A 143867-nucleotide genomic window follows, 5' to 3' on the forward strand; every position below is an offset into this window, starting at 1 on the left:
AGGGAAGGTGTGTGGAACCCCTGGAGCCCAAAACACCCAAAACCCTCAGCTGAAATGATAAGGGAGGTTAGAACTGATCTGGGGCAGTTTGCACCTCTCCTTTGAGTCCTTAGGGATGGGCATGTTGGGTTTTGGGATGTATAACACAGATTTTAGAGCACAAAATCTGGGCTGGGTGGGTTCAGGGATGGATCTGTTCTCAGAAAATGCAGAAATTTGGGGCTGTAGGAGCCTCCCCAGGGAGGGAGATTGTTTACCTGAAGTGATTTGTTAATTGGACACGGGTGAAAGTTGTTTGGAGTGACTGGCCAGACTCAAAGCTGTGTCTGACTGTCTCAGACAGTCGCGGGTTTTTCTTAAGTATTCTTAAGAAAATATATATGTTATTATTCTATTTATATATATTATATAAATTATGTATTTCATAATATATATTATATATTCTATAAATTATGTATTCTATAAATTATGTATTCTATAAATTATATATTATATGGTATATAATATATAATATATAATATATAATATATAATATATAATATATCATATATCATATATCATATATCATATATCATATATCATATATCATATATCATATATCATACATCATATATAATTTCTAATATTTCTCTAATTTCTTAAGTGTTCTTAAGAAAATATATATAAGAAAAATACATAAAATAATATTTATAATATATAAACGAATATATAGAATATATTATATGTAATATATTGTATATAATGCATATAATAGATATTATATATTTCATACATTATATAATATATTATATATTACATATTATGTATAAATATATATTATGATATATTTTTTCTTAAGAAAATAGGCATATTCTTAAGAAAATATATTCTTAAGAATAGTATCTCTTTAGTACGTAATTTAGTACGGTATTAGTGTAATATAGTATAGCTTAATAAAGCAATTGTTCAGCCTTCTGAATCATGGAGTCAGAGCACATTTGTTTTATTCATTCATTCCTTTATTTATTCATTCATTCATTTATTCATTCATTCTTTTTATTCATTCACTCATTTTATTAATTTTTATTTATTTTTATTTACTATTTTATTTTTATTTATTTATTGACCGCATTGGGCTCACCTTGCAGCAATCCTCGCTCATCCTGGGGCTCTGTGGGACCCCCTGAATTTCCTCCCCGGGGCTCCCTCTGGGATGGGGCTGCCCATGGAGCTCCCCATCAATATTTTTAGAGCCCTGAGTTGCCTGATAGAACCCTCCCCAGAGAAGTTTTCCCTGATTAATCTCAGCATTTTTCTTCCTTTGTTCTGTGTCTTGTGTGTTTTGTACCTTTTATTTTGTATCTCTTTGTGTCCTGTCACGATTTGCTTTGAAATGAGAGGAAATCTCTGCTTGGCCGAGAATTTTTGGGATTTATTCCCTTGCTGGGGATCACATTCTAAAAGCCTGATGTGATGCTGTGCCTCGGTGACACAATTAACACCCTGTGATGGGATTTGCTTTCATTTCTTTTTTCCTATCAAGGTCGTGTCACTGGCAGCGCAGATTTCCCTGACATCACGCTGGAAGAATTGGGTTTGTGTGTCACCCTGCAAAAATCCCAGATTTATTGATATTATTAAATATTATTAATAAATAAACTTATTTTAATATTTATTCATTAAAATAAATTTGTATTTCCCATGCTAGGTGTTTACCAGTGTGGGAAATACAAACTTCCTACTGAAAAAAAAAAAAAAAATTTGTATTTTGATCTGAAAGCAGCAGTGTCCTGAACTGGAGCCCTGCACATTTCCTGGGACTGGGAGAATTTTGTTGCAAATCTCAGCTTGGCTCCAGACCCAAGAGCAATTTCCTGGCAGTCACATTCTCACCTTAAAATATAGTGCTGGTTTAGAAATGTGAATCTCTTTGTCTTAGTTCATTACAGCCACCCTTTAAATAATCAGTAATTACCAGCCTTTAACCTTTAGATCTAACCCGAGACAGCAGTTATTTAATATTATTTTACCTTTAAGTGTTGAGGAAAGGAAGAAATCTGTATTTCAAAGCAATTTAGTCTCGAGGTTTTATCATATGATCTGGGCTTTTAACAGCTTCATAATTATTCCTACCTGGGCTGTCTCCTTCTGCCTCCCTTGCCACAAATCTTCTTTATAGCGGGATTAAGGAATTGTCTCCTTCAGCTTCCTGGGCACGGGGCTGGAGGGGAATTGAGGCAAGAAGGAGCTGGAAACTGAAGGGAAAATTCCCTGGAAAACCCTGAAATTCCCAAATGTGTGGACTTCAGTCCCTGCTCTGGGGTTTGTTGTGTTCCATCTTTCATAAATTTATTGTCCTGAGCAGTTAAAATAGATAGTTATTGTACATGGTATAAATATGTAATATATTGTATACATAATATACAATATATTATTTTATATATAATATATTGTATATTATATCTTGTATGTATTATATTTCTACAAGATACAAAATTTTTACTATATACAATAGAAATTGTATAAATATATACAACGTATTATATTATATATAATATATTGTGTATATTTATACAATATATAATGTAATATATTATATATTTATACAATATATAATATATTGTATAAATTTAGAAATTTATTGTCTTGAGCAGTTAAAATAAATATTTATTGTATATTGTATAAATATATAATATATTGTATATATAATATACAATATATTATATATATACTACTATATTATATATATTATATATAATATAATATATAATATATAATATATAATATATAATATATAATATATAATATGTAATATATAATATATAATATATAATGTATAATATATAATATATAATGTATAATACATTATGTAAATATAATATAATATGGTATAATATAATATAATATGGTATAATATAATATAATATGGTATAATATAATATAATATAATATAATATAATATAATATAATATAATATAATATAATATAATATAATATAATATAATATAATATAATATAATATAATATAATATAATATAATATAATATAATATAATATAATATAACATAATATAACATACACAATATATAATATAATATATTGTATATATTTATACAATATACAATACATTCTCTATTGTGTAAATTTAGAAATCTATTGTCACGAGCAGTTAAAATAGATCAATGATGGCCTTGATGACCTGGGAACTTTGAGGAATGTTTGGCCATTATTTGCAATAAGTTTTTTCTGATAAATCACCAACACAGTTTTGTATCTACACTAAGTTTTCCTGGTAAAACACCAATTGTATTTGCAGCGAGTTTTTCTGGTAAAACACTAACACAGTTTCTGTATTTGCAGTAAGTTTTTTTTTGGTAAAACACCAACACCAGAACAAGCAAAGCCAAACCCTGCACTCTGCTTTGCTGGCTTCTTTTCCTGAGTTAAGGGAGTTTCTCTAAAGCCAGAGAAATCCCATTTTCTCTCTTCACCCTCTTGCAGCAAACCCTGAGCTCACCACATTCGGGAATGAAATGTTTAATTTGGGCGGCCGAGCACGTTCCGGGGCCGGCTGCTTCCCTCTGCTGCACGCAGCCAGAAGTGCTCAGGAGCTGTCGGACAATTCCCTTTCTCCTGACCCAGAAATGGGACAGCTCAGAGGCATTTTCAAAACTTTCATTCCATTCTCAGTCTCGTGAGGAGGGTGAGACAATACAGATGGTAGAATTCACACCATCACAATCTGTAAGCCAACTCTTTCCTATTTACAATATATTATTGTCACAGTTGTGTTTTCTGAAAAATCTCTTTGTGGAAGAGATGAGAATCTTGATTCCATGTTTCAGAAGGCTGATTGATTATTTTATCATATATATTAAAAGAAAATTATATATTACAACTATACTAAAAGAACAGAAGAAAGGATTTCATCAGAAGAAAGAATGATAATAAAAAAGAATAAAAGTCTCGTGAAAAATGGTGAGACAATACAGACGGTAAAATTCACACCATCACAATCAGAAACCAACTATTTCCTGTTTACAATATATTATTGCCACAATGATAATAAAAATAAAAGGAATCATAAGAAAATCTTGTGGCTGCTCACAGCCTCGACACAGGTGGCTGTCATTGGTCATCAAGTAAAAACAATTCACATGCTGGGTAAAAAATTCTCCAAATCACATTCCAAAGCAGCAAAACACGGAGGAGATGAAGTTTCCCAGATTTTCAGGAGAAAACATCCTAAGGAAAGGATTTTTCATTAAATATGTCTGTGGCATCTCTTTGCCCAGGATTTTCCAGAGGGAGGAGGAGCTGTGGGATCAGTACAGGACAATCCTTATCTCCCTGATTATCCACACCCCCAGGATGTGGATAATGCCGCTGGAGGTGGGACCAAGGCATGGATTCACACAGACAGGTCCAAAGAGGGCCTGGAATTGCATAATAATCAAATAATAATGAATGCTGAGGTCAGAGTTTTTCCTCGCCCAGTTGGAGGGTGAAGCATCTGCTTCACTTACAGAAGGAAATGCCGCAGGTGAAATTTCAAGTGTGGCTGATTTATCCAAATTACCAATCCCGGTATGAAGATTATGACATTTTCTAAATGCCTGGGCCTTGTGATTCCTAAAATCATTGAGTGAAATTCAGCTGTGACATTCTCCCCACCTGCCAGGTAAATGCACATTCCCCATCCTGAGCTCAGCCAGCCACTCCAGCATTTTGCTTTTTATCAGATCCACTTTGCCCCGCCGCTCTTTGCAACGAGCAAACACAGGGAAATGCAAATAATTGCGTTGTGTTTCATCTCGGATTAATTAATTTTAAAAAAATAATATGAATTCTCAGCTCATCAGAGCTGCTGGCTTGTGACAGATTAAATGGGGACTTCACTTGAAAGCAAGTGGCTGGGAATTGTTTGGGAGAAACATCATGAGGGTTTTTTAAGGGTTTTTCCCCTCATCTCTGAGGAGGATGGAGTTTGTCCTTTGAAATAAAAGAGCTTCTCTACATATAGTTTTTAATATATGGAAACAAAAGAACACAATGGAGAGGAGAGGAGAGGAGAGGAGAGGAGAGGAGAGGAGAGGAGAGGAGAGGAGAGGAGAGGAGAGGAGAGGAGAGGAGAGGAGAGGAGAGGAGAGGAGAGGAGAGGAGAGGAGAGGAGAGGAGAGGAGAGGAGAGGAGAGGAGAGGAGAGGAGAGGAGAGGAGAGGAGAGGAGAGGAGAGGAGAGGAGAGGAATCCATGCAAATATGGTAACAGAGAGGGGGAAAAAGGAGGGAAAGAAGAAAGGAAGAAAGAGAGAAAGAGAGAGGGAAGGGAAGGGAAGGGAAAGGAAGAGAAGAGAAGAGAAGAGAAGAGAAGAGAAGAGAAGAGAAGAGAAGAGAAGAGAAGAGAAGAGAAGAGAAGAGAAGAGAAGAGAAGAGAAGAGAAGAGAAGAGATATCCAAATATCCAATCCAAATATCCAGATATCCAAATATCTGGGGTTTTATTGCAGCCAGGCAGAGCAGGATCCTTGATGGGGCAGGGATGAGGAATGTGTTCAAGACTAATCTCCAATACCTGTTTTTACTCCCATCCTGGCATGGCGGGGCAGGAATGAAGGAATATTCAGACCTATTTGGTTTTATTCCCAACCTGGCAGGAAATATTTTCAGGGATGAGGGAATGTGCTCCATAAATGCCAGGGGATCCCAAACTCCTCCACCTCTGCGAGTTTGGGACAGCAGGGGCAGCTGGAGAGTGCCCCAAACCCCAGGGTAGAGGAGGAAAAAGCTGAATTTCAGCAGTTTGGGGCATTCCCTGTGTCCTGAACACCTTTATCTCCACACAATCCTGGCTCCTGATGGCCAGGCTGGGTCGGAGCCTTCAGCACTCCTGGAATTCCCGGGATTTGTCCTCTGCTCTCTCTGAATGATTCACCTGTGCTCAGGTGTGAACACTGCAGCTGCTCCCCATGAAAACATCAACGGCTCAGGTGCGTTTATTCTCTTTTATCCGGGGATGTTTTCATTTGCCAGAGCAGCAGAAGGAGGCAGCTGCCTTTCATCTGCGTCCCCTGACACGCAGGTGATGGAAATCCTGATGTATGGCACGGCACAGGTGGGGAGCTCCGAGGGCACCCAGCAAAGAGCCACACACGGAGCTCACCTGGTGCAGAGCTCTGAGCTGAGACCCTTGGCAAGCTCAGCTGGAACGTCCTGCTGAGCCTCTTGGATTTTTATTTTATTTTATTTTATTTTATTTTATTTTATTTTATTTTATTTTATTTTATTTTATTTTATTTTATTTTATTTTATTTTATTTTATTTTAAACTTTATTTTATTTTAATTTTTTAAAATTTTATTTAAATTTTTTTTTTATTTTTTGTTTTATATTTATTTTATTTTTAATTTTTATTTCTTTTATTTTACACTTTATTTTATTTTATTTTTATTTTATTTTATTTTTTTAATTTTATTTTTATTATTTTATTTTATTTTATATTTTATTTTCTATTTATTTTATTTTACCGTGTTATTTTATATTTATTTTATTTATTTTATTTTTCTCTGTTTTATTTTATATTTTATTTTATTTAAATTTTATTTTACTTTATTTATTTGATTTTACTTTAATTTTTATTTTATTTTATTTTAATTATTCTATTCTATTCTATTCTATTCTATTCTATTCTATTCTATTCTATTCCATTCCATTCCATTCCATTCCATTCCATTCTATTCCATTCCATTCTATTTTTTATTTCAGCCTGCAGCTCTCTGGGTTATTTAAAACGATCTCCACAAAGATTCCCCCTGCAGCTGGAAGTTCAGGGGGTCAATGGGGATTGCAGGAGTCTCCTCAGTGCCCAGCTGGGGGACACAAAAACAAACCTGGAGCCCAGGAGTTCCTGCGGGGAGGAGATTTTGAATTCTGGATCCTCTCTGCCCCTCCCAGGAGCATCCTCAAGATGTTCAGGAAAGACCAAACCACAGCATCTTTCTCCTTTTTGCTTTATATTTTTAATATTTTTTTTTTTTTGGTGGGGTTTTGATGCAGCTGCCTCCAACTTCCAGGGAATTCAGGCTCCAGATGTGGAACGTGGCACCAGGCCTGCATTCCTGGAATCCCTGAAGTGCCCAGAGCTTCACTTCTGCATTTATTCTGCCCCCTTGTTTATTCTGCAGCAGCGCCTGAAGGACGGATAACTTCAGCTCGGGAGGAGCCGCCTCACCCCGAGATTTTATTTTTGTGGAATATTCTGCTTATTTCCATTTCCAAGTGCGCTGATTGAAGCCGCAGCTGCTGCCCTTATTTCTACTTTTGCTCTCTCCTTCCCCATCAGAGCTGCGTTAGGAGCTGAGCACTCGGTATTTTTATCTGAAGCACCAAACACAGACTCCGTGGCGTAGGCAAAAATCCATAATTAGTGGGGCTCGAGGCAGAAGTGGCTGCACTGACGTGGGCAGGCTCAGGAGGATGCTCTGCCACGTGAAAACTTTCCTGTGGATCTGTCCAGCTCTGCCCCTCCGTGGGGTTTTGGTTTGTTTTGTGGTTTTTTTATTATTATTATTATTCTTGTTGTTATATTTTTATTTTCCTTGGCAGCATCAAACACAGAGAGAAATGACCTAAAAGGCTGTTGAAGAAAATGCATTTTTCATCTATTTGCTCCATGCCTTTGTGAGCTGGAGCCTGGCAAACGCACGTTGGCGAGGGAATAAGGAATCTTCTGATGTGATGTGCTTGGATATTGATTTTTCCCCCTTTTCCTCTCTCTTAAAATCCTGTTTACAAATTCCTTTTGCTTTTAATTATTTGTTTCCTGCTGCAGGCAGCACCAAGGCAGGTGCTGGGCTCTGCTCTTCAGGATAAGGCACCGACCCTGCTGCATCCTCACAGCCTCTTCCAGCAGCGATTGCAGAACGTTTTGTGCTGGTTGAGCCCCCCCAAAAGTGGAAAAATGAGTGGGGTTTGGGGCTGGGGAGGCTGGGATGGGATGAGATCAGGGCAGATGAGGGCACGGATGGGGATGAGCCCCGAGCGTTTCTGGGCCCCCATGGAAATGGAGTTTATTCACAAAAGGGAATGGAAATTGAGGTGGTTTTTTTCCAAAATGGGGTGGGAAATGGAGTTGGTTTCTAAAAGGAGGATGGAAATGGAGTTGATTTCCCAAACGGGGATAGAAATGGAGTTGATTTCCAAAAGGGGGATGGAAATGGAGTTGATTTCCCAAACGGGGATGGAAATGGAGTTGATTTCCAAAAGGGGGATGAGCCCTGAGCTCTGCCCTGGGCCCCCATGGAAACGGAGTTGGTTTCTAAAAGGAGGATGGAAATGGAGGTTATTTCCAAAAGGGAAGTGGAAATTCAGTTGATTTCCGAAAGGGAAGTGGAAATTGAGTTGATTTCCAAAAAGGGGGGATGGAAATGGAGTTGATTTCCAAAAGGGGGGTGAGCCCTGAGGTCTGCCCTGGGCCCCCATGGAAATGAAGTTTATTTCCAAAAGGGAAGTGGAAATGGAATTTATTTCCAGAAAGGGATGGAAATGGAGTTGCTTTCCAAAATGGGGTGAACCCTGAGCTCTGGACCCCAAAGGAAACAAAGTTGATTTCCAAAAGGGGGTGGAAATGGAGTTGATTTCCAAAATAAAGAGGATGAGCCCTAAGCCCTACTCAACACCTGATGGAAATTGAGTTGATTTCCAAAAGGGGACAGAAATTGAGTTGATTTCCAAAAGGGGAGATGGAAATGGAGTTTATTTCCAAAAGGGAAGTGGAAATGGAATTTATTTCCAAAAAGAGGATGGAAATGGAGTTCATTTCCAAAAGGGGGGTGAACCCTGAGCTGAGCTCTGGACCCCAATGGAAACAAAGTTGATTTCCAAAAGGGGGTGGAAATGGAGTTGATTTCCAAAAGGAGACAGAAATTGAATTGATTTCCAAAAGAGGGATGGAAATGAAATTTATTTCCAACAGGGAATGGAAATGGAGTTGGTTTCCAAAATGGGGTGGAAATGGAGTCCATTTCCAAAAGGGGGGTGGAAATGAAGCTGGTTTCCAAAAGGGGGATGAGCCCTGATCTCTGTTCTAGACCCCAATGGAAACGAAGTTTATTTCCAAAAGGCTGATGGAAATGGAGGTCATTTCCAACAGAGAGAATGGAAATGGAATTTCCAAAAGTGGAATGGAAAATGGAGTTAATTTCCAAAAGATGCATGGGCCCTGAGCTTTGCTCTGGGCTGGACCCTGATGGAAATGGAATTATTTTCCAAAAAGGTGATGGAAATGGAGTTGATTTCCAAACTAAAAGGGGAATGGATGCAAAACTGCAACGTCCTGGCCAGGAATTCCACCGTGCTCCCCTTCCCCAGCCAGAATTCCCTGCAGGCACCCGATGCAAACAGAGCTGGCTGTTCCTGCCCTGTGTTGAGGGAATCTCCACTCCTGAGCCCCAAATCCCATTTTGTGCCTTCTCCTGCTGTGTTTCTGCAGGCCTTGTGGCTCTGACACACCAGATTCCCTGTGGCTTTGCCCCTTTCTTCTCCCCTTCTGGCAAGGAAACACCGCAAATTGCCCAAATCCTGTGTCCTGGCTGGATCCAAGGGCAGAGCCTGGCAGAGCTGCTGTACTTCACAACCACAATTCCGAATCCAGCTGTGCCCTCTCCTCCAGGCGCTGCCTCTGCCTCCCAACCTCTCCCTGGTTGGATTTATCCAGAGCAGATCAGCCGTGCCTGGATTTATCCAGAGAACAGCAGCCGTGGTGGCTCCACCGGGGCACAGCCAGGAGTTCCCGGCCTTGGACCCTCGAGGTGTGTCCTGATCAGGTGTGTGATAAAAATATTGATGTGCAATTAGCTGGGGAAGGGGAATGCTGCTGCTGCTGCTGCTGCTGCTGCGGGCAAGAAACGGAATTTTAGATCACAGCCCGCTGCAATATTGATAACAACAGCCCGGAACGGACAGGTGGGCTCGGGGGGTTTTTCATCCCGTTGCTGGGCACGGGGAGGGGATTTGAGGGGTTTGGGTGCAAATGTGGGAGGTTGAAGGGTGGAGGGACGTGGGGAGGGGCAGGGAGGGGACAGGGCTGTGCGTGGTGTCACAGATTGGGTGGCACAGCTTGGTGGCACAGCTTGGTGGCACAGCTTGGTGGCACAGCGTGGCCTCGGGGCTGCGGGGGCACCTCGGCGCTGCTTCCAGCGGCTCTCCCGGGGTGCGGCTGGCGGGTCCCGCACGCCCAGGTGAAGGGACAATGTGGGGCGGACCCTGGGCCTGTCCCGACCGCACACCTGGGCGTGTTCCAGCTCACCTGGGCGTGTCCCCACCCCGCACATCTGAGCGCGTCCCAGAACATCTGGGTGTGTCCCAGCACATCTGGGTGTGTCCCAGAACATCTGGGTGCGTCCCAGCACATCTGGGCGTGTCCCAGCTCACCTGGGTGCCCCTCCCCCGCCGCATTTGGGGAGGGGGGAAGGGCCGGGGGGGGTGTTGGGGAGGGGGAGGATGTCGCGGGTCCTCATCCCCCCCCCCCCATCCCGCACCTGCGCGCGCGCCGCCGGGAGGCCCCGCCCCTCGCGCCCCTAATTGGCTGCGGGGGGAGGGGCGGCTCATTAGCGATGCGGGCGCGCGCCGCGGCCCCGGAGTCGGCGGCGGCCGGAGCGGGGAGCGGAGCCCGCAACGCCGGGAGCCGAACAGCGAGACCGAGCGGGGGAGACGAGCGGGAAAAACCCCCCGAAACCGCCCGAAACCACGGCTGATCCTCCGGCTGGAACTCGGCTCCGCATCCCCGGCCCCGCATCCCGGGGCTCCGCATCCCGGCGCTCCATCCTCGGCTCCGCATCCTGGGGATCCACATCCCGCAGCTCCATCCCCGGCTTGGCATCCCGGGGCTCCGCATCCCGCAGCTCCATCGACTCCGCATCCCGCGGCTTCACATCCCGAGGCGCCGCATCCCAGTGCTCCACATCCCGGGACTCCGCATCCCGCAGCTCCATCCCCGACTCTGCATCCCGCGGCTCCATCCCCGGTTCTGAATCCCGGGGATCCGTATCCCGGTGTTCCATCCTTGCCTCCGCATCCCGCGGCTCCATCCCCGGTTCCGCATCCCGTGGCTTCATATCCCGGTGCTCCGCATCTCAGTTCGCCATCCGCGGGCTCCGCATCCCCGGCTCTGTTCCCGGTTCTATCCCCGGCTCCATCCCCGGCGCTGCGGGCTCAGCATGGGCGGAGGAGCCGCGCGCCTGCACCGGTGGCTGCTGCTGCTGCTGGGGCTGTGCAGCTGGACGGCCGCGCTGCGAGGTAAGCGGGGCTCGTCCTGCCCTCCCCGGGGCGGCTCTGGGGCGCGGGGGTCCCACCGGTTGCTGCGGGGCGGGGATGGCGGAGCGGGAGATGCGCGATGCGGGGGATGGCGGGGACCCGCCGGGAAAAACATCCGCTGTCCCAGCGCCGGGAGCGCAACCCGCATGCCAGCTCCGGGAGAAATCCCGCATTCCAGTGCCGGGAGAAATCCCGCATCCCAGCGCTGGGAAAAATATCCGCTATCCCAGCGCTGAGAGAAATCCCGCATCCCAGCGCTGGGAAAAATATCCGCTATCCCAGCGCTGGGAGAAACACCCGCATCCTCTCTGTGCGAGGAGCATCCACATCCCATCTCTCGGAGAAACACCCGCACCGCCCTGGGCACCGGGGCGACGGCGCCGGGCTGCGCTGGGGGTCTCGGGGTGGTCCCGGGGTGGTCCCGGCCGTGGTGCCAGGGTGGTCTCGAGGTGGTCCCGGCAGCGGTCTCGGGGTGATCCTGGCGGTGGTCCCGGCCGTGATTCCGGGATGGTCTCTGGGTCATCTTGGTCGTGATCTCGGTGTGATGCCAGTCGTGATTCCGGGGTGGTCTTGGGGTGATCCCGGCCGTGGTCCCGTTGTGGTCCTGGGATGATCCGGGCCGTGGTCTCGGGGTGGTCCCGGCCGTGATTCCGGGATGGTCTCTGGGTGGTCCCGGTCGTGGTCTCGGGGTGGTCGCTGCCGTTCGGCTCTTGGGGCGCATCCCATCCCCGCAGGCTGCGGTTCCGCGCTGTGCGGGGCAGCATCCGCGGGCATCCCGCGGGGCCGGGGCCGCCTCTGGGCCCGGACACCGCTCGGGCTGTCCCGGGACAGACTCAGGGACCCGCTCGGGCTGCCCCGGGACGGGCTCGGGGGGCTCGGTCTCTCCCCCGAGTGCCTCCGGCCGATGCGCACTCGCTTGTGGATCTGTTTCCAATCTGTTTCCCGTGTACTGGAGATGCTCCGAGTCCTTTTTTTGGGCGATTTTATTTAACTTTTCGCTGGTAAATCAGCGGAGGGCAGTCACCTCCTCATGGCACCCAGCAGAGGATGCCAGCAGCCCTCTCCGCCCGGGCTGCCGCTCCCTCGGCGGGGCTGCCGGGGCTGCTCCGGGCGCTGGAGGTGCGGGGATGTGCGGGCGGGGCTGTGTCCTGCCTTTGGAGGAAGGATCCTGCTGCGGTGAGCATCTCTGTGATGTTCAGCACCAGCGCTGCTGCCTGCACAGCGCAGCGATCCGACTTGGCAGCTCCTCGCAGCCGAGCTCTCCCTCTGCACCTCGGTGGTGTTTGTGCTTCCATTTCCCTTTGGATTTCCTTTTTCCCTTCCCTTTCCTCTGGATTTCCTTTTCCCTTCCCTTTCCTTTGGATTTCCTTTTTCCTTCCAGTTCTCTTTGCATTTCCTTTTTCCTTCCCTTTCCTTTGCATTTCCTTTTTCCTTCCCTTCCCTTTGCATTTCCTTTTTCCTTCCCTTCCCTTTGGATTTCCTTTTCCCTTCCATTTCCTTTGGAATTTATGGGCTCTGCTCTCTGTAGAGGAGACCATCCTCAGGTGTAGCCATGGGCTTGTGCCTCCCTGGCCCCCTCACCTGCCCAGACCTCTCCCTGAATTGTCTCCAGCAGAGGCAAAGCCAGGGGGATTTTAATAGCCCATATGTGCTTTTTGGGGGAGGAAAAGAACCCCAAAACAACCCCCAGAACCCCACCGGTTTAGAGGGCAGTGAAACAAATAACCAGAGTAGAATGGAAAATAATAATTCTTGGGTTTTGTTATACTCCCTGGCCCCCTCACCTGCCCGGACCTCTCCCTGAATTGGCTCCAGCAAAGCCAAAGCCAGGAGGATTTTAACAGCCAAAATATGTCTTTTGGGGGAGGAAAAGAACCCCAAACCGACCCCCAGAACCCCACCAGCTTAGAGGGCAGTGAAATAAATAACCAGAGTAGAATGGAAAATAATAATTCTTAGGTTTTGTTATACTCCCTGGCCCCCTCACCTGCCCGGACCTCTCCCTGAACTGGCTCCAGCAGAGGCAAAGCCAGGAGGATTTTAACAACCAAAATGTGCTTTTTGGGGATGTTTTGGGTGAGGAAAAGAACTTCAACCGACCCACAAAACCCCACCAGTTGTTTAGAGGGCTGTTGGGGGTGTTTTGGGGGAGGAAAAATCTCCAAACCAACCCCCAGAACCCCACCAACTTAAAGGGCAGGGAAATAAATAACCAGAGTAGAATGGAAAATAATAATTCCTGGGGTTTTTTTTTTAATAATTTGATTGAACAAAGTATAATCGATTGTGTGCCTAAATCAGTGCTGGGGGTGCCCTCTGTGCCTCCCAACCTCTGGCAGCTCCAGCTCAGGAGCTGGAATTTCCCACCACGGGGCTGGAGGATGCTCCTGGTGCTGCCAAGCACCAAATTCCAGCTCTTTAATTAAAAACTCAGGTTGGACGTTTGGAGTTCTGGGCTGGGGCATGGTTTTGGGGCAGAACAGTGATTTTTGGGCACTTTGGTGGTTGGAGCAGCGAAAGCTCAGCTCCAAGCCTGGAGCTGGGAGGTTTTGGTTTATGAAGTTGTCTCAAAGCTGCCTCAGAGACAGATTGTGCTCAGATCTCTTGTTCTGAGCGGGGATTAAAGACAAATGGAGCGGTTGTAGAAACCCCTGGCATGGTGTTTGAAATCTGTTGGAATGAATATCCATGGATACCTCCGGGCTTGTGTTTTTACAGCAAAAAAATTGCCCTGACAGGCTGGAGACTGGAGGAGAGAGTCACTAATATTTATTATCTCACTGATGCCTCCAAACTCATTTTTGAATGGAGATGTCTGAATTCTGTGAATTCCCTGCCGCACCTCCGAGCTGTGCCTCAGATCGCAGAGATCCGGGTGGGTTTGGGGCTAAACGAGAGTTGGTTGGGGGTTGTTTTCCTGCTTGGTTTGGTGCTAAATGAGCGTCGTTTGGGGGATTTTCGTGCTGACAAAGCGAAGATGGGGCGGCTCTGTGGGCAGGGAGCGTTCCTGTAGCTTTGGGGAGTTTTTATTTCCTTTTTTTTTTTTTTTTTTTTTGGTTCTCATCTCTCTGCTCAAAGTGGAGCTGTTCCAGCAGGACAAAGAAATAAAAAAAATTTAAAAATTCTCCAGAGGAACAAGGCTGGGTTTGGGTAAAAGCAGCAGCAATTTGTGGTGGTGTGGGATGAGTTTGGTGATGAGGGCAGGGCTGGGGTGCCCAGATTGGCCCTTTTGTCCTGAATTTAATGATGGGAATTGTTTGAGCCCCCAGTTGTTGATCCTAAAGGGGCTGGGATTTGGGGCAGGGCCACTCCGGGGGTTGCTGTTCCTTGGCTGTGCCCATTTCTGATGGTTTTGGGCAGTTTTGGGGCAGTTTTGGGGCAGTTTGGGGACGTTCAGCAGCTCCTGGTGGGACATTTCTGCTGTGCCAGCCTCAGCTGAGGTCACAGGTCCTGTATCAATAATAACACAGGATAATATCAATAATACAGGCTGATATCAACAATAGCACAGGCTAATATCAATAATAAGACAGGCTAATATCAGTAATGACACAGGCTAATATCAATAATAGAGGTTAATATCAATAATACCACAAGATAATATCAATAATACAGGCTGATATCAACAACAATACAGGCTAATATCAATAATAACACACTTTAATATCAAAAATAACACAGGATAATATCTATAATAGCACAGGCTGATATCAGTAATAACACAGGTTAATATCAATAATAACACAGACTAATATCAGTAATAACACAGGCTGATAGCAATAATCATATGGGTTAATATTAATAATAACACAGACTAATATCAGTAATAACACAAGCTGATATCAATAATAGTACAGGCTAATATCAGTAATTATACAAGCTAATATCAATAATAACACGGGATAATATTACAGGATAATATCAATAATAACACAGACTGATATCAATAATAACATAGACTAATATCAGGAATAACACAGGCTGATATCAATAATAACACAGGCTCATATCAGTAATAACACAGGATAATACCAATAATAACACAGGCTGATACCAATAAAATATCAATAATAACACAGGCTGATATCAATAAAATATCGATAATAACACAGGTCCTGTATCAATAATAACACAGGCTGACATCAATAATTATACAGGCTAATATCAATAATAACACAGACTAATATCAATAATACCACAGGATAATATCAATAACACCACAGGATAATCAATACCATCCCTGGATTGATTGATCTGCTCCCAGGTGTTTCCAATAGCCCAGTATTGATAGCTTGGCACGGGATAAACACAAACCCAGGCAGGACCTGGAGCTGCTGGAGCCTCTCCTGGCTCTGCTCCACGCAGGAATTTCTGTAATTTCTGTATTTTTGGTATTTTCTGTATTTTGGTCTCGTTAGGATGAAATGTTCATTAAAATCACAACCACAAGCTCTGCTCCCAGCTGTCCTCCCACTCCCCTGCAGTGCCTTGTGTGGGCTTCCCCATCAATATTTATATTATTGAGTTTCATTTTTTTATTTATTTTATTTCAGACTCCCAGGGAGTGAGCTCCTTTCCCATTCCCCATCTCCCATGGTGTGCTGCAGGTCTGGAGCTTTTTGGGGCACTCAGGCTTTGGAATAAAGATTATTTCCTCCAAATCTGGGGGAATTTGGGGGCTCTGTATTTATATTATTGAATATCATTTTTATTATTTCAACCTTTATATTCTATTTATATTTATATTTTTTATATTTATATTTTTGAATTTCTTTTTCTTTAATTTTATTTCAGCCTCTCAGAGAATCTGCTCCCTTCCCATTCCCCATGTCCCAGCGTGTGCTGCAGGTCTGGAGCTTTTTGGGGGACTCAGGCTTTGGAACAAGGATTATTTCCTCCAAACCACATGAAATTGGGGTCTCTGTATTTATAATTCTGAATTTATTTTTTTTAAATTTTATTTCTACCTTTATATTATATTCATATTCTTTATATTTATATTATTGAATTTCATTTTTTAAAAAATTTTATTTCAACCTCTCCGAAAATGAGCTCCCTTCCCATTCCCCATCTCCCATGGTATTCTGCAGGTCTGGAGCTTTTGGGACACTCAGGCTTTGGAATAAAGATGATTTCCTCCAAATTTGGGGGAATTTGGGGGTCTGCAGAACAAAGCTGCGTGTCAGGAGCGGAGTTATTGTGCCGGGGGTTCTGTCCAATCCTGGATTTTCCTCCGATTTTGTGCTGTGACAGAATTCAGGAGAGAATTCAGAGAGAAAAAGCGACTTTGGGCAGGAATACCTGAGCCCTGACCCTTTGCCAGGGCGTGTTCCTCTCACAAATAATGTGATTTTTGCCAAGACGGAAAATCACCGAGCAGAGGAGCCCAGGGGGGCCCTGGCTGAGCATTTTCTGTGTTTTTAGCCCAGTTTCTGGTGGAAGGAGCAGGATGTTGACACCAGAGGCTGCTGTTCCGGAGGCTTTGGGCTGCTGCTGGAGCAGATGGTCACATTCGTCTGCCTCAAACGCAGAAATGCTTCATTTGCTGTTTGCGCTGTTAATGCTCTGCTTGTGCCACGCGGGGCTCAGGGCAGGGGCTGGGGAGGGGTTGGGTCCCTTCGGTTTCCACCAAAAAAAATCCCTTTTTGAGTCCCATAACCCCCCCAAAAAATCTCTTTTTATGTCCCCTCTGCTCCCCCAATAAATCACTTTTTGTGTCTCCTCACGCCCCCAATAAATCCCTTTTTGTGTCCCCTCAGTTTCTACCAAAAAAATCCCTTTTTGTGTCCCCTCAGTTTCCACCAAAAAAGTCACTTTTTGTGTCCCCTCAGTTTCCACCAAAAAAATCATTTTTGTGTCCCCTCACATCCCCAGTAAATCCCTTTCTGTGTTCCCTCAGTTCCCCCCAAAAAAATCATTTTTGTGTCCCCTCTGTTCCCCCCAATAAATCCCCTTTTGTGTCCCCTCAGTTCCCCCAAAAATTTATTTTTGTGTCCCCTCAGCTCCCCCCAAAAATCCCCTTTTGTGTCCCCTCAGTTCCCCCCCAAAAAATCCCTTTTTGTGTCCCTTCAGTTTCCACCAAAAAATCCCTTTTTGTGTCCCCTCATCTCCCCTGAAAAATCACTTTTTGTGTCCCCTCAGTTATCACAAAAAAAAAAATCCCTTTTTGAGTCCCATAACCCCCCAAAAAATCCCTTTTTGTGTCTCCTCAACTCCCCTCAAAAATCCCCTTTAGTGTCCCATCATCTCCCACCAATAAATCACTTTTTTTGTCCCATCACCCCCCCCAATAAACCCCATTTTTTTGTCCCCTCAGCTCCCCCCAATAAATCACTTTTTGGAGCAGGCAGGGGGTCAGAGGTGAGCACCTGGAATTTACCTGCACAAAGGTAAATTACCCCCAAAATTACCCCCAGTAAATCACTTTTTTTGTGTCCCCTCACCTCCCCCCAAAAATCCCTTTTTGTCCCATCAGCTCCCCAGTAAATCCCTTTTGGTATCCCATCAGTTTCCACCAAAAAAATCACTTTTTGTGTCCCCTCATCTCCCCCAAAAATCACTTTTTTTGTCCCTTCAGCTCCCCCAGTAAATCACTTTTTTTGTCCTCTCACCCCCCCAAATAAACCCCATTTTTGTCCCCTCAGCTGCCCCCAATAAATCCCTTTTTGTGTCCCCTCAGTTTCCACCAATAAATCACTTTTTGTGTCCCCTCAGTTTCCTTCCCCAGGAAGGGCTCCAGAGAGGGCAGAGAATCCCAGAGGAGTTTGCTCACACAGCGTTGTCCTGCTGGGTTGGGTTTTATTTTTGGGTTTTTTTGTTTTTTGTTTTTTGTTTTTGTTTTTTTTTCCCTTCAGGGTGATTTAATTGCATGTGAATTGAGGTTTTTTTCCGCTGGATTTGTGCTGTCAGTGCATTTCATCAACCTCGACCTCTGCCCTGCAGCCCTGCCCGGGCTGGCACAAACCCCGGGCTGTTAACGGGGACATCGTTGTCACTGTCCCTGTGCTGGGGAAAATGCGAATTTTATTTTTATTTCACAAATGTTGGGAAAATTAACCCACAAACACCAGAGGTTTATGCCCAAAAAGGACACACAGGAGTCCTTTGACTTTATTCCAATAAAGGAAGAAGCCATGGGGCATCCCCTGGGGTCTCTCCAAGTTTTGAAGGTGCAGCCTCCCTTTTTATCCCAATTTCCAGCCACATTTCCCTTCTCTCTTTCCCCATTTCTGAGGCACTTGAGAGGTTCAGACTCCCCAGAACACCTGATCCCAAAGATTCCCCTCTAATGTATAACCCTCCCTTTTCATTTTTAATTCTTACGGAATTTAGGGGTTTTCCCCCATTTCTGAGGTACTTGAGAGGTTCAGACTCCCCAAAACACCTGACACTGAAGATTCCCCTCTAATGCACAACTCTCCCTTTTAATTCTTATGGAATTTGGGGGTTTTCCCCCATTTCTGAGGTACCTGAGAATTTCAGGCTTCCCAGAACACCTGATCCCAAAGATTCCCCTCTAATGTATAACCCTCCCTTTTCATTTTTAATTCTCACAGAATTTAGGGATTTTTCTTCCCCATTGTTTCTCCCATCTTTCAATGTCTAATTTCATTTCTCAGCAACCCTAACATTGACATTTTGGACAGTTTTGGGGTGCTAGCAGTGCCTCTCAATGCTGAGGGGACTTTTCCAGGTTTATATTTTGCCTGGATCTCCCTCTCTGCCCCCTCTGCCTATCCCTATTTTAGGGATATTTTCTCCTTTCTGCTTTTTCTGCTCCTGGAGATTTTCCTCCCAGGTTGATTTTTGAGGTGTTTTCTTTGCTCTCCAGCTCTGATTCAAGCATCCTTCCAGCCCTTGGACATGGAAATGTCACAGCTCCTGCGCTGTGCTCCCATTCCCTTGTCCCTTGTCCCTTTCCCTTTCTCATTCCCTTTTTCCCTTTTCCCTTTTTCCCCCTTTTTCCCTTTTTCCCTTTCCCCATTCCCTTTCCATTTCCCTTTTCCCTTTTTCCCATTCCCATCCTCTTTCCCTTTCCTTTTCCCATTCCCTTTCTTTTTCTTCTTTCCCTTTTCCCCTTTTCCCCTTTTCCCCTTTTCCCCTTTTCCCCTTTTCCCCTTTCCCCCTTTCCCCCTTTCCCCCTTTCCCTTTCCCCTTTCCTCCTTTTTAAATTCCTTTTTTCCCCCCTCCTCTTCTCAAGTGGCATTTTCAGATAACCTCTGAAAAAAATTAATTGCTTTGAGAAAAGATTAGAATTAAAATTAATCAGTGCAAAAAAACCCCCACTTGACAGGATGGCTTTAGGTGGATGCAGAAAGAACATTTGGGCTGAAATGCTGCAGGTTTGGGTCTGGTTTTAAAAACTTTTAGCACACAAGAGGCTTCCCTGGGTGAATTTGAACCAGGTAAATGTGAAATGGAGCTAAATCTGCTGTTCCAGTGAGGTTGTGTTTAAATGAGAGCTCACTTAAAATGTTTTATGGCTGCTGCTGGCCACGCTGGGTTTCTGCAAGCTCTTTATTTTCTTTTTGCTCTTTATTTAACCTGGAAGGTGTCCTGAGCAAGCCAGGCAGCTCCTGGGGAATCTCTGGCCGTAAAACCTGCAGGAAATGGCAATTTTGGTGATTTAGGGTGATATTTTCATAGGGTGTTTGGAGTTACCAGCAGAAACTGTGCCAGGGGTGGGTTTGGTGTCAATAAAAGGCACAAAAATCTGTTTTTGGAGTCAATAAAAGGCCCTGGAAATGCCTATTCCTGCAGCTGCTCTGGCCCTGAACTCTTGGGTTTGTTGTTATATTTTTGTTGTTGTTGCTATTTTTTGGCCCTGAAATCTCGGTTTTGTTGTTATTTTTTTGTTTGTTTGTTATTTTTTGCCCCTGAACTCTTGGTTCCGCTGTTATTTTTTATTGTTATTTTCTGGCCCTGAACTCTTGGTTTTGCTGTTATTTTTCCTCTCTCTCTCTCTCTCCCATTCAAAGCAGTGATGCTGTGGGAGGATGAACACAGCTCTGAATGCAGAACAAATAATTGTCCTTCAAAAAAGATAAAAAGGAAAATCGAGTGCTTGGCCAGGCCCCTTTTATCTGCACCAGGAACCAATTACTTAATTCATTATGAGGTTGGGTCTGGGCAGTGAAAAGCTGAAAATTCACCTCTGGATCTGGATCCATTTTCTTCTCATTACTCTGAGAGGATGTTAGCCACCTACAAATTAAAACCAATTAAAACACTTGTTGACCTCCTAAATTGTTATTTATTCATAACAATTTAAATCGCCGCCGCTTGTAATTTAACTAATAATTTAATTCCATTTGAAATAATTGAAATAATTAATTTAAAGCTGAGTGATGTCTGAGGGAGTAAATGGCATAAAAAAAAAAAGTGGTTTCATCAATAACTTGTCAAAAAGCAATCAATATTTAGCTCGGTTAATGGATGGTGATATTAAAAATAATAACAGCCTGCTTGAAGCACTGAAATTTCCTCCTGGATCCGAGTTCTTGCCTGGAAACAAAGTCCTGGATTTTACAACTTCAAAGCACAAAAATATCTTTAAAAATAGTAAATAAAAAAACTTAAAAAAATATTAAAGGATCAAAGAAGGGAGGAATTCCAGAGCTGGTGGGAAAGGATTTGCTGATAAAATCGTCCCTGGTGGGGAGTTTATGTCTAAGCCAGCGTGGGTTTCACTGCAGCTTCCCCTGGCGTGTCCTGAGGAGCAGCAGGGCTGGAGGGCCAGGGGGGACCCCAAACCCCAATGTCCCCAAACCCCAATGTCCCCAAACCCCAATGTCCCCAAACCCCAATGGTCCCAAACCCCAGTGATCCTAAACCCCAAACTGCATCTCCCTGTTCCCAAACCCCAATGATCCCAAACCCCAAACTGCCTTTTCCATGTTTTCAAACCCCAAAACTGCATTTACCGTATTCCCAAACTACATTTTCCCTGTTCCCAAACCCCAGTGTTCCCAAACCCCAAACTGCACCTCCCTGTGCCCAAACTTTAAACTGCATTTTCCCTGTTGCCAAACCCCAAAACTGCATTTCCCTGTGCCCTAACCATCTTTTCCCTGTTCCCAAACTGCATTTCCCTGTTCCCAAACCCCAAAATTGCATTTCCCTTCTCCCAAACCCCAAACTGTTTCTCCAATTTTCCCAAACTCCCAAACCCCAAACTGTTTCTCCAATTTTCCCAAACCCCAAAATGCATTTTCTCTGTTCCCAAACCCCAATTGTTCCCAAATCCCAAACTGCCTTTTCCCTTCTCCCAAAACCCAAACTGCATTTCCCTGTCCCCAAATCCCAAGCTGCATTTTCCTCTTCCCAAACCCCAAAACTGCATGTCCCTGTTCCCAAACCCCAATGTTCCTAAACTCCACACTGCATTTTCCCTATTCCCAAACCCCAAAATAGCGTTTGCCTGTTCCCAAATCCCAATGTTCCCAAACCCCAAACTGCATTTCCCTGCTCCCAAACCACCTTTTCCCTGTTCCCAAGCTGCATTTCCCTGTTCCCAACCCCAGCTCTCTGCCTGCCCAGGTGTTTGCCCTCTCTTTGTGCTCTGCTGTGCCTGCAGAGCTTTTCCCTCGCCTTTGTCCCCACTGGAAAGGAATTCTCAGCTCAGCAGCCAGGAGAAACAGCCTGGAAAACAACTTAAAGAGCAGAGCAGATCAGCCGAGGTGTTTGATTCATGTGGATTCCTGAATGCATCCTGGAGGAATTTATCTCACCGGGGTCAGGAGTTTCCCAGCAAGCAGCAATTTCCAGTTGGTTCAAACCCTCGGCTTTGTGGCCTGGAGAGGTGCAGAGGAGATCAGAGTGTGCCTGAGGTGCCTCTTCACTCTGAGTGTGCTCCTGCCTTTGTCCCTCTGCCAATGGCCAGGCCAGAGAGCAGATTGAGAGGGATTTGTGTACACAGGGATTTGGGCAGTCTGCTCCAGTGGCTGGAGAGCCCAGTAACCCAGTGCTCCAAATAAAGCTTTCCTTTTTCCTTTTTCCTTTTTCCTTTTTCCTTTTTCCTTTTTCCTTTTTCCTTTTCCTTTTTCCCTTTCCTTTCCTTTCCTTTCCTTTCCTTTCCTTTCCTTTCCTTTCCTTTCCTTTCCTTTCCTTTCCTTTCCTTTCCTTTCCTTTCCTTTCCTTTCCTTTCCTTTCCTTTCCTTTCCTTTCCTTTCCTTTCCTTTCCTTTCCTTTCCTTTCCTTTCCTTTCCTTTCCTTTCCTTTCTTTTCTTTTCCTTTCCTTTTTCTCTTTCCTTCTCTTCTCTTCTCTTCTCTTCTCTTCTCTTCTCTTCTCTTCTCTTCTCTTCTCTTCTCTTCTCTTCTCTTCTCTTCTCTTCTCTTCTCTTCTCTTCTCTTCTCTTCTCTTCTCTTCTCTTCTCTTCTCTTCTCTTCTCTTCTCTTCTCTTCTCTTCTTCTCTCCCTTTTCCTTAACTTCCCTTTTCTCCTTCCCTTTTCACTTCCCTTTTTTCCTTCCCTTCCCCTTTTTCTTTTCCGTTTTCTTTTCATTCCTTTCTCTCTTCTTGTTTTGCCTTTCCTTTTCCCTCTTCTCTTCCCCTTCTTTCCTTTTCCTTCCCCCTTCCTTTCCTTCCCCCTTTCCTTCCCTTTTTTTTCTTTTCCCTTTTTTCCCCTTTTCTTTCCCGTGATTACAATATCACTGAGCCCTCTCTGCCTCTCTCTCCTGATCCACCTGCACATGATTTTTTCCTGCTCCATCCCTGGAATCTCAATGATTTTCATGAGGATTTGGGAGCTCTTCCCGCAACACCTCGGGGACAGCAGCGCCTTCTTTGTAAACTCTTTATTGGCAACAATTTCCTCAATCAAAGCAATCTGTGCTTCCCCATTTACAATTTCATTCCCAAGCACTAAAACCTCATAAAAAGGTTTACAGCACGGACTCCTGGCTGCTGTGAAGTTCCCCAGCAGTGGTGGCATTATCTTCACTGGAGTATTTTATCTTTAAAAATTACAAGGATTTGTTCTGCTCTCTTTTTATGCAGAAATAGAATGCTAGCAGATGCAAAGTTTATTTTTAAACTTGGCTAGGGGCTGGAAAAGCACATTTAGTGGAGGTGTCATTTGGTGCTCTGAATATATTTCTGGCTTTAATAGTAAAATGTTTTTAAAAAATTACAGGGCTGATAATTCCCGTGCTGGAGGTGACACCAAGGGTGACACCCAGAGCTCCCCCTCACATTTCCTTCCATCCCTTCCTGCCTGGGTGGTGCTGGAGAAGCAGGTTATTATTAATTATTATTAATTATTATTAATTGTATTAATTGTTATTAATTATTATTAATTATTAATGAACAGGAGAGGTGGAGCAAGGGTTCTGCTCATCCCTGCCAGGCTCTGTGTGACCCAGGTGTCACATTGGTGCTGGGAGGGAACATTTGTGTCCCCCACAGGAGGAGAGGGTTAATTTTCATTTAATTTTCATTTAATTTTCATTTAATTTTCACTTAATTTTCATTTAATTTTTATTTAATTTTCATTTAATTTTCAAATAATCTTTACTGAATTCTTATTTAATTTTTATTTAATTTTCATTAGTTTTCAATTACTTTTCAATTAATTTTCATTTAATTTTCATTTAGTTTTTATTTTATTTTGTATTTAATTTTCATTCAATTTTCATTTACTATTTTTAAATAATTATTTATTTTTTCTTTAATTTTTAATTATTTTTAAATTAATTTTTATTTAATTTTTATTTTAATTTTGAATTTATTGTAATTTTACTTTGGTTTTAAATTGTGTGTTCGGGCTCTGGGAAGGTTCTGACAATTGGGGTAAATCTTCATCCCAGGGTTTGGGGTAAATCCTCATCCTGGATTCGGGGTAAATCCTAACCCCAGGGTTTGGATTAAACCCTCATCCTGGATTTTGGGGTAAATTCTCATTCCAGCTTTTGTGTTTGACATTTTTGTTTGGTTTGCTGGAGTTTTTTGGGGTTTTTTTTTTTGTTTGTCTGTTTTCTTTTGTTTGGGTTTGAGGGTGGCTGCACATTAATCGACTTTTTCCCCTCCTGTAACATCGGCTCGTTAAGGCTGGCAAATGTCACATTTTGAGGCTGAATAATGCCTGGAACCAGGACATTTTTGGTGCTGTTAAAGCTGGGAAATGTCACATTTTGATGGTGAATGATGGCTGGAAACAGACCAGGGGACAGAGAGGGACAATTTCCCAATTCCAGCCGATTTCAGCAGCTGGGCTGGGTTTGGGATCACCCAGCCTGGCTGGGCTGTGAGGAGATAAACCCTGGAGGGAGATTAAGGAGGGAGATTAAGGATGGAGATGTGCTCTGCTGCCCTTATCAGCCCTCATTCCCAGCCTTTATCACTCAGGATTGAGGCTCATCCTCGAGGAGGAAAATTCTGGGATCAGTTTGGGCTGAGCCCATCTTTGTGTCTCCTGAGTGGGATTTGAAACACAAAACGAGCAAAACAGCGAGATTGCCAAAGCCCTTGGGTTTCTTGTGGAAGTTTTTTAGGTTTTATTTCTTAAAGCCAGGCCTGGTGTGTGGTTCTGGGGGGCAGAGCTGAGGGGAATGCTGGAATTCCTTGGATGTGCCCAAATCCTGCATTTGTCTGGGCTGGTGCAGGGTCTGCTCTGCCCAGCAAGGGCTGGGGGAGATTTCCCATCTGTGCCTCTCCAGGGGGGTCAGCTCTGTGCTGTTCCCTCCCATCCCATGGGAATTTTCATTTATTGCATCTCAATTCCTTTAAAAACACTCAATGGTCCTCATGAGCTGCTGGAACTTCAGAAATCCAGCGCAGGTTCACGGGGGATGTCAAAGAAAATTCCAGGACTCCAAATGAACTTTAATTGTTGTGGATTCATAAAATTAACTGTTATAAATAACAGTGAGTCAGAAAAGCAAGGGGTTCCCCACCTATCCAACGGGAATTTTTGTTTATTGCATCTCAGTTAATTGGGAAAACACTCCATGGTCCTCATGAGCTGCTGGAGCTCCACGAATCCAGCACAGGTTCATTGGGGGATGTCACAGAAACTTCAGGGACTCCAAATGAACTTTAATTGTTGTGGATTCATGCAAATGATTTGTTATAAATGACTGAGCCAGCAAAGCAAGGGGTTCCCCACCCATCCAGTGGGAATTTTTATTGATTATATCTCAATTCCTTTAAAAACACTCCATGGTCCTCATGAGCTGCTGGAGCTCCATGAATCCAGCACAGGTTCATTGGGGGGTGTCACAGAAACTTCACAGACTCCAAATGAGCTTTAATTGTTGTGGATTCATAAAATTATTTGTTATAAATGACAGTGAGCCAGCAAAACAAGGGATTCCCCACCTATCCAACAGGCATTTTTATTTATTACATCTCAGTTCCTTTAAAAACATGAGTGCTGGAGCTCCACAAATCCAGCGCAGGTTCATTGGGGGATGTCACAGAAAATTCAGGGACTCCAAATGAACTTTAATTGTTGTGGATTCATGCAAATGATTTGTTATAAATGACTGAGCCAGCAAAGCAAGGGGGTCCCCACCCATCCAGTGGGAATTTTTATTGATTATATCTCAATTCCTTTAAAAACACTCCATGGTCCTCATGAGCTGCTGGAGCTCCACAAATCCAGCACAGGTTCGTTGGGGGATGTCAAAGAAACTTCAGGGATGCCAAATGAACTTTAATTGTTGTGGATTCATAAAATTAACTGTTATAAATAACAGTGAGTCAGCAAAACAAGGGATTCCCCACCTATCCAACAGGAATTTTTATTTATTGCATCTCAGTTAATTGGGAAAACAGTCCATGGTCCTCATGAGCTGCTGGAGCTCCATGAATCCAGCACAGGTTCATTGGGGGATGTCACAGAAACTTCACAGACTCCAAATGAGCTTTAATTGTTGTGGATTCATAAAATTAATTGTTATAAATGACAGTGAGCCAGCAAAACAAGGGATTCCCCACCTATCCAACAGGAATTTTTATTTATTACATCTCAGTTCCTTTAAAAACATGAGTGCTGGAGCTCCACAAATCCAGCGCAGGTTCATGGGGGATGTCAAAGAAAATTCAGGGACTCCAAATGAACTTTAATTGTTGTGGATTTATGCAAATGATTTGTTATAAAAGACTGAGCCAGCAAAGCAAGGGGCTCCCCACCCATCCAGTGGGATTTTTTTATTTATTATATCTCAATTCCTTTAAAAACACTCCATGGTCCTCATGAGCTGCTGGAGCTCCACGAATCCAGCACAGGTTCATTGGGGGATGTCATGGAAACTTCACACACTCCAAATGAACTTTAATTGTTGTGGATTCATAAAATTAATTGTTATAAATAACAGTGAGTCAGAAAAGCAAGGGGTCCCAACCAATCCAACATAAATTTTTATTTATTACCTCTCAGTTCCTTTAAAAACATGAGTGCTGGAGCTCCAGAAATCCAGCGCAGGTTCATTGGGGGATGTCACAGAAACTTCAGGGACTCCAAATGAACTTGAATCATTGTGGGTTCATGGAAACTCTTTGTTATAAATAACAGTGAGGCAGCAAAGCAGGGAAAGAGTGCAGGAGATGCAGATTTCCCTGCTCACACCTTGGGATCATCCCCAGGGCTCTGCCCCAGCCCTGCCAGGGAGTGCAGAGCGTGTGAGGCACTGATTAAAACTGGGTGTTAATTGTGGATCCCGAGCAGGAGACAGGAGCCCTCAGCTGTCAGCTCCCAGCCCCTGGCATATGGTTCCATTAAGATAAAGGAACAAAAGGTAATTTACAGGAACAGATGGGCTTGAACTCTTTCTGGAGCTGCTGAATACTTTTTTTAATTTTTAATTTACGGCGACTCCACCACGCAGCATCGGAGCAGCTCCTCTGTCGTGTTCTTTTAGAATCCACCAACAGGGAAAATGTCTGTGAGGGATTCCCTGGGAGTTTTGTGTCTGCAGGGAGGGCCTGGCCAGGGCTGGAATTCTGCAAATGCTGGGAGTGCAAATCCTGCTGGAAAAGCCCCAAAGCCACCTCTGACAGCAGGGACAGGGCAGGAATTAGCTGAGGTTTTGCACAAAATCCCAGAGCAGGTTTGGGCTCCAAATCCCAGTGTCGCAGACATCTTTTATGGAAAATCCTTTCCTTGGGATTTTTCCTCCTGAGAAGCTGGGAGGCCTCAGGAACAAAACGTAAACAATGGTTATCTGCTGCTGTGGAATGCAACAGGTGGATCTCCTCCTCCTTCTATATAAAAATAGGATAATATTCTGTTCTAGACAAGTGTTAATACACAAACCATTGTTCTATTTGTCCTGACTTTTCTACTTCTTACATGATTTTTCTGCTGACCAATCTCATGGCGGCTGCTTAGCTCTAACCACAGTTCTACTGTCTCTGAGCAGAACTTTCCCCAAACCCTATGATTTTATGAATTGATAAAATCTAATTTTATGGATACCCACACCCAGTGCCTGGCTCTGGGACAGGGCATCAGCTGCTGCAGATTTGGGGGATTCCACTCTGGAATCTCCAGATCTTCACGGGGAGCAGCTAGAGCAGAAACTCTGGGATGTGATGGTGTTCACAGCAGTCTTAGGATGAGGGAAGAGATGTGGATCTGACTCCATGTTTCAGAAAGCTTGATTTATTATTTTATGATATATATTACATTAAAACTATACTAAAAAGAATAGAAGAAAGGATTTCATCAGAAGGCTGGCTAAGAATAGAATAGCAAAGAATGAGAACAAAGGTTTGTGGCTTGGACAGAGAGTCTGAGCCAGCTGACTGTGATTGGCCATTAATTAGAAACAAGCACATGAGACCAATCACAGATGCACCTGTTGCATTCCACAGCAGCAGATAACCATTTTTCACATTTTGTTCCTGAGGCCTCCCAGCTTCTCAGGAGGGAAAATCCTAAGGAAAGGATTTTTCATGAAAAGATGTCCGTGACAATGATATATTAAAATTATACTAAAGCAATAGAAGAAAGGATTTCATCAGAAGGCTGGCAAGGAAAGAAGTGGAATGATAACAAAAGCTCGTGGCTCTCAGAGACTGAAACATCTGAACTGTGATTGGCCATTAATTAGAAACATCCAACATGGGCCAATCACAAATCAAAAAAACCCCACAAAACCGACCAACCCCACCCAGGAATTGTGTGGATAGTTTGGGAAATAATGGAAAGTTTCCCAACTGCTGTTGAGTTCATTGTGTTTTAGTTGGGCCCAGGAGAGCAGCCACCACCTCCTGCAGTTGATTATGCAAATGTGGATAAATATGTGAATACCTATTCCAACTTTTTATCCTCTGCAATCTAATGTCTCCCCTGACACAATACTCTCAAATTATCTTCAGTGAGTAATGACTTGCATTTAGCATTTTACACCAAACTGTCATATAGATCATTTTCTGTAATACTTTACATAAATTAGGAATCCTCCCCCGTGGAACGCGTGTGGCTGCCGGGAGAGGTTTTTTACAAGATTCAAAGTGCAAACAACACAATTCCGGTGTCATTTGGAAATCCGTGAAGTGGGGAACGTGGAGGTGACAGCGAATTACGGAGCCATCAGTCAGAGCCCTGCAGGCTTCCCCAAAATGGGATTTTTGCCTCTGGTGGCTCGGGGTCGTTATCCCGGTAATTGTTATCCTGATAATTGTTATCTGTTAATTGTTATCACAACAAGACAACAATTCTCGGGTTTCTGTGGTTGAAATGGCTCCTGAGGTGTTAGAAAGTCTTTTTTCCCAGCCCCACAACGAAAAAATAAGTCAAGATTGGTCCGTTCTGCTTTTCAAGTTGTTTAATTTCTCTGATCTATTCCATTCTCTCTCTGCCCTGCTGAGATCTGTCCAGCAGGTCGGGTTGTGGCACAGTCCCTGCCCTTGGGGTGCTGTTGGCTTTTTATACTAAAAACTACGTGTGCTTTATTTACAATAATTTCCCAATACCCATCACCTATGTCAGACAGTCTGTCTCTACTCTAAACCAATCCAAAAGTGCCACCGTCCCAGGAGAAGATGGAGGAGGAGAAGGAGAAGGAGAAGGAGAAGGAGAAGGAGAAGGAGAACAGGACACACCCAAATTCCTCAATTTTTCCTCTTGAACCCCCATTCTAAATCATCAAAATTCTACTGGGCCCACTGGAGCTGCTGTACTGGGCAGGCTGGAAGTGCTGTACTGGGCAGACTGGGAATGCTGGGAGGGGCTGCACTGGGCACACTGGGGGTGCTGTACTGGGCAGACTGGAGATGCTGTACTGGGCACACTGGAGCTTCTGTACTGGGCAGACTGGGAGATGCTGGGAGTTGCTGTACTGGGCACACTGGAGGTGCTGTACTGGGAACACTGGAGGTGCTGTACTGGGAACACTGGAGCTGCTATACTGGGCACACTGGGAGATGCTGAGAGTTTCTGTACTGGGCACACTGGAGCTATTGTACTGGGCACACTGGAGCTGCTGTACTGGGCACACTGGGAGTGCTGTACTGGGCACACTGGAACTGCTGTACTGGGAAAACTGGAGCTGCTGTACTGGGCACACTGGGCACACTGGGGCTGCTGTACTGGGCACACTGGAGCTTCTGTACTGGGCAGACTGGGAGATGCTGGGAGTTGCTGTACTGGGAACACTGGAGCTGCTGTACTGGGAATACTGGGGCTGCTGTACTGGGAACACTGGAAGTGCTGTACTGGGAACACTGGAAGTGCTGTACTGGGAACACTGGGAGATGCTGGGAGCTGCTGTACTGGGCACACTGGAGCTGCTGTACTGGGCACACTGGGGGTGCTGTACTGAGCACGCTGGAGCTGCTGTACTGGGCAGACTGGGGGTGCTGTACTGGGAACACTGGAGGTGCTGTACTGGGCACACTGGAGCTGCTGACGGGAGCGTTTTTGGGAACAGGACCCCACAGCCGGTATTTTCCCCCAGAGCTACTCAATGTGGCTGAATCATCTGTTCCTTTCATAGGCAGTGGGATTTTTGTTTCCTGTAATTCTCATTTTAGCAACTTCCCGTGCCAGCCTCAACTTTGCTGCTCATTTTCCCTGCCAGGATTCGCCTTGTGCTGAGCCTTGGACCTGCAGATTTGGAGTTTGGGGCTTGTGGTTTGGGGTTTGGGATTTGAGGTTTGGGTTTGTGGTTTGGGGTTTGGGGTTTGTGGTTTGGGGTTTGGGGCTTGGGGTTTGGGATTTGAGGTTTGAGGTTTGGGGGTTGGGATCTGGGGTTTGGGGTTTAGGGTTTGGGATTTGGGTTTGGGGTTTGGATTTGGGTTTGGGGTTTGGGGCTTGGGGTTTGGGGTTTGAGGTTTGGGGCTTGGGATCTGGGGTTTGGAGTTTAGGGTTTGGGATTGGGGTTTGGGGTTTGGATTTGGGTTTGGGGTTTAGGGTTTGGGATTTGGGTTTGGATTTGGGTTTGTGGTTTGGGGTTTGGGATTTGGTGTTTGGATTTGGGTTTGGGATTTGGGTTTGAGATTTAGGTTTGAGGTTTGGTGTTTGGATTTGGGTTTGTGGTTTGGGGTTTGGGGTTTGTGGTTTGGGGTTTGGGGTTTGAGGTTTGGTGTTTGGATTTGGGGTTTGAGCTCGGGGTTGGGGTTCAGGTTTGGGGCTTGGGGTTTGTGTTGGGGTTTGAGATTTGACGTTTGAGGTTTGGGACCATGCCAGCCCCAGTTCTGAATTGCTCCAGGGTTGTTTTGTTCCAGGTGCCTCAGGGCTGGCCAGGAGGCAGCACAACCCACCTCGCTGTGCCTCACTTTGGCACTAATGAATATTAAAGGCAGCGATTGGCGCTGTCACTGCTGTCCCTGTCCCCTGAGCGCTGTCCTGGCTGCAGGGGCCGTTTATGGCCACCAGCTCAGGTGACATTTCACAGGGACAATGCAGGGGCCATAAAAGGGGAGGTTTAGGGAACAAACACGGCCAGGCCGTCCAAACCCTCCCCAGGGCAGCCGTGTTTTGCTTTCCCTGTTTATGCGGCCACAGAGGAAGAGATAAAAATTTTATATTGCTTTTAACAAGAGATAAAAAGTGCTGGCGGTGGGACTGCTGTCCAGGGGATGGGGGACGGGGAATGAGAGGGAAAAGGGGAAAAACAGGGAAAATGGAAAAACAGGGAAAAGGGAATGAGAGGGAAAAGGGAAAAACAGGGAAAAGGGAAAAACCAGGGGAAATGGAATGAGAAGGAAAAGGGAAGGACAGGGAAAAGGGAACAACTGGGAAAATGGGAATGACAGGAGAAAGGAAGTGAGAGGGAAAATGGAAAAAACAGGGAAAAGGGAATGAGAGGGCAAAGGGGAAAACTGGGAAAAGTGAAAGTCAGGGAAAAGGGAATGAGAGGGAAAAAGGAATGAGAGGGGAAAGGGAAGGACAGGGAAAAGGGAATGAGAGGGGAAAGGGAAAAACAGGAAAAAGAGAATGAAGGGAAAATGGAAAAACAGGGGAAAGGGAATGGCAAGGAAAAGGGAATTACAGAGGAAATGGAATAACAGGGAAAAGGGAATGAGAGGGGAAAACAGGGAAAAGGGAAAGTCGGGGAAAAGGGAATGAGATGAAAAAGGGAATGACTGCTGTCCAGGGCACAGGGGAAAGGGAATGAGAGGGAAAATGGAAAAACAGGGGAAAAAGAATGACAGGGGAAAGGGAAAAAGAGGGAAAGGGAATAACTGCTGTCCAGAGGACAGAAGAAAGGGAATGAGAAGGAAAAGAGAATGAGAGGGAAAAGGGAATGACAGCAGGGCACAGGGGAAAGGGAATAAGAGGGAAAAGGGAATGACAGGAGCTTCAGGTGCAGCCCCAGGGATCCTCTCCTGCAGTGGGAATGAGGTGAATTTATCCTGGAATTTATTCCTCCCCTGGAATAACCCCATTGTCCCTGTTTGTGTTTTATTCACCTCAGTCCTGGCCCAGGGATAATTTTTCTCTTTTTGTCCTGTTCCCTGTGCTGATGGAGAAATTCCCCCACAAGGAATTGCCACCTCCACCCTCGAATTCCAAAGCAACGGTTTGGAATTCCAAGGTGGAATTTTTTGGAATTCCAGGTTGGAATTTTTTGGAATTTTTTTGAATATTTTGGAATCTTTATGAATTCCAGGTTGGAATTTTTCCACTGAAACCGTTGCTGCTCATTGTGGTTGTGGTGTTTAATTCCAGGAGAAAAAGGGATTTAATGTGCTCTGACGAAGCCAAAGTGCTGCTCCTCACCTCTGCCGAACACTGCAAGCTCCAGGCTTTGGGATTCACCAGGAATATTGGGTTCACCTGACCATGAATTGTTGCTTGGTTGGGCTTTTTGGGGTTTTCTTTGGGTTTTTTCCAAAGCTGGATCCAAGTTCTCCTGAAATGAACCTCTGACCAGAGAGTGCTTGGCAAACCCAACCTCTGAGCATCCTTTTTTCCTCTTTTTTGCTTCATTTTATGGCCAGATTTTATTAAATATTCACCCCCCAGCGTGCATTAGTTAAAAAGCAGATCAAGGGGGAGGTGGCCAGGACGGAAAATCCTCTCAGCCCTGCAGCAGAGCCCCTTCTCCTGCTTCACTCAGACACAGGAATTTCGTGGGGATTTTTGGTTGTTCTCCCCCTCGATATTATTCTTAATTAGCCCTCAAAACACGAGACAGAATGTGCCCGTTGGGGCTGAGCTCAGCCTAATTAACAGAGTATTGCACCAGATTCCAGCTATTATTGCTCTGCTGCTGCTCCCCGTAGGACACACAGCCCCTGTTTGTGTAGTTAAGGCTGGCTAAAAGCACAAAAAGGGAACTCCAGAGTTTTCCAAGCCCTTTTAATGCTGCCAGAGGGGCAGCGGGGGGGGTTTGAGCTGTGTCTGAGGGCACTGCAGGGAGCTGGGCCTCCCCAGCACCACGGAGCCTTTAACCCCAACAGAGTTAATTTATTTATTTTATATTTATTTCATTATTCATTTATTTTATTGTATTTTATTTTATTTTATTGTATTTTATTTTATTTTATTTTATTTTATTTTATTTTATTTTATTTTATTTTATTTTATTTTATTTTATTTTATTTTATTTTATTTTATTTTATTTTATTTTATTTTATTTTATTTTATTTTTTATTTGTTTATATTATTAATTAATGGAGTTAATTTCTTTATTTTATATTTATTTTATTATTATTTTTTACTTTTATTATTTATTTATTTTCTTTTATACCTATTTTATTTATGTATAATAATAATTAATGGAGTTAATTTCTTTATTTTATATTTACTTTGTTATTTCTTATCATTTATTTTTATTATTTATTTATTTTAGTTTATATTTATTTTATTTATTTGTAATACTAATTAATGGAGTTAATTTCTTTATTTTGTATTCATTTTATTATTTTTTACCTTTTTATTATTTATTTTTATTATTTATTTATTTTCTTGTGCATTTAAGGGAACACCACTCATCCCAGCACGTGGGCAAGAGCAAAGACAATCTCATTTTTACCTTGAACGTGTCTCATTTGTACCTGTTGATTTCTCAAGATCCAGGATGAAAAATCAAAGGCACAGGTTTAAAAACATTTAAACTCCATGTTTTTGTGACTCTCTGCCAAGGTCTCAAATCACCCCTGCCAGGGTCTCGAGCCCTCCAGGGCAGCCAGAGCAATGTCCTGGGTTGTGACACAGAAACACCACCCAGGCTGTGCTTGCTGTGCTTTTAATTTGGTAAATAAATAAATTAACACCATTCATTAATAATATAAATAAAAGAAATCAATATAAAGTAAAATGAATAAATAATATTTAAAAATAAACAATCAAAAGAAACAATAAAATAAATATAAAATAAATACGTTAACTCAAAAGAAGTGATGGAGTTTTGTGATGAAAAATGGCTTTAAAATGTCACAGCACTGCCCTGGTGGGGCCTGATAATGTTAATGACACCCAGGGCTTGTTTTCTGAGCTTGTGTATTTAAGGGAACACCACTCATCCCAGCACGTGGGCAAGAGCAAAGACAATCTCATTTTTACCCCGAATGCGTCTCATTTGTACCTGTTGATTTCTCAAGATGCAGAATGAAAGATGCCTGCATGGAGTTTAAATGTTTTTCTATCTCCTTAAAACTCTATAAACCACATGTTAAGCACACGTGAGATCTGTCACTGCCCCCTTCCTTGATGCTCTCAGATCTTTTTAGCGAGCCTTTTCTTATGGAAATGCAGATTATTATCTCCACGTTGTTTATCTCCTCCTCGTTTCCAAATCAACCCTTGCTGCGATTTCGGCTATTTCCTGCAGCTCGTGATTTCATAAATTCCTGTTCAGGCCCCGCTGTTCCCCGCAAGAGGAGATCAGAGCTGTCAGGCTTGACAAATAAATTTCCAAGCCCTGGAACAAAAGGGCCCCGAGTCCCCGAGCAGGCTGCGAGCGCGGGGTTAATAACGCTGCCAGAGGATGACTCAGGCGGCGGAGCAGGAACGAGTGATTTTATCATGCTGCAGATATGAAAAGGATATTGTTCACAGGGCACTGGAGCAGCGCTCCTGAATAATTCCCAGTTCTTCACAGCGACTTTGCTGGCAGATGAGCGGAGAGTGAGGGCAGAGCTGGGGGCTGTTTGCTGCACCTTGAGGGGCTGGGATGTCCCAAAGGGGCTTCTCTCCCCTCCTAAAGCTGGAAATTGCTCAAAGGAACAGGTTGGGGTAGAGGGGGTCAAGTTCCATCCAGGGGCAGCTCTGGGATGGGCTGAATGAGGGAGGGATGGATTGAGGATGGATGGATGGATGGATGGATGGATGGATGGATGGATGGATGGATGGATGGATGGATGATGAATGGATGGATTGATAATCAATGGATGGGAGCAGCTCCTTGGGATGAGTTCTTGGTGTTCCTGGGACACTCAGGGAGTGTCTGTGATGATTCCTGCTCAGCTGTCCGAGGCACAGCCCCAGTGACATTCTCAAGGCTCTTTAGGATCAGTTTCCATCCAGGGACAGTTCCGGGATGGGGTGAATGAGAGATGGATGGATGGATGGATGGATGGATGGATGGATGGATGGATGGATGGATGGATGGATGGATGGATGGATGGATGGATGGATGGATGCGACCAGCTCTTTGGGATGAGTTCTTGGTGCTTCTGGGACACTCAGAGAGTGCCTGTGAGGATTCCTGCTCAGCAGCCTGTCCCTGTCCAAGGCACAGCCCCGGTGACATTCCCAAGGCTCTTCAGGGTCCGTTTCCATTCAGGGACAGGTCTGAGATGGGGTGAGTGAGAGATGGGTGAATGGATGGATCCAAGGATGGATGGATGGATGGATGGATGGATGGATGGATGGATGGATGGATGGATGGATGGATGGATGGATGGGACCAACTCTTTGGGATGAGTTCTTGGGGTTCCTGGGAGTGTCTGTGAGGGTTCCTGCTCAGCAGCCTGTCCCTGTCCAAGGCACAGCCCCGGTGACATTCCCAAGGCTCTTTAGGATCAATTGGCGTTCAGAAGTGAGATGAAACCCTCTCCACTTTGTTCAGAAGCAAGATGAAACCCTCTCCACTTTGTTCAGAAGTGAGATGAAACCCTCTGCACTCTGTTCAGAAGCGAGATGAAACCCTCTCCACTTTGTTCAGCAGTGAGATGAAACCCTCTGCACTTTGTTCTGCCTCAGAGCAAAGCCCGGGGATGCCTCTGTCTCTGCCAGGCTGCGTGAGCTGACGAGGACGGGCTTTGTACATTATTAATCACAAATTGTCACCGCTGCCGCTCCTCTCTGTTCTCCGCTCCCAACACGAAGCGTGGCACCGCGTGCTGCTCCTCCAGATCTTCTCCCAGGGGTGACAAACGCTGAGGAAGCAGCCCCAGAGCAGATTTGCTGCTTTGTTGGAGGTTTGTCTCCCCTGCACGTTCTGGGATTGCAGCGTCTGTGCCCTGCTGGGTCTCACTCAGGCATCCAGCCGGGAAGCAGCAGGAATTTGAAGTCTTCCAAGCAGGGAAACCTTGCAGGGATCCTGCTCCACCACAGCTGGGATGTGACGGTGTTCACAGGGGTTCTTGGAATGGGGAAGAGAAGAGGATCTGACTCCATGTTTCAGAAAGCTTGATTTATTATTTTATGATCTATATTACATTAAAACTATACTAAAAGAATAGAGGAGAATGTTTCATCAGAAAGTTAGCTTCTGATGAAAGCTTCATTAGAATAGAATAGAATAGAATAGAATAGAATAGAATAGAATAGAATAGAATAGAATAGAATAGAATAGAATAGAATAGAATAGAATAGAATAGCTAAAAATGATAACAAAAGCTTCTGTCTCAGATGGAGAGTACAAGATAGCTGGACTGTGATTGGCCATTTATATTTAAAATATATTCTTGTCACAGTTATATTTTCTGTAAAATCTCTTTGTGGTGGTCCCAGGACGAGGGAAGAGATGAGGATTTTTCCTCCTGAGAAGCTGGGAGGCCTCAGGGACAAAATGTAAACATTGATTATCTGCTGCTGTGGAATGCAACAGGTGCATCTGTGATTGGTCTCATGGGGTTGTTTCTAATTAATGGCCAATCACAGTCCAGCTATCTCAGACTGTCTGGTCAGTCACAAAACTTTTTATCATTCCATTCCTTTCCTTTCAAGCCTTCTGATGAAAATTTTCTTCCATTCTTTTAGTATAGTTTGAATATATCCTTTAACATAGTTTTAATAGAATATATATCATAAAATAATAAATCAGCCTTCTGAAACATGGAGCCAGGATTCTCATATCTTCCCCTCATCCTGGGACCCTCCTGTGAACACCACCACAGTTGGTAATTGTTTTTTCCATGGGTTAAAATCAAAGGCACAGGTGCTTTTGACTCCATGCCAGGGTCTTGAGCCACCCAGGGCAGCTGGAGGAATTTCCTGGGTTCCAAAAAATCTCCATAATTTTTGAATTGTTGGGGGGGGGGGAAAAGCTGGGAGTGTTTTGAGATGTTATTGCTGCTTTTTGTTGTGAGAGCACAGAAGTGGCCGCTCACCATCTCCCTGACCTGTTAGGGACAAAAAAAGAGCAGATTTTCATCAATTTTCCAGCTCTGGGTGCTATAAACCCCCCAGCATTCAATCCCAAGGTCTGTATTCTGTATTTCTGAGCCATTCTGCTTTCAGTCTGTGGGCTGCATTTTGCCGCCTCTCCAGCCATCAGCCTCCACTCCCAAATTGGAATATTCCCGCTCCTAATGGCATGAAAACCCCTGCAAATGGGTGCTTGTTCAACATAAAAATTACCAGCAATTTGAGGCTAAGTCATGGAGGATGTAATGACTTGTATTACAAGGTTCAGGAAAATTGAAGTGTGAATTGGGATCTGAAGGGGCGGCTTTGTTCTCTGCCAGGAGTTCGGTCCTGAGCAGGACCTGAGGAAAAATCACTGCCCTCCCTTTCCCTTTTTTTCTCAGAGCCTTTTATCTGCTGGAAAAGCTGTTTGGGTCGTGGTGTTCCCTTTTTCCCACGCAGAAAAGAAATTGGGGTTGTTAACTGAGTGATAGCAGGGGAAATTCTGATTTCATGGAGGCCCGAAAAGAAAAAAGAAAAGCAAAAACATTCCTTTAAAAATCAACCCAAAATCTCAAAGTTTCCTCCTGTCTTAGGGGATAAATGAGGCATTTTCAGGATGCTGGGCTGGCCTTTCCTGAAATGCTGAAACACAAGGGGCTGGTGGTCCCTGATCCCAAAGGCAGGAATTTTTCCCATCAGCAAATGCTGGAGATCCCAGAGCTGGCGTCACCTGCAGGGCCCTTTCATGGAGATCTGTAAAATTCCTAGAATTGTGTAAAATTTCTTAAAAAAATGGTGGTAAAAGCCTCGTTGGGATTCTATAAAAGATCAGAAAGTGCAAAATTGAGTAAAAATTGCTCGAAGCCGGGCTGGAAATGGGGAAGGGAAGCTGGGACAGCGGGAACGGCTTGGATTTGAGGGGAGGTGGGGAAGGAGCTGTCCAAGGTATCCCTGAGGATCTCAGGGCAGGGAATGCGGCCGGGAAATGAGGAAATGAGGATCCTTTGGAATCCTTTGGGATCCTTTGGTGCTGGCAGCGCCGGTCCCTCTGCAGAGCCACCAGCTGGAAATCTTTACCATGACAAAAGCGTCTCAACCAGCCTAAAATGCCCTTCAGCGTGAGAAGCAGCATGGAGCAGGATATGGAAAAGATTTCTCACAAAGTAGCTTGTGATTCAGATGGAAAATGTCAGGTTTTGAAAATTATTAATCTTTGTGCTGCACAAAACCGTCAGCTGTAGGGGCGGCGGGTGTGGGAGGTTCCTGCGGGAGAGCGTTTCCAAAAGGGGCTTTTTTGGGGGTTGTTTTTCTCGTTCCCTTTGTTTTTTTGGGGGGTTTCTTTTGTTCCTTCCCCCCCCACGGGGGTGCTGAGTAAACAGGCAGCTGAGGCTGGTGATGGGGACAGCAGCAGAAGTGACAGGGAAGGGAGTGAGGTGGTGACAGCAGAGTCAGGGGAGCGTCACCAGCACGGGCCGTGATTCAGTGCACGGGGAAATGGGGTGGGGGAATGGGGAAAGGCTTGGGGAATGGGAAAACAGCTCCTGGGGGGTGGTTTGGAGTGGGAGAAATGGGACTGGGATGGGGGAGAATGGGAATGAGTTGGGAAATGGGAAAACAGCTCCTGGGGGGTGGTTTGGGGTGGGGGATAATGGGACTGGGGTGGCGGATAATGGGAACGAGTTGGGGAATCACAGAAATGGGAAAACAACTACTGGGGGATGGTTTAGGGTGGGAGAAAATCAGAGAAATGGGAAAACAGCTCTTGGGGGGTGGTTTGGAGTGGGAGAAATGGGACTGGGATGGGGGATAATGGGAATGAGTTGGGAAATGGGAAAACAGCTCCTGGGGGGTGGTTTGGGGTGGGGGATAATGGGACTGGGGTGGCGGATAATGGGAACGAGTTGGGGAATCACAGAAATGGGAAAACAACTACTGGGGGATGGTTTAGGGTGGGAGAAAATCACAGAAATGGGAAAACAGCTCTTGGGGGGTGGTTTGGAGTGGGAGAAATGGGATTGAGGTGGGGGATAATGGGAATGAGTTGGGAAATGGGAAAACAGCTCCTGGGGGGTGGTTTGGGGTGGGAGAAATGGGACTGGGATGGGGGATAATGGGAACGAGTTGGGGAATCACAGAAATGGGAAAACAACTACTGGGGGATGGTTTAGGGTGGGAGAAAATCACAGAAATGGGAAAACAGCTCTTGGGGGGTGGTTTGGAGTGGGAGAAATGGGATTGAGGTGGGGGATAATGGGAATGAGTTGGGAAATGGGAAAACAGCTCTTGGGGGATGGTTTGGGGTGGGGGATAATGGGACTGGTGTGGGAGATAATGGGAACGAGTTGGGGAATCACAGAAATGGGAAAACAACTACTGGGGGATGGCTTAGGGTGGGAGAAATGGGAATGAGATTGGGGAATGGGAAAACAACTCCTGGAGGATGATTTGGGGTGGGAGAAAATCACAGAAATGGGAAAACAGCTCTTGGGGGATGGCTTGGAGTGGGAGAAATGGGACTGGGATGGGGGATAACAGGAATTGAATTGGGAAATGGGAAAACAGATCCCAAGGGATCGTTTGGGGTGGGAGAAAATCAGAGAAATGGGAAAACAGCTCCTGGGGGATGGTTTGGGGTGGGTTTATCACTGAAATGGGAGTGGAGAGGTTTCAGGTGGCTCTGTCCTGCTCACCCTGGGCTGGCTTCAGGCAGGAAAAAAGGGGGAAAGTTCCAGAAAATCCCTTGTGGGAAGCCCTGGCTGTGAGGATGTCCTGGGGTGGGCAGTGAGGTTTTCTCTCCCTTCCAAACCAGGGCATGGCAGGGCTGGGTAGGGTGGGTTTTGCTCTCCCATTTTTTGTGGGATATCTCATTGCTTTATCCAAAGTTACGTGAGTGCAAAGGGAAGGGTGAAACAAAAACTGCAAAATATTCTGAAATCTGGTCGTGTCCTAGTGCAGAAAACAGCTGATGGGAGCTACAAACACCCATAAATCCAAGGCCTCGCGGGCTGTAAAAATAATATTTAATATTTAATTTCAATTGAGGTTGTATTTCAGGAAATATTTGTAGCAGAACACCCTGAAAAAGCACAAAAGGAGCAGCCAGAACAGGCTGGGTGTGGAACCCAAAACTGCTCCAGTGCCTGGCTCCCCCTCCTTGTTTGCTGTGTTCAGCTGCTGCAAACACAACATTGAAATATTCCTTAAATGTCACTTGTTGCTCTGATGGAATTTACAGAGAGATCTGCAACATCTGTGGCTCAGTCTCTCTGCACGTGTAGAAAACATCAATTAATTGGATTTTCCCTGTTGTCAGGGACATTGGACACTTCAAAAACTGGGCAGAAATCCCAAATTTGTTTTGTTAGGCAAAAACACTGTAAAATTTTACATCCCACTCTTTATTGTTTAACTGCAGCTAAAGTTTGTTTCCCCAATCACAATGAAATAAAATTCCAGATGATGAAGATCCATCATTAAATTCAATTTGTGCAAAGTGCAACGAGGAGATTCCTGCCAATAGAGCCAGCACAGGATTTTACAGGAACTGTGAAATCTGAGTTCCAGATCTTCTCCTCTAAACTCCTGTTTAAATTCCAACACTGCACGTTGGAATTATGTCTATTAATACTTAATGGGCCCAATTTTCTCAGCAGTTCAGAGTCACCTGGAGGAGCTGCAGCATTGCTCAGTCCAGTTTTAATGAGCTCGTTGGGGATTTTGGGCTCAGTTGTTGAGAGTTGCTCTGTGATGTCTCACTCAGCCACTGAGTGTCCCTAAATTGTAATTCCCTCATTTATTTATTGCTGTGCTCTCAGCACTGCAATGAAGTTTTTGGAGCCTGGTTTCTCTCTCAGCCTGGCTGGAATGAAGCTGAATTTCTCTCTGAGCTCCTGTTGTGCTGTTTTTTTGTTGGTTTTTTTTTCCAAATGAGCGTTTCCATATCGTTGTCTCAGTAATTAAGTTTAACTGAACCCAGATCTCATCAGAGACACAACTCTGGGAGCGAGGCAGGAATCAGCAGGTGAAACATGAAATTTGGAGGAGGAGAGGAGTTAATTTGGGTGGAGTTAATTTGGGCGGAGTTAATTTGGGTGGAGTTAATTTGGGCGGAGTTAATTTGGGCAGAGTTAATTTGGGCGGAGTTAATTTGGGTGGAGTTAATTTGGGCGGAGTTAATTTGGGTGGTGTTAATTTGGGTGGAGTGAATTCAGGTGGAGTTAATTTGCGTGGAGGTAATTTGGGTGGTGTTAATTTGGGTGGAGTGAATTCAGGTGGAGTTAATTTGGGTGGAGGTAATTTGAGTGGTGTTAATTTGGGCGGAGTGAATTCAGGTGGAGTTAATTTGGGCGGAGTGAATTTGGGCGGAGTTAATTTGGGCGGAGTTAATCTGGGCAGAGTTAATTTGGGCAGAGTGAATTTGGGCGGAGTTAGTTTGGGTGGTGTTAATTTGGGCAGAGTTAATCTGGGCGGAGTTAATTTGGGCGGAGTTAATTTAGGCGGAGTTAATTTGGGTGGAGTGAATTTGGGCGGAGTTAATTTGGGTGGTGTTAATTTAGGCGGAGTTAATTTGGACAGAGTGAATTTGGGTGGAGTTAATTTGGGTGGAATTAATTTGGGCAGAGTTAATTTGAGTGGTGCTAATTTGAGTCATGCTAATTTGGGCAGAGTTAATTTGGGTGGTTCCCTCTTTGCCTTGCTCACCCATTTCTCCTGTTAGTCTGGAGCACTGGGAGGAGTTTTTGGTGTGAATCCAGCGGGCTCAGGGTGAGGTCTGTGCTCTCTGCTGGGCCATAAATTGCATTTTTGGTGGCTTTGGACAGAAATTTTCCTCTCAGGGTTCCTGGCTGGAATTGCTGAGGGCAGCAGGTCAGGTCAGGCACTCAGAAAAGTCTGATTCTCCTCACACACCCCATGCTGGGACACTTTTATTTCCAAATCCATCTCTTTGGGGTGCTGGAGGATCCTTCATCCCTTTAAAGATTTATATTGATCCAAGGAAAAAAAAGAATCTAGATGTTAAATAAATGTATGAAAGATTCTTCAAGTTTGTAACCCACTTAATATTTAATAAATGTAATACATCATTTTTATAAATAAGTGTGGCTGGGATATAAATAAATTGAGGATACAGAAGGGATTGCAATAGGATGCACATTCATCTCTGTGGCACAGGAAGGGTCAGCAATGTTTTATCAACAAATTAATCCTCGCTGGGGAAAATAAATGCCCTCCCCTCCTGCAGCCACCAGGGGTGGGGTGGTTGGGGGGAATTCCTTTCATAAATTCCACAAAATTGGAAGTGGACGAAATGGGTCTGACATTCTCAGAATCATTCTGAGAGAATCAGAGGAGAATGAGGGCTGGAGTTGGTGGGTAAAGGTGGGATTGATAAACTCCCTTCTCTTTTTGGGGAACAAAGGGGAGAGTGAGGGGGGCCAGGGCAACAGGGATTGAGGGCTGAGTTTGGGAGAGGAGATGGGAAAGGAGGAGATGAGGATTGGAGAAAGGAAGAGAAGGAGGTGAGGATTGGGAAAATGGGAGAGGAGGAGGAAATGAGGATTGGGGAAAGGCAGGAAAAGAGGAGATGAGGACTGGGAAGTGGGAGAGGAGGAGGAGATGAAGATTGGGGAAAGAAGGAGGTGAGGACTGGGGAAATGGCAGAGAAGGAGGAGATGAGGATTGTGGAAAGGTAGGAAAGGAGGATTGGGGAAATGCAGAGAAGGAGAAGGTAAGGACTGGGGAAAGGCAGGAAAGGAGGAGATCATAATTGGGTAAAGGAGGAAATGAGGATTGGGGAAATGGCAGAGGAGGAGGGGAGATGAGGATTGGGGAAAGGAGGAGATGAGTGTCGCCCCAGCTGTGCTCAGTTTGTGCTCACTGTCCCCAGATGTGCTCGGTGTCCCCAAAACCCCGCCATGATCCAGCAGCAGAGGTGACAGCCTCGAGTGCCCCAGCCTGGCACTCAGCAGCACAAATGAGATTTTTAACTCCCAGCTAAGAGGGGTTTGTGCCTGAAGATCCCCGGCTCGCTGCTGGGGGATTTGCTTTTCCTTTTTAAAGTCCAGATTTATTTCCACAACTCACTGCATGTTCAGTTTTTTTGGAGTTTTCACTGCGGAAAATCGCCGGGAGGGATGGATTTTGTCTTCCTCAGCTGGCAGAACAATTTTCCACCTGTCGCCCAAATATTTGATGGGAAGGATTAGGGCAGAGCCACTGGGAGTTCATCCTTTATATCCCTGGGAAGCAGCAGGGTCTGGACGAGTTAATGTGGGATATCAGGGGGGAGATGGAGCTGCAGCACTTGTGGATCGCAGAGTGGGCTGGGAATGCTCAAACTTTGGGAACACAGGAATGAGCTGGGCTGGGAATTTGGGAGTGACAGGAACACAGGAATGAGCTGGGATGGGGATTTGGAAACACAGGGATGAGCTGGGCTGGGAATTTCAGAACACAGGAATGAGCTGGGCTGAGAATTTGGGTGTTTTGGCAACACAGGAATGAGCTGGGCTGGGAATTTGGAAGTGACAGGAATACAGGGATGAGCTGGGCTGGGAATTCTGGAATGATGGACACATGGGGATAAGCTGGGCTGGGAATTCTGGAATTTTGGGAACACAGGAATGAGCTGGGCTGGGAATTTAGGAGTTTTGGGAACACAGGGATGAGCTGGGCTGGAATTTTACAGATCCCTGGGTCCCCACCAGAGCTCCCTGAGGAGCACCTGCCCCTGGAAGTGCTGGGTTTGCTGAGGGTTTCATTGATCTGTGGAGGGTTCATAAATTTATTGGGAATTCATTGATTTATTGAGAGTTCATTGATTTATTGTGAGTTCACGGATTGATTGAGGATTCATAAATTTATTGGGTTGATTGAGGGTTCACAGATTCATAATTTTATTGGTTTATTGAGGGCTCATTGATTTACTGTGAGTTTGTTGATTTATTGAAGATTTCGTTGATTTGTTGAAGGGTTCACTGATTAATTGAGAGGTTCACTGATTAATTGAGAAGTTCACTGATAAATTGTGGGGTTCACTGATTAATTGAGGGGTTCACTGATTAATTGAGGGTTCGTTCATTTATTGAAGGTTCACCAGTTTATTGAGGATTCTTCCTCACAGGGAAAACATCAGTATCCAGTAAAAAACCCGCTGTATTGTTGAGCAGAGGCATTTAAAGTTCATTAATAAACTAAATCTGGCTTTGGGCTGTACAGCAGCCAGGAAAAAATATCAGGAATTCTGCTAAAAGCATTGAAAAAATCAGGAATAGATGGAGATGAGCGAGCTGGTGTGGTGGAAGTGTCCCTGCAGGGATGGGATGGGATGGGATGGGATGGGATGGGATGGGATGGGATGGGATGGGATGGGATGGGATGGGATGGGATGGGATGGGATGGGATGGGATGGGATGGGATGGGATGGGATGGGATTTGTTCCTGGCTCTCCCATTTCAGTTTTGCTAAATCCCCTGTCTGGGGGCCTCAGTAAATCAGGACAAGCAACAGAGCCAATCAAAGATTTCACAATCCTTGGTGAACAACAAAATCTGCCATTTCCACCCATTTCTGAGCGCTTTCCAAAAAACCCGCTGCGCGTGGGGGCCAGGGTCATCTGATGAAGCAAATGTAGGCAAATTTCACTGAGCTGCTTTCCTGACTGAATAATGACTCAAATTTCAGCATGGAAACAGTTCCAGGCAGGAGGAAATGCTCTATTCTGGAACAGGATTTTCATTTTTCCATCCCCTGGCAAAGCTGACGCTTGGGTTTGTTTGGTGCTGGAGGAAATCCGGGCTGGAGAGGGTTAAAGTCCAGCAGGGATCGGGGTGGGAGGAATGGGAATATTTGGAATATTGGTCAACTCCAGTTGGGTTTCTGCTCCTGGATGGATTTGTCCAAAGGAGGTGTTGGGATGGTTCCAGCTGGGAAAAGGATTTTTCCTTCTGGACTGGGGCAGCAAACATCCAAAAAGCATCCAGAATACATCCAAAGACATCAAAAAAGCATCCAAAAAATCTAAAAAGCATCCAAAATCATTCAAAAAGCATCCAAAAATAATCCAAAAAGCATCCAAAAAATTAAAAAAAAAATTCAAAAAGCATCCAGAAACATCCAAAACATCCAAAAACCATCCAAAAAACCCCAACAGAATAGCACAGTGCTGCTGGCAGGATTTATAAATTCAGGAAAAAGGAGGCAAAGGGGAAGGAATTCCTGAGCAGGACAAGGAGGCTGGAGGGAACTGGGAATATTTTTATGTGGGAATGGTTCCTGTGTCCCTGCAGGAGGAATTGCTTCAGGGCAGTCCCATAAATCAGGGAAATCCTAAATCCTTGGCAGAGAGAGGGAAAATCCCAAACCTCAGGCAGAGAGAGGGAAATCCCAAGTCCCAAATCCTGGGCAGAGAGAGGGAAAATCCCAACCCCAGATAGAGGGAAATCCCAAATCCCAAATCCCAAATCCCATGCAGAGAGGGAAAAGAGCTCCCTCTGATTCCTCTGCCGGATCAGAGAGGGGAATTCAGCCCCGTTTGGGACTTTCAGAGCTTTGTTTTTCTGGCACCACAAAGTGGAAGAGAAGTTGTGTTTGGACACTTGGGAAAAGTCTCTGCACAATTTATTGCCAGATTTATTTGCTTTTATCATGAGTTACTCGGCTTGTTGGGAACACTTTAACTTTTGGGTTGGTTTTTTAATGTAAAAAGAATAATGCTGCTCACTTTTAATAATTCTTAATTTGAAAAACAAAAAAGATATTTCAGAACCCACAGCTTTTCACTGGTTTAAGATCTCATTTTAACATCTAAATTATCCTAATCAGTTTTGAAATACTGACTCATCCCTGCCTGCTGCTGTCCACATCTCCTAATGTGTTCTGACAGCAGCAGTGTGTTTATTTCAGAGAAGAATTTAATGTTTGGTCCTAACTTTCTTTTTTTTTCTTTCCCCTCCTCTCTTTTTCATTTCTATTATTGTCATAAAAAGATTTAAAGTCCCTTTTGGCCTCGCGTGCAGAGCATAAAACACAAAACCCTTCCTGAAAGGTAATTTTCCAGGAATGAAACCCACTAGAATTGTGTGTCAGGCTTTGCTCTTCAGTTTTGCTGCTACAAAACTGATTTTTTTTTAATATTTCTAAAGGGCTTGAATCCCAAAAATTGACGTGGAAAATCTCAGGGATTTGCAATCAGCTCAGGGGGAATGGGAATTCTGAGTTTGAGTTAGGGCACAATAGAGGTGATCACAAGAGGAAGAGGTAAAATCCTGAGGATTAAGGGCATTTTGGGAGAGGCTCCTGCAGGTAAATGGGGAAATGTTATAGGAATAAATAATTAATAATAAATAATAATTATTGTTACAGAAATAAATAATATCCTCCACCTAAGCAAGAATGTCCTGCAAGCAGGAATTCAGGCAATTCCAGGTGTAAACCACAGAAATATCTGTGTGAGTGTGAGGGGAATGGGGAAATGTTAAAGGAATAAATACTTATTAATAAATAATAATTAATAAATAAATAATGTTACAGGAATAAATAATATCCTCCACCTGAGAAGGGATGTCCTGCAAGTAGGAATTCAAGTGTAAACCACAGAAATATCTGTGTGAGTGTGAGGGGATAGGAAATCATTCCTGTTTTTGTGTGTGCTGCTTGGATTTCCAAAGGAAAAGATTCACCAGGGTTTACCTGGCCAGGTTCCCAAAGGAAAGTGTCAAAGGGAAAAGATGAACCTGAGTTTACCTGGTTGGATTTCCAAAGGAAAATGCTGAAGGGAAAAGATGAACCTGGGTTTACCTGGGTGTGGGATCTCAGCACCTCAGGACTGATGTGCAGAGAGACCGAGACCACCCTTGGGTGGCTCGGGGGTCCTGGGATGTTGCCAGAAGTGTCTGGTGGCTGGACTTTGATCCTGCATGGGAGACGACACCTGTATGAGGATGGGAGGATCTCACTGGGATAAATGGTGAAGGGATGGGTTAATTAGAGTGTGAAACACAGGGTTTAGGATTTCTGTACAGGCGGGTCTGGAGAAGCAAGATGGAGGAATTGGGGCGTGTCCTGTCCTTCTTCTTCTTCTTCTTCTTGGCCTCCATCTTCTGTGGTGATGGTGGCACTTTGGGATTGGTTCTTACTAAAAGTGTACTGGTCAATAAGGGCAAAAGGTATTGGGGAAAATTGATAAATATTGTATACATAATTTTGAGTATAAAGATAAGTGACCACCCCGGGGGCGCTCAGTGTGCTCATGGCTGGCTGCTGTGCAGACCTCTGTCGGGCTGAAAGAAAATCTTTTAGATAAACAATTAATAAACACTGAAGACCGAGAAAAAACCTGAAGGCTCTTCTCATCCTTTGAAGCGCGGGCTGTCCAAGGCCACCCCGGGCCTTTCCAGGTCATTAAAACAGCTGAAAGAAACCGGCACCTGGGCATGTGTTGCTTTGTTCTTCCAAGTTCTCCTAAGCCTTCTGATTTTTACATTCTTGTAACAAACTTTCTCACGTGTTTTTATGTAAATAATTATTATTTTACATTCTCTTCTGGAGGAGGAGAAATTTGATGGACTGTTGGTTTGTCCAGTGTCATTGGAGAGATGGCACTGTCACCCTCCAATCCACTGTCGCTTTTGAAAGTTTATAATTGTTGGAGTCAGAAATTAAACTTCCCTTCTTCTTTTTACCTTAGAAGTTTCAGTGTCTGCATCGTTTTATTTTGTGTCCTATGTGAGAGGTTTTCATGGGGAGGGAGCCACTCCCAGCCTCAAAATCTCCCTGACACCCAAAAAAAAAAATCCAGATCACACATTCCAGACACAACCTGCCAGGAGAAATCCGCCCTGGGTTTTGTGGGGCTGGGATTTCCTCCTCCGTGCCTTGCCCTAAATAGCAAATTCAGTGGAATAACTCGGGGTCACTGGGAGTTCTCCAGCTGGGGGATCCTCACGGGCTCGGCTGCTGCTCCCCCTCCACTCCAGAGCTGCTGGAGCCATGGTGGGAGCCTGGGAGTTCCCAGCATCTCCAAAATCTGACAATATTTTTGTTCTTTCTTACAAAACTCGGACTGAATAAAGCCTGAAGGGGATTTAGATTGACAAGATGGAAATTGGCATCAGCTTTAGGGAGTAAAACACTGGAAGTTGTGATGGTGTTTCGTTGTGATGGTGTTTTGTTGTGAAAGCACTCTGGGAAGGGGCTGAAAGCACTGCAGTGGTTTGAGGGTGGCTGTGATTTCCCAGCACAGCTCGGGGAGTGTTTGCACACACAGAGCTCCATGCTGAGGGACAGCTCCCAGGATTTAATGGAAATAAAAGAATGTTCTCATTCTTCTGTCACCTCCTAGACATGGGAATGTGGTGTTTGTGAGGTCCCCAGGAGGAGGTGAGAGATGAGAATCTGACTCCAAGTTCTCAGAAGGCTGATTTATTATTTTATGCTATGTTATATATATTATATTATATTATATTATATTATATTATATTATATTATATTATATTATATTATATTATATTATATTATATTATATTATATTATATTATATTATATTATATTATATTATATTATATTATATTATATTATATTATATTATATTATATTATATTATATTATATTACATGATATGATATGATATGATATGATATGATATGATATGATATATATCATATCATATCATATTATGCCATACTAACATTATACTAAAGAAAGAGAGAGGATACATCAGAAAACTTGACAAGAATAAACAATGAAAACTCATTACTGACTCCCCAGTCAGACACAGCTGATGGTGATTGGTCATTAATTAAAAACAATTCACATGGAACCAATCAAGCACTCATCTGTTGGTAAACAATGTCCAACCACATTCCAAAGCAGCCAAACACGGGAGAAGCAAATCAGATAATTATTGCTTTCATTTTTCTCTGAGGCTTCTCAGCTTCCCAGGAGACAATCCTGGGCAAAGGGGATTTTTCGGAAAACATCACGGTGACAATTTAGGGGTTCAGTTTTCCTTCACAGCACCACAACTTCCCTCTCATCTGCCTCAATTTCGTTGCTCTGGGTTCCATCAGCTCCTGGCGCTCTTCCCTCCCAGCTCCCTCCATCCCCACCCTGTCCTGTTCTCCCCCAGCTCTGCTCTCTGCTCTCCCTGCAGGAATCAATCCCTCCTCACCCACACTTGTCGCTTTCCTCTGAATTTCCGCCAAAAACCGACAAAGTGCTGAAATGAATTCAGCACCGCCGGAGATCAATGGGAATTTCCTGGGTTTGACAGCAGCAATGAGGGTTGGACAGGGTGGGAGCTGTTCCAAAGGCAAAGCCTCTGCTCCAGGGCCTCGGGAATTCGGGAATTGAGGGACCTGGGAATTGAGCCCTGATGGCAGCTGAGGATGTGGAGAAGGGCTGAACCCCCAGGTCCCCACCTGTTTTCTGGTGGTTTTGGGGCTGTTTTGTGGCATTTGGCAGCCCTTACACTTCAATTTTTGATTTTTTTTCTCTCTGTGTGTGCATGTCCTTTCAAAGCCCAACCAGGCAGCTCTGCAAGTGGTCCGGGAGTAAAACCAATCCTAAAAAAAACTGGAGTAAAATCAATCCTACATAAAACCTGGAGTAAAACTGATCCTAAATAAAACCCAGAGTCAAACCGATCCTGAGAAAAACCAATCCTAAATAAAACGCAGAGTTAAACTGATCCTAAATACAACCAAGAGGAAAACTGATTCCAAATAAAACTCGGAGTAAAACCCATCCTAAAGAAAACCCAGAGTAAAATGGATCTTAAATAAAACCCAGAGTAAAACCGTTTTGGAGGAAAACCAATCCTAAATAAAACTCAGAATAAAACCGATCTGAAATCAAACCCAGAGGAAAACCCATCCTAAATGAACCCCAAAGTTGATTTTTTCCCTCCAGCAATAAAACGAGATGCTAGAAGAACCATGAAAAACGGGATTTTTCCTCTGTTTGCCTTTCAGGACATGAGAACAGCGAGGCCCTGCCCGAGTCCCTGCCCTCGGCGCCGGGGACCTTGCCTCATTTCCTGGAGGAGCCCGACGATTCCTACATCATCAAGAGCAACCCCATCGTGCTGCGGTGCAGGGCCGTGCCCGCCATGCAGATCTTCTTCAAGTGCAACGGCGAGTGGGTGCACCAGAACGAGCACGTGTCCCACGAGAGCCTGGACGAGGCCACAGGTGAGCAGGGGCTGTTCTCAGGTGAGCAGGAGCCACTCCCAGGTGAGCAGGATCTGCCCCTAGGGTGAGCAAAAAATGCTTCCAGGTGAGCAGGAGATGCCCCTAAGTGAGCAGGAGCTGCTCCTGGGGCAGAGGAGCTGACCCCAGGTGGGCAGGAGCTGCCCCAAGTTACCAAGAGGTGCCCCAAGTGAGCAGGAGCTGGGAATAGGGAAACTCATTTTTGTCGGATTCCTGCTGGGTTGGAGACTGGGGTTCCCCACAGCCCCTGTTGTTGTGGGATTCCTGCTGGATCTGCCCTCAGCCCCAGTTTTTATGGGATTTTTGTGGGGTTGGAGCCTGGGGTTCCCACCAGTCCCAGTTCTTATGGAATTCCTGCTGGATTGAACCCTGGAATATCCCCTCAGCCCCAGTTTTTGGGGGATTCCTGCTGGGTTTGCCCCCAGCCCCAGTTTTCATGGGATTCCTGATGGGTTGAACCCTGGAGTTTCCCACCAGCCCCAGTTCTTATTGGATTTTTTGGGGGGGTTGGATGTCGGAGTTTGCCCCCAGCCCCAGTTTTTATGGCATTTTTATTAGGTTGGACCCTGGGGTTTGCCCCCAGCCTTTATAGAATTCCTGATGCGTTGGACCCCGGAGTTTGCCCCCAGCCCCAGTTTTTGTGGGATTCCTGCTGGGTTTGCCCTCAGCCCCAGTTTTTATAGGATTCATGCTGTGTTGGATCCTGGGGTTTGCCCTCAGCCCCAGTTTTTGGGGAATTCCTGCTGGGTTTGCCCCCAGCCCCAGTTTATATGGGATTTTTGTTGGGTTGAACACTGGGGTTTGCCCCCAGCCCCAGCCAGGGCAGGAACTGGGGTGGGAATAACCCGAGCAGGAGAAATCCACAGCACCCAGAGCGTGTGGAAGAGAAGAGAAGGAGAAGGGAGAGATTTGGGAGCGATCAGGAGATTTTATCAGCTCCGAGCGGAGCCTGCAGCTCCTCTCATTTAGTTGATAAGTATTGCAGACCAATTTGTTGCTGTGGCTCCACAATTCTGGTTGTTATTGCTTTCTCCCCTCTCCCCTCCCAACATTGCTAGGCAACCCCCAGCCTTGGCAGCAGCGCTCTGTGTACAACACCTTCTCCAGCAACACAAGAAATTCCTTTTTTAGAGGCAAAAATGCCATTTAAAAAGAAGTTACACCTCTTAAAGTAGTGCTTGGCATTCTTTTGAAGTGACACATTCTGAAGAAGTTTCGTATTAGAGGTTTTTTTTTTTTTTTTGTAAATGCTAATCTGAATGAATTTTAATTTTTGCAGTTACCTTTTCAGAAATAATTTAATAGGCGTAACCTTTACTTCTAAAGGCACTGCTGAATCAATATGGGAGAAATGTCGTCCCTAAAAGCTTTCCTTCCATATGGTTACAGAAAATCTCTCTGTGAGTGCTGCAATTATGTTTTCTAAGCTTTAGGTTAATAACAGAACAAACCAAGATTGGTAACACAAGGTGGGGTTTAAATGGCATCAGTAACGTTGGGGTCTGAGATTGGGAGCAGCAGGGCTGGGTTTGGGTTGGGAGAAAATTCATCTGGTTCCAGCTCCCCTGTGTGAAAAATGCCAATCACTTGTTTTTAAAAATTTAAAAGTTTAATGGCAAGAAAATGGTTATAAAAATAGCAATATAATTAGAGTAATAAAAATTTTGGACAATTTGAATTAAGACAATATGAGATAATAGAAACAAAGAGTTACAGACATCCGGGTCTTCCCCTTTTGCCCTCTTTTTCTGGGCAAAATAAGCCCAAAAAGGACCCACTTTAACAGAGGATTAACCCTTAAAAGCAACAGCCTGTTGCATATTCATACACCTCATCCATGATACATAAATTCCATTCAAACACAGGATTCTGTCTGGTCAGTGTCAGCTTCTTCCTCTGAATCCTAACATGAGCAAGGTGGGAAGAAGTTTGTTTCTTCTGATAATGGAGCACTAAATTATTTTTCTCTGAAAGATTTAGGTGGCTGCTATCTCACGATGAGTCCTTTCTTTAAAAAAAGTATCTTACATAGCATCATTTCTATTTTAACATTATGTTTTAACCTAAAACTATATTCAACACATTACTGAAGAAAATTAATACAGCATAACTTTCTAACATAACACATATACATTTTAATATTTGTGAAAAGCCAAGAATAAAATAGGCATTTTTCACAGGGTGACCCCAGAAAGGTTGCAGGGCTGGACTTAGTCCAGGGCTGGAGATGCCCCAAAGGCTCTGAACCCAAAACCCACTGCAGGCCTGTGTCCAGGTGGATCCTCAGAGCACAAAAATCCAGAGAGAGGCAGCACTGAGGGGAATTCTGTCACCAGGATCCCATCCATAGCCAGGAATTCCTTTGGAATTCTTCCTCAGCCTTCAGAGCAGCAGCTGTTGGGATTTTTGGCATTCACGTGCAGTGCCCTCATTTCTGGAGTCCAGTCTGGGGCACAGCTGAGTCTGTCCTCAGGCACAGCCTGGATCTGCTCCAGCTGGGAAAACTGCTCTGGGTTTGGTGCCAAAAGCGGGGATTTTGGTTAAGGGGGGGTCTGAGCTTTTGAAATCACCTTCTTTTAAATATATTTAAATATGCTGACTGCATTATTTCTGAAATTATCTAGAATAAATGGGATCATTTTCATATTTTGTGCCACTGCAGTTCCCATTAGGACTCGAAGTTCTAAGAGGAGCATGAATAGGAATTTCCCCGATTTTGAGTATCGATGGTTTTCATGCTGGAAGTATAAGCTGGTTTTCTTTAATTAAACAGGGTCTGACCCTCTGCATCTTTCCAGTGCTTGTGAAGCATCAAAATCCCCAGAGGTTGGGGAGGAGAGGTGAAAAACAGCACCCAGAGCCCCAGGCTGGAGGAGTTTGGGTGCTGGATGGACGAAAAGTGTCCAAACTCCTGGCCCAGGAGCTGCAGTGGCACTCGGGGTGTCCCAAGGCTGGCACTGCCCACGGGTGGCTTTGCCACCATGATGGGCGCAGAGCCCAAATTTCCATGATTTTGGTTTTACAGGAGGGGAATAAAGGCCTCAGAGCGGCCCAAGAGTGTCTGTGAGCAGGGCAGGGAGGGTTTTGTAGGATTCTGGGGATGTCTGGGACATTCTATATGAGGGGAATAAAGGCCTGAGAGTGTCTGTGAGCAGGAGTAGCAGGACAGGGAGGGTTTTGCAGGATTCTGGGCATGTCTGCAAGGTTTTACATGAGGGGAATAAAGGCCTCAGAGCGGCCCAGGAGTGTCTGTGGGCAGGAGCAGCAGGACACTGAGGACTTTGCAGGACTCTTGGGATGTCTGGAAGGTTTTGCCCGGAGTGTCCCCATGGTGGTTTTGCTGCTCTGCCTCTGCTTTTCCTGTTTATTCCCCAGTGTGGCAGAGCAGGGATTTTGTTCTCTCCGTGCTCTGCCTCATCAAGGGAGAGCCCAGCTCGTGGATGCTGCTGTGATGAAAGCGTGGTAATTAGTGGCTGATTAATTTCCCTTTGCTGCATTTCCTGCACGCTCCAGAACCTGCCTGGCTATTTCAGGTTGGGGTTGAGCAGAAGCTCAGCCCCGCTCGCAGAGTTTCCTTGTCTGATAACTGGAAGGATTACAGCAATAACTGCTGTCAGTGTTTTTCTCATTTAAACAAATAAAGCTGACAAATGCCGAAGTTCTCTGCAGCTCCGTTGTGTTTAGTACACGGAGAGCAATTATTCATCTGCTGCCAGCACCGGTCTGTGCAGCTCCAACATCCAGCAGAGCCCATTAGCATTTCAGTGCCACAGCCAGCACTTGATATTCTGCACGGCTCTACTGTAAAACAAAAGATGATGGTTCTAATTTGCACAATAATTTAAAGGGTTGGGCTGGCGGTGCTTATTGGAGTTATTGGAGGCGCAGGTAAAATGTCGCGGTGCTTTACGAGGTGCCTGCTTTGATTTGCAGAGATTTTTCACCCACTGTCACTCCCCATGAAGGATTTTCCCAGTGGTTCCCAAGGTGCAGAGGGGAGGTGGATGTGTTTGCTGGTTGAGAGGAACGGAGGATTTGTCTTTCCAAACAAGCTGTGGGTCTGCTGGTGGATAAAACCAGCACCGGGAGATAAAACCAGCGCTGGGAGATAAAAGAAAAAATGGGAAGGATTCCACTGATTGATGAATGGAAAAAGAGATTTGCCTTTATTTATAAACTTCAGGTTTGCTGATAAATTAAATTAGACATTGAAAGATGGGGAAGAAAACCCCCCAAATTCCGTAAGAATTAAAAATTAAAAGGATGAATTATACATTAGAGGAGAATCTTTGGGATCAGGTGTTCAGGGAAGTCTGAACCTCTCAAGTACCTCAGAAATGGGGAAAGACAGAAGGAAATTGGGATAAAAAGGGAGGCTGTATTCTCTAAAACTTGGAGAGACCCCAGGGGATGCCCCATGGCCTCTGCCTTTATTGAAATAAACTAAAAAGACTCTTCTGTCTCCTTTTTGGACATAAACCTCTGGTGTTTGTGGATTAATTTTCCTAACACTGGTGAAATACAGGGGTGATAAATGGAGAATATTCCTCTCCTCCCAATAGGTTTGCTCTGTGTCGTTGTTCCTAAAACAAATGGAAATAGCGGCGCTTTCTCCATAAACAAAGCACAACTTCCCCCAAAGACCCCGTGCTCTCCAGAGGTCCCGTCCAGCCCCAACAATTCCGAGATTCTGCAGTTTTGGATGCATTTATTTTGTTAATGGGTGAACTGGGAGACCTTAAAGACAACCTGAATTCCTACCTGGCCCATTCTCAAAATGCTGAAACACCAGCTTCCCCAAACCGCGTGTGCTCTTTGTTTGCCACATTAAATACGGGCTGATTTATAGATTAATTAAACGCCATGTCAATGAAAGGAAGAGCTGGGCTGGAGAATATTCCACCTTAATAAATCTGGAGCTGTAAATGCCTGAATTCACTGACGCCTGCTCAGAAATTTGCGGCACCCCGGAGCCAAGAAATGGCTTCAGCTTTTCTAAAATTCATCATCAAGTGATGACTTTTTCTTGTTTGGTATCAAAATCCCGTCGTCGTGAGCAGGGGCACCTCCCACACCTCTGCTTCTCTTTGCTGCTTCCCAGAATTATCAGGAGGGAAGGGAGCAGGGTCTGGGGGTGTGAATGGGATCAGCACAGGGAGAGTTTTCCCCCAAGAAGCCGCTGCTGGTGGGAATGGGATCCCAAACCTCAGCCAGAGCATCCCCGCTCTGTCCCACCATTCCAATCCCCTCTGAAGGAGCTTCTCTTACCTTAAACCTGGACAAATCACTCTGCAAAACATTCTCATGCCAGAATCCAAGGATTTTTTGGCTGGCAGAGCAGGGATGGTTTGGTTCAGGGGGTGCATTTTCCTGGCAGGGGCTCTGGCAGAGCCTTTGTTCCTCAGGGTTTGTTGTCACTGTGACAGGAAATAAAGGGAAGCTTTGTAAACAGTTTTGTTAAAAACGGCATCAACACGGGGGGAAAACAAAAAGCAGCCAGAAAACCTGTACTTGTTTGTTGCATGGGAATAAATATTTGAGGCACTGAAGGGATTCTGCAGACAACTTGGGGAGCTGTCAAGGGTTTGTCCCTGTCGTTGGGTTTCATTGTAAGCCAGGCTTAATGAAAAGAAGTAAAAATCCCCTTTTCCTGCTGCTGGAAAAGTATCAAATATTCTGTATTTTTGTACAGGATTTAAAGCTTGTCTGAGCTTCCCCTCTTGGAGCATCCCCAGTGAACCCTGTCCCTCCTCTTGCCAGAGGAGCACAGCGACTTCCCAGTGCCTTTGAGGAGGGGCTGCCCAGCTGTTAATGATGCCTGAGATTAAGTGGAAGCCAATTTTTATGGAGTTCAGGTTTAGAATCCTTGCTGCTTTATAAACTCCACAGGCATGAAATACGGTGAGATTGGGTTTGCCTCCATTTCCAGTGAAGGGGAAATAACTGCCTGGGGACTGTGCTGGAGGAGAGAGGAGGAAGAACAAGGCCTGAATGTTTTCTATTTTCGTTTAATGTTTTTCTGACTCTTTCAAAGGGTTCCCAGTGCCAGGTTTGGATTGGATTTCCTCTCCCAAGGCTGCCATGCCAAGGTGGCTGTTGGGCTGGGGAACATCCCAGGGGTGCCACAGGGAGGATCCTGGAGTCTGGGATTTAACTTTGGGCTCTGTCTGGGGGAAATGCTCCTGGTCTGAGTGGCCACAGGTTTGCAAGGGCATGGAGATGTCCTTTAAAGACATTTTTATAGTACTGTGATTGAATCCAGACAAACATTCTGGGTGAAGGAGGCACCAGGGATGAGGATTTTGAGGGAGGAGTTGCAAAGATCATGGTGGGGGCATGTTGTGGTGTTGACAAGGTGTGAGATGAGAACTGACTCCAAGTTCTTAGAAGGCTGATTTATTATTTTATGATATTATATTCTATGAAAAGAAAATGACATACTAAAACTATACTAAAGAAAGAGAAAGGAGACATCAGAAAGCTAAAACAAGAATAAATAATAAAAACTCGTGACTGACCAGAGTCCCGGCACAGCTGGACTGGGATTGCTCATTAAGTTAAAACAATTCACATGCTGGATAAACAATTCTCCAAATCACATTCCAGAAGAACAAAACATGGAGAAGCTGAAGCTTCTCATCTTGCCAGGAGAAGAAATCCTGGCGAAAGGATTTTTCACAAAATATCACAGTGACAGGGGCAGTTCCTGGAACCCAGTGCATTATGACACGCTCATCTTACAGAATTTAATTAGTGGCACTACATCACTGTGGAAGTAATTAAGGCTTTGCCCTGATTGAAAAGTGTGGCATTTTCTGGGTCTCCGGGATGAAGGAGGAAATGATGAATCTGACTCCATGTTCTTAGAAGGCTAATTTATTATTCTATTCTATTCTATTCTATTCTATTCTATTCTATTCTATTCTATTCTATTCTATTCTATTCTATTCTATTCTATTCTAGTCTAGTCTAGTCTAGTCTAGTCTAGTCTAGTCTAGTCTATTCTATTCTAGAATGCTATATTAAACTATACTAAAGAATAGAGAAAGGATACAGACAGAAGGCTAAAAAGATACTAATGAAAAACTTGTGACTCTTTCCAGAGTCCGACACAGCTTGACAGTGATTGGTCATTAAGTTGAAACAATTCACATGAAACCAATGAAACAATCACCTGTTGGATAAACAATCTCCAACCACATTCCAAAGCAGCAAAACACAGGAGAAGCAAATGAGATAATTACTGCTTTCCTTTTTCTGTGAGGCTTCTCAGTTTCCCATGAGAGGAAATCCTGGGCAAAGAGGATTTTTCAGAAAATGTGACGGTGGCATTGTTGGTTAAAGGACAGGTTTATGACCCTGCTGATTTGACTCTCTGCCTCTCCCCCTCAGGGCTGAAGGTGAGGGAGGTCTCCATCAACGTGACGAGGCAGCAGGTGGAGGATTTCCATGGCCCTGAGGATTATTGGTGCCAGTGCGTGGCCTGGAGCCACCTGGGCACCTCCAAGAGCAGGAAGGCGTCGGTGCGCATCGCTTGTGAGTACAGCCTGATCAAACCCTGCTCCTTTGGCGTTCTGAGGGGTGGGAATGCTGCATTCGGGGTGAAATACAGTGACTACACCCTGCTTAAACCCTCTGGGGCTTCGAGGGGTGGGAACACTGGTTTTGGGGTTAATTACAGTGAGTACACCCTGATGAAACATAAAAATTTCACTGGGAGCTGCCGAAATGGAAATGCTCCAAATGCCCCACAGACAGAAGGACAGTGCAGACATAACCCCAAAAGCAAAACTGTCCCTAGGAGCTGCAAAAAGGGAAATGTTCCAAATGCCCCACAGCCAGAGGGACAGCACAGACATGACCCCAAAACAAAACTGTCACTGGGAGCTGCAAAAGGGAACTGTTCCAAAACTGTCCCTGGGAGCTGCAGAAATGGAAATACTTCAAATGCCCCACAGACAGAAGGACAGCAGGGGCAGGACCCCACACACAAAATGGTCAGTGGGAGCTGTAAAAAGGGAACTGTTCCAAATGCCCCACAGCCAGAGGGGCAGCAGGGACATGATCCCAAAAACAAAACTGTCAGTGGCAGCTGTAAAAAGGGAAATGTTCCAAAGGCCCCACAGCCAGAGGGTCAGTGGGGACATGACCACAAACACAAAATTGTTCCTGGGAGCTGCAAAACGGGAAATAATCCAAATGCCCCACAGCCAGAGGGACAGCAGGGACACAACCCCAAACACAGAACTGTCACTGGGAGCTGCAAAAAGGGAAATGTTCCAAATGCCCCACAGCCAGAGGGACAGCGGGGACACGACCCCAAACAGAAAACAGTCAGTGGAAGCTGCAAAAATGGAAATGCTCCAAACACAGAACTGTCCCTAGGATCTGCAAAAAGGGAAATAATCCAAATATCCTACAGCCAGAGGGACAGCAGGGACACAACCCCAAACACAAAATTGACAGGGGGAACTGCAAAAAGGGAAATGCTCCAAATGCCCCACAGACAGAAGGACAGCAGAGACACAACCCCAGGCACAGCTGTGACCAGGAGCTGCTCCAAGCCTCATCCCATTCCTGGAATCAGACCTGGGATGTTTTCCTGGCAGAACCAGAGCCTGACACTGCCCCTGCAAGAAGAGAATTCAGGGATTGCTCCCCCAGCCCTTTTCCTTTGAGCCCCCAGCTCAGATCTCCCCTTTCCTCTCGTGGGAAAGGAGGTGCAGCCTGCCAAAAGCTTGGAGAAACATTCCCTGGGAGAGGAGAGCAGGAGCAAGGGGAGAACCCGAAGGGAGACTTTCCAGGGAGTGCTCCAGCAGCTCCTGACGACATAAAAAGGTGTCTTTTACCAGGGTAAACATTTAACAGGATAAAACAAACATTTGTCAGAAGTAAAAGGACAGCGTAAGAAAACCTTCATTTCATTAACGGCGGATTTTTTTCTTTTTGTTGGCTGATTCAGTCTGAATGTCTAAATACGTGTAAATTCAATTTTTTATTTCACTGCATTAACTGTCATAACACTGAGCCAATAATTCCCCTGCATTGCCGAGCTGAAAGGACCTTTATCTGAATTGAATTTTTATTGACTTTTCTCCGCGCCGTGATTTCCCAGCCCCACAAAATGGCAATTTGAGCCAGGCCCAGCGTGAGCAGGAGCAGGAGGCGCCGTGTGCTGGGGCTTTTCAACCCCTTGCTGTGGGAGCAATCCTTGCCAAGACCCCATTAACCCCAGAGTGCTCTGGAGAGGCTCTTCAGCCCGGCCTGGAGGGCTCTGGGGGCGCCTGGTGGCTTTGTGTGGGAGCTGAGCTCCTCTCTGCCCCTTCCTGGGATGTTTTTCTGCTCAAAGCCGAGTGATTCGATGGGGAAAGCAGCAATTCTGGAGGGCAGACCTGAAGGGGCACAGCAGGAACACTCTGGGGTGGGATTTATGGCTTGGGAGGATCAGGGATGAGACCCTGCAAGTCCAATCTCTGACAGAACCCAGAACGTTCTCCCATCCCTTCTGAAGAACCAGCTTTATTTCATCCCTTTTTTTTTTTTATTTTGCACTGAATTTCTGATATTTCTGAATTGTGAGTCAAGTCCACAGTGTTGCAGCACTTTATATTTCTCCGAAGAAGCAGGTGAGTATTTCTTTGTGCTAGTGGGGAAGGCAGAGCAAAGGGATGCTGCTCCATTTTTCACCCTAATAAAGGCATTTGTAGGCACAAGAGCAGCCCGGCTGTTAATGATTGCCTTCTTAAAGGGAGCACTGGAAAAGAAATTGGTTGTCTGAAGGGGGGAAAAAATCAACATTAACAAAGAATCATGGAAAGGAGCGTGCAGGCACCGCGAGCATCTTTGTGCAGGCAGCAGCTTGCTCAGATAATTCTGAATGCGTTTTGGAAAATGCAGTGCCAGGGCTGTATTTCATCAGCTGTGAGCAAGGCAGGGAATGAAGTCAGTAAATCCCCACCGTGGAGCCTGAGGCGCTGAGAGCACGACGAGAGATCCTGAAGGAACATCCTCCAGCAGTGGGAAAAGCGCCAATCACTTGGTTTTTTTTAAAATTTTAAGAGTTTAATGGTAATGAAATGGTTATAAAAATAGGAATATAATTAGAGTAATGATAATTTGGATTATTTGAATTAGGACAATACGAGGCAATAAAAACAAAGACGATCCAGGTACCCCTTTCTGGGCAAAATAAGCCCAAAAAGGACCCAGGATTAACTGTTAAAAACAACAGCCTGTTGCATATTCATACACCTCATCCATGATGCATAAATTCTATTCAAACAAAGGATTCTGTCAGTGTCAACTTCTTCAGTCCTGATTAATTCGTGCATCCAAGGAATGCCAATTGTGATGAATCCTTGCATCCAAGAAATGCCAATCCTAATGAATTCTTGTATCCAAGGAATGCCAATTGTGATGAATTCCTGCATCCAAGGATTGCCAATCCTCATGAATTCTTGAGTCCAAGGACTTCCAGTCCTGGTGAATTCCTGCATCCAAGGAACGCCAGTCCGGGTGAATCTTGAATCCAAGGATTGCCAATCCTGGTGAATTCCTGCATCCAAGAAATGCCAGTCCTGGTGAATTCGTGCATCCAAAGAATGCCAGTCCTGGTGAATCTTGCATCCAAGGAATGCCAGTCCTGATTAATTCTCCCATCCAAGGATTGCCAATCGTGATGAATTCTTGCATCCAAGAATTGCCTATCCTGGTGAATTCCTGAATCCAAGGAACGCCAACGGTGATGAATTCTTTCCTCCAACCCTGCAGATCTTCGGAAGAACTTCGAGCAAGACCCCCAGGGCAAGGAGGTTCCCATTGAGGGGATGATCGTCCTGCACTGTCGGCCCCCTGAGGGCGTCCCTGCAGCCGAGGTGAGCTTGGGGTGGGCACAGGTGTGACCGTGTTCACAGGGGTCTGGGGATGAGAGGAGAGACGAGGATCTGACTCCGTGTTTCAGAAGGCTTGATTGATTATTTTATGATATATATTATATTAAAACTCTACTAAAAGAATAGAAGAAAAGGTTTCATCAGAGAAGGCTGGCTAAGAATAGAATAGAAAGGAATGAATAACAAAGGTTTGTGGCTTGGACTCTCCATCCGAGCCAGCCGACTGTGATTGGCCATTAATTGGAAACAACCACATGAGACCAATCACAGATGCACCTGTTGCATCCCACAGCAGCAGATAACCATTGTTTGCATTTTGTTCCTGAGGTCTCTCAGCTTCTCGGGACAACAAATCCTAAGCAAAGGATTTTCCATAAAAAGATGTCTGTGACACACAAGGGCACAAGGAAAACCTTTGGGATGGGAGAAGCACAGGGCTCAGCTCCTGTGTGCTGCTCCTTGTCCTTTTATCCCCCAGAACGTTTCAAGTGTCCTATTTTGATTCATTAGCTTTACAAAAATGTGGCTTTTTATCCAAATTCTGGACTGTTTTGCTGAGAAATCCTGGGTTTTCAGGCAATTTTCAAGCCCTGTGCTTTCAAACTGAAAGCAGATTGTTGCACATTTTCCCAGGAATTACTTTCCTCCTCAAAAAAACAAGGCAAAGTAAAAGGCAAACCTAAAAATATTATGATAAATGGTTGCTGGGGAGAGAAAATCTGCTGCAAGTAATAATTTGGTGGGGCTTGGCTTCGCTTTAAACAGGCTTTTTTGTGAAGAGAGCTGGATCTTAACAGGAAAACCATGGGGGTGCCTTAAAATGGCAATAACCAGGCTGCTCTTGGAGGGAGAGGTTTGGAGTGGGTCCTGTTTAAAAATCTGCTGCAGGGGCTTTAAAAGCCAAGGAAACATTGAATTTTTAATTGCACCCTGCAGTTCCCTGCAGCACCTTCTGGGCAATGAGAGCTGCTGGATCACTCAGGAGTTGGTTTTGCCCCTTTTCCCCAGCGTGGCTGGGCTTGGTAATGAAGGAAGAAAAGGAAAATAAACCCCAGAGAAGTGTGTGCTTTTAGTTAATGAGAAGGGATTGGAGCAGATGTCCCTGGAAATAAAGAGGAGAAAAGCAGAGGCACCAGCAGTGAGGCAGAATTGCTCGAGGAGAGGAAAATGAGGCAGAGATGGGCTTGGCGAGTGGCTGGGTTTGTGTGCAGGATTTGCTCTGCCAGGGCAATCTCTGCTGCCACCTTCTCCTCAGCTCTCTGGTATTTTCACTCGTTACCAGGAAAATGGATGGTGCATTGCAGGGAATTGCCAGGATTGCTGAATGTGTGAGCTCTGGAAAATGGATCTGCTTTGGAGGCAAAACAAACCTCCACAGGTGTGGCTCCCCAAACACCCTCGGTCTGATTGGATTTTACTGAGAGTTTTACATTTCTTTGAACTGGCAGCTTTACATTCCCCACTTAAACAGGGAGCCTGTCTTTTGTGGAAGGTAGGAATTATGTCCAATGAAAACCTGACATTTTAATTGCTTGCTCCAGATAAAAGTGGTGGAGTTCCCAATGAACCCTGATTTACTGCTGTTGACAGTAAAATTGTTATTGCTGCTAATAAAGCTGGTAAATCTCACCAGGTCAGATTTGCTTTGGCCAATAAAATGTCCCATAAAGGCTCAGGCTAATTCTGGGCTCATCGAGGTAAAGAGTCTGCTGGAAATAATTCAGTGTCATTAGAAAGTGGGTTAAACCCGTTAGAGCAGGCCTGGCTCTGGGCTGGGGGGATAAACTCAGCTTGATTTCAGAGTTAAAGCACAGATTAACACAGGCTGGGCAATGACTGAGCCACAAAGCCTTCCTCAAAAATCTCCAATTTATTTTATTTTATTTGTTCCGTGGGCGCTGAGCGGTGCTGAGGGTTTCAAACCCCCATGCTGGCAGAGAATCCCTGGTTCTGATCCAAGAATTGATTTCATTAGAGCTTGGATGCAGCCCTGGATGGAAACATAAGGCTGGAAAGAACTGGGACAAAGGAGCTCGTGTGGTGTTTCATGAGATGCAGAGTGGGTGATTTGGGGCATTGTCGGTGTTTGTGAAACCCAAAAGAACTGGAAACAAGGGGGAAGGAGGCTCCAGCCCATCCCTGCTCCTGCAGAACCCCTCCCTGCAGAGGGTGTGGTTATTCCAGGTCCAGGGATTCAATAATTCTGTCAGAATTTGTTTATTCTAATTGCAAAGCTCCAGGAATGCTGTCAGAGTTTGGTTATTTTAATAGCAGAGCTTCAAAAATGCTGTCAATTTGATTATTCCAAGTGCAGAACTTCAGGAACATCATCAAAGTTTGGTTATTCCAGGTCCAGAACTTCAGCAACTTCGTTAGAGTTTGGTTATTCCAAATGCAGATCTTCAGGAATGCTGGCAGAGTTTGGTTATTTCAGGCCCAGAGCTTCAGGAATGCTGTTGGAGTTTGGATATTCCAGATTCAGAACTTCAGGAACACTGTCAGAGTTGATTTGATTATTTATTATTTGATTATTCCAATTGCAAAGCTTCAGGAATGCTGTTGGAGTTTGGTTATTCTGGGTCCAGAGCTTCAGGAATGCTGTCAGAGTTTGGATATTCCAAGTGCAGAACTTCAGGAATGCACCTGGAATAACCAGGAATGTTAGAATTTGGTTATTCCAGGTGCAGAACTTCAGGAACACTGTCAGAATTTGGTTATTCCAATTGCAAAGCTTCAGGAATGCTGTTGGAGTTTGATTATTCCAGGTCCAGAACTTGAGGAAGGCTGTTTCAGTTTGGTTATTCCAGGTGCAGAACTCCAGGAATGCTGTCAGAGTTTGGTTATTCTAATCGCAGAGCTTCAAAAATGCTGTCAATTTGATCATTCCAAGTGCACAACTTAGGAACATTGTCAAAGTTTGGTTATTCCAGGTCCAGAACTTGAGGAATTCTGTTGGAGTTTGGTTATTCCAAGTGCAGAGCTTCAGGAAGACTCTCAGACTTTGGTTATTCCAGGTGCAGAATTTCAGGAATGCTGTCAGTTTGGTTATTCCAAGTGCAGGGAATTCTCTACAAACAGGGAATGAGACACATTTTTCCACAGCTCAGCTTTGGGAGGGTGCTGGATTTTGGGGCACACTGGGTGCATCAGCAAGGCAGGAAGAGAGGAAGAAAACCCAAATCCCAGTGCTGGGCAGGTTGGAAAAGGCTTTTAAATCCTTTTCTTACGCATTTACATAGCAAGCAGAGAGAGCTGGTGAGCAGCTGTGCTTGCAGCCATCGGCACCCAACCCAAATAAATTCAGTTTTTATGAGTTAAGCATCGAAATGCAAAGAGGAAAATTCAGCATTTAAATAGAGCAGCTGAAAATCCCCCGCTGAGGCAAATGTTGATTCAGCTCTGGAGAGGCTCTGCTGGCTCGGGCTCGGTGGGACCAGAGACTTTTGTTCACCATGGGTGGGAGCTGGCCCGGGCAGGAGGCAGCTCTGGACCCCTCAGCAGCCTCTGCAGAGAGGGAATGGGGAGTTGTGAGCAGGAATTGTGTGCAGGGATTGTGGGCAGGAATTGTGGGCAGGAATTGTGAACAGGAATTGTGAGCAGGAGGGAGAGAATGGGGAATTGTGGGCAGGAATTGTGGGCAGGAATTGTGAACAGGAATTGTGAGCAGGTGGAAGGGAATGGGGAATTGTGGGCAGGAATTGTGTGCAGGAATTGTGTGCAGGGATTGTGAACAGGAATTGTGAGCAGGAGGGAGAGAATGGGGAATTGTGTGCGGGGATTGTGGGCAGGAATTGTGAGCAGGAATTGTGTGCAGGGATTGTGAACAGGAATTGTGAGCAGGGATTGTGGGCAGGAGGGAGAGAATGGGGAATTGTGGGCAGGAATTGTGAGCAGGAATTGTGAGGAGGAGGGAGAGAATGGGGAATTGTGGGCAGGAATTGTAGGCAGGATTTGTGGGCAGGAATTGTGAACAGGGATTGTGAGCAGGAATTGTGAGCAGGAATTGTGAACAGGAATTGTGAGCAGGAGGGAGAGAATGGGGAATTGTGAGGCAGGAATTGTGTGCAGGGATTGTGAGCAGGGATTGTGTCCTTTGGCTTGGGGAGATATTTAGTTTAATAATATTTCACGGAGATATTGAAGAATTGTGTGCAGGAATGGTGTCCCTGGCTCAGGTTATGCTCATGAGGGACCCTCAGGGAGATATTTAGCATAATAATAACAATATGTTAGGGAGATATTTAGGAATTGTGAGCAGGAATTGTGTCCCAGTCCCTCAGCTGCCCATATTGAGGAATTGTGAGCAGGAATTGTGAGCAGGAAGTTTTTGCAGGAATTGTGTCCTTGGCTCAGGGTGTGCTCCTGAGGGACCCTCAAGGAGATAATAATAATAATAATAATAATAATAATAATAATAATAATAATAATAATAATAATAATAATAATAATAATAATAATAATAATAATAATAATAATAATAATAATAATAATAATATCTCAGGGAGAATTTAGGAATTGTGACCAGGAATTGTGTCCTTTGGCTCAGGGTGTGCTCCTGAGGGAGATATTTAGGATGAGGATGAGGATGAGGATGAGGATGATGATGATGATGATGATGATGATGATGATAATAATAATAATAATAATAATAATAATAATAATAATATTTCAGGGAGAAAGACATAACTTTCTAAAAACACGAAGTCAAATCCATCATTTCCTCCTTTTTCCTAAAGACCCAGCACACACTGCCGGAGGGGTTTCCTCTCTCTGAGCTGAGCTGGAGTCGGTGGCAGGAGCATTTCCCCGGAATGAGGAGCAGGGACAGCTCTGCTCCGTCACCCTGAGCAGCTCAGGAGGAATCAGGGTGACTGACAGGTCCTGCAGCAGTGGCAAACACAATGAATTCCACCCTCCTCGCTGGTAATTCCTCCCAGCTCCTGCTTCCCCCCAGCCCTGGGGCTGCTGTCAGAGCTGTAACCTGGAAAATCCTTGGTCAACACCCATTTAATGAAGTTTGGGATAATCTCTGAGCTGCGTGTTCGGCCTTATTGGTGCCTCAGAGTGTAAAATATTAATTCTGCCGGGTACAGCGGCACAAAAAGAAGTGTTTAGGTGGCTGGTAATCCTTCAGGCAGGTGTGCTGGGGTGCTGGGGAGTGTCACTGCTGCCTCCTCCATCGGTGACAAGCGGCATTCAGACTTCTCAGCTGTCAGGGCTTGTTCTTGTTTCATTCAGTGGGCTTGAAAATCAGGTTTTAAATGTTCCTTTGGCTGGACAGGGAGCTGCCATTCCCTGCACTGGAGTGAGGATCCAGGAGTGGATGTCACCTCCTTGAGGCCTGGGTGTGATGGGGAAAGAGGAAAATCAAATCTGAATGTGCAGGTGTGAATATGGAAAGGGGACACCTGAAATGTGCAGGGGTGAATGTAGGAAGGGGAAATCTGAAATCTGCAGGGGTGATGTGGAAAGGAGACATCTGAAACCTCAGGTGTGATGGGGAAATCTCAGATCTGCAGGTGTGAATATGGAAAGGGAAAATCTGAAATCTGCAAGTATGATGGGGAAAGGGGAAATCTGAAATGTGCAGGTGTGATATGGAAAGGGGACATCTGAAATCTGCAGGTGTGATGAGGAAAGGGGAAATCTCAAATCTGCAGGGGTGATATGGAAAGGGGAAATCTGAAATCTGCAGGTGTGAATGTGGAAAGTGGACACCTGAAATGTGCAGGTGTGAATGTGGAAAGGGGACATCTGAAATCTGCAGGTGTGATGAGGAAAGGGGAAATCTCAAATCTGCAGGGGTGATATGGAAAGGGGAAATCTGAAATCTGCAGGTGTGAATATGGAAAGGGGACATCTCAAATCTGCAGCTGTGATGTGAAAAGGGGACATCTGCAGAGGTGATGGGGAAAGGGGACACTTGAAATCTGCAGGTGTGAATATGGAAAAGGGAACATCTGAAATCTGCAGGTGTGATGAGGAAAGGGGACATCTCAATTATTCCCACCTAGAAACCTTGGGATGGAGAGGGGACCCCATTTCCACCTGGAAAACTTGGGATGGAGCAGCAGCCAAGCCCATTGTGAGGCACGAGGTGCAAACCTGAGCCCTAAAATTCCCCCTGAATCCCTTTCTTGTGAATGAACCCTCAGACCAAAGCTGATATTTGAGCATTAGCAGGAGCTCGCAGCTCTCCCTCCACTCCCTGTCTGCTCTGCTTGTGGTGGAGCTCTCAGGAGTTTCGGGTTCTTTTTCTTTCCTTGTTTTTGTTTTGGGTTTGCGTTTCTTTTGCAATAAAAGGGCAGCTGTTGTGCTAAACGATTGCTGATAGTTTACTGTTACTGCACTATTACTGTTGAGTGCTCTGCAGAGGTTTGTGAAATACTCTAAAATATCTTTATCACATAATATATGCATATATTTAAGATTTAAATGTGTTGTATCCACCGCTGCTTTTTCAAATGTTTAGCACAGATTCTGACATTTTAATGGAGTGCTGTAGATGTTCCCAGGAATATCTGCCTGAGTTCCACGGGTTTATTTACAGCCAGGGCTTTTAATGGAAATGTAAAATCATTTCTCTTCTGGGCAGCGCGCATTCCACTGCCAGCACATCAGCACAACACGAAACCCACATAAAATTCAGAAGCTGTGAGGACTCCACAAGCAGTGAAAGTGTGTTTTACAGAGGTTTGTGTATTTATGGGGCTGGCACACTGTGAAAAACACCAATCACTTGGTTTTTCTAAAAATTTTAAAAGTTTAATAGTAATTAAATTGTTATAAAAATAATATATTTAGAGTATATAAAATAAAAGTAATATAACTAGAGTAATATTAATTTGGACAATTTGGATTAGGACAATATGAGACAACAAATACAAAGAGTTAAGGAGAGTTTGGGTACCTCTTTCTGGGCAAAATGAGCCTGAAAAAGGACACAGTTAACAGAGGATTAACCCTTAAAAGCAACAGCCTGTTGCATATTCATACACCTCATACATGGTGCATAAATTCCATTCAAACACAGGATTCTGTCTGGGCAGCTTCAGCTTCTTCCTCTGAATCCTAAGGTGAGCGAGGCAGGAAGAAGTTCATTTCTTCTGATAATGGAGCATTAAATTCTCTTTCTCTGAAAGATTCAGGTGTCCTGTGGCTGCTATCTTGCTGTGAGTCCTTTTTTTAAAAAAAGTATCTTACATGGCATAGTAAGATACTATTCTAATTATTCTATTTTTCTATTATTCTATATTATTCTGTTTTTCTATTCTATTCTATTCTATTCTATTCTATTCTATTCTATTCTATTCTATTCTATTCTATTCTATTCTATTCTATTCTATTCTACTCCTGTAAGATACTATTTCTATTTTAACATTTTGTTATAACCTAAAACTATATTTAACACACTACTTAAAAAATTTAACACCGCATAACTTTCTAACACAGCACATATAACATTCATTTTAATATCTGCGAAAAGCCAGTCATAAAATACTCATTTTTCACTAAAACAGGGCAGGATAATGGCAGTAAAACAAAAGCAGGCTGAGAGTTCCAGCCTTAGTGAATCCTGCTGCAGTGACAGAGAGGGCTGGGATTGCTCAGTGCAAACAGCTGCATTTGGCCAGGTGCTTATGGGTCTGAAACAGCAATATTTGCTATTTGCTTTGCTTTTAAGGGATCTTGGTTACAAGTACAAGAAATGGGATTCATTTCTCACCGGAGATGTTTCACTCTCAGGACCCAGCCTGGGTATCTGCAGTGTCTCATTTGTGATTGATCTGATATTTAGATTGAGATTTTAAGAGGAAATTTTGTAATTTTTTAGCTGCTTTTAAGAGCAAATTCATAATTTTTATAGTTTGCCATTCAGCAAAGATTGAGAGCTGTCATGGCCTGTACAGGACATGCTGGTCTGGACTGATTTTACAACCAGGGTGTCTAATGATGTGTCAGCCTCCTTATTCTATAAAACTTGGCCTCAGTTAGACTTGGTTTGTTTGAGGTATTTGTTGTGGACAGCACAAAACCAGTTCCATTTCCAAATTCCATTTATTTTGTGTGCTGTTCACACCTTCAGCCCCACTTTGCCCTTCCTCACCCGCTGCTCCAGCTGTTCCTGTTGTGGGATTTCTCCCGGTAGCAGCAGAATTTGGGGTGGTTTGAGCTCCAGGAATGGTCAGGATTCCCTGGGGTTAGGAAAATTAACCCACAAACACCAGAGGTTTATGTCCAAAAAGGACACACAGGAGTCCTTTGACTTTATTCCAATCAAGGCAGAGGCCATGGCGCATCCCCTGGGATCTCTCCAAGTTTTGGAGGAGCAGCCTCCCTTTTTATCCCAATTTCCAGCCACATTTCCCTTCTCTCTTTCCCCATTTCTGAGGTACCTGAGAGGTTCAGACCTTCCAGAACACCTGATCCCAAAAATTTCCCCCTAATGCATAACCCTCCCTTTTAATTTTTAATTCTTATGGAATTTAGGGGTTTTCCCCCATTTCTGAGGTACCTGAGAGGTTCAGACCTTCCAGAACACCTGATCCCAAAGATTCCCCTCTAATGTATAACCCTCCCTTTTCATTTTTAATTCTTAGGGGTTTTTCTTCCCCATTGTTTCTTTCGTCTTTCAATGTCTAATTTCATTGATCAGCAAACCTAAAGTTTATTTGTAAGAGCTCTCCAGTCCCTGCACATCTCCCCTTTATTGGGCACAGCCCTTGGATGAGGGGCAGGCAGGGGAGCTGTGCACAGAGTTTTCTTCCAGCAGGAAAAAAAAAAAAAAAAAAAAAAATTTGTTTTCCTTCTGAGATTTGTGAATAAATCAATACAGCCAGGAGGTAGCGAGGTCATGAAATAGAAATGCTGGAGCAAAGCACTTCTGAATTAGATTGCTAAACTGAAAAGAAAAAAGAAGGGAGATAACTTTGTAGTTCCCCTGAATAGATAATTCCTTTTTATACAGACATGTGCTCTGGGGCCTCGCTGGGTTTGATGTGCTGCTTTGCAGCCCTGTCTGTTTTCTCTGGCCCTGTTGCCAGAAATGGTTTTAATTTTGAATGCTTGAACATGAAAGGAGAAGTTGTGAGACTTTATCACGGTGTTTGTAATCAGGGGGGACGATTGTGCGCGCGAGTCCTGCAGGGATCTGGGGAGTGCACAGCGATGGAGGTGGGGATTGAAGGCAGCTGGAGGCTCCACCAGCGGTGACATGAAATGCTTTCATGGCTGGGGGGATGTTCTGCCTCTGGGCACAGGGATCAACACCTCCTTTAATTGTAAACAGCATTAGAAGAGAAGGCAGAATGTCGGAAATCTGGCGCCTGTTGTATTTAGTACACAGTGACGTGGCAAGTGTCGCACGTTTCATAGCTAACAATTGTATTTCTGTAGGGTTTGGGGTTAAACGCTGTTCCCAACGTGTGCAAAAATGTGATTCTTTAACGAATCCAAAGGTGTTTAATGATCTCTCAGGTACCTCCTGTGACTGTGTTCACAAGGGTGTTAGAATGAGGGAAGAGACGAGGATCTGACTCCATGGTTCAGAGGGCTTGATTGATTATTTTATTATATATATTACATTAAAACTATACTAAAAGAATAATAAAAAAAAAGATTTCTTCAGAAAGCTAGCTAAAAATAAAATAAAAAAGAAAGGATAACAAAAGTTTGGGGCTTGGGCTCTCTGTCCACGCCAGCTGACTGTGATTGCCCATTAATTAAAAACAATCAACATGGGCCAATTACAGATCTACTTATTGCATTCCACAGCAGCAGATTATCAATGTTTACATTTTGTTCTTGAGGCCTCTCAGCTTCTCAGGAGGAAGAATCTTAAAGAAAATATTTTCCATAAAAGATGTCTGCGACACCCTCCCAACCCAGGTTGTTCTGTGACTCCTGTAAGATCTTCTCGGGATCTCTGCTGCTCACAGTGACCCCAAGATGTGTTTGACTCTCTTTTCCCAGTCCAGCAGGCGAAGAAGCAGTCAGAACTCTTCATTTCTTGGTCTCAAGGTTGTTTATTGTTTCTTATCTATAAAATTCTTTCTCCTGGCCTGCCGAGGTTTGTTCAGCAGGAAGTCAGAGGCATTCTGCCTCCCCTGGGCAGTGTTATCTTTTTATACTAAAAACTACGTGTACAATATTTACAATAACTTCCCAATACCCATCACCTATGTTAGACAGTGAGCTTCTGCTCTAAACCAATCCAAAAGTGCCAACATCACAGCAGGAGATGGAGGCCGAGAAGAAGAAGAAGGAGAAAGGGTGGACACACCCAGATCCCTCCATCTTGCTCCTTGAACGCTCATTCTAAAAACTTCAAAAAATCTTTTTCACCCTGTGATAAATTCAGTATCTTTCTACTTAAACTTTCATGGCTTGTAATCCTTCCTATAAAGGTTGGTAATTGTTTTGTCCAAGGGCTAAATCAAAGGCACAGGGGTTTGGGGTTCTGTGCCAGGGTCTTTGAGCCCCCTTGGCAGGGGCTGGAGCCCTCCAGGGCATCCAGAGGAATTTCCTGGGTTCCCACAAGATCTCACAGTTACGTTCTTGAATTTATCCCATCTGAAGGCTGCTAACAAAAAGGAACATTGTCAGGTATTGCTGATCCCCCAGAACTCGAGGGAACGGTGAAATTACAGCCTCTAAAGGCTTTGGTTTCAATTACTGAAAGCTTCCTGTGATGTTTTCCTTATCTCCAAGCATTTCCTATATAAATGTGATCCTGCCTATCAGGACAGGCAGAACCTGCAAACATCATCACCGGCAGCCTTATCTAAAGAGAGCTTTTCAGTGTCAGCAGCACTTTAATTACTGCCCAAATATCCCTGAGAACCAGCTCCAAAGGAGATCCGTGGGTTTCTCTGTCTCCTGCAATTCGGAGCCATTTAGCAAAACAAAGGTTGAGGTTGAGCTGCTCACCTGCACTGCTGAGCTGACAGTAAAAGATTTTAAAATCGTAGAAAATTCGGGAGGTTAGAAAGAAAGTTAGACTTGGTAAACCCTGGGAAATGTTGGGCCTTGTGTTTGCACCTGTGGAATCAGGATATGATAAATTATATGATTGTTAGATGTGAAGATTATTTAGTAATTGGATGTGTTAGGAAAATTAATCCACAAACAGCAGAGGTTTTTGTCGAAAAAGGAGACAGAGGAGTCCTTTGACTTTATTCCATTCAAGGCAGAGGCCATGGGGCATCCCCTGGGGTCTCTCAGATTTTTGGAGGATTTTTGCAGCCTCCCTTTTTATCCCAATTTCCAGCCACATTTCCCTTCTCTATTTCCCCATTTCTGAGGCACTTGAGAGGTTCAGACTCCCCAGAACACCTGATCCCAAAGATTCCCCTCTAATGTGTAAATCCCTCCTTTTAATTTTTAATTCTTACGGAATTTAGGGGGCTTTTCTTCCCCATTATTTCTTTCAATGTCTGATTTCATTTATCATCAAACCTAAAGTTTATTTGTAAAAGAAAATCTCTTTTTCCATTCATCAATCAGTGGAATCCTTCCCATTGTTTCTTTTCTCTCCCAGTGGTGGTTTTATCTCCCAGTAGACCCACACCTTGTTTGGAAACACAAATCCACCATTCCTCTCAGATGTAATAATTGTTTAGACATAAGAATCATGAGAAACCGTGTTAGAGGTTTGAGGGGGATCATGAGAAATCCATGTTGGGACGAAATCAATGTCTACAATAGAACAACGTAAGTTTAATAATTAATATGTAAATTAAAAAACGATAGAATATAAAACATGTTCGGCTCTAAACCATGTCAGAGTCAGATTTGGGTCTGCACCCCTGACACCCAGAGCTCTTCAATAAAAGCACCTGCGTGTATAATAATAATAATAATAATAATAATAATAATAATAATAATAATAATAATAATATATATATATATATATATATATATATATATATATATATATATAACATTACAATACATATATATATTACATATATATTATATATATGTATATACATGTATAACAGTATATATGGTATATAATATATATATTATATACACACATATATACATACACACACACACACACACATATATATATATATATATATATAAAATAATAATTCTGTGATTCTGTGTTCCTGAACACTGATGCAGGGACAGGGATTTGAGGTGCACAGGACCCTTTATCTCTGGTCACCATCCCATAACTGAACTCAGGCCATGTCTGTGCTCTGTCCCACTGGGAATCTCCCACCCTTAATGCCCTTTGGGGTTATTAATGCTGATTTGCTCATCGTTTGTGCATGGAGATAAAAAGCAGCGCTCCAGTTAATGGTAGACGTGCCAAAAATAGGAATAAACTTATCTGAGATCTGATGATGCCTTCAGCAAGCAGACAAGGTACCATTAGCAGTGGCATTTTTAGCAATGGCTCCTTATCCCAGGGATCCAAAATAGCCTGGCTGAGTCAGCTCCTTGCCCACCTCTACCACTATAAATTGATGCACACGTCCAGGCTGTCACCTCTCCCTTTACACCCATCCCAAACCTGATTTTAATTGAGTTTTGACTCACCCCCCTCCCATGCTGGCCTGCATTCCCTCCTCTGGGTCTTTGTTGGGATTTCAGAGAATGAACCCTGAGTCATTTTGGGTTTCAGCATGAGAGGAATGCTGCATTTGTGTTTCCAAACAAGCTGGGAGATAAAACCAGCACTGGGAGAGAAAAGAAACAATGGGAAGGATTCCACTGATTGATGAATGGAAAAAGAGATTTGCTTTTACAAATAAACTTTAGGTTTGCTGATAAACGAAATTAGATATTGAAAGATGAAAGAAACAACGGGGAAGAAAAAAGCTCTAAATTCCATAAGAATTAAAAATTAAAAGGAGAGTTATACATTAGAGGAGAATCTTTGGGATCAGGTGTTTTGGGGAGTCTGAACCTCTCAAGTGCCTCAGAAATGGGGAAAGAGAAAAGGGAAATGTGGCTGGAAATTGGGATAAAAAGGGAGGCTGCATCCTCCAAAACTTGGAGAGACCCCAGGGGATGCCCCATGGCCTCTGCCTCAATTGGAATAAGAGAGTAAAAGGGGTAAGAGAGTTAAGTTCCTCTTACAATACAACAAATCATCTTCTGTGTTGAATATTCTAATCCTCACTAACCAATCTAGTCCAAGATACAAATCCTACAACATTTACATACAGCCTATAAAAATCATTACATTAGCACACTGTGTTACATTTTAAACCCTACAAACTCCTCTTTGGGCCCTTCTGCCAAGCTGTAGGGTCTGCTCTGAGCCTTGGAGCTGTCTGCAAGCAGAGGGTGTTGTTCCATCCAAAGGGGATCACCTTCAGCCAGCCACACCATTGTTTTCCTGCTGTTCAGTAACTGAGGGATCTCAAAGCTTGCTTTCCTTTCCATCTCGCTTATGGTTTCTGTATTCTCCAAATCTTTTGCCAGGCAATCATATTGATAAGGTTTTCCTGTTCCATCTTCCCCAACATCCCTGCCTGCCCTGCAGTGGGAAAAACCCCCCAGGAATGGGTATGGGCAGCCCTGGAGGTCTCAGCTGATCCCTGTGGCCACCACTGAGTGCATCTCCTCATATCAGAGCCTCCTCCAGCTGATTTATGGGTTAGTCAGCGTGTCAGATCCCTGTAATGAGATTATATATTCAACCTAATGAAGGAAAAATATGCTTACCAGCCTGGTGTGACAGAGCTGCGATTAAATGATTCAAGAGCAGAGCTCCCTCAGTGGATTAATTTAAAAAGAATGCAGCAGGTACAGCTGACCTGCTCAGGCTGTTCTGAGGGCTTCTGGCACAGGATTAATGGCTTGCGATGGTGTTGATAAAATCACAATAATAAAGGCAGGAGGAGTGCGTGCAGCCCTTGGGTTGGTGTTAAACCCCTCAGAGACTTTTGCTGGTGGAGGCTTCTCCTTCTGGTTTGAGTCTCAGGGTGGAAAGGAGGATGAAAGTATGGCTAGGGCCAACTTGCCCTGCCCATCCCCATCCTAATTCCAGCTGCAACAGAGAGGAAAATTCCTCTAGCATGAATTTTTAGGAGCAGGAGTTCCATGTTCCAATCCAACCTATTGGTCTTTTCCATCGGGCAGCACTGACAGAACCAGAGGACACAGCCTCAAGCTACGTCAGGGAAGGTATAGGTTGGATATTGAGAAGAAATTTTTCACCAAAAGAATAATAAAGTACTGGAATGCTCTTCCCAGGCAGGTGGTGGAATCACCATCTCTGGATGTGTTTAAACAAAGCCTGGACATGGCACTGGGTGCTATGGTCTGGGTGAGGTGTCAGGGCACAGGTTGGACTCGATGATCTCAGAGGTCTCTTCCAACCTCATCATTCTGTGATTCTGTGATTCTGGGATTCTGTGTTTCTGTGATTCTGAGATTCTGTGATTCCGGGATTCTGAGATTCTCTGATTCTGGGATTCTGGGATTCTGGGATTCTGTGACACCTTCCCTGCCATAGCTTGAGGCTGTGTCCTCTGGTTCTGTCAGAGACCAACCCCACCTGTCTCCAACCTCCCTTCAGGAAGCTGCAGAGAGCAATAAGGGCACCTCTGAGCCTCCTCTTCTCCAGGCTGAACAGCCCCAGGTCCTTCAAACCTTCCTCAGAGGATTTGTGTTCCTCCTCCAGGATAAACATTCTCCTGACCTCCCAAATTATCACCATGCCCACAAGGGCTAGGAGCTGCCTCTTGTGTTAAATCTGGTTGAAATCTCAAACAGGGTCACCAAAAAGAGCCAAAAATTCAGTCCCAGCTCTTGGGATGTTTGAATATCCATCAGAGCGACTGGTGAGGAACTCGTAGTGGATGGGTTGGAATAAGCTTTGTTTTTCAGAGAGAAGAGTTCTCTAACTCCCATAATCTGCCCAGGCTCTGGAGTGTTGAGCTGATTTTACTCTGATAATGCCATAAGCTGGTCTGTGGTAATTGCTTTCTGTAACTGGGACAAATTTCTGATGATGCTAATTGTGCTGCTGCCACCCAGGGAGGGGCCCAGTTAATCCTGGTGCCCTGGAGCTGCAGGTCCTGATGTGATCAGCCCTCCTTGGAAACTGGGGACAGGGGGTTAATTCTGAGCAGGTTGAATTTCTGAGGGAAAAAAAAAAACCCACCCAGATATTTTTCTACAAACTTCCAGCATTTTATAGCAGGTGAAAAGTCTGGTTCCAGATCATCAGAATAATTCTTAAAAGGAAAAGGATTTTAGTTCTGGTACAAGCAACTCTGTGACCTCCACGGTGAGGGAAGTGAAATTCTGAGGAGTTTGGAGTTGCTCTTCACACACTGCAGTCCAGACCCCATCATTCATCCAGTGGGGAGATGTTTTAGGTTATTTGCTGTTTTTATTTTCCCTGGTTTCTTTGTGAGTGTTTGTGAAACCGGGGAGGGGGTGTTAATTCTGTGCAGACTGAATTTCAGAGGGAAAAAAACAGATATTTTTCTACAAACTTACAGCATTTTATAGCAGGTTCAAGGTCTGGCTCCAGATCATCAGACTAATTCTTAAAAAGGAATTATTTTAATTCTGGTACAAGCAACTCTGTGACCTCCACAGTGAGGGAAGTGAAATTCTGAGGAGTTTGGAGTTACTCTTCAGACACTACAGTCCAGACCCCATCACTCACCCCACTGGGGAGATGTTTTAGGTTCTTGGCTGTTTTTATTTTCCCTGGTTGCTTTGTGAGTGTTTGTGCGGGGGCTGAAGCTTCCCAAAGGTTACATCCCTGCCAGTGACAAACATCTTTTGTCATCACGACTCCTTTAAATGTATTTTTATCCCATAAATCCATCCCTTGGTTCTCCATCTTTGAAAGCCTCCATCTGCTGAGGCAGAGCAGGGGATGGCCTTGGATAAACCTGATTTTCTCAGGGAAAGGGGGGGCTGGGATGAGGGGAGCACTGGCAGTGCAATCCTCCCTGACAAATCAGGGTTTGATCTCACGTCCCAACACTTTGGTGTTTATGTTCTCTCTGTTTAATGTTCTCCCTTTGCTGGCATCATCATTCTTTGAAAAGCACGGTTTAATGGAAATGTTTTAATGTTTTCTGCTCACCAAACCCCACAAGATTAGCGTGTGCTCCCTCCAAGGGTGAGGCTGACAGGAACAGGGCCCTTGAACCCCTCTCACCACCCAGAAATCCCCTGGCCTGGGGAGAGTCAACATTTACAAACACACTTGTGAAATAACGAACTCGGGGAGTGCTGGCTGTGTTTGTCATTTCTCTGCCCATTTCACTGCACATAAAGCGTGTTCAGCATCGAACTCCTGTCACTTGATTTATGCCCGTGTGGCTGCTCCATAATTTAAATTGAATTCCTAATTTCTTCGCTGAAACCCCCTCGGATAATTACTGTTAAGGTTAACTGCGGAAGGGGAACTGAATAGTCAGTGGATTCGTTGGTTGTTCAGTGTCCTTAGACCACAGGGAAAGGGAACAGAATCCAAGAGATATTGTCCAGGGAAGGGTTTGACATGGCTGGAACTCCCAGATATTTTGTCCAGGGAGAGGTTTGACATGGGTGGAACTTACTCCCAGGGATTTTGTCCAAGGAGAGATTTGTATTGGCTGGAAAAGGTTTGGCATGGCTGGAATTTCCAGATATTTTATCCTTAGAAAGGTTTGGCATGGCTGGAATATATTCCCAGGGATTTTGTCCACAGAGAGGTTTGGCATGGCTGGAAAAGATTTGGCGTGGCTAGAACTCACTCCCAGGGATATTGTCCAGGGAAGGGTTTGGCATGGCTGGAACACACTTCCAAGTATTTTGTCCAGGGGAAGATTTGGCATGGCTGGAACTCCCAGATATTTTGTCCAGGGAAATGTTTGGCTTGGCTGGACCACATTCCCAGGGATATTGTCCAAGGAAAGGTCTGGCATGGCTGGAAAAGTTTTGGCATGGCTGGAACTCACTCCCAGGAATTTTGTCCAGGGAGAGGTTTGGCATGGCTGGAACTCCCAGGGATATTGTCCAGGGAAAAGTTTGGCATGGCTGGAACTCACTCCCAGGGATATTGCCCAAGGAAAGGTTTGGCATGGTTGGAAGATATTCCCAGGGATATTGTCCAGGGAAGGGTTTGGAATGGATGGATTTAGCACAGCTTCTTGGTCCCAGGCTGTGCCCAAGCTCCTGCAGGCACATGGAAGTGTCCCCTGGTTGGGAGGGCAGGGTTGGATACAAGAGGACAGAAAGATGGCAGAGAGAGATCACACAACTGGATTCTCCCCCATTTTCAGTGTGAAATGTGTGGTGCTGAGCCTCGCCCTCAGGTAACTCACATTTGCACGGATGTGTCAAATCACGATTTAACTCCACAGCCACCGTGTGGGATGAGGTGCCCCAGCCCTGGAGCCTTTTCCAGGAGAGTTTGCAGCCCTTGGCTGGGATGTGCAGGGCTGGATCCGTCCCAGCAAAGCCGGGAGTGCTGCTGTGGAGGGGAATCTGCTGCCTGGCACCAAACGTAATTGGCTTTGATGGTCAGCGCTTGCAGATTTGTTTAGGAACTGGAAAATGTACAAATTGCAGCCCATCTACGCAGAGCTGAGTGCTAATGAATGCCTGCAGCTACCACAGCCATAAGCTCATTACCACAAAGTTCCAAGTCCTTCCACAAGTTGCTAAACAAGGTTATTCATCTGAACGGAGTGGAGAAGGGAGTTTGACTGCAGGGCTCAGCCAGAGCTCCTCCAGATCTAGAAAAGCTGTTAAAACAGCCCCCTGCTCTTTGGTCTTTTAATAGAATCAGTTGATTTTATTTCTATTTTTAATTTTGCTCTCCTGTGACAGCAGCTTGCCATGCCTTAACTATTTTCTGTTAATGTTTCGGGAGGAAAGGCGCCTTGCGGGCGATTCCTGGGCGTGCTCAGAGCCGTTGGGAGGTGAACTGGAGAAGATGGATTGGAAGACATCGTGCACAGCATTTCAGGGGGTTTATGGACCATGGCAGCAAACACTAATGGCCTCTGTTCTCAGGGTGTTGGTGTCAGCTGGGAATCTGTGATGATGACTCGGCTCTTCCTCTGTGTGCCGTGTCAGGCAATTTCATCTTCCTGCTTCTTCACACAAAAAAAAAGTTGGATTGATAATGCTTATTATCTGTTTTATAGAACTGGTAGCTGTCCAAGTGTTTGAACATCCAGTGCATGGTGCAATATGTAAAAATATAGTTGGGAGAATTTCCTATTCTCTCTCTCACCTGGGATTTTACTCCATGTTCCTTGAGGAAAAAACAGCTTTTCTAAGCTACCAGCCAAAGGAAGCACTTCCCCACCCAATTAATGAGGTCATGAGGTGCCTTTGGCCTGCCCCACGTTTCCCTGTGCTCCTCCCTGCCAGGTGGAGTGGCTGAAGAACGAGGAGCCCATCGATTCCAACCTGGACGAGAACATCGACACCAGGGCCGACCACAACCTCATCATCCGCCAGGCGCGCCTCTCCGACTCGGGCAACTACACCTGCATGGCTGCCAACATCGTGGCCAAGAGGAGGAGCCTGTCGGCCACCGTGGTGGTCTATGGTCAGTGACAGGGCTGGGGGGCAGAGGTGGCTGTGCCCCGCTTTGATTTGCGCTGTTATCGCTGGGCTGATTCAAACCCGGCACACGCGGGATCACCCGGCTGTGGGATTACATTTTAGTTAAATGGTGTGCTCTGTCTCACCCCTCAAAAATGTTTATTCCAAGCCTGTGTTCCTCCCCTGAATATCATGGATCTGTAACCCCATTGGCCCAAGTCTAATTCTGCACCCACCTTGAATCTCCCTGTTAAGCTGTGCGAGGGAGATCACAGAGGCTCTCTTGGCACTTATTTATCTTCATCTTTTCTTTCTAATAAAAAAGGGTGAATTGTGGTGCTACATTTCAGTTAAATGGTGTGCTCTGTCTCACCCCTCAAAAATGTTTATTCCAAGCTTGTGTTCTTCCCCTGAATATCATGGATCTCATTGGCCCAAGGTTTATTCTGTGCCCACTTTGAATCTCCCTGTTAAACCGTGCCAGGGAGATCAGAATCTATCTTGGCTCTTTGCTGTCTTGGCCCTTTTCTCCCTGGGCTCTCCCTCTCTCCTCCTTTTCCCCTTCTCCCTCAGAAACCATGCTGCTCCCAGGGGTGAGACCCCCAATAATTAGCATCCTCATCTAATTAGCACCCTCAGAAGCTGTGTAGAGTCTCCTTGCCTGCCTGCTGCTACCATCAGGGACTCCCCAGGGACCACAAATGAACTGCTACACTCTTCCTGCTGGGATTGGGTTTGGGTTTGGTTCTGGGGGGGCTCTGGCACACCCCTTCAGCCCCCCACCATGTTGGTGTTTTAATCAGCACCCTCAGAAGCTGTGTGGATTCACCTTTCTTGCCTGCTGCTACCAGCAAACACACAGCTTAGGGGATACCCCAAACGAACTTCTACACCCAGCCCAGACCTTCCCGCTGGGATGCGTTTGGGTTTGGGTTTGGGTTTGGTTCTGGGGGCTCTGGCACATCCCCCCAGCCCCTCAGCTCCCTTTCCCACGTTGTTGTTTTGCAGTGAACGGGGGCTGGTCCTCATGGACAGAGTGGTCCAGCTGCAACGCGCGCTGCGGCCGGGGCTGGCAGAAACGTTCGCGCACCTGCACCAACCCCGCGCCCCTCAACGGGGGAGCCTTCTGCGAGGGCATGTCCGTGCAGAAAATCACCTGCACCTCCCTCTGCCCCGGTGAGTCTCAACCAGGGAGGGCTTCAGGGGCCTCGGCTTTGGGTGGCAAGCAGCAGCAGGGAGTTGGGAAGGGAACGGGAAATGCAGCCGTGTTTTTGGTACAGCCTGGTGTGGGTGTGGGTGTGAGTGCAGTGCCAGGCACCTGTTAGCAGGCTGGATCTTACCCTGTGTCAGGAAAATTAACCCACAAACACCAGAGGTTTGTGTCCAAAAAGGAGACAGAGGAGTCCTGTTACTTTATTCCAATAAAGGGAGAGGCCATGGGGCATCCCCTGGGGTCTCTCAGATTTTTGGAGGATGCAGCCTCCCTTTTTATCCCAATTTCCAGCCACATTTCCCTTCTCTCTTTCCCCATTTCTGAGGTACTTGAGAGGTTCAGACTTCCCAGAACACCTGATCTCAAATATTTCCCTCTAATGTATAACCCAGCTTTTTGATTTTTAATTCTTTCTGAATTAAAGGGTTTTTCTCCCCATTAATGTCCAATTTCATTTATCATCAAACCTAAAGTTTATTTGTAAAAGAAAATCTCTTTTTCCATTCATCAATTGGTGGAATCCTTCCCATTGTTTCTTTTCTCTCCCAGTGCTGGTTTTACCTCCCAGTGCTGGTTTTATCCACCAGCAGACCCACAGCTTGTTTGGAAAGACAAATCCACCATTCCTCTCACCTGGGACCCCCAAAACCCTGCCAGAACAGCTCAGGGGGAGAAATCAGGGACGTAGGTGTGGGTGTGGGGTTAGTGCAGAGAAGGGGAGCTGATATTAACAACGCCAGAAAGAGAAACACAGAGCTGAGAGCTTCGTTAAACGCATCATTTATCTCGCGAAAGTTTGCTTAGGAGTGCATTAGGCATGGAATTATGGAGGGCAGAGATGAAACAGGAGCTGCTGACCGTGTTTTCCCCACCGGGCAGTGGACGGCAGCTGGGAGGTGTGGAGCGAGTGGTCGGTGTGCAGCCCCGAGTGCGAGCACCTGCGCGTGCGGGAGTGCGCCGCGCCCGCGCCCCGCAACGGCGGCAAGCACTGCGAGGGGCTGAGCCAGGAGTCCGAGAACTGCACCGAGGGGCTCTGCATACAAGGTGAGCTGCCACCCTCGGTTTTTAAGATTTTCTAAGCCTTCTGATGTGGACATTGTTGTAGTGAACTTTCTCGTGCGTTTCTGTGAATAACTCATTCCTTTATGGCGGAGGAGAAAGTTGATGGACTGTTAGGCTGACCAGTGTCATTGGAGAGGTGGCACTGTCACCCGCCAATCCGCTGTCACACTTGGAAAACTATAAATGTTAGAGTCAGAAAATAATCTTCCCTTTTTTTCCTTCACCTTGAGAACAGCGGTATGAGCTTGTGTTTTTTCGTGTCCTATAGCGACAGTGAGCTGCCACGGGCTTGGGGATGGCCTGAGGGATGGGCTGAAGGCCAGGGAACCTGTGAGGGTGGGGCTCCTGTGTCTGAGATACTCCCATGAAAAGGGACATGTATCGGAACATTTACCAATATTGTGGATATTGTGGGAATCTACAAAATCAGAGGCCTCAGAGACAGCAGAACTGTGATCGGAGCTAAGCAGCAGCCATGAGATTGGTCAGCAGAAAAATTATTTAAACTGTAGAAAAGCAAGGACAAAGAGAACAATGATCTGTGTATTAGTGCTTGTCTAGAATAACTCCCTAAGCTACAGAAAGTTTATCTGGCGAGATATTAGGAAGGTTGAAGCTTAATAATGGAGCTCTGTGCATTGTGTTTTAAGGCTTACAAGCAGGTATTGTATTTGAAATAAGCAAGCACTGTTTAACCAAAGCTATGTGTGCTTATAGTGATTGGATAGAACTACTGTCAATGTGCTTTTGCTTTGTGTGATTGGTCAAAAAACTTATAAAGTGAGTTGAACCATTAAGTTCTTGGTCTGCTGCCTGGGATGTGAGCTGGTGGCATCTTCCCATTGTCACAACCATGGAATGAGACTGATGCTGGAAAATAAACCAGCTCAAGGCACGTTCCCAGCAGTCCTGTCCTGTTTGTGATTTGTACAGAGACCCTGGCTGGCAGCAGATGGGATGTGCCTGAGCTTGTCTGGCCCTTGGTGCTGAACCAAACAGCAGCACTGTGATGTTTCACCCCACAGACAATTTGGGCTGGCTGGGTGTGTGGTGTTTCACCCCACAGACAATTTGGGCTGGCTGGGTGTGTTGTATTTCACCCCAGAGACTCAATGCCCTTCTGGAATTCCAGGATGGACAGACAGTGCTGAAAGGGGAAAGGAGAGGTGACTGACACAACTGGGAAGGAATTATCAGGGGAGGGACCCGAGGTTCTGAAGTGAGCCCTGAAATCACAACACAACAGATGTGGTTTTCCGCTTTTCCGTGGGGAATTTGAAATCTCCCAGGTCTCTGGATTTGTGTTGCTCGTTCTTTGCCTGTGAATGATCAGGTGATGCTAAAATCCCAAATCCAGGGGGTTTGCAGGTTGGAACTGCAGCCTCCATAACCAAATGTTCTCCTCAGCCTTTCCTTGCAAACAAACAGGCAAAGCCCCTCGGGAGAGCTGCAGGAGCAGGCGCCGGTCAAGGTCGGAGTTTTCTCCTTTTGCTGCCTTCAGCAGGAGCTGAACCAGGCAGAACTGCAGCTCCCTGGGAAAGGCTTTGCCCTTCACCAGTGTGAAAAACGCCAATCACTTGTTTTTAAAATTTTAAAAGTTTAATAGTAATGAAATGGTTATAAAAATAGTAATACAATTAGAGTAATAATAATTTGGACAATTTGAATTAGGACAATATGAGACAATAGAAACAAAGAGTTATGGATGTCTGGGTACCTTTTTCTGGGCAGCACGAGCCCGACAAAGGACACATGTTAACAGAGGATTAACCCTTAAAAATAATAACCTGTTGCATATTCATACACCTCATCCATGATGCATAAATTCCATTCAAACACAGGATTCTGTCTGGTCATCGTCAACTTCTTCCTCTGAATCCTGACAGCGCCTTCAAGGTGGGAAGATGTTCATTTCTTCTGATAAGAGGGCAATAAATTCTCTTTCTCTGAAAGATTTAGGTGTCCTGTGGCTGCTAGGGGAGTCCTTTAAGAAAAGTATCCTACATAGCATCGTTTCTATTTTAACAATTTTTATAACCTAAAACTATATTTAACACAGTACTTAAGAGAATTAACACAGGATTACTTTCAAACACAGCACACATAACATTCATTTGAATATTCAAATATTCATTTGAATATTTGTGAAAAGCCAATCATAAAATACATGCACTTTTCACACCCAGTGTCTGGGAAGCATCTGGCACTGGGAAGCTGCTGCTGTCCCTCCCCAGTGTGGGGAGCTGGGCAGAGCAGCCCTGCAGCTGCGCACACGGGAGGGATTTGTGAGTTTATCCCTGCCCTGAGCCCTCTCCTGTCCCTGTGCTGTCACCTTGTCAGGTGGAACAGCAGCCCTGGGAGCCATCAGGAGTGCCAGGCCTGGGAGATGTAAACAAGGATGTGTCTGCTTTCTGTAAGGCCGTGTTTAACCAGCCCTCTGTCCTTGTTTCTATGGTTCTGCATTGCCTTTTCTCTCATAAACAAAATGAACTCCCCCAGTGGCAGAGAGCATCCTGTGTATTTATTCAGGCTTTAGAGATACCTTCAATTGGATTTTGCTGGGGTTTGGAGGGAGGGAGCACGCAGCACTCTGCCTGTGGATCCCAGCACTTAAAATTCCTTATTCAGGCTTCAGAGATACCTGAGCTGAGAGCTTCAATCAGATTTTGCTGGGGTTTGGAGGGAGGGAGCACTCAGCACTCTGCCCATGGATCCCAGCACTTAAAATTCCCAGGGCTACAGAACAGCTCCAAGGTGTCCAAGGACAGAAATGTAATTTAATTTTTTTTTCCTTCCCTGTGTTTTTAGAAAGAATAACCAGAGAGGCTTTGAGAGCAGTGCTTGGGGACTTTTCCTGGGGTGTCTCTCTGTGACCGTGTTCACAGGGGTCTGAGGATGAGGGAAGAGACGAGGACCTGACTCCATGTTTCAGAAGGCTTGATTGATTATTTTATGATATATATTACATTAAAACCATACAAAAAGAATAGAAGAAAGGATTTCATCAGAAGGCTTGCTGAGAATAGAATAGGACAAAGGTTTGTGGCTCTGCTCTCTGTCCGAGCCAGCTGACTGTGATGGGCCATTAATTAGAAACAACCCCATGAGACCAATCCCAGATGCACCTGTTGCATTCCACAGCAGCAGATAACCATTGTTTACATTTTGTTCCTGAGGCTTCTCAGCTTCTCAGGAGGAAAAATCCGAAGGAAAGGGTTTTCCATAAAAGATGTCTGTGATAATGCAGAGGTTGCTTTGGCTCCAGACAGCTCCAGTACCTCCCTGCTGTCCTGCATGTTTGTTCTCCCAGTGTTTATTCCCTCCTAGGATTCCCAGTTGGATTTCTCTCTTTCCTGCAGAGGTGAAAGCTTTCTCTTTGCTTAATAAAAGAGAGGATTTTTTTCTTCTTTTTTTTTTTTTTTTTTTTTTTTTTTTTTTGAGAGCTTTTTGTTTTACATTTATCTGTTTGCTTTAAAGCTATTTCTCCCAACTTCAAAACCTATTGATTTCTCTCCAAGTGCCCAAAACCAAAGCAAACAAGTAGGGCCACAGGGACTGACCTGCAAACATGTTTTTACTAATGCACCCCCAATAATCACAGCACAATCACAAATCATTTTGTTTTCCATTTTCCCAGCAGCGCTGCTGCTGTTGCCAGGAGGCTCCTGGATGCAGGAATTTCCATTTCCATGGGAAATGCTTTTCCCTTTGCAGTTTGGTGCAGGCAGCCTCTGCCAGCAGCAGGGAAAGGTTTGCTCAAGTCTCACCCTCCTCTCTGGGTCTTTTTGTGCCTCATTTTCCTGAAAAACCAACCATGGGCAGGGAAATAAAAACCTCATCCAAAAAAATGGCAAAGCCAAAATCCAACGATCTTCTGGGTTAAGTATTTCTGAACTGAGCGTCCTCACAAATATTAAAATAAGGAGCCTCATAATCTGCCTGAGTCTCCCAGTTTTAGGGATTACTTTGGCAGGTTTTAGGTTATAAATGGTGGCTCAAGTGTTTGGCATAAAGGAGGCAGAGCAGGCTCATTTTTGAGAGCTGCAGTCCCATAGAAAAATGGGAAAAATAGGAAAACCCCCTTTTATCCCATATTTCCATTTGCTGGGGGCACGTGGATGTGTGTGTTCGTGTACACGCAGAGAAGTGCCATTATTGGGGGTGTTTGGTACAAAAATGTGAATAAACCAGGCATTTTTATAGCTTGTAACTAATTTAAGTGCCCATCACCAGCTTTTCCATCCATCAAACACACAAAGGAATCATTAATTCTGACCCGAGTCTCTTTGCCAATGATCCACTGCGAGGTATTGAACTTCCTTCTTGCTGAGGTGTAAATAAACAACAGCATCCAATAGAGCCAACAAATAACCTGAATTAACCAAGTGAGAAATTGCTGCAAAGGAACTTCCTGATAGGGATTTAAGGGGGGAAAAAAAAAGAAAGAAAAAAAGAGAAGATGAAGAGAAAAACATGGACAACATAAAATATTCATATTGTCAGCAAACGAGGAGAAAATGTTTCATTTATAGAGTGAGACAGAAGCAATATAGGAGATAGATATGCTCCATGTAAATTTATTAAGTGCAACTTCCTCTCTTTCTCTCTCTCTCAGATAAAAAACCTCCTCATGAATTAAAATCCCAAAGTTCTTTTTTTTTTTTTTTCTCTTGTAAATATGATTTTCCTCATCTCCTTTGCTGTTTGGGCTGTTTGTTTAGGAGCTGAGGAGGAGCCAAGGTTTTATGAGAGGCTTTAGCATCTGCGGGTTCAGTGAGCCAGGGGATCATCCTCAGCAATCCCTGTCTGACAGGGAGCCCTGGCTCAGGGCATGCTCAGCTCAGGATCAACCCCTGGAATTGGGGAAAAAGGAATTTCTGCTGGAATTTGGGGTTCCTGGTGCAGATCTGGTCCTGCTCTGCTCCCTCCTGTCTCACCTGGAGGGTGTTTCTGTGCCTGGCATCCTCTCAGGGCTGCTCTGTCGTGCACCTGCAGCTCTGCCAGCCCCAGCAGGGCAGGAGAGCAGGGGGACAGGGGCCAGGAGGAGAGGGAATGGCCTTGAGCTGGGTCACAGGGAAAATCAGCAGGAATTTCCTCATGGAAAGGGCCTTGAGCTGGACACCAGCAGGAATTTACCCCTGGAAAGGGCTGTAGGGCATTGCCAGGGGCATCAGCAGGATTTCACCCTAGAAAGGGCCTCAGGCTGTGCCAGGGTGGGACATCAGAAGGATTTCCCTCTGGAAGGGGCCTCGAGCTGTGCCAGAACTGGACATCAGCAGGAATTTCATCCTGAAAAGGGCTGTAGAGCTGTGCCAGGGTGGGACATCAGGAGGATTTCCCTCTGGAAAGGGCCTTGAGCTGTGCCAGGGTTGGACATCAGGAGGATTTCCCTCTGGAAAGGGCCTTGAGCTGTGCCAGGGTGGGACATCAGCAGGAATTTACCCCTGGAATGCCAGGGAAGAACATCAACAGGAATTTCCCCCTGGAAAGGACTGTAGGGCATTGCCAGGGTGGGACATCAGCAGGAATTTAACCCCGCTTCTCTCTTACCTGCTGAACAGACCTCAGCAGGCCAGAGAAAGAATTTTATACATAAGAAACAATGAACAACCTTGAGAACGAGAACAGAAGAGCTCTGACTCCTTCTTTGCCTGCCAGGCTGGGAAAAGAGACTTTAACACATCTCAGGGTCACTGTGAGCAGCAGAAGCCTCAGCAGGGCAGAGACACAGAGCTCACAGAGCAGGAGCTGCTCCAGGATGCAAAAACAGAGCCAGGGATGAAGATCATTGAGGAACAGCCTGTTCCACTGAAGGATCTCTTCCCTGAGCTCCTAACTCATGATCCCTGAGCTCCAAGAGTGAGGAGAAGGACTTGGGGCTGTGGGAAGAACCTGGGAAGAACCTCTGGGATCTCCTGCCCATGTCCCAGCCCTCCCCTCCTTGCTGGAGCTGGGGAGGTGGGCCCTGCACAGCTCCTGCAAATCTCTGCTTGGAAATGAGATAATTTAATCAATTACCTCTCCTAATGCACTAAACCAAATGTTTCACTTTCTGCTCCTGCGCATCTTAAATTATCTTCAGGTGCTTTATGAAACTTAATCATAGTTAATAGAAACTTCATTACCATCAAATGTGCTTTCAATAAATGTTGTGTAACAGTGGCAGGAGGTGGAGTGAAAAATGGGCTGCAATTACCACAAACATGGATCCTGGAGCAGAAAGGGATAAAATTTGTGGTGCCTGCCAGGGTCCCTCCCACCCCTGGGCCGGGAGGATGCAGCTCATTAAGGAATAATTGGTGGACTATAAATGTTTGCTTTTCTGGATTGTTTGGTTGCTTTTTCACTTTGTTCCCTTCTGGGAAAAAAGGAAAAGCAGAACCTCACCCTGCTCCCCCAGATTTCCCACGCCTTCCTCCTTCCCCTAATTTCTAATCTCCAATGGAAGGAATTCTCCAAAAGAAAAGACCAGAAGGTAAAGAGGTAAAGATTAATTAAAAAAAAAAAAAAAAAAAAAAAAAAGAAAAGAAACAAACCAGCGGTTGTTTCTAACCACCAAAATCCCAAAAGAAAGGCTCCTTTCTCATGGAATTGTGTTCCATGGGAATAATTCCAAGAATACTGAGCCTCTCTCGGTTTGCCCTTTTAGCACAAAGCTGTTTAAAACCCCACTAAACCCTGAGTAGGATTCTCTGAGCTCTGCTCCCCTGAGGTTTGTGAGGGTTTTCCTGGCACTGGGGAAGCTCTGGGAACTCAGCAACCACCAACTCATCCCAGGGAAGGACCCTCGGGAGGTTTCAATCATCAAATTTATAGACCAGGCTCCACTTCAAGCCCTGGAGATATTTCAGAGTGAATGAAAAGAGAATTCTTCTCCTCAGATGGATTTTGCTTGAGTCCAACCGCTCCCATTTTGTTTTATTTTGTGCCCTCCCTCTCATCTTTAACCCATGTAGAATTGTGTAAAAATGGGAAAGGGGAATTGCCTGACGTGGGAAGGGATGGAGAAGGAGATGCTGAAGCACCTGAGGGGATTTAGAGGCAGAAATGGCAATTCCAGAGCACCTGAGGAGTGGGCAGGAGATGAGCTCTGGGATCCTTCCCCTTTGCAGTCCTGGGGCTGGAAGCTTTTCCTGCCAGGATATTTCTGCATCTCTCAGACTTGGTCATTTATCATCCCAGCAGGGCAGGAGGGATAATTCCCATTTTCAGCACTTTCCTTTTTTAAAGCAGTGATCCAAAGGGAAGAGTTGGAGATGCTTTGTGGTGCAAAACCCAGGAGCTCTCCCTGGGAAGGGAAAAACCCCAATTGTTCCTGGAGATCCATCCCCTCCCTCCTCCTGCCTCACTCATTGCTCTAATTACCCACAGAAATTAACTCAACAATAGCAATTCGTAATTAATTCCCTGTAACAACAAAGCGACTTGGGAATAGGAAATTGGAAGAAATAGAAATGTAATTATTGCCTGAACTTCCCTTTCTGCACCTGGTGCTGGGGAACAAAACGGGGCTGGGGGAGAGGAGCTTTGGGGTGGGCTTTGTGTGGTTTTGGACACATCTGAGACATTTCCAGTTTGGCTTTGTGACCCCTTTTCTTTGCTTTTTCTGCCTGGCCTGTCCCTTCTTCATTGTCAGCCAGTATCTCACTCTCCGCAATCCCAAACTGAGCTTAAAATTCTCGTTACAGCATATTTTAAGGAGGGAATCTCATGGGGAAAAAAAAAAAAGGTTTCAGGGAAAAAAAGGAAAAAAACCCCAAAGTTTCTCTTTTAGTGATTGAGTTGGTGGAACCGTGTGACGTTGGAATTGTTCTAGGAAGCTGAATTTTGTAACCTTACAAGTTTGTTCAGTGTGGTTTCCTGACCTGCCACAGAAGGTGGATTCTTCCCCAAAGCTGATATTTCCATGCAAACTTGGTGATTTTTGTTTTTCTTCCCAACAAATTGTGAACGTGTTAAAAGCAGAACCATTTTCCATTCACAGATTACTCCAAAATGCAGCAGAAATTTTACAGGAGTATTTTCCTGCAAAGCAAGAGTGTTTTGAGAGTATTTGAGAGTATTACTCTTGCAAGAGTATTTTCTTTCAGTATTTCATCTGGTTAAGTGGTTCTGGTAAAACTGATACCCAAACATCTCTTTTGGGTGCTGGAATCTCATGGTTGGTGCTGACTGGGACCAGTTGGAGAGAGGGGATGAGAGGGACGTTTTCTGTCAAGGATGTTTGAGCCAAACCTTTGATTTTACTTTGGATTGGAGTGCCCAGCTGAAATTCAGTCCCAGCACCTGGAGCAGGGTCCAATCCAAAGTAAAATCAAAGGTTTGGTTCACTTTTCAGACACTTCTTTTTTGTCAGAAAGTGTTGAGCCGAGGAAATGCTGCCCAGAGGTGCTCGTTCCTTTCATCTCAACACTCTGAAGTTTCACGTTCGTTTTCAAAACTCAGCTAAAATGAAATTATCTGACTTTCAGCAGAAAAGCACAACAGAAACCTCCTCCCAAGCAGTAATTAAGTAATTTCTGTAATTGGCTGTTTATTAAATGCTGATTTTTAACTTTCCAACCTATTTCTGTGCAGTGTAGTGCATTCACTGACACAGAGCACTCTGGATTTCCATGTTAGTTTTTGTTGATCTCATTGGCCCTGAACAAATCCAGTTTCTGTTCCTGGGGCTCTGCCGTGCAGGAGAAGCCCCCAGCAGGACCCAGGCCCTGCCCAGGGTGGGCTCTGAGCTCACCCCCCCTATCCTGGAGCTGGGAATTCAGGGAACCCCCCAAGGACCCTCCAACGGGGTGTGCCAAGGGATTTAATTCCATGGTGCACAAATCCCAGCAGATCAAGGAGAGCGGGATGGGATATTTCAGTTATGGAATATTGCAGGATTCATTCTGTCACAGCAGTCAATTCCTTCTCCCCACACCCAAACAGGCTCTCCAGTTTGGGGCGCTCCATCGGGAATTCCGCTCACCCTCTCAGCCCTTTTTGTCCAGCACTGCCCCTGTTCGTGCGCCCAGCTCCACCTTGGTTCCCCATGTCCCCCCATGTCCCTCTGTGTTCCCCTATCCCCTCGTGTCCCCATGTCCCTGACACAGTTCTTGTCTCCCCACATCCCCCATGTCCCCATGTCCCATGTTCCCATGTCCCTGATGCAGTTCTTTTTCCCCCATGTCACCATGTCCCCACATCCTCCATGTCCCCATGTCCCCCTGTCCCTGACACAGTTCTTGTCCCCTCACATCCCCCACATCCTCTGTGCTCCCATGTCCATGTCCCCATATCCCTCATGTCCTCACGTCCCTCTGTCCCCTCTCCCTGATGCAGCTCTTGTCCCCCCATGTCCCCACATCCCCCATATCCCCCACATCCCTCACGTCCCCGTGTCCCCCATGTCCCATGTCCCCTGACACAGCTCTTGCCCCCACACATCCCCCCACATCCCTGTGTCCTCCCATGTCCCTGTGTCCCTGATACAGTTCTTGTCGCCCCACATCCCCCATGTCCCCCTACGTCCTCATGTTCTCACATCCCCCATGTCCCCGTGTCCCCCATATCCCCGTGTCCCATGTCCCCCTGTCCCTGACACAGCTCTTGTCCCCCCACATCCCCCATGTCCCCCCACATCCCACATCCCCCGTGTCCTCACATCCCCATGTCCCTGTCGCTGTCCCTGTCCCTGTCTCTGACCCCTCTCTCTCCGCAGACGTGGAGCGTGGCGCGGACGTGGCGCTGTACTCGGGGCTGGCGGCGGCGGTGCTGGCGGTGGCCGTGCTGGCGCTGGGGGTGACCCTGTACCGGCGCAGTCAGAGTGAGTACGGCGTGGATGTCATTGATTCCTCTGCACTCACGGGAGGCTTCCAGACTTTTAATTTTAAAACAGTCAGACAAGGTTAGTGCGGCGATTTCCTTTCTTCTCTGCAGAGCTCCCGCTGCTCGCCTGCGTTTGGGGAGGGGGTTTGGTGGAGTCAGGGCATCACCAAGGCTCTGCATCGTGTGGCAGATGCCAAACACATCCCCCTCTCTCCTGAGAGCGAGATAAAGCAGTTTAACTGCAGTGGTGCCCACTGGAAAATGGCCCTGTTAACTTCTGGTCCACTCTGGTGGTGTGCAAGGAGGATGGGATGAGTGGGGACAGGGACCTGGAATCGGCTCTGCTCCATCCCGCAAACCCAGGATCCTCCTTGGCCACGCTCCAGATGCTCTAGAAATGCTGTCCAGCATCCAAAATCCCCAGCCCCTCCACTGATTTAGGAAAAGCTCAAATTAAAGCCAAGCAACCAAATCAGAGCATCTCCCGCTGCTCAGGCTTGCCTGTGTTTGGGGCGGGGGTTTAGGGCAGCCAGGGATAGGGACAGGGATAACGACCTGGAATTGGCTCTGCTCTGTCCCACAAACCCAGGATCCTCCTTGGCCACGTTCCAGATGCTTTAGGAGTGCTGTCCAGCATCCAAAATCCCCATGTCCCTTCCAAAATCCCCAGCTCATCCACTGATTTAGGAAAAGCTCAAATTAAAGCCAAGCAACCAAATCAGAGCATCTCCCGCTGCTCAGGCTTGCCTGTGTTTGGGGCGGGGGTTTAGGGCAGCCAGGGATAGGGACAGGGATAACGACCTGGAATTGGCTCTGCTCTGTCCCACAAACCCAGGATCCTCCTTGGCCACGTTCCAGATGCTTTAGGAGTGCTGTCCAGCATCCAAAATCCCCATGTCCCTTCCAAAATCCCCAGCTCATCCACTGATTTAGGAAAAGCTCAAATTAAAGCCAAGCAACCAAATCAGAGCAAGCCCGGGCAGCACAGCTGGAGCTCCTCCTGTTCTCAGTTTCAGAGCTTTCCTTCTCTCCAATAAAAGGAATTATTCTTTTCCTGATAATCCCGGACCCCCAGCTGGAAGTGTTTTGTAACCTGCTGTAACACAGGCACTGAGGGAAATCAATTTGTGTAAAACCGGACCCCTAAAGCTCTAGAAAACACCACCAGTGCCATAAAATATGGACAAAACCTTTGCTAAAAGCAGCGCTCGGGTTTCCAGGAATGTTATTCCCTCAGAACAGGAAGGTGGGGAGGGAGAGGGGATGGGAGCAGGATGTTTATTGATTCGGTGCTGCCATTCTACCTCAGACCTGCCTGATTGTGGGTGGGTGGGAGCGTGGGCAGGCTGTGAAAGTGTCCCCATGTCTCTGTTCTCTCTGCAGAAAAGGGAAATATGTTGCAGAGTTTGTTTGGGGGGGTTTTGTGGGGTTGTTTTTTACAGTTTCTTTATTTCCTGGAGACGTTCCTCACCAAGCATGACTTGCAAGAAATTGGCAAAAGGGCTTGGCAGACAAGGACGTTTGAAGGAAGTTCATTCATCCATTTCTAAATCCAAACCTTTAATTAGGGCTGTGTAAATCTCAATGACTGTCTCAAACAAGAACATTTTCCTTTGTGGTTCAGTCTGAGTCTTGTTTTGAGTCTGGGGAATTGTTTGCTTGGCTTAATGCTTAAAAAAACCTTTCATTCTGGAGGCTCTGAAAATACCCAACTAAACAACCAAAGAAAAAGACCCCATCACAAAACCAAGCAGCCAGAGGACTCTAAATCCATGCACTCTTCATTTTTCAGAGCATTTTCTGAGGTAAAACACCTCAAAATTAATAACTGTGGTATCTTTCTCTGTATCACTCTTGTCCCACCTCCCTTTCAGCCCAGTTTCCCTCAGGCTGTGGGTTTGTGTAGAAGGTCTGCAGGAAGATGTTGTCACCCAGTGGGGTTTAATGTAAGGAAAGAAAACAACAAGAGAGGCAAAAGGGCAAACACAACGACGTGAATCCAAACTAAAGGATCCTTCCTGGATTATTCCTGCACTCTGGAGCTGCCTGAGGTCTGGCAAACACCAAGCGTCAGATCTTGGCACCAGTTCTGCTCTCTGACATGACCTCGTGTTTTGGGAGGAACTGGGCCAAGGTCTGACACTTCATGTCTGCGAAATCCAACAGGGATTTTGGGCTCTGAGAGCTCAGGGAGGGTTGCTGAGGTGTCCCTTTGTCAGGAAAATTAATCCACAAACACCAGAGGTTTGTGTCCAAAAAGGAGACAGAGGAGTCCTTTGACTTTATTCAAATCAAGGCAGAGGCCATGGGGCATCCCCTGGGGTCTCTCCAAGTTTTGGAGGATGCAACCTCCCTTTTTATCCCAATTTCCAGCCACATTTCCCTTCTCTCTTTCTCCATTTCTGAGGTACTTGAGAGGTTCAGACTCCCCAGAACACCTGATCCCAAAGATTCCCCTCTAATGTATAACCCTCCCTTTTAATTTTTAATTCTTACAGAATTTAGGTTTTTTCCCCATTTCTGAGGTACTTGAGATATTCAGACTTCCCAGAACATCTGATCCCAGAGATTCCCCTCTAATGTATAACCCTCTCTTTTAATTTTTAATTCTTACGGAATTTAGTGGTTCTTTCCTCATTTCCACGGTGCTTGAGATGTTCAGACTTCCCAGAACACCCGATCCCAAAGATTACCCTCTAATGTAAAACCATCTAATGTAAAATTAAAATTAATTTCCCTCTAATGTAAAATTAAAATTAAATTTCAATTCTTACGGAATTTAGGGGTTTTTCTTCCCCATTGTTTCTTTCATCATTCAATGTCTAATTTCATTTGTCAGCAGCGCTAAAGTTTATTTGTAAAAGCAAATATCTTTTTCCCTTCATCAATCAGTGGAATACTTCCCATTGTTTCTTTCATCTCCCAGTGCTGGTTTTATCCACCAGCTTGTTTGGAAAGAAAAACCCTCCATTCCTCTCACCCTCCCTCGCTGCTGCTGTCCCCACAGGTAACTCCCTGCTCCTGAACTCATCCCTGCAGCCCGAGCTGACGGTCAGCAGGACCTACAGCGGCCCCATCTGCCTGCAGGACCCGCTGGACAAGGAGCTGATGACCGAGTCCTCCCTGTTCAACCCCCTGGCCGACATCAAGGTCAAGGTGCAGAGCTCCTTCATGGTGTCCCTGGGCGTCACCGAGCGGGCCGAGTTCCACGGCAAGGCCCACCCCGGCACCTTCCCCCACGGCAGCCCCAGGACCTTTGGGACCCTCCAGGCCCGGAACAAGGCCATGTTCATTCAGAACCTGGCCTCCATCTCCAGCAGCAGCGAGCTGAGGAGCACAGCCCTGTTTGGGCACCTGGGGGGCCGCTTGGTGGTCCCCAACACAGGTGGGTGGTTATTGGAATAATTACCAATATTGGGGATGGGACGTGTGGATGGGAGCTTGTCTGGGCCTTAGTGCTGAGCCAAACAGCGACACCGTGGTGTTTCACCCCAGAGACACTTTGGGCTGGCTGAGTATGTGGTGTTTCACCCCAGAGACACTTTGGGCTGGCTGAGTGTGTGGTGTTTCACCCCACAGACACTTTGGGCTGGCTGGGTGTGTGGTGTTTCACCCCACAGACACTTTGGGCTGGCTGAGTATGTGGTGTTTCACCCCACAGATACTTTGGGCTGGCTGGGTGTGTGGTGTTTCACCCCACAGACACTTTGGGCTGGCTGGGTGTGTGGTGTTTCACCCCACAGACACTTTTGGCCGGCTGGGTGTGTGGTGTTTCACCCCACAGACACTTTTGCCTGGCTGGGTGCTGCAGCTGGGCCTGTGGGGACAAGTGCAGGCCTGCGGGAGCTCTGGTGGTGCTGGGATGGAGCTTCCCCCCATAACAGGGGCTGCTCCTCAGGTTTCCCTCTGTGGAGAAGCTTTGAGGCGATGGGGAAGGAAAGGAGTCGGTTCTGATGGAGGGTTTGGATCCAGAGCTTTATTCTGGCCCACAGGCCTCTGAATGCAACACCAGCTCCAACAGAACTCCCTGAGCCCGTGGTTGCTGCTCCTTTGAACCCCGGGGAGAGGGGCAGGGAAGGGGCAGGGAGCCACCAAGCAGGGACAGGAGGGGAGGGACAAAGGGACAAAGGATACTGGGATGTCCCAATGCCCCCAGGGGTAGAGGGCATCCTTTGGATCTGCCAATTCTGGAATTCCAGGACTGACAGACAGTGCTGGGAGGGGAAAGGAGAGGTGACTGACACACCTGGCAGGGAATTATCACGGAGGAACCCAAGGTTCTGAGGCAAACCGTGACATCACACCACAACAGGTGGCTCCTTGCTCATCCAAGCACGCAGAGGAATTTGAGCTTAGGCTGCCTGATGTTGTGTTTTATAACTGAATTTTAAAAGAATTTAAAATTTAAAATTTTTCTCCAGGAAGGAAGAAGCAGGGGCCCTGTTAATGCAAATTTTGGAAGTAGGGCACGTTGCCCACACAGGACACGAGTGATCAGAAGGAAGCCTGGGCTGAGGACTGAAGAGGCATTATGCCTGTTTGAACTGTTTTAAATTACTGCCTCTCTTGATGTCTTCAGCATGAATGTCACATTAATCAAAGCTTTGCATTGCTTGCATGCTGCTCCAGAGGAGAGGCTCCCCGGGAAGGGTCGGTGCTGGATCTTACATAAGGGGTCCTCATGTTCCAGCAGCAGCTCCAACCCCACATCCCTGCCCCATGGGGGGACACAGGGACAGCCCCACTGCCCACCAGGCTCCTGCCCCTCCTGCCTGCCTCTTTTCCCTTTCCTTGGAGCAAAATCTCTCCAGATTCCCAAAGCAGGGTCCCTGTCCCAGGCTGGGATGCTCCCTCTGCTTTGTGCCTCCCTCTGCTTTGTATCCTTTTTGACTTTTGTGATCTTTGTGGGACGTGTTTTAGACCTTCAGGGCTGTTTGTTTGTTGTGGAATGTGCTGAACAGCAGATCAGAGCCTGGCCGGGTCACAGCCCTGCAGCTGCACCCCAGGGCTGTGTTTGCATCACCCCAAATCCCAGCCCTTACCCTGGGTATTTTCTCTCCCCAAAACACAGCACAAAAAGCCCAGATACTGCCAGCTAGGTGTTATCATCTTTCAACTCTAGTGATATTTATCCACTTTAAATTCAGCTCTGTTTTCGTTTGAGCAGTGGCTCCAGGATTATCTGCTGCTCTCTGGTTGAACTGGATGATTTAGAGCTTTATCCTTCATGTCCCACAAAACGGGTGCTTTAAAGGTTACCATAAAAAACGTGGCTTGTGTTTAGAGAGGATTGATATCAGTGACAGCCCAGGCATGCACAACGTGGGGAATGTTTTCATTTCTCCACAGACTGGTTTTGTGCTGAGGAAGGAACACTGCAGAGGCACCAAGTTAAGGCATGAATTAAGAATTCCCTCATACTGTATATTTAGCTACTTTATGTAATGATAGTCCCATCAATTAGATTATTAAAATATGTATTTGGTCCACTTGAAATTTATGTAATTCTTGCTGGCTTTATGTAAGATCAGCTGTGCCAAGCAGTTGTAAATTCCAGTGTGATCGAGTCGGTGCCTCACCAAGTCTCTGCATCATGCGGCAGATGCCAAACACATCCCCCCTCTCCTGAGAGTGAGATAAAGCAGTTTGAAACTGCCCTGTTAACTTCTGATCCACTCTGGTGGTGTGCAAGTAGGATGGGATCACTTGGGAGCAGGAGCTGGGGTGTGTGGGCACAAAGGGATGATCCTCCTCTCCATGGGGAGATTTCCTAGGATCCCACAATGATCAAGTGTGACTTCAAAAATTAAAGAGCCTCGAAGAGGCTTTTTAGGAACTAAGATGTCTTTTCATTTGATGGGAAAGCAACAGCTTTATTTCCTTGGATAGTTCATGTTCCTTTCATTTGGTGAGGTTGCCATGAGAAGCAGGAACTCAGAGGAACATTCTGGTGGCGCTCCCTGTCCCTGGCAGCCTTGCCCTTCCCAAGGGACACTCCTGCCCTTGCTCTTTTCCAGGGGTCAGTCTGTTGATTCCACATGGGGCCATTCCAGAGGAGAGTTCCTGGGAAATCTACCTGGCCATCACCCAGAGGGAGTCCAGGTGAGAGATCCGGGATCATGGTCCTGCCTTTGTTCATGGGTTTGGGGTGGAAGGTGCAGGAGCCACTCCTGGTCCCCACCCTGCTGTGACCCTGAAAGGGACACACAAATGCCCTTGGAGTGCTGCTCCTGTGGAACCCTTGGAATTCTTGTGCCTGTTGCTCCTCTCCCTGCTCAGAGCACCTCAGGCTCTGGGAGTGCTTCGATTTTATTTTTTTTATAGCCTGAGAATCCTACAGACATTTGGAAGCACCGAGGCTTCAGCAGAATTTATTTTTGTGGCACTTGAGAGAGGGGAAAAAAGGAATTGGCTTTTTTTTGTTACCCTGTTGTGTCTTTTTTTTTCCTCCCCTGCAGTCTCCCTCTCACCAACACTTGCACACACAGACTGAGGGGAGCCTTGGAACATTCCAGCCTCTCTTTAGCAGGAATGTTGGTTGAAAAGGGCATTTTCTGGGCACCCACAGCTACAGCTCCACGTCAGGGCACTGGAATGGGGCACCCAAGTCACCTTGGGCTTTTCCCCTTTTTATATCCTGGTTTTATTCTTGTATCTTATATATATTTTTTTTTTAATCTTGGTTGAGGTCCTTTCAGTAATTTTTTCCTCGGTTGAGGTTCCTCCTCTCATTTTTTATCTTGGAGACACCATTTGCTTTCGTTTGAAGAGGGAACTGCACGCGCAGTGATTTGGAACCCAAATGGATTAAAATACAACCAAACAGCAACAAAACCAGCAGGGCAAGAGGTTTCAATTGCTGGTTCAGTGTCCAAGGGATTCTCCTCCACTCTGGCACCACTCCTGCCCAGGGATTCATTCCAAGAGATACAGAAAACACGTGGATGTGGGGGTGGCTCCAGTTTGTTGGAGTGAGGGAGAAGAAAAGCAGATCACACATCTCTGGAAGGCAGCAGGCAGAGGATGCAGCCATTAACTGAATCCCTGGAGCTCAGGTGGGATCTCCCCTGCCTGTCCCAGAGCCACAGCCATGGCTCCACCTGGCCCAGCCCTAATTCCAAGCACAGCCCTGTCCCCGAGTCTGTAAAACTCACCGAGATCCCTCCTCCTGCAGAATACAAATAGGTTTTCAAAGCAGGGAGATCACACTCAATCTGGAAGAATTTATGAGCCTGTGTTTTTTCAGCCATAATTTGTTTTATCTTCGCTCCTGTGAAAATATTGTTGATGGCAGCGTTTGAAAGCAGAGCACGGTGAGGAAGGGACCAGCTGGTGCTCGGAGCTGGGCTGGCTGGCACAGAGCAATTCCGGCGCTGGATTTGGGTTAAACAAATTGAAATGCGTTTTAAATACCAGAGTCCTAAACTGACCGGCCGCTGATTGGAGTTAGATGGGGTCTGATGGGTTTGTTTCATCTCCAGCTGCTGCTTCCATGTGAAATGAGCAGAAATGAGCAGCAGTGTGGGAGCCCAGGAAATTCCTCTGGCTGCCTTGCGGGACTCAAGACCCTGGCAGGGGGCTCAGAGACCTTGGCACAGAGTCAAAACCACCTGTGCCTTTGATTTTAGCCCATGGAAAAAATTACTAACTCGGTGTGAGGAGTTACAAGCCACAAGAGTTTGAGTAGAATGATGGTTAATTTGTCACAGGGTGAAAATGTAGAATTTTGGGGGTTTAGAATAGGGGTACAAGAGGCAAGATGTAGGAATATGGATGTGTCCTGTCCTTCTTCTTCTTGTCCTCCATCTTCTGCTGTGATGGTGACACTTTTGCATTGGTTTAGAGACAGACTGTATAACACAGGTGATAGGTATTGGAAAATTATTGTAATTAATGTCCATGTGGTTTTTAGTATAAAAAGCCAACAGCACCCCAAGGGCAGGGACTGTGCCACAACTCGACCTGCTGGACAGCTCTCAGCAGGTCAGAGAAAGAATGTGACAGATAAGAAATTATTATTTCTTATCTAACAACCTTGAGAAGGAGAGCCAAGGAATCCTGACTCCTTCTTTGGCTGCCAGGCTGGGAAAAGAAACTTTCTAAGACATCTCGGGACCATCCTGACCACAGAGACCCCAAGACAGATGTGGGAGGTGCTTGGATTTGAACTCTTTTCAGTGAATTCTCACTCCTGACAGCTACTCTTGTCTTTGCTGCCCCAAGCCTGGAGCCGGAGGGCCCCGAGGTGCTGCTGGGCCCCGAGGTGAGCTGCGGGCCCCCCGAGCTGGCCGTGAGCACCCCCTGTGCCCTGAGCATCCCACACTGCGCCCACGCCGACCCCCAGCACTGGAGCATCCACCTTAAAAGGAGGACCCAGCAGGGCAAGTGGGAGGTAAGCCCAGCCCCAGGCTGTGCCCAGTTGTTGTCACATAGGGGTCATTTCTCCTGAATCACGTCGGGGTCACCATTTGTTGTCACTATATCACAAGAGTTCTATTGTCAGTACATTGCAAGGGTTCCATGTCGCCAGAGTTTCGTGCCTCCTTGATGTTTCTTGTAGGCTTCTCCTCTAGGCACTGACTCTTCCTTGTCCTCACAGCAGCCAACTGACTCCAGTCCCCTCAACCAAGCAATCCACTCTTTTATAACACTCTTCTTATTGGCTGCGGCCTGTTAACATCAGGCCTGCTCCTAATCCTTAATAATTGGCTCAGCTGAAACTCTTTAGGGGCTAAGATTACATTCTATACTTCCTTTATTTACTTATATTCTATCCCCCTATACCCAGTGTGGAAATGGAGTTAAGCCTTGGTTGTGCAGAGATTCTGGTGGGCATAGACACAGAGAAGAAGAAACATTCACAGTGAAAAAGATTTTTTGCTTTGTGATGAAGCAGCAGAATTGGGTTTGGGTGTTTTACATGAAGATGTGCAGAAGTTTATGGCTACAAAGCCCAGCCATGGATGCCATGGCTGCAGTCTGTCCTTCTGTCCTGTCCCTCTCCGAGCCCCTGCCTGGGGTCTGCTGTGCTTTAACCCATTCCCAGTCCCATTTTCCTGATACAGATTTATTCAGTCCCTGGGCAGATCCAGCAGTGCTGGCCTCAGACAGCCTGGGTCACTGAGGAGAGGGACAAAGGGACACAGGGACAGATGGACAGAGGGTCACAGGACACACAGACAGAGGGACACAGGGCAGGACTGAGCAGCAGAGGCAGAGCAGAGGGAGTTTTTGAGGAAGGGAAACGTGGCTGTAATGGGTGTTCTGGAAGGAAGTCAAAGCCCAGCCATTGTTCAAGGTTTGCTTATTGACTTTAACCTTCAAGGTAATTTTTTAACTTGACACTGGGGGGGAAAATTAGCCAGAAAGTCAAGAGCACTTGAAAAAAGCTGCTAAAATTGCTTAGGCATCATCATTATTATTGTATGTACACAGCGAGCTCTGTGCTGGGCATGGCCATAAATCTGCCTGCTGACTCAGGGCTAAATTGGGAATGTTTACTCAGGAAAGCAGTCCCCCTTCTCCCCTTCCCCCAGAGTGGCTCCCAGCAACACACTGCACTCCAATTGAATAAAAATAAAGAATTAATGCCATGACTCCTATTGTCGAGGCCTATTGATTCCGTTTCGCTTTATTCTCTTTAAACCTGAATTTCGTTTTGCAGGAAGTGATGTCTGTGGAAGAGGAAACTACTTCTTGCTACTGCCTGTTGGATCCTTATGCCTGTCACATTCTCTTAAACAGCTTTGGAACTTATGCCCTAATTGGGGAACCCATCTCAGACTGCGCCGTTCGACAGCTGAAAGTCGCCGTTTTTGGCTGCCTGTCTTGCAATTCTCTGGATTACAATCTGAGGGTTTATTGTGTGGATAACACCCCTTGTGCATTCCAGGTAAATGCCTTCACTTTGCTCCTCTGGGCTTGCTTGGTTTTCCCATTAAACCCTTTTGCTCCTTTCATCCCCAGCCTTAACCCAATGGGAATATTGGATTTTTTAAAGCACTTGCTGCACCATTTGAATAAATCCCTTAAATTCCCTGCAGTTGTGGATTTACACTGAGAGCTTTAGGGCAGCCAAACTCTCTTGTTTGCTTTCTCATTTTTTGCCACATTCTCAGCTGCCCAAACTCACCCAGCCCTGGTTTACAAAAATTCAATTATCCTGCATTTCCTCTTAAAAAAACCAACAGACCAAATCCCCACGTGGCACTTGGGATCAGAATGATTTTTCCTGCACCATGTTCCAGGACACAACAGTGACATTCTCTGGCTTTTGGTAAACTCAAAATATGGGGAATTTCAGGGGGTTTTGGATAAAATACAGGGAATTACAGAAGTCTTGGGATCAAATATGGGGAATTTCAGAGGTTTGGGGATCAAATATGGGGAATTTCAGAGGTTTTTGAATAAAATATGGGGAATTACAGAGGTTTTTGGATAAAATACTGTTCTTTGGGGAACTGAAATGCAAACAGTTGTGACATGAAATTTGCCATAAAATATGGCAAATTACAGAGGTTTTTGGATAAAATACAGCAAATTACCGAGGTTTTTTGATAAAATGCTGTTCTTTGGGGAACTGGAATGCAAAGAGTTGTGAGATGAATTTTTCCTTCCTCTTGCTGTGACACAGGAATGAGAACAGGGCTGTGAGTGGAGCTGCTGTCTCTGTGCTGCTAATAAAAGCCAAGGCACCAAAAGGATTGTTAGAGGCTCACAATGGCTGCCTAATTATCCTCTTTATAACACTTAGACAATTAGTGGGTACCGGTGTCTTCCTGATGAGTCTGGAGGAAATGATCAGAAGAATAATTACCAGTTCTCTGCCTTGCCAGGAGTGAGCAGGGTGCGTGTGGATAGTGAGACAATCCTGCATTTATGGCGTGATGCAGCCCTAAAAGCAAGGCCATGTTAGGAATACAGGGAATTTCAGAGGTTTTTGGATTAAATAGGTCAAATTTCAGAAGTTTTTGATAAAATATGACAAATTTTAGAGGGTTTTGGGTAAAAGATGGGGAATTTCAGAGGTTTTTGGATGAAATATGGGGAGTTACAGAGATTTTTGGATAAAATTTGGGGGATTACAGAGTTTTTTGGATAAAATATGGCAAATTACAGAAGTTTTTGGATGAGGGAATTTCAGAGGTTTTTGGATAAAATGTCGGAGTTGGGGTTGCCAAGTGGTGTTTGGCAGTTAATCCTGCACAGTGCAGGTTTATGTAAGAGACAAAATTCCCTTGTTTTTGACTTTTTCCCTGGCTGAAAACTCTCCTTGCTCCCCCAGCAGCTGCCTTGGGCCTTTGGGAAGTTCTGAGTGTGCTGGGAACTCCTGGCTCTCAAAATTGGAGAGACCCAGGTCCTTTGTGTTTTGCCCCAAAAGCTACTACTGTGGGAGGAGCACCACATCTCTCACTGAAGGCAGAGCAGCACTTACACAACATTCACAACCATCCAACATTCTTCAGGAATTTTGAGAATGTTTAAGAAATAATCTGCTCCCTCTGTGGGTGGAAACCAAAAAACTGAAATCTCACAATTTTCTTTCTTCAGATGAACCCAACCACTTGACTTGGTTTGGAAAGACAGGAAGCTAAGGAAGGCAGGAGCCTCCCCTAAAATGGAGAATGTAAATCCCCTCCCTCTGAATTGCTATAAATTTTAAATTAAGGGGCTCTCAGGAAAAAATATGGGAGCAGGAAGAACAGTTCTTTAATAGGGAAGAAAATAAAAGGATAAAATAAACAATGCAGTGAACTAAACCAACACTGCCAGAGTCAGAACCCAACCTGACACCCTGTGGGTCAGGGTGTTGGCAGCAGTCCCATTGGAATTGTGGCTCAGCCCTCGTGCAGTGTCAGGAGTGGTTCTGCTGGAGCAGGGATCCTGTAGAGAAGGATGGATTCTTCCTCTGAAGATCCAGTGTAAGAAGAGGCAGCTGCTGCTCCTCTGGGGAATCCAGTAGAAAAAGCCATGCTGTTATTCCTAGAAACTCAAGATTATATCCGGGTAGGAATGCTTGGCTCCTCCCTCTGGGCTCACATCTCCCAATGGGATGCTGTAGCTCTTATCAGCCATGCAGCAACATTCAATGGCCTCTTATCAGCAGATGTCCCCTCCCAAGAGTGATTGTGGAAGAGATAAGGAAAACTGCAAACTGGACAAAAGACAGCTGCCATGCAGATGGCAAATAGAATAAATACATCTTGCCTTGCAGTCTGGAACACCACCAGGGGTTAAACCAACCTAAATGCCTGGAAAAAAAATTAGTTTATAATAGAAATCCATTAGTGCAGTTTCAGAGAGCTGGAGCATTGAATTTGCAGAAGGTCACAGTGATTCCAGGAGCTCCTCTAACGGCGACTTTGGTCCTGACAAGCACTAAACCCCTTCCATGGACACACATTTGATACAATTTATGTGGATTGAGAAAGGTAATTTGGAAGCACTGCTTGCCTGCTGATTTTTAAAGAGTTCTGCAACCTTTCCTCCCTCACTGGTGTTTTTACTGCAGCAGCACAGGAATAAACATTGTTTAACTACCGGCAGGGGTGATTTTTTTTTTTTTTTTTTTGCCATTATGTTTTAAATTCACCGAATTACATGAAAATTTCTTTTGGAACAGAGCTCTGGAGGGCTGTAGTGCAAACCCCTGCCCAGAGTCTGCCCTTCACACTGCTCAGGGTCTTGTGCAGTGATTCTGGAGGTGCCCCAGAGGTGGGAAATGGAAGTGAATGGTTTCACCTGAAGCGTTTGAAGGCTCTGAAAAGCCCTCAGAGAAGTTCCCCAGCAAAGCTGCTCTGGAATCCAGCTGTGCTGGGCTGCACTGGGGGTGTTGGAGAGTGGAGACAGCCAAAAATTCAGTGTCCAACCAGCATTACCTGACCAGAAATGGGGCTGGCAGTGCCCAAACCCAGCCTTCTGGGAAATAGCAATATCAAATATTTATAAATATAAATATTTATATTATAAATACCATCAGCTGCCCACGAGAGAGACTCCACTGCATTCAGCACTGTGGGGGAACCTGAGACCCCACAGAGAGGAATTCTGGATCCCTGGATGCAGACTCCCCAAATCACTGGATCTGGGGTTTGTTCCTGATGCTGGAAATATTCTCTCCTTCTCCCTTGCAGGAAGTGGTTTCGGATGAAAGGCTCCAAGGGGGACAATTGCTGGAGGAACCCAAACTTCTGCATTTTAAAGGCAACACCTGCAGCCTCCAGATCTCAGTGCTGGACGTGCCTCCCTTCCTGTGGAGAATCAAACCCTTCACTGCCTGTCAGGTACCTGGCATTTTATTTCACTGCTTCCCTCTGCACTGGGGGAGAACCCAAATGAGACACAAATGAACTGAGGTTCCTTTTATTTAAAAAGCTTTAAAACCCCCCGAGCGTTTAACAAAAACATGTTGCCTCTTGGTTCTGACAAACACAGATTTCGTTTACACCAGAATGCTGTAAATTTGTCATTTTACAGAAATGCTTTTGCCTTCCCCCATTTCAGTTGCCTCCAACAGAAGGCAAATATTCCTGCTCAAACTTAACCACTCCTCAAGATGTTTCTAATATCTGTCATTGCAGTTTTGATATAACTATGGAAATATGGCTAAAAATGACATTTAAATGTAACCACGAGTTCAAATCACAGCACGCAGAGAGCAAGCATTAGAACTGAAGAGCAGCAAATTGGTTTTTCTCTTCTCCATTAATTAGAGAGGCTGTTGAAAACTGAAAAGGAAAAATCAAAACAAAAGAAGAATTTCCAAGGATTTTTGATGACTGGAAATTCTAAGGAATGTGCTGGCACATGGAGTGGGTTAGTTTTAAAACACAGCACTCAATTAGAATGTACAATCTCCCTTCTCCCAGAAGCAGAGACACAGTTTTTGCATCCTCGAGAATTTTGGCAAAAACCCTGTTTTAAATGTGCTGCCACGTTCCCCAAAACATAAAACATAAGAGGGTAATGGGCTCTGAAAGTTATAAACACAGACCCAGAGCCAGAGCAATCCCCAATTATCCCTCGTGGGGATAATTCAGCCTACAGCTTAAGAAATTAAATAAATTAATCCTTTTCAGCTTCTCAGGAAGAAGAGCTTTTTGGTGTTTTGATTGTTCTTCCCACTCACCTGTATTTTAAAAGCTAAACCAAGCAGGGTTAGGATGTCCCAGTCCTGCCAGAGTGTGCCCAAAAGAAAAATCAAATCAGAGGAGTTTCCTCTTAATGCAACAAATTCACTTCTGCCCTCAGCAGATTATAGAGCTCCACACTTTGATTATTTTATTGTCTCCTAATCCCTTCTCCAAACACGAAGAATAAATGTCTGGAATTCAACCTCCGAGTGCCACTTAGAGCCTGATCAGAGCAGGGGCTCAGGGCTGGAAAAAAGCCTGTGCCAAACCCAGGGCTGCCCTGATCCAAAGGAAAATTTACATTTTCTAACTGGTGTAACTGGGATGCCTTGGGCAGCTCAGAAACACAATCACTGCTCCTCAGAGGAGCTGCAGAACCTCCCCTGGCTCGGTGCTTCCCTCGCAGTGAAAAGTCTGGTGACAGCTCTGGTTTGCTTCCAGCCCCTTTATAGAGAAAAGGATCTATTTTTGCACGTGGAGTTTCTTCCAGTGTTCCCTGGGCTCGTCTCCTACGTCCCACCCTGTGAGAGCAGCTGCTTGTGCTGCCTGGCAGGAACAACTGAACACAGCCTGTTCCAGGAATGTCTCTGGTCCAGCAGCAGAGCCTCCCCGGGCAGCGTGGGGAGGAGGATTTATGGAAATGATGTCTCAGGGAGGCCGAGCAGATGAATAAATCACACTGAGGAGCTGCTGGGAGGCAGCTGGTGGCAGGTGGCACCAGGATTCCTGCTCAGAGCCTGTGTTTGTCCTGGCCCAGGGCTTGGCTCCCTTCCCACCGGGGATCCCTGAGAGATGTGGGTGGTGCAGGCAGAGCAGGGATGGGCATGGCAGGAGCTGGGCAGGCACCTCTGGCTGCTCAGATCTGCATCTCCTGGAGGATCCAGCTCTGCCTGGGGCCAGGAGATGATTTACAGCCCCTCTGTCTGCGAGGAGCTTAATTATAAACGCAGAGTGGAGCTGAAAACATCTCTGGAATACTCCAAGCACTCATTGTTGCAGCACTCCTTGCTGCTCTGCTTTGTTTCACACAGCTCCTTTCAGCTGAGTGATTCTTCCACTCGGAGTGAAAGCAGAGATCATCACCCTGAAAAAAATCTAATTACAGCTGCTCCACTTCTAACATTTTGCTAATGTTTCCTTTATCATTGGGAGCATTTTACTACTGCTGTTCCCAGCTCTGTATCCAGCCTGGGGCTGGGGACAGGAGGGAAGGGCCAGGGCAGTTCCTGGCGATAAATTCCTTTGGAATGGAAAAGGGAAGATTGGCAGGGCCAGGGCAGTTCCTGGTGCAAAGTTCTTTGAGGTGGAGGAGAAAAGGTTGGCAGGGCCAGGGCAGTTCTCAGTGGGAAGTTCCTCTGAGATGGAGAAGGGAAGGGCGGCAGGACCAAGGCAGTTTCTGGTAGGAAATTCCTTTGGGATATGGAAGGAAAGGCTGACCAGGCAGTTCTTGGTTGGAAGTTTCTTCGGGATGGAGAAGGGAAGGTTGGCAGGGCCAGGGCAGTTCCTGGTGCGAAGTTCCTTTGGGGTGGAGAAGGGAAGGCTGGCAGTTCTCAGTGGGAAGTTTCTGTCCTTGCATTGTGGTTACAAGGTGATTTCAAGGAGACACAGAGAGGAATTCTGATCTTGGCAAGAGGGAGGAAGTGAAATGCATCTTTCTGAAGTCTCTCTAAACATCTTTTTCAAGAATCTCCCATTACTTTTTTCTCTGAGCTCTCGGTCACTGCCACACCTCAGTTCCATCAACTCAATCCTCATTTTCTGTCTTTGCTCAGACCTGGAGGTGCCATTACCCAGCCCCCCCAGCAGAGCAGCACTGTGTGTGCCCCCAGGCCGTGTCCCCTGTCCCTGACGTGTCCCTGTCCCACAGGAGGTGCCGTTCTCCCGCGTGTGGCGCGGCAGCCCCCGGCCCCTGCTCGGCGCCTTCTCCCTGGAGCGCTTCAGCCCCGCCACCACCCAGCTGTGCTGCACCGTGTGTGTCAGGCAGCTGCAGGGCCACGAGCAGCTGCTGCACATCCAGACCTCCGTCCTCGAGGTACAGACACCAGCACACCCTGGTCTGTAGGGTGGGATGGTCATGGAACAGAATCCTGGGGTTGGGTTGTGTTGAGTTGGGTTGGGTTGGGTTGTGTTGGGTTGAGTTGGGTTGGATTGAGTTGGTTTGGCTTGGCTTGGCTTGGCTTGGCTTGGCTTGGCTTGGAAGGGCCTTAAAGCCCATCCAGTGCCACCCCTGCCATGGGCAAGGCCACCTTCCACCATCCCACCCCTTGGACCCTTCCAAGGAGGGGGCACCACCTCTCTGCCCACCGGTTCCCTCCCCAGTTTTGTCCTTTCCTCCTGTAGTTTTTGCTCAAATCTGGAAGCAGTCTTTAAAGCCTTGCAGATCCCATTTCCAGCAGAAATCAAGGCACAGAGACTCTGCAGCACCAACAATAATTTATCAATAATTCAATAATTGATTGTTTGGGTTGGTGGCTGCGGTTTCCTAGCAAGAAGCCTTTGCAGAGCACTGAGAGGTGGGGACAGGGGTACAAACTGTGCCTTGTGAGGACTGAGCCCTGCTCATGGTTAAAACAAATCAGACCTACAGCTGAGCAAGCTGCTGATCTGTCCCACAGCCATTAGAACTCCAGCAGCTGCATTTTTTAGATTATTGAGCATCTTTGTTGATTAATCCAGATTAATAATGCTGGATTAGAGTTCTACACCCATAAATGCTCTGAGCAGGGAGTGCGGCAGCTGGGCAAGAGAACATGAACATCATTTTATATAAAAACTCAGAACTGGCCAAGTGTTTTCTGCTCCTTTACTGTTATTTCATAAAACCCCTCTGTCACTCTCTGTGTCTCCAGCCCGTGCTGCCGCTGCCTCGCTCTCCCTCTCTGCTGTGTTTTTAAGGGCCCTGTCTGTACACAAGTCCCCAGAGCATGTTCCCGTTCTGCTTCAAGCAGATTTACTGCTCTGGAAGGCTTTCTCATGCCTATCTCCAGCAGTGATTGAAGAGGGAGGATAATTTGACTGCGAAATAAATTCTGTGAGTGACAACTCCCCCCCGGAGCCGCTCCGTGCGCGACAATCCCCGCAGCGCCCGGGTCGCTGTGCTTATCTCACACGTGCAGGGCAGGAGCTTCTCCTGCTCTGCATCTTGAGCAGAGCCCAGGGCAGAGCTGCAGCACCGGGTGCTGAGCCTGGCTGGCCCTGGGGACCTGTCACAAATGGTGGATGGAGGCTGCAGCATCGTCGCTGCTGCTGGTTAATATTGATGCTGTGTCACTCTCGGATGAGTAATGCACTGAAATTTGACTCTGTTGTGCAAGGCTGGTGTGATTCCACAGGAAAAGAGGGGCCAGATCTGCAAAGGACCTGGATTCCAGAGAATCTGGGAGAGCTGAGGTGTTTAAGGAATTCAGGTGTTTAAGAAAACCCAAAGAAATAAAGAAACAAACACAAATTTTTGTGCCCATGTTTGGGGTTTAAGAAATTAAAGATTTAGAAACCCAGCACAGCTCTGCAAGACAAAAATAACCAAAAAATAAAACTTATGGAAGGAAAAGCCAAAATTTTAAAGGTTTTTATGCACAAGTCCTTGTGATGGTGAAGGAACACCTTCTGGGTGTTCTTTCACAACTCACAGAAGCACCTCTTGTAGCAGGCCAGAGCCTGCAACACCTTCCTGACATTCAGGAGCTTAAGATAGGAAATGCCAATTCATGGTGACTGGAACCTTAGAAGCTCCTCTCTTCTGCCTTTGGACCTCTTGCTTATCGCTCTGTAAGACTATAGGTCACTTTCTTTTAACCGTTGCTATTGGACAATTTCCAAAACCCCTGAACCCTATATAAAGAGCTGCTTTTGCCCAGCTCAGGCAAAAGAGCTGTCACTGGAAACCTTTGCAGAAGATTCAGTAAAGACACTCCTGTGGAACCCCACACAGGCTTCTCCTCTCTCTCCCTGCATCTGCCTACTTGGGCACCTAGCAAGCTGAGAGCTGAAATCACCACAATGAGCTGATAATCACTAAAGAGCTGATATCACTTAAGCTTGCTAAGGTTGCCTGTGGCTAAAAACTGCTTGGGAACTTAGACAAGCTGTGCCGAGCAGGTCAGAGCTATCCCAGGTCAGAGCTATCAGTGATGCTGGCTGGGGTCTCTACAAATCACAAACAGGACAGGACTGCAGGGAACGTGCTTTGAGCTGTTTTATTTTCCAGCATCAGTCTCATCCCATGGTTGTGACAATGGGAAGATGTCAGCAGCTCACATCCCAGCCAGCAGACGAAGAACTTAATGTTACAACTCACTTTATAAGTTTTTTGACCCATCACCAAAGCAAAAGCACATAGACAGTAGTTCTATCCAACCACTATAAGTGCATGTACTTTTGCTTAAAACAATGTTTGCTTATTTCAAATACAATTCTTATTTGTAAGCTTTAAAACACAATGCCCAGAGCTCCATTATTAAGCTTCAAACTTCCTAATATCTCACTAGATAAACTTTTCTGTAGCTTAGGGAGTTATTCTAGAGAAACATTAATACACAGACCATTGTTCTATTTGCCCTTGCTTTTCTACAGCTTAAATAATTTTTCTGCTGACCAATCTCATGGCTGCTGCTTGGCTCTAATCACAGTTCTGCTGTTTCTGAGGCCTGCATGTTGTAGCTTTCCCAAAACCCTCTGATTTTGTGGATTCCCACAATCCGGACCCCGCTGCAGCCTACTAGGGATACCCCGAACCCCAGCACAGCCACATTAACCTCTGAGCCATTTTCTGTTTCCAGTTCAAGCAACTTGAGCTTTGATTCTCCTTTCCCTACAGGCCGAGAGAGAAAACATCCCCTTCTTTGGCCACGAGGACAGCGCCTTCCCCGCCCAGCTGGGCCCCAAGGCCTTCAAGATCCCGCGCTCCATCCGGCAGCGCATCTGCGCCACCTTCGACGCGCCCGGCGCCAAGGGCAAGGACTGGCAGCTGCTGGCACAGAAGAACAGCATCAGCAGGTGACGGCAGCACCCTGGCATGGGGTTTGTGGTGGTGTTCACAGGGGTCCCAGGATGAGGGAAGAGATGAGACTCTTGACCCGTTTCAGAAGGCTGTTTTATTATTTTATGATATATATTTAATATATATATATATATATATATGATGTATATTATATTAAAAGAAAATTATACATGACCGTGTTCACAGGGGTCTTAGGATGAGGGAAGAGATGAGGATCTGACTCCGTGTTTCAGAAGGCTTGATTTATTATTTTATGATATATATTACATTAAAACTACAGTAAAAGGATAGAAGAAAGGATTTCATCAGAAGGCTTGAAAGGAAAGAAGTGGAATGATAACAAAAGCTCGTGACTCTCAGAGAATCCAAGAGAGCTGGACTGCGATTGGCCATTAATTAGAAACATCCAACATGAGACCAATCAAAGATCCACTTGTTGCATTCCACAGCAGCAGATAATTATTGTTTTTCTTTTCCTCTGAGGCTTCTCAGCTTCTCAAAAGAAAAAATCCTAACAAAAGAATTTTTCATAAAATATCATGGCTGCAGGGGTTGGCACCTGGAAAGGGGATTTTGGGCCATTCAGGGGTGGGTGGTTGGTTGGTTGGTTGGTTGGTTGGTTGGTTGGTTGGTTGGTTGGTTGGTTTGCTTCTGGTGTTGGGGTGTGGGTGGGAATGAAGGGCTAAGTGGGGTTCACTCCTGGTTCCAGCTCCTCATCCTTCTGCCCACCCTCAGGAGCCCAAGGCTGCAGAAGGATTTTGTCCATCCAAGAGCTGTTCAAAGCCCTTAGGAGGCTGCACGTTCCCCCAGACAAATCCCCTTGACTCTCTCTCTCTCTTTCCTATTCCAAAATGAATCCTGCAGAATTTTTTTTTTTTGAAGGGAAAGACATCTTAAAAAGAGACAGTCATGCTCTACCGTTAGGAGTAATAATATTATGATTATTAAAAGTGAAAGATGCTGTAAAAACCAATTTACTTCTTACTTTGCTTTTTCTGCTTGGCTAAATTAAATTGGCGGAGGCAGCTTCCTCACAAAAATATTTTCTGATTGTCACAAACTCTATAAATGCGTTCCCAGGAGAGCAGAGGAATACTTAAATCAGGCAAAGTAACTTTCCATTGGCTTCCTGCTTTGTGTGGGAGCCTCAATAAACCACATCTGAGCAAAAGGAAAAAGAGTTTTGGATAAACACTTTGTTTTACCAAATTCTGTGCAAATTACCCCTGCATGGTCCTAAAAACAGCACATTATCAAAATAGAAAATCCCGGATCAAAGGGGTTGTGTCTTTGCACAACCCAAGCACCAGCTGCTGAGGGGTTTTATTTTCCAAACACGTGGATCATGCTGGGCATAGGGCACAGCTGCAGCCCGGGCTGCTCCTCATCCCTTTTCCCTTCTTTCCCTGCAGGAATCTCTCCTTATTCCTCATCCCTTTTTCCCTGCAGGAATCTCTCCTTTTTTCTCTCCTTTCCCTGCAGGAATCTCTCCTTCTTCCTCACCCATTTTCTCTCCTTCCCCTGCAGGAACCTCTCCTTCTTCCTCATCTCCTTCTCCCTCCATTCGCTGCAGGAATCTCTCCTTTTTCCTCGCCCTTTTTTATCTCCTTTCCCTGCCGGTATCTCTCCTTTTTCCTCACCCCTTTTCCCCTTTTCTTCCTGCAGGAATCTCTCCTTTCCCTGCAGGAATCTCTCCTCTATCATCTCCCTTTTTCCCTGCAGGAATCTCTCTTCCATCCTCACCCCTTTTTCCCTGCAGGAATCTCTCCTCCTTCCCCATTCCTTTCTCCCTCCTTTCCCTGCAGCAATCTCTCCTTCTTCCTCAACCCTTTTTCTCTCCTTTCCCTGCAGGAATCTCTCCTTCTTTGTCACTCCATTTTCCCTTTTTCCCTGCAGGGAATCTCTCCTTCTTCCTCACCCCTTTTTCCCTGCAGGAATTTCTCCTTTCCCTGCAGGAATCTTTTCTTCTTCCTCGTCCCTTTCTCCCTCCTTTCCCCGCAGGAATCTCTCCTTTCCCTGCAGGAATCTCTCCTTCTTCCTCAACCCTTTTTCCCTGTAGGAATCTCTCCTTCTTCTTCATCTCTTTTTCCCTCCTTTCCCTGCAGGAATCTCTTTTTTTCCCTGCAGGAATCTCTTTTTTTCCCTGCAGGAATATCTCCTTATTCCTCATCCCTTTTTCCCTCCCTTCTCTGCAGTAGTCTCTCCTTCCTTACCCATTTTCTCTCCTTTCCCTGCAGGAATCTCTCCTTTTTTTCTCTCCTTTCCCTACAGGAATCTCTCCTCCTTCCTCACCATTTTTCCCTGCAGGAATCTCTCCTCCTTCCTCACCCATTTTCTCTCCTTTCCTTTCCCCACAGGAACCTATCCTCCTTCCTCACCCATTTTCTCTCTTTTCCCTGCAGGAACCTCTCCTTCTTTGCCACCCAGAGCAGCCCCTCTGCCGTCATCCTGGACCTGTGGGAGGCGCGGCACCAGCACGACGGGGACCTGGACTCGCTGGCCTGTGCCCTGGAGGAGATTGGCAGGACACACTCCAAGCCCCCCGACGTGCCAGAGCCCGAGCTGGACGAGCCCGAGTTCCCCTGCACCAGGAAGGGGCTTTAGTCCCTCTGTCCTGCCAGGACACACGGCCAGCAGGGGTTGTGGGGATGGAACTCGCCCCCATCAGTGGCAACGGGAGGAGCAGAAGCTAAAAACCCTCTGGTGATGAGGAAAACCAGCTCCTCCCTGTCCTCCTCCACTTAAAACCCACATTTTGGTGCCCCAAACGAGCCTGCACTTGTGTCAGCGCCGGGGCAGGAGGGAGAGAGACACAGAGCCATAAGAGGGAAATGTTATTCTGTATTTAGGAACAGTCATGTTCGTGTACTGCCTAGTGAAAAATCAACAAATAGCGTTGGATATTTCGAGCCACTGGAGGTTGGTCCTGGTTAAAAGGTTTCTCTAGTGAAAATCAACAAATAACACTGGATATTTCGAGCCACTGGAGGTTGGTCCTGGTTAAAAGGTTTCTCGCTTCAAGGGTGGTTTAAAAATCCCATCACGTTGTCACTTTATGTCTGCTACAGGAAAACTGAAAATTTGGCCTTATCCTGTTCAGATGTTTGAGGAATTAGAAGATCTCATAATTATTTCACATCGTGTGTATTCCAAATAATTTGTTTTAAAAATTCAGCCCCTTAATGAATGTACATTTGCTGCAGAGCTTTGCTGCCTGCTCTGTTACCAAAATTCCAGAACAAACCCCTTCTCTCTGAGACTGGGGGGTGTGTGCACACGCCAGAGGAATTTTCTAATTTTCTACGTCTGCAAACTTTCTTAGTCAAAAAACTGTCTTTGGGGGTGGATTTAAATAACCAAATAACACACGGGAAATTTTCCAGCCCTATTTTAGCAAGTTGAGACATTTATTTTTGTTACTTCATTCTCTGTGGCTGAGCTGAAGGTGAAGGCAGTCAGCACAGCTTCATTTTGGTTTGGTTTCAGATTGAAACCACAAACCCCACACAGCACTGCCAACACTGGCCTGGATTTTGTTGCACAGTTTGGGAATTTTGCGGGGTCCAGAGCTGGCTGTGTTACCTTGGTTTAATTACAAATTGCATTTTCCCCAAAAATCAGGATCTAAGCAGAGAATTCATGTCATTTTTTACCCATTCCATGCAGAAATTATTTATGGCTTCAATCAAACCAAAAAGAGCTGTCACTGTGAGCGAGGGCCTGGTGGAGCTGGTACTGAGCCAAATGTCACCATTATTTTTGACCATTCTTTTCACTCCCATCCTTCACCATAGCCGAGGTGCTGGAGCCCGTGGGGCTGCCAGGGCACAGGCAGGAGAAAAAGGAACAGAAATGAGGCTTTGGGAGCTTTGTGGAAATGCAGGAAACCCAAACCAAGGGTTTGGAGGCTGTTTTAGCCTTGTGTTTGGCTGAGAGCAGGGCAGTTCCTTCACCCAGGACTGCAGGGTGAAAATCTGAACAACAACAACAATGAGATCAGCAACATCAGCTCTGTCCTTGCTTGTGCTGCCCTGAAATCACAAATGTCACTGCCTGCCCAGCTCAGGAATAGGCTGAGACATGGAAATCCTGAAACTTGGAAATCCTGAGACCAGTGCAAAGCTTTCCTGCAGTTCAGCATCTCCTGCAAGCCTGGCAGGAGGCTCCTGGCACAGGTTTCGGGGCAGACAGAAATACCGGCTGCAAGCTGTCACTGCTTTCAGCAGCACATGCTCCTCCAGTTCCATCCCCACTGACTGCCAGTCCTCCTCCACAAACCTGTTCTTGGTTGGACAAAATGTCAGGCATTAGAAAAAAAAACAAAACAAGGGATGATGGCACTGGGGGAACAAGCAGAGTCTGCGAGCTGCCGTTGTCGGGGAAACCAACCCGGCTCTGCCTGCAGCAGGGATTTGTTCTCAGCGCCCCAGAGCTGCTCTGCTCCTGAGCAGGCTGGGTTTGTGCACCCCAGGTGCTGCAGGGGATTCCTGGGTTAGACATTGGAGGGGGATCTTTGGGATCAGGTGTTCTGGGAAGTCTGAACCTCTCAAGTACCTCAGAAATGGGGAAAGTGTAGGAGCCCGAATGAGGGATGTGGGATTCCAGGCACCTCTCCAAAATGCAGATTATTGTATCCAAAGTGCAGTTTATTCTATCCAAAATGCAGTTTATTCTATCCAAGATGCTACAGCAGTCCAGGGTCGTGGATGACAGAGCTGTGCCTCCAGCTGTCAGTTCCAGCTGCAGGCAGGCCTGGACACCCACATCCCTCATTCGGGCTCTTACTAATGGTGCCCCACGTTGGGCGCCACTGTGAGAGCCAAAATGAGAGATGTGGAACTCCAGGGGCTCTTCAAAATGCAGTTTATTGTATCCAAAATGCAGTTTATTGTATACAGAATGCAGTTTATTCTATCCAAGATGCTACAGCAGTCCAGGGTCGTGGGTGACAGAGCTGTGCCCACAGCTGTCAGCTCTAGCTGCACACAAGGCTGAAGACCCTTTAATTTTGGCTACAAATGCATTATATACTTTTCTTTCCTGAGCATCTTAATACCAATCTATAGTAGAACTAATCTATACCTTAACTATTATCTACAGCCTATCATAACTACTGTAATTACCATATTCATGTTGCTGTTCTCCAATCACTAAAAGTCAGTACATTACAGTTTAAGCTAGAAGTTTTTTTCAGTTTTCTTGCAGTGGAAAATTCTGAGATAATTTTCTACTTGCAACATTTGCTGCCTTGTTTGCCTGTGCTATCTTTCTGCTTGGTAAAAGCATCTTCTTGTTTGGGGTGGGTTTATCCTTTGTTCTAAGCCATAAAACCCCTTCTAACTAACACACCCTTTGCCTCCCTGGTTATCCAGTGAGACTGGCTCAGCAATTCTTTTCTTCTATACCAAAACTTGCTTCCATCTCTATTCCTTCATCAGACTCTACATTTAAAAATCCTTCCGCCAAGCACACATATCTGTGAGACTTTCTAGTCAAACTCTCATCCTTCCCAACAGGAAAGAGAGAAGGGAAATTGGGATTAAAAGGGAGGGTTTGGGAAATCGGGATGAAAAGGAGCTGCATCCTCCTGCTCTGCTCCATCCTCCTGACAGCCCAGGGGAGCCCCAGGATCTGTGTGGGCTCAGCCTCTGCTGCCTTTCCTCGGGGTTCTGTCCACCCTGGAGCTCTGCAGACCCTCCCAGTGCAGGACCCCCCTCTCAGAAGGACCCTGCCCTGCCCCAGAATCCCAGCCCACCCACAATCCCATGTCCTGAAAGGGAATCAATGTCCAAGCTGGACAATTCTATAGGGAAGCTGTTCCCCCATGAAGGGCTCAGTTGGATGTTGCCCTTTAGGTTTTGTTCCCTGGTTTTTCTTCTTCCCTTTGATTAAAGCAACTCTTTGTTGCTGATCTCACTCTTTGAGATCCTGAATCAACAACTCTCCAGCTTTCCTTCCTATTCCTGACTGCTTTGATGCTCTTGTGTTCTTCAAATGAACCAGAAATGCCCCAAATATTTATTTCCTTTCTCCCTTTCTCTTTAAAAGACCTTTTGGAAATCCGTGCACGTATTCATATGATTTGACCCAAAACACAGATGTGGAGGAGCACCTGGAAAAGGATTAGAGGCCAGGAATTAAAAATTCATTCCTTTCTTCTGTTGTATAAATTATGATAATTGAAAAACAATTTTCCCTGAACTAGAAAGTAAAAGAAGGAGAAATGTGCATTTCCCCCCCTGTACATTCCACGTGGCTGCCCTAGCTCTATTCAGGGGAAAGAGCCATTCTGATTTTACATCACCAAAGAATCTGCTTTAATAGATTTTCATTTTCCTGAGCACTTTGCCCAGGTATTTCTGTGCCATGACTCATTGCAGACTAATGGCTGCATTTTAAAAATGACTCCCAGCTCCGCCAGCACCATAAAGCTCATTTCCATCTCGTACCGCCCTGCACTCCCACAGAAGTTTTATTGGGATTTTTGTAATAGATGAAGAGATATCAAACAATTCTCTTTAAAATCCAGCAAACTGCTTTTGTCCTTGTTTTTATCTCTGGCCACAGCTGCTCTCCCCATGTCTGGCCTGGGCACTGCTGCCTTTCAGAGAATCTTATTCAGCATAAATCACTTTGCAGGGTCTGGGATATTCACATCACACTGCAAATTCATTCTTTTCCACCTGCAAGGCAGTGCTGTGAGAGTTTTAAAGCATTCAATAACTGATCAATTCCAATTTTCCACTAAAGGGAGACACAGCCCAGGTCCACGGTGAGTTAAACAAGGGAGGGACCGGGCTGGGCTTCTGGTCACCAACTGAATCTTCTTTTTTCAGGCTGTTTCTGCCTGTAAAACACAGATTGCAGCAAAGAGCTGCTCTTGGCTGGTAATTAACTGAGTGGAAAACAGGAAATGAGATTTGAAGTCCTTGACAACCAAGGACAATCTCCAGGGTTACCTCTCTGGCCTTTCCTTGGCTGACGCCCCCAGAGAGTTCTGTCTCACCTGGAGCACAGCAGGAAAGGGGAACATCCCTCACCCAGGGCCTGCCCGTGGTTTCCCAGGGGCTGCTCATTCCTGGGATGAGCTCTGGTGAAATCCCTCCCTGGACACTGCTCCTGATCCAACAGGGGCTGGGATGTGCACAGCCCTCCCTGCCCAGCCCCAGAATTTTGGGGTGGAATTGGTGAAATTCCTCCTTGGATGAGCTCCTGATCCTGCAGGGGCTGGGGTGTGCACAGCCCTCCCTGCCCAGCACCAGGGTTTTGGGGTGGAATTGATGAAGTTTGGGGTGCCCTGCACCCAGCCTGGGCACAGCAGGAGGGGAAAGTTTGGGGTTTCCTCCCAAACCCTCCCAGCACTGACTAGCCCCTGGCTCTGGCAGAGTGGAACATCCAGCCCCTGCCATGCCCACGCTGGAATTGGGAATATTGACCCATGGTTGGGATATCTCCTCAAGGAATCCCTTCAGGTGTCTCTGGTTGGGATATCTCCTCAAGGAATCCCTTCAGGTGTCCCTTGTTCAGGCACTGGAGGGGGAGGAAGGAAACCCCAAACCCCAGCCCCAGATTTTTAGGTGAAGCTGTCGATTTTCCCATCCTTTCCCCCCTCATCCTCCACCCCAGCCCCTGTGCTGAGCCCCAGGGCTCCTGAGTGCCTCTCCCAGCTGGGCAGGGCACACACAAACCCTGGGCTCACAACCACAGCTTTGGGAACAAAAACTCCATCCCCTCACCTGGCGCTCCCCCATCCCGCTGTGACCCTGATATCCCAGCTGATAAACGGCTACAAAAATGTTAAATGTGCTCCTTGTGTTGGTTTGGATAATATAAAACGTGGTGCTGGTCAGTCTGCTGAGGCTCTGGGCAGTGTCACGCAAGAGATAACAAAATTCCCATTGCATCCTCAACCAGAATTTTAAGCCAGCTCTTAGGTGAAAACGGGAGGAGGAACTTCAACCCAGCCCGACACAAAATATAAATAATTCCTAAAAAGAGAAAAAAACAAAAAACAGAAGGAGCACATGTAACATTTTTGCAGCCGTTTATTAGCTGGGCATTTTGCCCCAACAAAATGCCCAGCTGATAAATGCCTAAAAAAATGTTAAATGTGCTCCTGTTGTTGGTTTGGATAAGATAAAACGTGGTGCTGGTCAGTCTGGTGAGACTCTGGGCAGTGTCAGACAAGAGATAACAAAATTCCCAACTTGCATCCTCAACTTTAAGCCAGCTCTTAGGTGAAAACAGGAGGAGGAACTTCGACCCAGCCTGACACAAAATATAAATAATTCCTAAAAAGAGAAAAAAAAATAACCCAAAAGTATTCCTCTAGAGAGACTTGTTTTCTCTTCTGCTCCTTTATTTTTGCAGTGAAGAGGTTGTGAAAAGGTTCTTGGCTGCTCTGCCTGAGCATCCCTCCCTGCCCCGGCGTGTTTGGGGTGAAGGAGGGCAGAGCCCTGAGCCCTTCCTAGGATGAAGCTGAAGGAGAAGGGGAAGGGAGACAGAACGTGGAATCAAAAGCATGGCCTTGGCTTCATACCACACTTTCTGTGCCTTGTTCTATCAATGTAAATTCTGAATGTTGTACAGTGAAAATACTTGGGAGAGACTCCTTGGGAAAGGCTGCACTGGCTTCTTTTTTCAGCACATGTACATATATAAATATATATACATATATATATATATTTGGTAATGCCAACCAGCTGTGTTCTATTGTCCTGGAGAAGTCAAAGTGGACACTTTGGGTGTTTTCTGTAGAGTTTCAGAGCTGTGTGGCCCCGGCCTTTGGAGAGAGGTGTACAGATGGGAATGATGGATATCAGCTATTTATGAATAAAGAGTCTTTTACTGACGCCTGACCCTGCTGTCCTTTCACTGCTGGGGTCAAACCAGGCCAGGCACTGGGGAGGGTGGGCTCACAGGGAGCTCTGGGCGTGGCTTTTTGGTTTTAATAATTCCATTAATTATTTGGATAATTAATTATTTGAATGGAATTAATTCATTCACTTGATCATTCCTTGGCACATTCAGGGCTGTGCCCTGGCTTGGGAACATCCCAGGATATTCCAGGGACATCCAAAGACACTCCTTGGCACAGATATCCCTAGCCAGGACTGGCTGTGCCCATATCCCAGGAACGTTCCAGGACATCCCAGGACATCCCAGGGACATTCTGGGACATTCCAGGACATCCCAGGGACATCCCAGGGACATTCTAGGACATCCCAGGGGCACAGACATCCCCAGCCAGAGCCAGGCTGTGCCCACACTCGGGGTCATCCCAGGACATCCCAGGATATTCCAGGGCTGGCTGTGCCCACACTTGGGGACATTCCCAGAATATTTCAGGACATCCCAGGGACATTCTGGGACATTCCAAGGACATTCCAGGATATTCCAGGGGCACAGACATCCCCAGCCAGGGCTGGCTGTGCCCACACTTGGGGACATCCCAGAATATCCCAGGATATGCCAGGAACATCTCAGGATATTCCAGGACATCCCAGGACATCCCAGGGACATTCCTTGGCATAGACTTGCCCAGCCAGGGCCAGGCTGTGCCCACACTCAGGGAAATCCCGGGATATTCCAGGATATTCCTTAGCACAGACATCCCCAGCGAAGGCTGGCTGTGCCCACACTCGGGGACATCCCAGGACATTCCAGGACATCCCAGGGATATTCCTTGGCACAGACCTGCTCATCCAAGGCCAGGCTGTGCCCTGTGCCCTCCCCGAGCCCCGGGCTGTGCGTAGTGCCAGCTCTGCCCCCTCTCAGCTCATTAAATCTCCCGGCAAGGTGATTTTATTGCCGGCTGCCAGAGCTGGGATTTACTGCCCCATTCCCCACCTGCCCTCTCGCCGCCGCCCGTTCCTTTGTATTTGTTAATGGCCTTTTCTCTTGTTATATAATCCTGTCAGCAGTGTAAAAATGTCTCTCAGGACTGCTCAGGGGTGTAAATCTCCCGGGCCCGGCGCTGACAGCGCTGAGTGGTGGTGGCAGGAGCCCTGGCCTGTCCTCCAGTAATTGTCACCACATGATAGGAAAGTGTAAGATTTAATAAGGTCATAAAGCAGAATGGCATCAGCCCGGCTGATGGGGGTTTTTTTCATTAGCATTCAGAAGATCTGGGTTCCGTGGGACAATAAATCGCAGCAGCTGAGCAGAAATGACCCATTTGATTATTCAAGGCTTTCCAGGAACGTGGGGAGAGCGGCAGGGCTGGGGCAAAATTCCCACAGCAAAAAGAATTCTTCTGTTCTGCTCACCGAGCTGAGTTCAGGTCCAGGACCATGCTCTGGAGTGGGGGCAGAAGATTATTAGATATAGATATAGATATATAGATATATAAAATATATTATATATATATAGATAAATGTTATATATATATATATATATATATATATATATATGCACCTGTTGCATTCCACAGCAGCAGATAATCAATGTTTACATTTTGTTCCTGAGGCCTCTCAGCTTCTCAAGAGGAAAAACCCTAAGGAAAGGACTTTCCATAAAGGATGTCTGTGTCACCCAAGCGTTTTCTCCTCGGAGCAGCCACAGCTCCCCTTTGTTTGATCTCTCAAGCTCTGGGCAGGTGCTGAAGCCTCACCTGGAACACAACCTGACCTCAAAGCCCTTCCCAAACCCCAAATTCCAAGAATTCCCCCCTAGACCCAGCACTGAGAAACACCCAAAGCACTGCTGGCACTCCTGAGAGCTGCTGGGACCTCTTGGGCTAAAAAAATCAGATTTTTAAAGGTGCTAATTAGCAGCTGAGCTCTTCTGAGAAATGCCAGCCCGCTTGTGGGTGACAAACCTGGCAGAGCAGGACCCTGCATCTCCCCAGCCCCACTCGGTGGATGTGCAGATAAATTCTCCCCCTCATTACCTGGAATGTTCTTGTTCCTGCTCAGAATCTTGCCCACGGCTAGCAATTATTTACTGCTCATTATCACGGGCTCCTGTCAGCTCCAGGGAGCTGGGACCGAGCAGGAAGCGAGGAGCAGAGATCCGGGCTGGTGGAAACACCAACAACATTAAAATGCAAGGAGAGAAAAAGTACCTTAAGCTCCGACTTGATTTACAAACTCGGCGAGGAGTGACAAGCGTTCCTGAAAGGATTTGTCACCATCAGACCCATTTAAGGGGCTGTGACAGCGCTGAAACCTCTGCACTTCACGTTCCTGGGGAGAAAACTTCACCGTTTGGCTTCACAGGGAGAGAAATGGCAGTTTTGTGTTTCCAAACAAGCTGTGGGGCTGCTGGGAGATAAAACCAGCACTGGGAGAGAAAAGAAACAATGGGAAGGATTCCACTGATTGATGAATGGGAAAATATATTTCCTTTTACAAGTCAACTTTAGTTTTTCTAATAAATGAAATTAGACATTGAAAGATGAAAGAAACAATGGGGGAAACCTCCTAAATTCCATAAGAATTAAAAATTAAAAAGAAGAGTTATACATTAGAGGGAAATCTCTGAAATCAGGTGTTCTGGGAAGTCTGAACCTCTCAAGCACCGTGAAAATGAGGAAAACCCCTTAAATTCCATAAGAATTAAAAATCAAAAGGGAGGATTATACATTAGAGAGGAATCTTTGGGATCAGGTGTTCCAGGGAGGCTGAACCTCCAAGTACCTCAGCCAATGGGGAAAAAACCCTAAATTCTGTAAGAATGAAAATTAAAAGGGAGCGTTATACATTAGAGGGGAATCTTTGGGATCAGGTGTTTTGGGAACTCTGAACCTCTCAAGTCCCTCAGAAATGGGGAAAGAGAGAAAGGAAATGTGGCTGGAAATTGGGATAAAAAGGGAGGCTGTGTCCTCCAAAAATTGGAGAGACCCCAGGGGATGCCCCATGGTCTCTGCTTTGATTTGAATAAAGTCAAAGGACTCCTCTGTCTCCTTTTTGGACATAAACCTCTGGTGTTTGTGGATTAATTTTCCTGACAGCAGAAAGTCAATTAAAATCCTGACTGTGTGTGGGAAAGGTGCTGTGATTCCCTTCCCCACCCCTGCCCTTCGCTGTTATTTCTGCTTCGTTTTCCCTGCTGTGGAGGGCACTGGGAGCTCTCTGCAAACACGGCGCTCATTAAAGCCCAGCTCCAGAGTTTACAGAGATTACAGCAAAAGCTTTACACCCAAAAAATGCTGCTCTTTATAAAGTGCATTTCCCCCTGACTCTCCTTGAAGGATGATTTACACCCCAGCTCATTTTCCTAAACAGCTGTCAGCTCCTTTAGGAAATATCCCAGACAAACAGAACCCATTTTTTCCACCCTTTTTAAATCCCAGTAGCTGGGATTATTTTATTATTTATTATTTTATTCTATTTATTACCACTAAAAAGAGGAAATGAGACAGCAGAGGTCGTTACTGGGGACCCTGCTGGAGCAGGAGCTTCACCTCGGGCTGGATGGAATTGAAATTTTGGGGCTGAATTAATAACGAGCCCAGCTGGGAAATGCTGCCTGTGCCCTGCGGGGCTGGAAACGTCTTCTGACATTAATAAAAAAAGGGAGGGCGTGCTGCCCGGGCAGAGCAGGGAACACATGGAATATAGAAAAACCATCCCTGAGCTCCTGACAGGCCAAGGGATGCTCCTGCTGGCTCTGACACCTTGCAGGAGGAATTTCACAGCTCCCTCCATCCTTCCCAACACTTCCAGGGATTTTTGTTACCTCTGACCAGAGAAATCACCTCATTTTCTCCATTATTATCCCTAATAGTACTGGGAATGTTCTGCGAGGGTAACAGAGCAGTTTAAAAAACAGGGAAAAGTAGAAATGAAGAAAATTTTCAAGGGGGAATATCCCAGCCAAGCTGAGGAGGACGCAGGTCACAGGGAGGGCTGGAGGGGAGCAAGGATTTCAGGGGTGGCATCTCCTCCTTGCCCCGAAATTCAGGTACAAAAATGCCCTGCAGAGGCTCAGCTGCGTCCCCTCCATCCTTGTCCCTTCCCTGCCCTTGAGCTTGTCCTTGCAGGTGGAAGTGAGGAGCCTGAGAGAGGCTGAGCTTTGCAGAGCTCCCAGCCAGACCCAGCCCGGCCCGAGGCGATGCTGCTCCGCATGCAGCAAATGCCAAGAAAATTAAAACTTTCTTCCTTTCTTCCTCAATTTTTTTCTTTTTTTTTCCCTCCCCATTGAAATTCAGCATCCACTCCATCAGAGCTCTGTGCTGCTGGGTGACCTTTGGGTGACATTTGCTTGGCTGGGAGCAGCAGGAGGGACGAGCCCAGCCCCGGGCAGGGCTGAGCTGGGCTGGGGTGCAGGGAGGAAACTGAAATCACAGCATACAGGGCACAAATCCAGGTTTTACTGATAATTTTTTACCACAAGACTACAATTTGCCCCCCTGGCAGAGCTCCAGAGCCCCTGGGATCAGGGCACCTCCCAAAGAAAAGTGACAATTGGCCAAAAAAGAGTTAGCTTAGAGCTCTGTATATTTAATATATTAAAACATTTATTAATATAATTATTAATATACATATTATAAAATATATATGATAATATAATTTATTAATTATATTATAATTTTTATTAATTACATTTATTATTCTGCTTCCAAAACCTTAATGCCAATAAGTGATTCCTCCTGCTTAAAACAGGAAAGAGGTAAAAAGCACAAGCGATGGAGCAAAGCCCAAGAAACAACAGAGAGAAGAATAATCCACTTTCCAAACTTTTATAAGTCGTAAATGGGTTGGTGTTTGGATAAGTACTGCAGGATTCTTGGTTTAAAAAAAAAATACATAATTAGAAAATGAAACCTTTCTAGCAGTTATCTCTCACAGTTTGGGGGTTTGAAACACTTCTGTGAATAGAATTATCTGCTTCAGAGACATTAAACCCACCAGTGGAATCTCTTGCGTTACCACATCGCGAACATCTGACCCCCAACATGGGGAAATAATGAAAAATTAACGGCTCCAGATGTGCCAGCCCTGCCGGTGGCAGATGTTCATTTAACACACCATTTAGAAATCCCCAGTGCACGAGGATAAAACGATGGAATAATGGGGAGGAAGGGAATAACGTGGGGAGTGAAATCTGCACCTTCCCGGGGGTGGAAATGCAGGCAAGGACAGGAGATCACCCCAAAGAATGGGTCCTTTTTGTGGCACAGCTTTAATTCAGGGGCTTCTCTCAGGACACTGCTGAGGCTGTCCCCAGCCCTTCACCCACCCTTCCTGGAGGTGCCTGTGGGAATCCACAAAATCAGAGGGTTTTGGGAAAGCTACAAAAGGCAGGCCTCAGATACAGCAGAACTGTGATTAGTGCTAAGCAGCAGCCATGAGATTGGTCAGCAGAAATATTATATAAACTGTAAAAAAGCAAGGACAAATACAACAATGGTCTGTGTATTAACCCTTATCTAGAATAACTCCCTAAGCTGCAGAAAAGTTTATCTAGTGAGATATTAGGAAGTTTTAAGCTTAATAAAAGCTGTGTGCATTGTGTTTGAAAGCTTACAGGCAGGTATTGTATTTGAAATAAGCAAGCATTTTTTTAACCAAAGGTACCTGTGCTTATAGTGGTTGGATGGAACTACTGTCAATGTGCTTTTGCTTTGTGTGATTGGTCAAAAAACTTATAATGTTACTGAGTTGTAACATGAAGTTCTTGGTCTGCTGCCTGAGATGTGAGCTGGTGGCATCTTCCCATTGTCATAACCATGGAATGAGCCTGATGCTGGAAAATCAAACAGCTCAAGGCACGTTCCCAGCAGTCCTGTCCTGTTTGTGATTTGTACAGAGCCCCCAGCCGGACTCAGGTGCCAGCACAAAGAACAAGTGCCACCTCTCCAATGACACTGGCAAAACCAACAGTCCATCAAAATTCTCCTCCTCCATAAAGGAATGCAAAACAATGAGTTATTTACATAAAGCGTGTAAGTTCGTTACAAGAACGTAAACATCAGAAGGCTTAGAAAATCTTAAAAAATCAGGGTGACACCCAACGAGCACCCAAGGCAGGGCAGAGCCTGGGCACTGCTGCCTGCCCAGGTCACAAATTTCACCTGTGGCACAGCCAGCAGGGCACCCCTGGGTACAGGAGAGCTTGGGGACACTGTCCTGGACTGCTCTGGGAAGCCTCGTCTCCTCACTCAGCATTCAGCAGGTAGACACGGACTGCAGGGACTTTATTTACCCATTTATGGGCAATAACTCAGTTATTTATCAATCCCCAGAGGGAAAAAAAAAAAAAAACAGGAAAAAAAACAACAAAACAACCCAATTCTTCAGCTGAGATTAGAGGAGAAGCAGGGAAGGGGCAAATCCTCGGAGCACAAACAGATTGCACTATTTATATATGAAAATGTTTTCAGCATCTATAAACTTCCCGTGCCCAGGCACTTTAATTAATTGCAGGGGTTGCCATGGTAACCTCCCTAACTCAATTACAGCTCTGCAGAGAGGTGAGTGTGCCCGTGACAGAGCAGGTGCATCGTGCTGGGCCTGCAGTGGGAGTGGAGCCCGTGGAAAGGGGAACAGATCCCATGGAAAGGGAAGCAGATCCTGCAGAAATGGCAGTGGATCCCACAGAAATGGGCATGGATCCTGCAGAAACCAGAGCAAGTCCCACGGAAATGGGAGCGGATCCCATAGAAATGGGGAGAAGATCCCACAGAAAGGGGAGAGGATCCCATGGAAATGGGAGCAGATCCCACAGAAATGGGAGCAGGTTCTGCGGAAAGGGAAGCAGATCCCAGGGAAAGGGGAGAGGATCCTGTGGAAAGGGGAGCAGGTCATGCAGAAAAGGGAGAGGATCCCAAGGAAAGGGGATCAAGTCCCACAGAAGGGGGAACAGATTCCATGGGAAAGGGAGAGGATCCCATGGAAAGGGGAGCAGATCCCAAGGAAAGGGGAGCAAGTTCTGCAGAAAGGGGAGCAAGTTCTGCAGAAACGGGAGCAGATCCCACAGAAAGGGAAGTGGATTCCGCGAAAAGGGGAACGGATCCTGCAGAAATGGGAGCAGATCCTGTGGAAATGGGAGCAGATCCCACAGAAAGTGGAGCAGATCCCATGCAAATGGGAACACTGGGGGGTCTCTGTCAGTTCTTTACTAGAAAAACTAAAACTACAAATAAGATAAATTAAAAAACCCTCACTGGCAGAGTCAGAGTATGCCCTGCCCCCTGTGTGTCAGGGTGGTGGCACAGCCCCATTCCATGGGGGGTCAGCCCTCCTGCAGTGCCAGCTGTGGTTCTGCTGGAGCAGGGATCCTGCACAAGGGGGGAGTTTTCCTCTGCAGCTCCAGGGCTGCTGGAGATGGGCCTGGAATTCCTCGGGGAATGCAGGGCAGCAGAAAGCTGCTCCTCTGGGAATGCAGTGGGAAAAGGCTGCTGTGGTGTCCCAAACCTCAGATTGTATCCGGGTAGGAATGTTTGAAACCTCAGATTGTATCCACGTAGGGATGTTTGAAACCTCAGATTGTATCCAGGCAGGAATGTTTGAAACCTCAGATTGTATCCAGGCAGGAATGGTTGAAACCTCAGATTGTATCCAGGTAGGAATGTTTGAAACCTCAGATTGTATCCGGGTAGGAATGTTTGAAACCTCAGATTGTATCCAGGCAGGAATGGTTGAAACCTCAGATTGTATCCAGGTAGGAGTGCTCAGCTTCTCCCCCTGGGCAGAGCATCTCCCCATGGGATGATGGAATTGTATCAGCCATGCAGGGACACTCACTGGCCCATGAACAGAAGATAATTAATAATTCATTGACCATGAACAGAAGAGATCTCCTGGAGGGAGGATTGGTTGTGGAAGAGATAAAGAAAACTACCCAATGAACAGAGGACAACTGCCTCACCTCTAACAGATGGGAATTAAATACAGGCCCAGTTAAACCCAAGACAAAAGCTATCACAGCCTTGTCCATCTGTGTGCAAACACTGAGATGAGGTGTGCTGGCTTAGGAAGGCCACAGAATGGAGATGAGATTGCTGAGAGAGAGATTGAGCTAGAAACAAGTTTCAACAAGATTCAAAACATGGCCTTACACAAAGACTAGATAATTTAGAGAATTAGAACTGTGAAAGATGCATTGAAGCAAGACCACATGGAGAAAAAATATTAAAAAACCAACCAACACCCCTCCTGACTCCTGACCAGCTCAGGCACCAGAATTACCCTCAGCTGCCCCAGCTCCCAATGGGAAGGTCTGTCAGAAGTTCCTGTCAGATCAGTGATCGATACTGCAGGAGTTGCTATTCACCCCGAGCCTCACAACGACCGAGCTCCTTCCCTGCACTACATCAGACAAACCATCTGCATCACAATCAGCGTTTGCCTCCAGACAGCTCAAAAGCAGCGGCTGTGACCCTTCTTTGTGTCACGGAGCGATCAACAGCACAGCAAAGGCAGGGAAAAAAGAGGGGAGAAATGACATTTCCTCCCAGCGTTATCACCTGCGATCTGCCCGGTGATAACCTTTCCATCCATTGTGAAAAGTCACCTGCCATGGACGGGCTCGATTTTCCTGCACCTGCTCTGCTCTTATCTCTGTTCCTCTGGCACCTCTTCCAGGGCTGTGTGACAAAACGAACACTGCCACTCCAGCTCCTGTGCCTGTCATCCCCTGTCCTGAGTGTGGCTGTGGCAGGATGTTCCTCTGCCCCTCTCCAGCTCCTGTCACTCGAGTTAAGTGTCCTTTTCTCCCGTTTGATATTAAACGCCTTGTTAGGTACTTCTAAAGGTGTCTCTGGTGAGACACTGTGATATTTCTTCCCCTCTCTGCCCCCATCCTCCAAGGTCACGGACAGCGACTTCAGCTTGTTTCTTAAAGGTTAAATGCAACTTCCAGAAGAGGAGCTTGAACTTTGGAGAGCGAAGGCAGAGAAAAAAGCCGCCCCCTCAGAGAATACAAATTGTTCTGTGAGCAGCAGCTGGACAGAAAACAGCAGCTCCATCCTGAGCAACAGCTTCATCTGTCTGTGCAGAGCCCTGCTCCTCTCCCTGCAGAGCAGGAACTTGCCAGAGGCTTTTCCTTTCAGCAGAGCCCCCACCAGCTGTGCCCGTGCTCCCTGAAGGATGCAGAGTTAACTCTTCAGAGCTGGCATCTCCAGCCTGGCAGGGAATGATGCTCGCTCAAAGTCTGGACAAATTCTGCTCTGCTTTTCACCAGGAACCTTCAATCACAAATTCCTGCCCAGCTTTCTGCACCCCTCTTGTCCTCCCAGTGCTGGGATTAGCCAAGTTCAAAGGATCCCACTCTTTAGGAAAGGTTTTTACTGCGTTTTTCATTCTCTGCTAGTTTTCCTGTGCCCACCCAACTTGTTGGGTTTACAACAGAGAACTGAAGAAATTCCTGGGGTTTACTGCAAATTCAAGCTCAAGAAATTCCCGGGTTTACTGCAAATTCCAGCTCAAGAAATTCCTGGTTTATTTTGCAAATTCAAGCTCAAGAAATTCCCACTGTTTATTGAAAATTCAAGCTCAAGGAACTCCTGAGGTTTACTGCAGCTCAGGCTCAGGGATGTGCATCCCCTGTTGATGCTCTCCCACCCTGAGGGAATCAGCACAGCCCCAGTTTGAGGGTCCCCACTTGTTCAAAATGCCCCTCAAACCACAGCCTGCAATGACAGAACCCAAAAACTCTTCCAGTTAAATCATGAACAGCTTTTCTAGGGAGAAACTGGCCAAGAAGCTCCAGGTATCCTGAGTGGGCTGTACTTCACTGAGGCTGGGTTTAGAATGCATCCAGAATTTTCTTCAGTCTATCGAGGCTCCATCTTTAAAAGTATGATTTTTTTTTCTTGCTCCTCAGCCCTGTACTGACAAAGTGGTGGTAAGTGGATGTGATTTTTGCCTTGGCAGGGTTTGTGGAGGCCGAGGCTGGCAGGAATGAATCCCTGGCAGAGCAGCAGCCTCTGGGGACTGGGATTATCAAGGTTGGTTTAGCAGCAAGCTCTGCTCAAGCACATCAGACATGACTGGACATCTCCAAGGGCCAGGCAGCAGTGCTGAGGAATTCCAAAAACATCCTCCTGCAAAACACAGCCTGCTCTCTTCATCCCAGTTTAACCAGTTACAGGCACAGCAAAGCTGTGGGGGGTGCCTACCTTGGTGCGCAGTTGTTTCTGCAAATACAGGGTTTACAATTTCTCCATTAAATTATATGAGATTCCTCCTTATCTCCACTTGACTGCGCTGGAATCACCGGTGAAAAGGTGCAGGATGTTTCCATGTATGTTTTATATCTATTTCTGTGTGCAAATACGAGTGTCAAAGAGACACTGGGTTAAAACAGGTGTAAAAGTGGCAAATCAGACACTTCCCTCTCCAGTTCTCATTATTCAAGAGCGAGGCAGAGCAGTGGACCAGAAACAGAACTTACAAAACGCAGGACGTGTTCTGAGCCATTTGAGAAGCAGCAATCAGACAGCAAAATTCTAAACAGATAAAAAAGCAAAATCAAGCTCACGCACTGAGAAAGTTCCAACTTTGCACGGATTTAAGAAAGGAAAAGAAAAATTGACCTTGCTTCAAGGCATAAATCGACCTCTAATGGATTAGGATTTCTCCTGCAAGCAGCTCTTAATTAAGCAGTGCACAAAATCACTTTGCAACATCGCTGTGAGTGGGAGCCACTGCTGGGGAGTTGTTAAATTAAAGCACTGCTGACTGGATCGGGCCACCCCAGGCCGCCAGGGATCGGCTCCACACAGCCACAGCTCCCGTGGTCACACTCCGGGTGGCTTCGGTTTGGTTTGGCTGCAGAGCCACCCAACAGCGGGGATCCAACAGGACACACCCAGCAGGGGACACGCCCAGAACAGGACACGCCCAGGACAGGACATGCCCAACAGGAGACACGCCCAGCAGGGGACACGCCCAGGACAGGAGAGACTGAGGAGAGGACATGCCCAACAGCAGAGATCCAACAGGACACACCCAACAGGGGACACACCCGGGACAGGACATGCCCGACAGGAGACACGCCCAGCAGGGGACACGCCCAGGACAGGAGAGACCGAGGAGAGGACATGCCCAACAGCAGAGATCCAACAGGACACACCCAACAGGGGACACACCCAGGACAGGACAGGCCCAGGAGGGGACATGCCCAACAGCAGCTTTTCAACAGGACACGCCCTATAGGGGACACACCCAGCAGGGGACACGCCTAGGACAGGACAGGCCCAGGAGGGGACATGCCCAACAGCAGCTTTTCAACAGGACACACCCAATAGGGGGCACACCCAGCAGGGGACACGCCTAGGATAGGACACACCCAGCACTGGACACATCCAACAGTAGGGATCCAACAGGACAAGCCCAGCAGGGGACACGCCCAGCACGGGATACGCCCATTGTGGCACCAGGGATCCAAAAGGACACGCCCAGCAGGGGACACGCCCAGGACAGGACACACCCAGTGTGGAACATGCCAGCGCCAGGGATCCAACAGAACATGCCTGGCACAGGACACACCCAACAGGGGACATTGCCTGGCATGGGACACACCTGAAACAGGACACGCCCAGCACAGGACACACCTGGCACCAGGGATCCAACAGGATACACCCGGCAGGGGACACACCCAACAGGGGACATGGCTGACAGGGGACACACCCAGCATAGGACGCACCCAGCAGGGGACACACCCAGCATCAGGGATCCATCAGGGATCCATCAGGATACACTCAGCAGGGGACACACGTGGCATGGAACACACCCAGTGTGGGACATGCCCAGCACAGGGATCCATCAGAACACACCTGGCACAGGACACGTCCAGCAGCCCCCAGATCTGCACCCACTCTCCATCTCCTGCTGGGCTCACCTCACAGGGGGTTCAGAGCAGGAACCAGCCCTGAGCTCTCACTCTGCTCCTCCTCCCACCCCCCCAAACCCCCAATTAACTCCTTGTTCCCCCCAGCCCAGCACAGGGGTGCTGCAGGGCCCACCTGCTCCTCATCACAGCCTGAGCAGCCCAGGCAGGGCTCAGACCACCCACACCAGGGGTCTGTTACTGCCACCAGCACAGGTCACGGCCGGTCTGGTCAGAAGCGTTCCCTGCACACAATTATTGGGACAATTACTCCCTGAAGCATGAGCAGCTTTCATCTTCCAGCAGGAAATTTGGAGGAGGAAGTACAAAGCCACTGAGAATCCAGCTAATGCCACAGGAAAAGGTCACAGAGGCAGCTGAGATCACAAGCAGTGTCAGGATTATCCCTCTTCCATCTCTATTTCAGCTCTGTTTTTTTTATAAAAAGCCAAGTCTGTGGAAACTCAAAGCTCAGTGCTGAAAGGTAGATGCTGATCTACATCAACAACACCGCCCTTGGAGCACCAGCCTTTGAATCTGAACCTCGCTGTGAACCTCACACTTGATCCCACACTTTGATTCAGTACAGAATGATATGCACAGCATCATCTGCGGGTTTAAAGAGGTTCTGTAAAGGGATTTTCAGCAAAGGCAGTGAACAGCTCTGCAGAAATTGCTTCCCCTTGGGTGGAACAGAAGCAGCTGTGGACAGGATCCTGTGACCAGTGCCAAAAACCCCAGAGCTGACCCCATGAGGGCTCACCCTGTTGCACACCAGCTTCTGAATGAATTTAACCCAAATTCCACCTGTTCTGATGAATTATCTGCTCTCCACCCCAGAGCCACTGAGAACCTGTTCAGGAAAAAAGCTCCAATAAAATTCCCACCAACAATAACCACTCCAAACCATTGAACAGTTGGCAAAAGCTTAATCAATGATTTTTGTTTGCCCTCCCCTCCTCTAGTCAGCAGCTCTTCAGAGGAAATAAACATTCCGTGAGCTCTTTTTGTAAATTGACTACAAGCAATTCTTTCTGGTTTTTATTTTTTATTTTTTAAATAACAATCCCCCAACAAATCATTAAAAAAGACAGGCCCACAGTGGGATGCAATTTATTCTTCAGGCTTACACTTTACCCCACTTAATTACTCCACAGGAGTGAATTCCCAGTTAATGGCAGCTGACAGCTGATGACCTTTACATCACAATTTTTTCCAAACTTCTTGAGAGGCCCCCTGATTTCCTACAGGTAATGCTAAGCTGGTATTTAGGTGATACCATCTAATTGTTTCCATGAGCTCATCCCAGTGAAATCCTGATGCGTTATTTACACCCCTGGATGGACAAACCATTGTGGCAGTGCAGTAATAAAATAACAGTAAAATAGCTGCGGAAGTGCCGTAATAAAATAATGTAATCATGATGTTCCTAGGCAGGGGGAGGAAAGCATTTCCAGCACGTTCTTAATGTTAAAAGCATATTTTCAGTTTTTACTGGAGTCAGTCTTTAGTAAAGCACATTAATCACCTGTCACACTGGTGTCAGAGCACCCAAGGGAACCCCGAGCTGGGATGTCATTGCGGGGTACACAAAGAATCATCATTAAAAACAAAACAAATGCAGAAACCAGAGAAGAGGAGGAGGGAAGAATAAACCTGGCAAGAGCAGCCCCAGATCCTGGAGTTATCCCTCGTCTGCCTCCCACCAAAGCCAGGTGATTCCAGGAGCAGATGCAGGGCTCTGGAAAGCCAATGAATCAATGCACAGTTAAATTACACAGCCCGTGAAACTCAATGGCAGCACAAGATGTAACACTAGGACATAAAAACCCTGCAAACAATAAATAAAGCAGAGCCACGTTCAGGGACTGCCTTGTTATTTATCTGAGCAGGGCTCGGGCACATTGCTCACAGCTGAGCACATCACTACCCAAAAAATGAGAGCCCACAGTGCAGCTGCCCACATCCCTCATTTTCCATTAAATGCTGAATATCCTCACATTTACAGCAGTTTCCTTTACACGCCTCAGAGCTCCTGGATGCAGCACCATCCCTTTGTTCCCCTCCCTCAGGGTAACAACCAATTCCCTTGGGATCTCTGCTGCAGGGACTGGAGAGCCCTCAGAGCCCATCACAAATGCTGCACCCACTTGGGTGTGACACCTCCAACACCTCAGAGCTCATGTTTGAAATCCTGCTCTTTCTTTGCTCCTAGTACTTTCTCAGGAAAAATAACCTTGGTTTTTAGTTAAAGAGAAAATCCATCAGTTATGGAAGGGATTCTCAGTGCCAGAATCCACACTGTCCAAAAATCTTGTTTTTCCTGTGCGTCTTCTTGGCTGTCATTTCCTTCCTGGGCACACCTACCAGAGGTTCTGATGCCTCATGTTTTGGCTTTTACATTTTTCAGATTCTGTGCTGCTTTAGTGTGTGGGTCTGGCCTTCACATTAGGGCATGGTGAGCTCTCTGCACAGAGCAGGGAGACAAAAAAATTCCTTCTCCTGCTGGGGACAATAGACAAACAATCCAAATCTCAGCCCCAAGAGCACAAACAATGTGGGCTGGAGAGAAAAAAACCAAAAAGGATGTGACTTGATAACCTAAAGCTGTAATTGGACAATGAACTCCAATATGCAAATGGAGCAGAACTTATCAAAGTGACAGACCCCGTGACCCGTTGTTCATTTTGTGACGCTTTCTTTGCCTCCTTCCCAGACACCTTCCCACCAACCCCAGCAGCCCCTGGAGGTCCTGCTCCAGCAGCTCCTTCTCCATCTTCCCACCTTGAGCTTCCCAGTTCCAGTTTTTAGTGTTTCCCAGCCACTTTTAGGATTTTTTCCCAGAAGTTGCCAGGAAACATTAATGACTGGGTACCTAAGAAAAACCAAAGAAGTGGCCCAGCTCAGGAGAGGAGGGCAAACTGGGTACTGTGAAAAACAAAAGTGTTCAAGCTCAAGGGAGGAGGGTATCTGGTTGTACTCTCCTTATCTGGGAGCACCACCACCATATTTTCTGAAAAATCCCTTTGTCAGGATTTTTTCTCCTGGGAAGCTGAGAAGCCTCAGAGAAAAAGGAAAACAATTCTTATCTCATTTGCTTCTCCTGTGTTTTGCTGCTTTGGGATGTGGTTTGGAGATTGTAATGCAACATGTGAATTGGTTTTATTTAATGACCAATCACCATCAGGCTGTGTTGGACTCTGAGGAGTCAGTCACGAGTTTTTAGTATCTTGTTAAGTCTTCTGGAATGATCTTTTTTCTATTCTTTAGTATAGTTTAGTATTCTTTAGTATGACATTCTTTAATATAACATAATATCATAAAATAATAAATTAGCCCTCTAAGAACATGGAGTTAGATTCTCAATTCCTCCTTCCTCCTGAAGACCCTGAAAATACCACATTGGAGTTTCTTTTGGAGGGGCAGAAATACCCAAGAATTGAAAGAATTGGGGGGAGTATCTGCTTTGTGAGAGCACCCCTGAACTGAGACCTCATTATCACCCACCTCACTAAAAGGGACCTCTCACCACCTCTTGGATGCTGGGATCCTGATCTGGCCTCTCCCTGCCCTCCTCAGAGCTGGGCTGCCTCTCATATCTTTGCCTGAGAGCCCCTTAATTTCAAATTATCATAAAAATTCAGAGAGAAGGGGTTTACATTTCCATTCCAAGGGAGGTCCTGCCTTCCTTAGCAGATCCCTGTCTTTCAGACCTAGACACAAAGCAAGAGAAAGAGAAGTGCAGGGATATTAATGTGTATTTATAGCAGGCATTGATTGCACTATTTATTCCTGCTCCTTCTGGCAACTCAAATCAGCCCTGTGTCCTTAAGGGGCTCAATTTCCTCCTCACTGATCACTTGGAGCCTCCTCCTGAACTCTTTGAGCAGCTTTGTGCTGGCACTGATTGGGGTGGGACAACTTCTCTGCACACACTTTGGTCCCTCTTGGGCTCCTGAAGAGGCCGTGAGCTTCCTACGGGAGATTTGGAAGGATTTTGGGGTGTTCTGCTCAGAGCCTCTCCCCACCTGTTGAAAATTGCAATGCAAGATATTTTCGATTACCATCTGTGTGGCAGATTATCTTTGTCAAGTGGGCAGTTTGCCTTATCGCTCTCTTTGAGTGACCACATTCACACCTCCCTGAGGAGGGGACATCTGCTGATAACAGCTATTGAATGTCACTGCATGGCTGATAAGAACTACAGCATCCCATTGGGAGATGTGAGCCCAGAGGGAGGAGCCAAGGATTCCTGCCTGGATATAATCTGGAGATTCTGGAACACCAGCCAAGCATTCCTACCTGGATATAATCTGGAGATTCGGCTTCTGCACTGGATTCCCCAGAACAGCAGCTGCCTTTTCTTCCACTGGATCTTCAGAGGAGGAATCCATCCTTCTCTACAGGATCCCTGCTCCAGTAGGACCACCCCTGACACTGCAGGAGGGCTGAGCCACAATTGCAATGGGACTGCTGCCAACACCCTGACCCACAGGGTGTCAGGTTGGGTTCTGACTCTGGCAGTGTTGTTCTAGTTCACTGCATTGTTTATTTTATCGTTTATTTATTTTTCCTTTCCCTATTAAAGATCTGTTATTTCCTGCTCCCATATTTTTTCCTGAGAGCCCCTTAATTTAAAATTTATAGCAATTCAGAGGCGTGAGGAGGGTTTACAGTCTCCATTTCAGGGGAGGCTCCTGCCTTCCTTAGCAGACTCCTGTCTTTCCAAACCAAGACACAACCCCACAGAGAATGGCTTGTGGGATGTTCGAGGTTCCTGAGGAATTCCCAGCTCAGATTTAAGCACTCCAGCCCCTTTTCCCTGTCCCACAGACATCTTTTCCAGGTCCAGAAGCCCCCAGGGAGGAGAGGGCTGATGGTTCTGCTCCAGCCCCGCAAGCTCTGCAGTGACACAGAGCTGACAGTGGCTGCACAGCCATGGGAGAATCCCAGTTTCCTCCAGCTCCCAAGGCCTGAACCAGCAAATATTTAATCCTGTTCAAAGCTGAAGGGCTGAAGCTCAGTGCCAGGGGCTGCCCCTCTCACCCCCTGAATCCCACAGAGCTCCTGGAGCCTGTGCTCATTATCCTTTCATGAATTGCGGGGTCCAAGGTGTGTTTGTGTTGCAGCTGCTGATGTTCAGGTAACGCTTACCCCGAAGCTGTCATAAAACTTTCAGAGCTGCTATTATTTTTAACCTGCTGCCAGAGGCAAATCTTCCAGGAGGAAGATTTCCTCCTGGCAAACAGAGCTGGTGTCCTCAGCAGGGCCAGGAAAGTGCAAACCAGTTCCACCTCTCAGACCCACCAGGGCAGAACTTTGGCTTCATGGTGAGCAGCACAGGGAAATGAAAACCAATTCTACCTCCCAGTTCCACCAGGGAGCTTTGGCTCCAGGAACGTGCAAAAATTTTCTCCCTCCCAGTGCCACCAGGGCAGAATTTCGGCTCCAGGAAAATGCAAACCAATTTCCCCTCCCAGTACCACCAGGGCACACCTTTGGCTCTGTGCTGACCAGACCAGACCTGCCAATATCAACTTTTAGGGAGGACAATGCCAGCAGGACTGCCCAGCTCCCCACAGGGCAGAGGGATGTTTTTATCCATCCTGGGTTGATGCCTCCTGCTCTTGTTGTGAGCCACGCTCAGATCCTCCAAATTCATCATTTAATTCCGATTGCCCTGCAGAAATAGCAGGCTCTTTTGAAAACTCAATTTGAAAGATCATTAAAACCTACAAAAGACTTTATCTGTTGGGGGAAAAAAACGCTGTGTATACAGAGGAGGGGGGAGAGAGCTCACCCATGGAAATGACAGCGATTTCTACCTGAACCTCTTCAGCTGGAGTTGCTAAGTAACCGTGACACACCACTGTGCATTGTCTGCAGCCTCTGGTCTGAGCCTGACAGGCTGATTCATCCTCTGAGTGCCCAAACTGCACCGGGAGGGTTTGAAATACTTCAGCATTTACCTGGACAGGAAGGGAGGAAAGGAAAAGGAAAAGGAAAAGGAAAAGGAATAGGAAAAGGAAAAGGAATAGGAAAAGGAAAAGGAAAAGGAAAAGGAAAAGGAAAAGGAAAAGGAAAAGGAAAAGGAAAAGGAAAAGGAAAAGGAAAAGGAAAAGGAAAAGGAAAAGGAAAAGGAAAAGGAAAAGGAAAAGGAAAAGGAAAAGGAAAAGGAAAAGACCTACAGCCAAACCCCAAACCCATCTATAATTTATGAATTAAGTTTTATTACCAGGCTGCCGTATTTAGACAGAAACCAAACTCCACTTCCACAGAAGATGATGTATGAAGTGGTTTGTCCCTCTGATATCTGTGCCTCCCACACCAGTAAATCCATCTCTCCACCTGCAAAGGATGTAAATTTAATTACAGATCCTGTGTGGCAGCGTTTGGAAGGAGAGAGTGAAAGAAAAGCCTACGCTGTCCCCGCAGTGCCCTCAGAATCCCCATTCCCATGGGAGGAGTTTGGGGAAGCCAGCAGAGATCCAGCCCTGGGTCAGTGCTCACCTGAAGCAAAACTCTGGAGCTTTGTTGGTCCTTCAGGGGTTCCCCATGCCCGGGACAGCTGAGCAGGACATCAATTAATACAGGGAGCATTAATCACTGGCTGATTATCCACCATCACAGCAGGGAAGAGCCAGGCAGACCAAACTTCACAGCCCCAAACTTGTGCTCACCAAAGCAGCCAGGGCCAGGAACTGGTCTGAGAGCTCCCACCTCACGTTTCCTTTTTTTAGTGTGTTAAATATAATTTTAGGTTATAACATAATGCTAAAATAGAAATTATGCTATATAAGATAATAATAAGATAAGTCCTCTTGTTTTAAGAGAGGACTCCAAGATAGCAGCCACAGGACACCTGAATCTGTCAGAAAAAGAGAATTTATTGCTCTCTTATCAGAAGAAACGAACTTCTTCCTCACTCAGGATGAAGATTAAGAGGAAGAAGTTGACACTGCCCAGACAGAATCCTGTGTTTGAATGGAATTTATGCATCATGGATGAGGTGTATGAATATGCAACAGGTTATTGTTTTTAAGGGTTAATCCTCTGTTAACGTAGGTCCTTTTTCGGGCCTATTTTGCCCAGAAAAGGTACTCAGACTGTCCATAACTCTTTGTTTTTATTGTCTCATATTGTCCTAATCCAAATTGTCGAAATTTTTATTACTCTAATGATATTGCTATTTTTATAACAATTAAACTTTTAAAATTTTAAAAACAAGTGATTGGTGTTTTTCCCAACCCCAGGAAAACATCCTCCCAGCTCACCCTGAGCACACTGAGAGCTTCCCAAGCTCTTCATCTCCTCCCAAGCTCTTCATCTCCTCCCAAGCACTTCATCTCACGCCTCACACTTGTTTTGCCCCCGTGTTTTATCCCTGCAAACACGGAGAACATGGCATTAAATCCTCAGCACAGATGCTGCAAATCACCTGAGCTCGGGCGTGTTCTGTGCATCTCCTTGGGGTAACGAAGGAGCTCAGGAAAGAAATAATTCATTTACAGCAGCTGCAGGTGACAGCCACAAGGTGCCTTTAACTCAGCGGAGCTGGGGGTGCACGCAGGCACTGAGCACGCCACAGTCCTTGCCTGCCCTGATGTTAAATTAATTAATCAGGAGATAATTAAACATCCCGGACATACTTGTGTTCGATAAGTGGGACATGCCTGGTTTTCCTCCACGTGAATTCCTCCTGATGAAGCACTTTCTGCCGCACCACAGAAATAAAACCGGGTCTCTTGGTGATTCAGTGCAGATCCAGCAATTAATTCCTCTTCTCTGAGACTTTGTTTTCAGAAGTTCAGTTTCATGAAGGGGAAAAAAAAATTCCAAACCCTTAATTTAAATCTCTGTGTGATAACTGATAATGATTTTATTTTGCACCCACTGGGGCAGGATGGGAAGTGGATTTTAGGCCAAACCCAGAGTGGTTTAAACACCTTCAGAGCTCAAGTGAAGGTTGCAGATTAAGGGGAGATGGCTGCTCTCTCTTTATCCCCTTCACCTCCAGATAAATCAGTTTTTGAAGGGTTCCTGGTCATTGCAGAGCTCCCCCAGCTTCTCTCCCATGTGTTTCCCAAAGAAAATCCTTGCCATTCCCTAAGAAACCCTCATGTTTCCCAAATAAATCCAGGCAGAAAAAGGCAGGAAACACTTCTGGCTGCCTTCACCTGTCTAACACCTCCTAGGGATATTTTGCTGCTGCTCCATCAGATTTTATTAACCATGTCTTCTAATTGACCAGGCTCCAAATCCAGTGCTGCAATTCCTCCTCTTGAGCCATTCCCTGTTTCTGAACATCAGGATCTGCCTTTCCCCAGGTCCCACAAAGTCTGACACATCTGCAGCCCTTTTACCTAACCAACCATTTCCAGCCTGAGCATTCGAAAATAAAACTTATTCTCACTTCCAGCAGCAAAAAAGGCAGAGAAAAATAAAAGGTATTGCTGTAATACAAAGGAATGTGTGCAGCTGGATCAACATTTCTATTTTAAAAAAACCCAAAAAAGCAAAAGCGACTGTAAAAAGCCTTGCCTTGCGCTGAATTTATGTAAATAACAAAGGCAAGAAAATGAATATGCATGTACCACGTGCTGCTTAATGGGCTCCTGCCTTCTGTTCTGGGAATTCTGCCCTGAGCCGGGAACTTGGAGCTCTGAGGAGTCTGAGAGGGGCAGGGGGGGACAGGGACTGGGATGGAATGGGATGGACTGAAATAAACTGGGATGGACTGGGATGGACTGGGACTGGGATGGACTGGAATGGACTGGGATGGACTGGGATGGACTGAGATAAACTGGGATGGACTGGGATTGACAGGGACTGGGATGGACTGAGATAAACTGGGATGGACTGGAATGGACTGGGACTGGGATGGACTGGGAGGGACTGGGATGGACTGGGATGGACTGAAATAAACTGGGATGGACTGGGATGGACTGGGGCTGGGATGGACTGGGACTGGGATGGACTGGGAGGGACTGGGATGGACTGGGATGGACTGAGATAAACTGGGATGGACTGGGATGGACTGGGACTGGGATGAACTGGGACTGGGATGGACTGGGATGGACTGAGATAAACTGGGATGGACTGGGATGGACTGGGACTGGGATTGACAGGGACTGGGATGGACTGGGATGGACTGAGATAAACTGGGATGGACTGGGATGGACTGGGACTGGGATGGACTGGGAGGGACTGGGATTGACAGGGACTAGGATGGACTGGGAAGGACTGGGATGGACTGGGAATGGGATGGACAGGGAGTGGGATGGACTGGGATGGACTGAGACTGGGATGGACTGGGAATGGGATGGACTGGGACTGGGATGGACTGGGATGGACAGGAAGTGGGATGGACTGGGATGGACAGGGATAGACAGGGATGGACTGGGATGGACTGGGACTGGGATAGACAAGGACTGGGATGGACTGGGACTGGGATGGACTGGGATGGACAGGGACTGCGATAGACTGGGAATGGGATGGACAGGGATTGGGATGAACAGGGACTGGGATGGACAGAGGCACAGAAACAACCCTGAATTTAGGCTGGCTAATCACAGAAATGTTCCAATCATCAGGACAAGTGCTGCAGTAGCTAACACACAAGCAGGCTCAATTAACCCTAATTAGTTCAGAGCTGTGCTACAAAAGCCTTCATTAGCAGAGTCTGAATGGAGCGAGGAAGGGAAATAAGATTTGGTTGTGAGCTGTACCCAAGGATCTCTGGTGGATGAAGATGAGGAGGAAGGGGGAATACACCTTTCTCCTGTGGGGCAGGGAGCTGCTGGCCCTGGAATTATTTATCTGACACCAAAGCTCTGCCTGGAGCCACCTAGAAATGGGTTTGGAGGGGTTTATTTTTATAATTTGCCAGAGGAACACACATCCAAACAGCAACTCAAATCAGGTCCTTCAACATCTCCCAAGAGTTTTCTCTAGTTTTGCTCTTTAGAAGGTCTGAACACATTTATTTCCTGACAGAACAGGAAAATACTGCAGTTTAAATGACACTTCCAGCCCCAGGGACCCCCTCTCTGCCTTTAGGTGGGCCTCCAGTGCTGCTCTCCCGCACGTTCTCCTCCTCGAGGGCAGGATCCCCATCCCATTTCCATCCCATCCCCGGGGGAGGATCCCCATCCCATTCCCCTTCCCCTCCCTGAGGGCAGGATCCTCATCCCCTTCTCTTCCCTGGGGGCAGGATCCCTATCCCCATTCCCATCCCATCCCCAAGGGCAGGATCCCTGTCCCATTCCCCTCCCTGGGGGTAGGATCCTCATCCCCTTCCCATCCTCAAGGGCAGGATCTCCATCTCCTCCCCAAGGGCAGGATCCCCATCCCGTTCCCTCCCTGAATGCAGGATCCCCTTCCCGAGGGCAGGATCCCCATCCCATCCCCTCCCCAAATGCAGGATCCCCATCCCATTTCCATCCCTGGGGGCAGGATCCCCATTTCCATCCCGTTCCCCATCCCCTCCCTGAGTGCAGGATCCCCATCCCGTTCTCCTCCCCAAGGGCAGGATCCCCATTCTATTTCCATCCCTGGGGGCAGGATCCCCATCCCATCCCATTCCCTTCCCCTCCCTTGAGGCAGGATCCCCATCCCATCCCATCCCATCCCATCCCATCCCATTCCATCCCAAGGATCCCATCCCATCCCATCCCATCCAATCCCATGGATCCCATCCCATCCCATCCCATCCCATCCAATCCCATGGATCCCATCCCATCCCATCCCATCCCATCCCATCCCATCCCATCCCATCCCATCCCATCCCATCCCATCCCATCCCATCCCATCCCATCCCATCCCATTCCATCCCATCCCATCCCATCCCATCCCATCCCATCCCATCCCATCCCATCCCATCCCATCCCATTCCCCTCCCCGGGCTCAGGATCCCATCCCGAGCTGCCCGCAGCCCATTCCCAGCAGGAAATGCCCCAGAGGAAGGGGCACTGCCATCTGCATCCCCTCGGTGCCATCTGCAGCCCCTGGCTGAGCCCTGATCCGCCTCATCCCCCTGCCCTCTCCTCAATCCTATTCCAGGCTTTTGCAGATCCTCCGAAAAGCAGCAAATGCGGGATTTCCGTGAGATAAATTTGCTTCCAGCAGCTTTAGGTTTCAGCTTCCCTTTTGCTGCCCCTTCCCTGCGTTTGGGTGCTGAGGCTCAGCTGGGAGGTGCCCTGGGCAGGGCATTTCTGGTGCCCAGGGGTTCTCTGCAGTCCCCAGTGCACAGAATGCAGCCTGGAAACGCTTTGGGAACATCAGCTCCATAGCTGAGACCCTCTAACAGCTCCCCATCCTCCTTTGGGTTTTTACAAGCAGGAGCCTCCTGATTTTCCCACTCATTTTTAACTTCCTGATTTCCCCACTAATTTTTAACTTCCTGATTTCCCCACTCATTTTTAACCATCAAGGACAACACCAGAACACAGACCTGGGGTTTTCCTGTTGGTCCCCATTCCCCTGTGCTTGTTGCAGGTGGGAATTAATGAGCTGGGGATCTAAATATGAAATTTGTGTGATTGGGGGTGATCTTGGGCTCAAATGCAGAGTGTGAGGAGTGCTCAAGACTCCCAAGTGATCTCCCATCTCTGCACACACAGCTCAGGGCTCTGCTCTCCTCCCCTCTCCTGTGCCTGAGCTTTAAACATAATATATTTATATGTATAATATAAATATATGTATAATATATATAAGCAAACGACCCACTTAACGTTTGGTGGGACTTCACTTATAAATTTTTAAACCAGACATGAATTTTACACCTGTTTTCATTTCACAGGAGCCCATTAAAAAAAAAAACACCAAACTACTTCTGTGATGTTAGTGCAACTTCAGACATGACTGAGATGGGCTGTGCTGCCTGCTCTGCACATTTACATTGGATATTGCCTGGAAAGGTGGATTAAAATCGTTCAGGGAACAAAATTCTACTGTAAAAAAAATCCAAACAACATTTCATCATTAACTAC

At 46.2% G+C, this 143867-nt stretch overlaps 1 protein-coding gene across 3 annotated transcripts; it reads left to right on the plus strand.

The window, feature by feature from the left end:
* The first annotated feature begins 10641 nt into the window (after positions 1–10641).
* UNC5D (unc-5 netrin receptor D) lies at positions 10642–119933 on the plus strand. 3 transcript variants are annotated; one of them, XR_010030385.1, is made up of 17 exons: positions 10642–11269; positions 50227–50445; positions 57856–57999; positions 61234–61337; positions 79710–79890; positions 80895–81062; positions 81979–82143; positions 91862–92047; positions 94976–95353; positions 97986–98070; positions 100192–100360; positions 101633–101860; positions 105102–105251; positions 107968–108132; positions 110917–111095; positions 113502–118571; positions 118612–119933. XR_010030385.1 is itself a non-coding variant. In XM_063175084.1 (16 exons), exons 1-16 carry the CDS (start codon positions 11191–11193, stop codon positions 113701–113703), a joined length of 2802 nt encoding a protein of 933 aa, XP_063031154.1. In that variant the 5' UTR covers positions 10642–11190; the 3' UTR covers positions 113704–119933. The 3 variants fall into 3 exon arrangements, 2 of the variants coding, with proteins under 2 accessions (XP_063031154.1, XP_063031155.1); XM_063175084.1 differs by having other exon boundaries at positions 113502–119933; XM_063175085.1 differs by having other exon boundaries at positions 91862–91966; positions 113502–119933.
* Positions 119934–143867: the final 23934 nt, after the last annotated feature.

This window comes from Melospiza melodia, chromosome 23, assembly GCF_035770615.1.
Source record: "Melospiza melodia melodia isolate bMelMel2 chromosome 23, bMelMel2.pri, whole genome shotgun sequence".
In the NCBI taxonomy this organism is placed as follows: Eukaryota; Metazoa; Chordata; class Aves; order Passeriformes; family Passerellidae; genus Melospiza; species Melospiza melodia.

What these genes read in the sequence shown, in the direction of transcription:
- UNC5D (XM_063175084.1), top strand. Translation starts at nt 11,191, where the DNA reads ATGGGCGGAGGAGCCGCGCGCCTGCACCGGTGGCTGCTGCTGCTGCTG. An exon ending in GGCCACCGTGGTGGTCTATG is followed by an intron (nt 79,891 to 80,894) that starts GTCAGTGACAGG and finishes GTTGTTTTGCAG; the next exon opens with TGAACGGGGGCTGGTCCTCA. An exon ending in CCCAGCAGGGCAAGTGGGAG is followed by an intron (nt 100,361 to 101,632) that starts GTAAGCCCAGCC and finishes TTCGTTTTGCAG; the next exon opens with GAAGTGATGTCTGTGGAAGA.